This window comes from Coloeus monedula, assembly GCF_965178545.1.
Source record: "Coloeus monedula genome assembly, chromosome: 5".
NCBI classification, from domain to species: Eukaryota; Metazoa; Chordata; class Aves; order Passeriformes; family Corvidae; genus Coloeus; species Coloeus monedula.
This window is the reverse complement of record NC_138785.1, coordinates 17131559-17275737: the sequence shown is the minus strand read 5'-3', so window position 1 is coordinate 17275737 and position 144179 is coordinate 17131559. Positions and strand designations below refer to the sequence as shown.

Here is a 144179-nt window from a genome sequence, read left to right as displayed (position 1 = left end):
TATAACCCTGATAGATTCCAAAACTTGGCTCATGAGCACTGTTAACTCACAGAGCTCTATTTCACAGTCACAAAAATTCTGCTTAGTAATGCAGTTCTACCCCCTGATCATTTCTATCTACCAAACCACAGCTAAATGCTGTAAAAAGAGCAGCATTCTGTCTGCCCAGCTGCAAATTGCAGGGTCCCACTGCGATTGTGAATCAGATGAAACACACCTTGTGTGATTGTAAACACATAAAGAAGTACTGTGTAGTACCATCTCTATATTTTGTTCTGATCCACACTAAAAATGACAGGGAATCTTGAGCAGGAGAACTCTGAGATACTGTACACTTTAGTTCTCCCAGCCATGACATCCTTTTTCCAGCTGTAAGTTTTGCTTGGGAAGACAAAGTGGACTCTGATGATTTGTCAGAGATTTACAGACAGCCAGAAGAGAAAGGAAGCCTTATCTGTAGACTTGGTCTGCATCTGCACAAACTCTCTGGTATCTACAACAAGCAGCTGATCCAATACAAATGGGCCTCGCTGGCCTCTCCACACATTCATTACCTGATACCTGTGCAAAGATTTTGCTTCAGAGTCAGACAGGTTTATTTCTAATCTTGGAAATCATGTTTAGTAAAACCCCAGTGATCCTGAGAGAAGTGATCCCTGAGTGGGAATTTTAACCTTGTTTAACTATATTGTTCCTTTTCTTCTATGAGAGGTTTCCATTCTCTCACAGGGTAAAGATAAATAAATACTATTGAACTAATTTCATTCAAATGAAGCAAACAAGAAATGGGCACAGATATTCCTCTTTGGATAAAGGCTTTCCATACCTAATGGCTGCTAGTGAAATCTATTTGTCCAACCCTGAACACCAAGGATCACTGGACACTTCATAACCACAGTTAGAATGGAGATCAGTATTTTTTATTGTCAAGATGACATAATAAATTCTCATTTATCCAGGGGGTCCTGATGGCTAGGCATGACTTTTTGAGGGATTTTCTCTGGATGAAAGCATGAATTCCTAAAATAGAAGGCATTCTGTCTCACATGTCATGCCTTCAGGGTGTGGCCACACTTACTTGGAAACGTTCACCTCTCAGATTAACAGAGATGATTTATGTAGCACTGAAGACAGTTGTCTAAATAAGAGAGAGGAAGGAAAATCACATTGTAGGGCCACCATGATGGTTAAAAGAGTGGCTAAATTCAAACAAACTATCGTACAAATTTTCCTGTTTATGAAGTAAAACCTGAGGTAGTCACATACTGTCTGCCCAACAAACCTCATTTTAAGGGCTTTCTTTCTGCTGGGGCTTTTTTTTGGTGTGTTTAGAACTTTACCTACAATGTCCTCAGGCAATCTGTGCTTCTGTTTGTATTTCCTCAGATCGCGTGCTATCTGTATCTGAAACACAAGGAACGACAAAAGATTCCTGCAAAGGAACATTCTTTGTACCAAGTGCCCCAGTTACTACTCTCTGTATCCTTTTATTCCATGAAGTTTGTCTTTGAGGAAGGGTCCTGAAACTGCATGTAGCTCACATCTGACACTTGTGGATCACAACATATTAGTAACTATAGTGCACAAAGAAAGCTGACAGTTATGCTGCCACTTGAAATTCTTGTGCATTTAGAAAAATAAATGGTTGGCTTGTTTGTACTGACAATTATTGAACCAAATGGAATTTTAAAAGCTCAAGGAATTTACATTTCTGGGTTTACTTCTTGTCTAACGGCCAACTCACTATACCTAGAAGGATGAATTACTAAAAGGAGAAGTAAAATATGTAATGCCCCCGCCAATGCTTCTTTAATTTCCTCCTACTGTCATCACTGGCACATATAAGTAAAAGCTCAACTATCAATAAAATGACTAAAATTGCTAGACAGCAACAGATTAGTGAAAAATTAAGTGATGAGGCTGGGATTTCTTGACACTCCCTTTAAAGCCTTTCCTTGTCACATGTCATGAAGCATCTGCTACACTGCATGGTGCTAAGTGGAGGCTAATGACCCTTTAGGTCCCCTGGCAAGCTCTCCTTGACAACAAAGTGTAAATGGCTCTTTAATACAGCCAACCCCTATTGAAATGAACCTTCCAAAGCCAACAAGGAGTGCTGGGCTCTTCTTTAGCATGGCATCTCATGTCTTTGAGGCTGCAGTGAAGGACCTAAGTTAGCAGAAGAATGGTTTATGTAGGCTTTACAGTTGAGCAGTAACTTATATTTCCCCAAGTTCTTCGCTGTAAGACTGCTTGTGGGGGCAGGGCATCCTGGATGCTCTACACAGGAAGGTGAATCAGAAGGAGAAAATTCTTCCAAAGTAAAAAGCAGAGAAGGTATACCTAAAAAAAATAATCTCAACGCTATGAAAGAAAGCAAAAATTAGCCTCTTTTCATTTGAACTGAAAGAAGTCAAATGCCAAAAGAAATCTAGAAAATAACAGAGATACAAACCCCTAGAATTTATGTAGAAGCTTTTGAATTTCCTTAAATATAAACATAAGGACACTGACAAAATTTTTCAGAGACCAAAAAAGAAAATAAATGATTTTACTTAGTCATTGGATGGAAAAAAAAAAAAGCAGCAGGACTTCTGACTTATTTTCAGATCTGCCATTATCTGGATCAGCAACCTTTCTATAGTTATTTACTTCAGTTTAGTTATTTCTTAAATGGGAATACAAAAATTAAGTGATAGAGGAAATTTTACATCTTTTGCATCATGATTTAAAGATGAAAAGTTCTCTTTCAAAGGCTATTAATGCAGAAGATATTTTTGTTTATTGAACAGTTTATAGCGGCTTCACATTGCCCATGGCCCCCAATACAAGAGATACTGACAAACTGGAGTGAGTCCAGAGGAAGACCACTAAACTGATCTGGAGAACATGACACAAGAGAAGAGGCTGAGAGTTGAATCAAGTCTTAGGGATTCTATTCAGTTATCTAAAAGCCAGTCAGGGTCTTTGCAGAAATGTAGAATAAAAGAAAATATCATGAGATCCTAATCACCTACAAGTCAAAACACATTAAAAAGAAGACAACTGTGCAGGGAACAAGCTGCTTAGAGAGGCTGAGAAAAGTCCACTCTTGAAAGTACTAAGGTTTTACTAGGCAAGGCATAGAGCATGCTGATACAACATGGAAGCTGGCCCAGCTTAGGGCAGGTGACTGGACCAGACAACATTCACACTTAAAGTATTGTATTGATTCTGTATGATTCTGTATACATGGACATTGATATTAAATTTTGATGCATGTTTCAAGAAAGTTTTATTGGTCAAAAACACCCCTCAAATCATGAAACAAACTTAATTCTAAGTGATTCAGCATAATATACATCACTGTTATGACCAGTGATTAAACTTTCATTAACTACCATGAAAGACAAGCCAGCAATTATTACCTTGTACTCTATCCTCAGCCCTTAAAGTGTCCTTTAAGGTATTACAGTTATTCCCATATATGGTTAAATTATAAGCAGACATGGCCTTAAATTAGAAATTCAGAAACCCTCCTGAACTTATGAAAAAGCAGGATCCAAAGTGAAACTTTGACACCCTAAACTTTTAAGACTCTGAATTTAGGATGAGCTTATTCTGTCAATGTCCTAAAAGAAATGGCTTGCCCAGCTCCTCCAGGAAGCACAGGAGAATGAAATCTTGACTCCACTAAAATGACAGTAATTTTGTTGCAGTGAAATTACAATTTCCTCAGTTTGTACATTTTATAGTCTCAAAGTTCGTTCACTTCATTCCATCATCTTTTGGATGCAAATAAGCAAGGCACATAGAAGTTGAAGCTATCTTTGGAAAATGCCCCATGGGCTCTTTAAGAACTTTCAAAAAAGATTCTGCCTTAAATCTCTGGGTACATTTACAAAATAGGTTTATAAAAATACGTATGTAATCATAAATCATTTTAGTCTTGACAAGAGCATATGAGTTTAAAGAACAGGAGTCATAAAGGCAAAACTTCAGTCAGATAGAAGAATCCAATTTAGGAATTCCATTAGCTTGCATGTTACTTTATTTGACTTTCTTGAGTGGTACATTCCAAAGAAGTATTTCCAGCAGAAAAATAGTCAACATCAATAGAAAAGTGTTCTCCTCTCCATATTAAAGGAATACAATCTTCAGTGGAATGTTGAGGACTCCTTAAAGTAAAAAGGATTGCATCTTACTGTTCAACCAAACTGCAAAGTGTAGGCATCACTTCTGGAAAGTGTTTATATCAAGCAGACACAGGAGAATAAATACAAAGAAAAAGTCTGGGTGTCTGTAAAAATTTCTATTTCTTCAACAAAAAAACTGATGCCAAGCAGGATATTGCACATAATTATTAATTCAGCATCAGATCAATGATTTTTTGTAATGGTTTGTTCTCTAAAAGACAAAATAGAATGAAAGTAAGAGGATCTCTCTCCTGAGAAAATTTGTATTATCTTTGTGGCATTCACAAAACTACTGAGAAAACATAACTATGCATGTGTTTGGGTATCAGTGTCACCACATACACCTATATTTATAGATTGTTTGGCTCAATTTTAATGTGGATCATTACAGTATTCACTATCATATTCAGTGTACAATGCAGTGTAGTTCTTTTTACATTTGAAAAAGACCTCTTGTTTAAATTGATATTAACACTACTTGGTTTTCTTCTGGATAAGATGGCAAGGTAGGTGGAACCTACTCTCTTTTAAAAAAATAATATAAATATTTGGGACTTACTGCTTTATTACAGCCTACAACTTGAGTCCCTCCGTTTCTACATCCTTAATTAGAAGATAATTGAAAGTGGCTTGAAAGTGGCAGGTTTCTGCACCTGTTCCTAAAATTGGTGTCAATGAGTTCATACTTTTGAATCTGCCAACAACAGACAGGATTGAAAAAGATCCAATTCTCTCTTCTTAAAAGATGAGACATTAGGGAACAGGCTAAGATTTGTTACTTTATCACTATAAATTACTCTCATAATTTATATGGAAAATACTTTCTCTGCAATAAAAGACCAGCAAAAATAAAAAAAAAAAAATTAGAAGATCATTAACACACAATCAAAAAGATGAAATGCATTCTGAAGGTTTGTGCTGTCTCACTGGTTTGAATCAAATAACTATGTGCCAGCATTCCCCTTGGTTCCGAGCTGACACACAGAAAACAGCCAGTCTCTTCAAAATGGCAGGGCAGGCTGGTGGAGATTCAGCATAGGAGGTGACAAAATCCTCTGAATTACAATCAGCAGTCAGCCTTCTAAATGATTGCTGATGTGTCTCTCATATAATAGGCTACCTTTCCCCAGTGACAGTCAGGGATGGTATCTCACTCATACTCCTAAAGCCAGAATCTTACTGCTATTTTGCACAGCAACAACAGAATGGACCCTGAAGTCTAAAAAGATGCACTCTTTGTGACAGTGGAAAGTCTCACTGACTTCTGCATTGTTTGAGTAAACCAGGAAAAACAAAACACAGATGTAGAAACAAACAGATGTAGAGATGCAGAGACGAGTGATACCTACTGTGATACATGGTATGGCACTGGTGACTCCTGCTGCTGTGAATCTTGTTTCTTTCCTGTTAAAGCTGTTGAATCAATATTCGCTTGTTAGCTAAAAAACATCCACAAACCTGCATTAAGAGTATGTGTGTGTGTGTACTTATTTCTTAACTGTAGGAATTATCAGTATATTCCCTTTTAACTGAACAACTCTACTCTCACACAGGAACCAGCAATCTGGCATTATGGAATCTTTTAAAACAATGGCTAAAAGAGAAATGGCCTATTTCTTTAAACCCTTAGGATCTCATACCTTATCTACAACTCCCTAAGTGTATTTGACATAGTTACCTTGGACTGTTCCCTTGGGAAGTGAGAGGAATTAAGGTGCTCATACCAAAAAGTATTCAGCACTACTGTGCCTTTCCTGAGATTTTTACTGTACGGTTTAACAAAAGCTTCAATGTCTTTTACATCTGGTTGCCATGCTCAGGACACAGCATAAGAAGATGGGCCACACTCCTAAAGGCAAAGTAAAGATATATAGTGATGAGATTGATGTAACAGCTATGTGTGGCATGTTTGTTAAGGAACCACATCTCTTTGCTTTCTAATTCTTTGGTCTTCTTATTTTTTTTAAGCTTCATTGCTCAAAATTTTATAATTGGAATATTTTCTTGAGCTCTTTGGTATCTTGTATTGAGACACAGAGAAAAACTGAGGCAGCCCACTCACTGACAGCAGCAGAAGTTACATAGACCCAAAATTTATCTCTGTGCTGTACAACACAAATTATGACCTGGCTTCAACATGGCAAAAGACTAAAGGCGAGTTAGCCAAGTTTTCAGCTGTTGGTCCTTTGTGGTCTCTCTTGGAAAACTGTGTGAAAAACACCTACAGCATTTTTAACTTGCCATGGTATCAGCAATTTTCATGGGTTTTAACACTAAAGACTTCAATGGAGATTCTTATGATGGCTTTGAACAGTAATAAATTCTGATGAAATATCTCCCTCCCCTTCAGACTACCTTAATCTCCTTCAGACATGTACTGGATAACCTCCAGGAAGATCAGCACTCTGCTGGGATACTGGGAAAAGGGGAGAAAACCTGTGGAAGACAGTCCAGCTGAGAGATAAAACACACCAACTTTCTTTGAAAATCTTAGTATACAAATCTTAGTATACAATCTTAGTATACAATCTATACTGATCTTAGTATACAAATCAAATGAAAATATTTTAAACACTGCTTTGTCCTACACAAAACAGATTTCCACTTTCTGTGCCAAAGAAGAAGGTTGCAATCAAGAATTACCCTTTGAATCTCATTTGAACAGGATGGTCCATCAGAAGAAAGAAATGACAATTTCCTATAATTGGAGGGGAAAGGGAAAAAGCTTCTTTTAGTAGGAAATAAGAGAATCATACAGCTTTTCATTATTTTAATGCTACTAAGTAACTACTATTCTTTGAATACTTTCACATTATTTCTTCCCACAAAAGCCTCAACTCTTTTTTTAAATTAGTACAGTAACAAAGCTGACTTGCTTCTTGTTGGGAACTACCTCTCTAGTAGAAACCTCAAACTGAAAATTTAGGTACAGAAGGACATTACACTACAAACTTTTTTCTTGTATACAGTGGAGAGATCCTGTAGTAATTTATAAAATCTGCAGTGCCAGCAACTAGACTGAAATGGCTCTTCACTGTCTACTGTTCATCTTGTCCATTTTGCCTCTCATGAGTAAACACCTCAATAAATGAGAAGATAGGTTGATGAATCTCAATTTTTAAAAAAATATGCTTTCTAGCAATGAAGTCATCAGGCATATGCACAGCATTGTCAGAGAGCAGCAGCAGAGCTATTAGGCAAGCAGCGCCATGAGGAATGCGCAGCATGACCAGTGGCAGTATTCAATGGCATTAATTCCACAGTACATTCTTTTTGAAAAGATATTCACGCCACAGGACATACTTTTTAGAACAATATTTAGAAGATATCCGGCAAGAATGACTGAATAATATCTTAATGTCCATACTCTATCATCCCCAAACTCTGACTGGGATATTTAGGTCATAAGCTCTCTATGGAATGCTTACAGGTGAAGTAACCTGGACTTTATCAATCAAAGACAAAGATTCCATGCCAGAAATTTATAGCTGAATCGTAAAATCATCTTTCAAATTGCCCTCTTACAGAAATTCCACAAGCCATTTACAAATATAGAAGCCATCAGATGTGTTTTGGTGCTGTTTAGTATACCAGGTAAGGCTATGGCAGCTCTCCAGTACTGGAGACTAACAAGATAGTTTGGATAAAAGAAGAATGCTAAAATCCTAGCATTACCTGGACTGGGACTTTAAAATATGTGTAATGCCAATTATTCTTTCACTACAAAGCTGAGTGAAAACCAGGTTTTGCTTCCAAACTTTCAAAGAGGTTGGTTAGCTGAAACCAACAAGCAAAAAATCACACTTCTCCACACTCTCTGATCTCAGTTGGAAGTAGAAGTATCAAATATCTGCAAAAGAGACTATCTCACTGATATTTCTGACATGTCTGAGGGCAGAATACTCATGAAACGCTCTGATGCAAGAATTATAGAGCAAAAGGTTAGGAGTTCAAATAAGCAAACTTTTTTTCCCTTCCAACTTAGGAATTACTAGAACAGCCTAAACTATTCTGTTATTCTGTGAGCATTTTTCTCTGTACTTAGGAGTAATACAGCAATTAATAATAAAAATAGGAGTTTAAAGTGGCACATGGATGCAATGTGAGTGATTTAGTGGCTGCAAATCCCCAGTGTTCTATAGCAAATATAAACATAATATCAATAATTGACAGCTATTTGATATATAAGGAGCATTCTGGTTAGCAACTTAGCTTCTTTGTTAAATCAATATGGGAAATATGCAATTTAACCACAGTTAGTGCCTACAACTTGTAATGCATTGCTGCAAGTTTCCCATCATTGGCTATTACCATTTACATTTAAAAATAAAAGAATGTGGTGAATGTTGTACTGGGTCAGACCTATTGTCCATCTTAGCCAGAGATCCTGAAGAATAGCAAAGAGGAGATGCTGACTAGGGAGCATACACAAGCCTGGTCTTTATCCAGAGCCATTCCCCTGTTGTCCAACAACCAAAATTTCCAGATTAGGGATGTTAAAGAGTACATCCCTGTCTATTTTGTTCAGTGTCTGTTTATGGACCGGATATTCATGAATTCTTTTAAACCCTTTTGAACCCATTTATACTATCTACACAGTCTTCTGTCAAAGTGTGCACAAAAATCAGCTATGTGCACTGTAAAAAGGAATTATCCGTTCTGCATGGATCTCCTGCAAGTTTCAACAACTGATTTCCAATCGTAAAAGTACCACGTTAGGAGCTAATTAACATTTTGCATTCATTTTACCTACCACCTTTGTGTTTTTGCAAACTTTTATCATAATTCTTTCCATCCATCTTTGTCTCAAATGTAGTATTTCAGTTGCTCTTCATAAGGCAGATGTTTCATCTTCATTATCTTTTAAGTTGCCCTCCTCTGAACCTTCTTCACCTCCACTGTCTCCTCTTGAAACACAGAAGTCAGAAGTATTCACAGTACTCAGCACGTGAGCACATCAGAGTTTTTACACAGTTAGGCTCTGTCCTGTTCTCTGTACCCTTCCTGATAATGCCAGCAATTTCTTGGCTTTTTTGGCTGCTGCTGCACATTGTGAGGGTGATTTCAGGGAACTCTCAATTATGACTACGGATTCTCTTGCTTTAGATGCAACTGCCAGTTTGAATGAAGCTTCATGGAAGCATTACTGAATGACCTTTAACTTACCATATCACATTTTAAATGACACAGTTACTCAGGACTCAGCTCTGACTCGGATCCATGAGCACCTATTTGTCTAAGAAAGCCCATGGCAACCTTCTTAGTGTGTTGCATATTTCAAGAATGTCTCTGTAGAGACTTGCAAAGAACAATGCTGCAAGGCAAACATTTTTAGAACAATCCTCAGCGTCTGGCCCAGGTTTGTACTTCATGCTGCAGCAGATGTGGTCCCTTCTGTGCCCCTCTTCCAAGACAGGTAGGCCACAGCCAGCTGCTTCTGTTTGCTCTCTCGGTTTCACGGGCTACTTGAGACAGAGATAGGAGTGGAGTCCGGCACAGAGAAAAACGTTTTGTGCCAAATTGAGTGTTTTGCACCAAAGGGAAATGTGGGATCAGGAGTATAACAAGTCCAAAAGGGTAAGCAAAGAGCTTGTGGCTGAAAGCAGCGCGATGTGTCAGCGAGAGAGAACAGCAGCCTTGCTGGCACCGCTGCTGGCCAGCGCCAGTAAATCACTGCGCAGCCAACACGTCAAAAAAGCTTGGCCACCCTGGTGTACAGGCATCAGGCAAAAAAACAACCTACTGTGCAAACAACCTCCAGCAACAACCCATGCCAGTGTGCAAAACACCAGCAGTCCTAGGAAGAGGAAAAGCAAAATGGCCAAAGTCCAATTGCTTTTAATCAAGAGGCCACAAGTGAAAAGATCCTGTCCTACAATCTTAAATGAGAAAAAAAGCCTCAAGAATACAGTCTGCAAATTTCCTCATCTCCATTTGGGAAAGCACTGTAGAATTTTTGGCACTAAGATGAGAAGTCAGTAGCAATTTAACTAAAATGTCAAATGTTACTGCCAAGTGTTGGTAGCTATTTCAAGGTATAAATCCAGGTTGCCCTGAAAGCGTAAACTGCTAGCTTCTTCCCTACTATCATCACTAGTATTTTATGGGAATCATTTAATCATGCCAGAAAGGTTCACATTTTTAAACAAAACTAGAGATCTACAAATTTAAAAGTTCTTCCATCCACTCCTGTGTGTGTAATCAGGCCAAGTTATGTTCTCTGATTCACCACACCTGGAAGCAGCACACAAGATGGGGTGCAATCTCCTAAGAGGACTAGTGAGTTGCCATGGTGAAGAACTCAGCATGCTTCTCTAGGGCAAATGCCCTAAAGAATCACACAGAGATATAAATATTACATAGAATCAGTCAAGATTTCTTATTTTCTCCTCTCCTTACATAAATTTTGGTTTTCTAATTCACAATGTCCATGTACTTAAACAAGAATTTCTCATGGAAACACACCGAGCTTTCATCAGGAAGTTAAATCCTGGCCAGGCAGAATTTTCCAGCCAAATCTAAGGTCAGAAACCTCAAATTTGCACTAAGACAGGATACAGGACACACAGATTCAAACTACTGATTTAATTTGAAGCAAGAACACACAACTTCCTCATGAGGGGAAGAGCAGGGGCTGTGGTGACCAGTGACAGGACCTGAAGGGATGGCCTGAGTTGTGTCAGGGAAGGTTTAGGTTGAAGAGTAGAAAAGGGTTCTTCACCCAGAGGGTGCCTGGGCACTGGAAAAGGCTCCCCAGGGAAGTGGTCACAGCACCAGCCTGCCAGAGTTCAAGAAGGGTTTGGACGATGCTCTCAGGCACATGGTGTGACTTGTGAGGATGGTCATGTGCAGGGCTGAGAGCTGGACTCCACGATTCTTCTGGGTCCCTTCCAACTCAGAATATTCTGTGATTCTTGATAACTTAGACTTCCCAGAAGAACATCCTACCTACTCAGACACCAAATCAGTCCTTCCCAACAAAATTACTATATTTGGGGAAAAAACTCCAGCTTAGTAGGACACAGAAAAAAGCTCAAACAAACTATGGTCTAGTAGCATGAGAAATGTCTTTGGTGGAAAGCATACCAACATTATACTCATGTTTGCATTGAGAATATTACTCAAACTTCATGTCAGAGGTCTACTAAAGAACTGGTTTGGTCCGCATCGCTCTCCTGTTTTCATTCAAAAATACACATTGAAAGCTTCCGTTTATGTTATTTATTATGAAAAGCACAAATATTTGAAATTGCTAATAACAACGTCTTTGGATAATTTTAATATTGGGTTGCTGAGCCTGTTTACCAGCCGTAGTAAATGCTATGCCTGCTAAAGAAAACAATCTTTACTTCAGGTTTGCAATAAAGAAAACAGAAAAAAAACCCAGTGGGGAAATAGTGACATGAAACACCAACCAATTGCCAACTTGTTTCTCATGGGTGATCTTTCTGAAAATTGAATTTCGCTCTGATAGGTCTCTTCTCTCATATATACTTGCTAATCTTTATTAATGTACCTCCAGTAACCTCAAGAGACAATGACTTTGAGAAAGCTAGAAAAACGGCTTTTTATTACATGATTTGCAAACAAAAAATTTACATCTCCTATTGTGACTTAGGCACAGTTGTAATTTTTGTTGCCAGGCATGTATTGGTTTAATTTGTGCCATTTACAGAAGTCAATGCAAACCTTCAAGAATCAGGCTAAAAAGATGAAACCTTTATTACTGAGGTTACAGTAGTGCTAATTTGATTACTGTTCTTAAAATAACACTTTTTTGTTTAAGAAATTATTTATAAAATGATAGCACTTACTCTTTGACAGATTGCTTTCCGTATATTTACAAGTAAATCCCTTAATTGTCTGCTGAAGTAAAAGTTCTAAAATTTGATCTTTTAAGAAGCAAAGTAATCCTATAGCTTGAGATTGAATAATAGGAAGAAACCTGCATTAGCTGCTCCATTTTACAAAGCTTCAATGTAAATGCAAATGTGTGGTTAAAAGAATTATCTTTCAGCACCACCAGCCTCCAAATTTGTCCTTGTTATGGGTTTTCATTATGCTCCCTCTCACAGGTGACGTCTGTTTTCTCTTTTAACAGATGATTGCCCAGGGAAATGGCAAGGACAAATCCAGCTCCACTTTTCACAGCAGATAAGGAAAAGGTAAACACCATTACACCACCAGGACGGGCATCCAGGGCTAATTTGTAAATGAGATGAGAACCTAACACAAACACTAAAAGCCAGATGGTCAAGTTGCAACATTTTAATAGTCAGATTTCAGGCTTTCTAAAATGTATGCGTCATCAAGGTCAGAGCAAGCACACACCTGCTCACAGTGCCAGCATCCCAATGAATACTTTTGGAACTTTGTTTAAAAAATCCTTAAGAGTTCTGTTATTCAAAGCTAGCACATGTGAATAATATTGAGTGAATGTAATTGTTAGTAGAGACTTTTTTTACATGCCACCTGACAAAGATTTATTAAGGTAGGTTCATACTGGCATAAAAATTACTCTTAAAAAATTAAATAAATAATAGTCTTTGAAACATTTGTAACACCCCAACATTTTGGCTAACATGAAAGTGCACATAAATGAGTCAGACCCTGTTTTCTCCCTTAGGAGATACTGCTTTAACTTAATTGAAAATCGTAGCAGAAATGCCATGAGGATATGTCATTTTGCTCAATTTCAATATTAAGAAAGTGATATTTTAAATTAAGGAGCTGAGTTGTCAAATAATTTATCACATAGTGTTTTTATAAACATTGAAATTTGAAAAAGGTCTTCTCACTGAGAACCCAAATCCGTTGTAGTAAAGCACAGAACTGAAAATGTATAAGTGGTACTTCATTATTTCCACCAAATTTGGAAAAAAGACATTGAAAAATTCAGATTTCATCTGCTACAATCTCCTCTTTCTTGGTCACCTCTAAATGAATCTTAAATTAAAACACTGCCTGGTAGAAATTATGACTGGCAATTATCAGGGCATGCGTTGAACCATAAGTTTTAAGCGAGACAGATACCAACATAAGGTACCAATTCTGCAAAACTTCTATTTGAATAATATTAAAGAGAACTATAAAGAAAAAGATCTAGGAAAGTTTTTTTGTGTCCAAAGTCCACAACTGAGTCTAAATGGAGTCATTAACAGGTCTTTTTGGCTACAGTTCTATTTCTTTTAGTAGTTGCATCAGAATTTATCCTCATTATTACTAGGTTGAACCAGCAGTTTCCATTACCATTAGGCTTTATTTGTCTATACTCTGCATCCACCTGGAGCAGGGCTCCATTTGGGTTTGCCACCTGTCCCTAACACCTTTGTGCCTGTATATGTCTACTATTTCCCAAAGGAATTTAATGACTTTAATGATACTAATGAAAGGGACTCCACCACATCATAATAAAGGCTCTAGTAGATCTCTGGGGCCTTGTGCAGACAGCACAATGGAGCATATAAAAGACTACCTTGTAATGAGAATTTGGGCCTCTGCATCCTTAGCCAGAATGTTACAGACAGCCATATTAGTGGGCGCCAACTTGCACAGCTGGACCCAACAAGCACATCCTCCTTCTGGAAGCTGTCACACATCCCTGGCTAAACAACAGGAACTGTTGTTTCTCATTCCTACAGAGTGGTCATATGGCTTTTGGATTGCTAGAGGAAAAATGGAAAACAGTTTATGTTTCTCCAAAACAGGTTTTAGAATAAACCAAAACCTCTGGTATTGCCTCCTGCCTGTTTTCAGTCATTTCCTTCTCTCTGTCCCTCAGACATGGAGGAAAAAAGGTCAAGGGACATTCTTTCCTTCTCTTCCAGCTGCAATAAGCAGTTGTCTTTTTTCCTCTAGTTTTCCCTGAAAAAGACTTGCTTTCACCAAAACTGAAGAATGCAACTGCCAGACCACCTTGTTTCTTCAGAGTTGTAAATCTTGTTTAATAATCTTTAGAAAATAAGGCAAGGCAGTAAATGAGGAAAATTAAGTGTTGGTTATTTCCATTCTGCTGCTAGTACACCATCAGTATGTACATTTCTTCCCATTTAAAAGTGAGTCAGAGCATGACCCAGCATGAAATCATTGTGGACATTGGTAGTTCAGACTAAATGACAGACATTGTTTTTTAATGGTGATCTTCTTCCATACTTAATACTTCTCTTCCCTCCAGAGAGACAACTACAAAATTAATCATTCAGCTTCCTTATCCAGAGACTTAATATTCACATGCCTTCCACCATTTCTTGTTGTTTGATGTGTTGTGGGGTTTTTTTCTGAACTTTCAGGTTAAAAATTTCTCTTCAATACTTACTGCCTGCAAAGTCAAAAATCATATATGATCTCACAAAAAGATTACTGACTGCACTGTGAATATTATATGCTTACCTTAAAACAAGTGTGAGAACAGACAGCACTCTAAAAAAGGCAGGAGAGGACCCATTGCATAATTTAGACATAACTCCAAGTATAGCACCATGATCAAGTTTATAAAATGTTCTATTCAGAAGAGCTATGTGAACTTTCATAGTGTAAGAAGCTGTTCTTGGTGCAAAATTATTATAAAACACAAAATCTTTGAAAATAAAGTTTTGATCAAAATAAATGCCTTCCTGGCTCTCCAGTCAGCTAGCTGCCTGAAAAATGGTATCTTTGGGGGCTACATTAGTTGTATGGAAACTTAGCTAAGAGATTGCAACTAATTTCTATCCTGCTTTAATAATGGTTTAATAAAAGACATGCTTAGTTCCCGCACTGTTTCTGCAGTGAATATAGTCCCAACATTTTCCTCCCGGGCACTGTCTTTTTTAGCAAACACATAGCAGTGGCTACAAAGCATAAATTGAAGTGTAAGTTCTCTTCTGAGTTTGGCTGCTCGATGTGTTCATTGCTAGACCAGCCACTTTATCCTTCCTCCCTATATTTAGGGTTTCTCCTATCTACCTTGACATGATATTAACACAGAAGTTCTTTTACCCCTCTCTATTAAAACAGTAGTCCGCATTGGTCTAGTGGAGTTTGCAAAACCACTTTCATCCCTGTGTAGGCTCCTAAGAACATTTAGTATTCCTCAAATAATAATCTCTTGGTATTATTAAGTCTGTTTGATTGATTGCCCAGTGTTGATACTCAGTATTTTATGGTATATTGTGTGGCCTGTCACAAAATCTGTTACTTGTCAACAAGTAGGCCACCAGCAACAGCATGCCAAATGTTGTGGAATGACAAACATAATTACGCATGGTGTTCTGAAATGCATCTCACAGTTCCAATGTGGAGCAGGATTACCCCTTTATTCAGTACTCTGAGAAAAGCATAGTGACAGAAATGCAGGGAAGGAATCTGGGAACATCTGAGTTCAACTCAGAACGTCAAAGGGAAGCCCATTACAGTTTATAACACTTATAATCACTCTAAGATAAGTCCAAGAATCAGCTGGCACCCATGTGGTAAGGCATTTAGTATTAAAGCACTGCACAGCTGTCCATTACCACACAAATATGCTGGGATTCTGCAGAGGGAACAGTAGAGAGCAAGAGGAAAGGAGAAGGGTATATGAACAGTGGATGGAAAGCACATTGCTTTCAGCTAGTAGAAAGATGAAGCACATTAAAGAAACAAATTGTGTGGGCAGACAGAGACATGATGAAGGAGAAGGAACATCAAAAGCACAAAAGGAGGAGCAATAAGAGGTCATAAAACCAAGTGAGTCAGATGCAGAGGTTCAAGCTATTGGGGAAACCCAGAGGAGTGACTGGAATGTGCTTAATATATTCCATGTGAATATATGTCTGCCAGCTCCCTTTCACCATCCTCTGTTTCCCACAGCCCACCACACTTCTTCTGTGGAAGAACCTGCTTTGAAAGGCCTCAGATGGAGGACTTCCCACACACCCTATGTGGCTCTTCCAACATACCCTATGCTAACTCCCTTCACATATCTAGGGCCTCTTTACAGAATCTGGGATGAAGAAACAAAATATTAAAAAAGAAGGAAAGTTGAACATATGTTTCAGTGAAGTCCAATAACTCCTGTAAACAAGTACTGTGTGTACTATTTCAAAACTATTGTCCTATGAAAACCCTTAAATTAGAAATATCTGGAACGCAACAGTAATGGGATCTGTTCCCTCTGGCCCATATAATCCTTCCTAGCTTACACCACCCACTCAATTTAATGTTGCTCTGTCATAAAATTGGCAGAAGCATATGCAGAGGTCAAGATAATATATTGCTAGAAGATTGTCTGAATCACATTTCTTATTCAAGAGTCTAATTTCCTAATAAATATCCTAGTGATCTGTGGTTTTGACTCTTGCATGTGGTTCTATGAATACTAAAAAGAAATTGTCAAGTGCACAGTGAAGACTGGGTGGGCAATAATGAGTGATAATAGATCTAACGGCAATCGAGAACTAGCTGGAACACTCTCTTCATTCCTGGGTTTTTGTCATATTTGAGGTTTTCGAAGTGTAGATATTTTCAGTATGTACATTGCTCTGGGTTGTTAGTAGGGGTCCATTAAAAGGCTTCTGGATTTTTTCTGATGACCACCAACCACTGTTGTACTCAGTGTTTTGCTGGCTGAGAGATGTCGTCCCAAAAGGGGAAGTGGGCAGTGCTCAAATCCAGTACCTGAATTTCAGTCACTCTCAGTATCTTTAACCTCTTTTTTACTCTGAGTTGTTTCATTGGATCTAACTTAGTTTTCACCATTCCTGTTGTGAATGCTTGGTGGCAGTCACTACTACTTCATGTGGATGAGAGAAAACTGTTTGGACAATGCCTGCCATCACAATGAAGGAATAACCTGTCACGATACACCACGGCTTTTCAACTACATGACTTGGGACAGCATCCAGACAGCACAGAATCAACATTTAATGTCAGTATAATTAGAGAGGAAAAAGAAGAGATCACCATGGTGTTGCCTGAAAGCCAAAAAACCCAATCAATCTCTTGATAGTGGATAATTTAACCCCTTGTTTCCTACTAAACTTAGGAAAAATTACTGTGGTCAATCTTAAGATATTTTTTTCCCCACACAGGAACAGTACAATATATGACACATTATTTCTGGTAAACAGTGCCTTACTGACATGTTTTTTCACTTCCATTGCCCTTTCAATCACAGCTAGCATGCCTTCCTTCTTAAAAGCTGTTTTTGACCAGATCCCTCTTCAAAAAATCTGAGTTCTTGTCTAAACCAGTCAGTATTGCAGATTGAGGGCTAAAGATTGTGTTCAGTGATGGCATGAAATAATTCTTTTAGATTTCTGAGGCATAGATCCAGACATCTCCTTTTTTTCCCAGTAGTTTGATATGGAGCTCAAGACTGAAAAATACTTTCATCAAAACTCAAAAAACACAAAAAATCAATTACAAGTAGATTTAATGTAGAAGATTGGAGGAAATCAGCATGTGCCTAAGAAAAAACAAGGAAGACTGTAATTGGAATATTTTTTGTGTTATGTGACAGGTCTTGCCTCACAACCCTACTGGAATTAGTTGCAATGAACTGCACAAACATCTGAAGAAAGGCAGGGCCTGGCCTATTTAATCACAGCCACTTCTGAAAATTGATGGGTTGCACAAATACAACCCTAAACTGAAAATAGATTACTGCATCTGTTATCCTCCCTGCAATTGCTGCAACTAAGGACAGCAGTCTGTGCAAGGACAGATGCAGTACTTTGAAGAAAGCATCCTGGCAGGCTTCCAGCTACAGCTGCCTTTCCCTCTGAAAATCTCACTACTGCATGGTATCTCTTGGTTTTGCGCTTACACACACTTATAAACTGCTGTCACATTGCTGATTTTCAGTTGCTGTGTCAGCTCTGGGTTTTTTGCATCACAGCAAATAATCTCACAAAACTCATTTTGCACAAGTGAGGTGCAAAATATGTTGTCCCAGAACCTGAAGAATTATAAGCACGTGGCAAATAGAGTTCCTCATATCAGTATTTTCCATTGCAAAACTATTTACAATACAATGCAGTTCTGCAGAGACAACAGTGACAGTGGCTCCATTTCAGTTATCCTTAAAACTGGGATGTAAGGGCAAGCCATGTGAACAAGCTGCACACTTTAAACAGTTGTATTGAAACAGGTTGTTTCAAAGTACAAATACCTCAAGACCAGACTACATCTAAACTGTCCAGATTCCAAATTTAAGTACATCAGCATTGCCTTAGAAGCATGTTCTCCTAAGGAAGTAAACACAGGCTTGACTTTAGAGACACCAGTGGAGCTACTCACACCCCCTAAGCTGGTGCCTCACTAATTGGCCTTGGCCAGTGCTGAAGAGAGAACCTCAGCTATTTCTACAGGAACTGTAAAAGCAGGAATAAGTAGTAGTTCTAATTCTGAACTTTGATCCCTTTGGTTGAAATCCACTGTTGAAACCCATGCAGTCCAGTGCCTGATGCATGAAACTCAAGGCATGAAAGTATTATGGGATTTGAATGTGTTTCTTTTCTGTTTCGTTCACCAACACATGCATCTCTGGTTTATATTTGATTGGAAATATCTCAGGTAAAGAATATGTCTAGCAGTTTGAAAAAAAATTATTCTTTTAAATAATAGCTTGAAGTCTTCTTGTTTTTCTAAGTATTCATTGACAAAAAACCTCACTGTTCTTAGCGTGAATTTTGCTAACATCAGGAAGTAAAAAAATCAAAAAACAGAGAACTATTTCAAAATTTAGTTAAAAAGAAATCATTATTGATGAAAGAGTAAATTCTAAATCCTCTGAAAACAAGAAAAGCTTCTGATAAACTCAGTAGTGGTGTAAAAATCAGATGTTTGGGCTTTACTCATACCCTAAGAAATGGTATTTTAAAGTCTATTTTCCTAAAGAAATAACATTGGATAGTGCAGCAATCCAGAAACTTTTGATTTCTGAGATTATTTTTGCCTTACCTCTCAGCTGGCCTGGATATAGAACTGCATCAATGTTACACCTCTGTTCTGCGAATGTTTCAGAGCCTTTTTTCAAACAATTGATTTATAGCAACAGAATATTACCTTAGAGTTTAGTAAAGCCCATTATAGTGTCTCACACCATGCCTGTCATATCCTAATGTCCTTTTTTCCCCCAAAACAACTACTTTTCATATGCTCAATGTACCTCTAAATGGTTTTCAGAAGCATGGCCCAAAAATTAATAAACCTGAACTCCATCTGGACAAACTCTATAACCAGAAGCGTTCAAGTTGCTACCTGTTTGTTCTTCATGAAGGCAAGGTGCTGCTCTTTTTTCAGCTCAGACTTGTTTCATTAAATAAAAAAAGGACATTGAAACACTTCTATCTCACATGCTCCTGTTATTTGGAGAAAGTCAGCAAGAGTAAGAGGTGCTGGAACAGCAAACATGGCCTTTGTAAATCCAACCCAATTCCTTATTTGAAACCCAGTGGTGTATTGCTTGCTTTTTTTTTTTAATTCAATAGATGTATGGGCATTCATTTGAGTGAAAGTATTCCCCAGTACAAGATAAATTTGCACAATCCAGAGACATGACATAATCTACATGATGGCTATAAAATGGCATTCTGCTTTTCTCTTTCATACTTAAACTCAGTGGTAGAACCACATGCAAAAAAAAAGGCAATCACTGTATTCAGTAGCCATGATTTCGGCAGAACAGTATGATTTTGTTCCGTATCTCTCCTCTAAGATGGAAAAACAGGCATAAAGCAAGAAATAAACTGAAGACTAGTCCATGACTTCCTATAGGATGAAAAGACAGTGCAAAGGCTAGAAAAGGGGCATGGCCACATGGGCAAAGATGCAGATCCAAGAATATAAAGATGGAAATTTGAAAAAAAAAAGAGTACCCTTATTTTCTTAATAAAATATAAACAAATATTGTTTGGACAAATATTCATTCTCCAAATAAGTCAGGCTGTGAAAAATTAAATTTTAACCCTGATTCAGAAAAAAGGTTAACTTTGAACATGTGTGCAAATTATTCAGCAACATTCACTAAATATGTGATTAACTGAATATAAGACTAGAATTAAAACTCACACATATTAATGCGGGACACTACAACTCTCAGCAAAGAGTAACTGATTAAATTGGCAACATACTAATATGTAGAAATAAAACCAGAAATCCCATTACTGATTATGTCACAGATGGAAAATTTTGCCCAGCAATGACACCTTAATTAGTACCACTGTCAGCTGCAAAAGGTCATCTATTTTCAACTGCAATAGCAGCATTGTACAAATTATGGTTGGCAGACTGGTATCTCCTTAATCAAAATAAAACATAAAGTGATCCTTAGTGGACCAACTGCAGCTGTCCAATCATAATAAACAAAATTCCTTAGTTGATTTCTTTTACTCGATCTATGTTTTCTTCACCTTTCCAATAAATTAAATGGATATAACAGAGATGAAGGAAAAGACATTTTAGGCTGATTTGTGTGTGTGTTGGATTATCTCAGATAGACAGCTAAACCTGGGTGTTAGCCTGAAAACTGTGCAGTGTCAATTTCAAAATAAATAATGGTAATGGTATTTTCAGGATCAGCTATATTTTTTCTTTCTTGTTCATTGCCAAAGCATTTAGAGGACCCTGCTGTACTTGCAAGGTGGCGAAAAGATTTACCTTGACACATCTGTTGTTCCTAGACAACCTTTTGCATATTGCTTGAGAGCACTGAATGCAAAAAATTAACATAATTAACCTTGATGCTGCTAGGATGTGAAAAAGCACATTAAGCAAGGCTCTTAAAAATAATGGCATTACTAATTAAACACTGAGTTCAATATGTTTACAGTAATTTGCCCTAGGAAATGCTGTAGAAAGAGTAAATAAAGCATGTGTTTTTTCCCATTCAAATTAGTTTGGACTAAAACCTGAAGGCCTTAGTAACACAGCAGCAGTTTACTGAGATGTCAGATGCAGACACTATTTACTAAATACCACAAATACATTCAATACCATGCATACAACAAAGTACCAAAAATCCTGCCTCTAAGGTGTGGGATCTGGTCTACTGTTGTCCAGTAAGTGATAACAACAGGTCTTTGATAGCCATTAAAAATGTGTTATTGCATTATGAGGGGCATTCATCTCACCTAACTCTAATAACTGCATCTGGTCTAAATGTACACACAAAGTTCCATTTCTAGTAGATTCAGGGAGACAGGCACTTACACAGTATGATTTATCCTACCTCTGTTTGAGATCCTAGATAAGACTATGAATAAACTTGAAACACAGGCAAAATTTTGATTTAACCTGACCCTAACTTAAGCAGAATTAAATCAGTGTAATTGAGAATAGAAAGAATGCCTATGGAATATTTGCTGGGTTTAAGAGTTTTGAAGTTATTCTGTACCTTCTTTCAAGACAGTCTCCAGCCACAGTGTCACTTTAGAGTTATTTCATAAACTTTTGGTTATTATTCACAGCTAAGAAGTAATGACTAAATTAATATTGTAGCAGATTTCCTGTTAAAACTCTCAGGCAGAGAAGAGTTTTATTGTAGGTCTCAGTTTAACCCTCCTCAGAAGCTACTGAGTTTTGAGCTCTCTGATTTTTTCCTCAGCATCATCTTCCCAGTAGTCCTGTGTCTAGCATCATTAATGGGTGAGTCTCCAGTGTTCTTGAAGTCCTTGCCTGAAGCCTTCAACACAGATCAGTAAAATGTCCCTGTGAGTAGCAACTCTGTGCAGCCATTCCTCAATCAAATATTGTCAGTCAGACAAATATTAATTCCATAGTAATTCCTAGGAACCAGCAGGGCCTTTACAGAAGTTTTTGAAGATAAATACCAACAACAAGCTTCATTTTCCACAATCCTACATAAAAAATATTATTAACTCACCATTTTACCTAACAGTTTTCTCACCTTGTTTTCTAATGTACTTTGGTTCAATTCCAGATGCTCAGCAATGTATTGGCCCAGGAGCTGCATGTCAGTAAGACAGCTTGATAAAGGACTCAAAAAAAACCAAAAACGGTGAGACAGTGAAAAGAAGCTAAAATTACAATGCAGCAGACTTAAATTCCAATCCTAACTTTATACCTGATTTGCTAGATGGTCCTTGTTTCTTGGCTCCCTCTTTCACTACTTGTTTAGAGTTCTGTACCATGCCTTAAACAAGGAACATCAATTTAACTAGCTTTTCATCTTTTCTACTGTGCCCAAGACTGCATCCCAAGTCACATAGTGTAAACAGGCCACAGAAATGAGTGGTACAAGCTACAAAGTGAGGCAGCAGTCCCTGGAGGAGATTGGTACTGCCACAACTGATCTATTGCCTGAAGGCAAGGAAATTTCTCAAAGGGAAGCTGCTAGAGGAAGAACCATCAAGGTGAGGTAATTCCATAGGACTGATTAAGCCAGTGGAAAGAGTGCTGCACTCAATGTATTTCTCCATATATTCATCAAATTCCACAAACACAGACTTCTCCAGGTTAGGTAATGTCTATTCAAGCCAATGGTTCTCAGTCATTTCAGATGTGCAACATACTTCAAATAAGCTTAAAATGCTAAGGCATCGTTACCCTAATTTAACAGTCTTCTATCAGAAAGAATCTTATGTAAAAGCAATGTCCTCTCTAGTTTTCAGAAAGACTGTAGAAAAAAGCTACAAAACCACACATGAAGTTAATGGCTTTATGTCTGACGATCTTCTCCATCTGAAAGATTATTTTCATAGTAGTGACTCAGAAACATTCCCAAAAAATCCGCAGTTTCTTCTGCATGAAGATCTCCCAGCAGCTTCTGCTATTTGCTTCTCAGCATTTTAGTAACTTCTTTTCTTGATTATATTTTTCCCGTTAAAATCGGTATTGACACTAGAAGTGTGAAGATGAACATTTTAATCTGTTTCCAGAGACTACGCTCTTCATTAAGTTTTATTTAATTTCTCTCTTAAATACTCTCCTGAAAAAAAGATTTAACTAAACAAAATTTGAAGATAGGTAATGATCTGTTGATGTAAGTGCACAAAGAAAGACAAAGAAATTTTGTATTTCAATTGCTGTTGTCCTCATGAAGGAGAAAATATTGGTCCTACAATCCATTAGGAGGTTTCAGAAAAGCTGAATGTTAGGAGGCCTTTTAAATTATTGTTTAATTCCACAGAGATAAAATAAGCAATTTTTAAATGTGAGAGAAGTTTTAGGGGGGAAAAAAAAGATAAATTCAACAATTACCTCTACATGCTGCTCCTGTAAATGTTTATAGTTTTAATAAATTTCGATTGACAAAAATTTTCGTTATACCAACCACAATAAGAGTATTTTTGGAAGAACTTCAATGGCCTCACAGAAGCTGAAGTCGGGGTGGAGGCGATGCTAGGTGTTTGGGAGGGAAAAACAAGATTCCATTGCACTTGAGCATGACCTAGTGGCGGGTTCGTTGAGTGGCATTTATGGTAGAAACAGGAAAGGCAACTTGTCTGCTCAGGGCAATTAATGTGTGTGCAGCAGCACATTGAGGATTGGATAAAGGGAAAAAAGAGTGGCCAGGAATGAGGTATGTAGATGAAAAGACCCACACTCCCACACAAATGGGCCAGTTGGGACTCATGTGCCTGGTACTTGGACCAACCAAATGCACTTGCTCAAGCAGATTTGCACGGAGGATCAAAATCTGTAAACTTTCTCATTCTTTCCAAAGTATTTAGTATAAAGCCTATTTAAACTGTATAAAAGCTTAATGGGATAGAAAAATAGAATTAGTAGCTCACAGTTAATATCATCATTAAACCAGAGGTTGGTATTTTTATTATTCTGTATTTAAATTTGGATTCCAGTTAGACAGCAAGTGAAAACTTTGCTAGTAAAATAAATGGTAAAAGAGCATATAATCTCTATTGTTTACATGTTCAAATCATATCTATAGTTTGTCCAGGAACACTGTATACTTGTTCTTTATACTTACAAAATAGTTTCCTCAAAGTCAGCCAAAGAGTTATTTAACTTGAGTATCCTGGCTAAAGTATCTGGTAAATGAAGCAACTGACATCTGTGCCTATTCAAGAGTTATTGATGCTACTTATATAATAAAAATTTAATGTGATTGCCTTCAACTTGAAAAATACTAGTTTGCCTTAGCCATGAAATATCCCACCATAATATACTCTACACATTCAAGGCAATAAAATGCAAAGCTGTTTGACCTATACCAGTCAAACCAAAATGGTAAATGAAATTATGTATTATGTTTTCATTACCAATTTTTAGCTAAATCCCTTGAAATGTAAAACAAACTCATGTTACTGAAGCTGAAACAACTTTAATACTGCTGTGTCAACAGAATCTGTTGAAAAACAGAAACAGAATCAGTTGATGATGACTGACAGATAAAGATAAATATATATAAAATGTTGTAACCCCCATCCTCTTTATCCATGTCCTATGACATCAAACAGGCTTTTGCACCTCTCCCTGTTAGTGGTCAAAACACTTATGGCTTCCAATCATTAAAAAAATTACTTACATGTGCATTACTTTGAGCTACTTAATGGCTCTTGTTACTCCTTGACAGTCATTCAACCACAAAACATTCACCTTGCTATCCAGATCTGATCCACACTGAAGATGAAAGTCTTGGCTCTGATCTACACTTTCATTCATTCTGTTGTCTTCTCCCTTAATAAATCAAGAGGATGCAAAAAAAAGGTACAAATTTAACAGTTCAGTTACACTTGTCTATGTTTCAGCAAGATACAGCTTGCCCTCATGCTGACCCTTAGTTTGGAAACTCAAAAGCAAAGGGACGAGGTATGCAATTCTGCTTGTAAATCATTAAAGCCAGGACCTATTACTTAGACTGTGAGATCAGATTTTAGTCTCAAAATTTTCTTTCAGGCTGCCAAAAAACACTTCACATGAAAGCAGAAAATATACAATTTTAGTGATTGGTATATTCCTTTCTGAGTAAACGTGTCACTTTAAGAAGAACAGAACACATTGGGAGTGAGTAAATGTATTCCAAAAAGAATTAAAATAACATTGTCTTTGGTCCTGATTCCTGAATGGGACATATTGAAAAGTCCAGCGGAAAAAAGTCAGGGACTATGTCATCTCCTGTTTAACTAATGAAAAATTATTCTTAGTTGAGATAATTCTTCATAACACCACCCTACAGAGTTCATAAGTCAAATTTATATGCAGCCTTTTTGGATGAGCAAACTGCACAAGGTTACTTACTGTACACAGGCTGCAAATAACGTCAACCAAGGGAAAGGCAAGCCTACTGCACAAAGCCACATAGGAAAGAGGAGAAGCCTCCACAACAGGAAGTTGTGGAGCTGCCTGTGGGGTGGAAAGCACATGGAACTAAGCCTCTTGCCACCCACACACTCAAATTTTACTGGAACCAGGTACAGTATCTTGTATGATTTCCTTCTGTGTCAGTTCTTCAGTAACTTTCCTGCACAGGCCTGCATGCATAAAGGACCTACTCTGTTAATTTGCTTAGGGGAGGAAGAGAAAGAGAGGAACGTTTTGTGGTAAGGAATAATGCCTTCCTTTCCCTTACCTCCCTCCCTCCTTCCCCAGCTATCATTTTATTTTAGTTGGATTTGTTATAATGAAATGGCCAATATTCTCCTGCACAGAACATCCACAGCTATGTAATTGTCAGGAGTCTTCAGGTTTCATGTGAACAGAACTAGGTAGAACCAGTAAATCCATCTCAGAAAAGTAACCCCTGGATCACTGTAGTGACAGACCAAAATTTTCATAATCCAAATGATACCTAGTCATTACATAACAGTTTCTAAGAGGGAGACACCTACACCTGTGTTACTCATATAGCCCTCCATATTTTTGCCCAGCACCTCCAGATTTTAAAGCACACATTCACTTGGTCTTCGATCCCACACGTAATTTGCAGCTGGTGGCAGGAATTAAAGCCCACACTGTGCTTTTGCTTGTGCTGGACCGCCCACATCTGCAGCAAGGCCCAGCCTTTCAACACCTTTTCCACATTTCTTACTAGAAGACAGACAAGTTCTTCTGCAGTAGAACTAAATAACAGCAAAAGAACCCCACTGTCCACACAAAATTGAAGAGTTGTCTGCACTACACAAATAAGAAGAGCACATCAAACCCAGCTGACTTGTTCTGTAGAACCCTCACCGCTGATACTCGAGCAAGTGCTTAGCTAGGCAACTGTGGATGGATTTTTGCTGCAAAAGGACAGTAGGCAAAGAAAGAGGATGAGAAGAAAGCAACCACAAATGGGCAAAGACCTCTGAATCATGAATGAGAAAACACTGATCTTGGCAGTCTTACAAAAGTAATATTTTCACTAGAATGAACTGTTCTCAAACAATTTCTCCAATATGTTAGATACAAACAAGTTCTACTTCAGAATTAGGCATGCATGTCTTCCTTTCCACCTCTTTTTTTTAGTTCCAAACCCAAATTTATTGTGACCAAAAGTTCTCAAAAAAACCACCCCTGTCTCTGTTTGCATTCTAGCTGTGTTTCTCTCTCATGGTATACCACAGCAGTGATGCAGTATGAGATCTCATTCCAGAACAATATTTCCCTTTCTCTATCCTTCTCTTTCAATAGTCCCTTGCCATAGAAAAACTACCAGCATTTAGCAAGTTTCTATGGCAGTAGGACTTGGTTTTGGAAATGAATGAGTTTTTCTTCGTCTCTCACAGATATTAGTAAGTCAAATACTAACGCTTTGACAAACTCATAGTAACCAATAACATGTTATGGATTAGTTAAACCACAAGTGAAACCTAACTGCCTGTGGGAGGAAATGTGGCAATTGTTAAACAGTGTCTGGCTTCAGACACACTTTAAGTTTAGACAAGCAGCAAAGTAAAGAACCAAAATTAACTGAAACTTGAAAGGGGATGCAGAGAGGCAAATCAAACCTGGAGCTTGGTCACAATTAACCCCCCTGCTTTTTTAGGTACAATTTAATAGCTGCATATGATGAACATCACTAGTTGGCAGGCTGATGAAATCCAAATCAGCGGTTTTCTAAAGGGATGAAGTTGAACACATTTTCACAGGAAAACCGAAAATGGCCTTCTAATTCCAAAAGCACTGCATTAGGGGACTTACTTTGGCGTTGATTCAGATGAGACGCCTGAAACTAGAACTTGTGCTTGTGAGGGCATCCTGGAGAGATAGATTTTGTGTTTGAAAATTAGTACTATTTCTTCATTGCCTTGGGAAGACAGTGGCATTAGCAGAAAACAGCTTCCTGTTGGATGTCATCAGTGTGGATTCTCATTACGTCTTGGGGTACGGGCAGGACTTCCCCATCTGCTTTGGCTACATTTAGAAAATGAACTGGAGTTGCATTAAGTTTGAAACTGTAAACCGTAAAATGTAAAAATCCTTACTATGTGTAAGCTTTCTACAATGATTTTAAAATGGTTTAAATCCTGTACCTGAAAAGACTCTAAATATCAGCATTATCTCATTGAAAACTTGCACCCTTCTGAGATCGCACAGAATCATCTGAATTAGTTTCCTGATTTAGAGATTTCTGAGCTTCAATGTCTTCTTCTTCCATAAAGATCTTTTCCTGAAAATTAAGTTGATAATGTCCTAAAAAGTATGACAAGAAATTGACTATGCCCCATTATAGTAAACTGGCTGCCAAAAGCCTCTTTTCAGTGGATATAATTCCTATTTATTACTTGAAAAAGGTAGAAATTAGAGAAAAGTCTTAAAACATCTGTTGAAAGAAGACAATATTTCTAGAAATATTTTAGCACAGTGTTGTGAACTCTTGGTTTTTATTGCAACTTCAGTTCAGCTCTCTCCCTATCTATCTCCATATCAATATTATTTTTCACATGACATAAAAACTTGTGTGTGATGTTTTTACAAGAAAAGGACATGTCTCAGATGTGGGAAGTTCATAGATTTAAGCCCCAATCATGTAAATGATTTGGATCAAGAAAATTTACTCCAAAATATTCTGTGAAGTAATGATGAGACTTTGCATTTGAACAATAGCCTGTCACATCATTGGTGTAAAGTAAATTTTTTAAGTTTTAAGAGATTTTAAGAAAAAAAATTTGGAAATAAATGGCTATTAGAAAATCAGATGAGAATGGGACCAATGAGCTACCATACATACACAATTTGAGTGGGGTTGTTTGGTTTTTTACAGGTGTAAGTCTTTTAAACATATTTATCTGAACATTGTGAGGAAATAAAACCTGGCAGAGGGACGCCTTTGTGGCAGCACTTCAGGACTGTGAGATTAACTACAAGGAGTAAAATGTCAGGGAAAGAAAGGAGTACACAGTATGAAAATAGGACTTTAGATAGAGATATCTGCTTGTCTGCTAGAGAATTTCCATTGTCCCTATCACCAGATGATTCTCAATTGTGGAAATCTCAGAGGTAAAAACTGACGATGGAAGTCTTGCCTGCTGTGCCTCTGAGATGGTGCTACACCCCCCACAGAACTAACTACCATTTGAGATGATGAGCTCTTTTCATGGACTAATGATGAAATGATTGAATGTCCTAACTGAAAATCACTATTGTCAGATCCACAAAGTATGGGTTCTGAGAATTTTGGCTGGAGTCTCCTGGTGTTGTACGACAGCAATCTGCCACATAGTTTCCTGGCTAGCTAATAGCAAAACAAGTGGCAGCGATGTAGCACTTTGCATTGCTGAACAATAAGCACGGGATAGAAAGTATGTCCTAAGTTCAGAAAGGAGCTTTGTTGTCTAGCTTCCATAGTAGGTTGAAGACAGCAATCTCACTGGAAATTTTGGAACAATTATAGAGTCAGCATCACTATGTATAAGAAGAGCATGTGAAGAGTGTGAGTAAATTTCATTAACTAGAAAAATTCACACAAAAACCTGCAGACTCAAGAAGATAACTTATTTGTCATGTAAAGCTAAGTCATCACTTTCTGACATTTCATATGCAAATTCTCTGACATTACAAGTCCACTCAAGCAGTATCTCTAATTAAAATTATATTTGTCTATGTATGAAGTAAAATACACTGCACAGTGTATTTGTAGTAACAAAAGTGAGCAGATAACACCTGAAGACCATAAGGAAATAAATGTCTCACTGGGTGAGGGAAAGGTCCACCCAGCCCACTGTTCTGTTTTCAACAGTGACAGTAGCTGATGGGATTTTGGGAGAGTAGCCAAGGACCTTGTCTACAGGTACCTATTTTTAAGGCCTTGTTTTAATGACACTGCCAATATTGCATGCTGTTGATACCCATGCTAATTTATTAGCTATCAGGAGGTTTGAAAGAAACCATACACCATTATAAAACACAGACTCTTTTGCAATACAAAGCAAAAGGAATTCTTTAGATGATTCCACTGAAAATTAGCGTGAGCAAAAATTAGCCTTCCAAATATAAATACAAAAAACTACACCCAAAATTGATCTGATAACAAATATTTGAAAAGCACCTATGATAAAATACCACAAATAGTTTGATAAATTCTGAGTCATACAGATATATTTAATTTATGAATTAATAAATCAAAATGTTGATTTCAATCAGTATTTGAACACTGTTCATCAGCATTTTAGATGTTGCTTCCATTTTTCAAGTGCTGCTAAAATACAATGGAATTTCAGATGCTCTCCACATTGACTTAACTTATCTGTTACAGAAATCAACGGGGAATCCTTCTGAATGTCCCATTTATGAGAGAACAATTTCACCAGCCCATCCTTGTCTCCAAAAGCCAGAGTTCCAATGCAGTAGCTTGCTGTTGTGATTTAAATATTTCCATAAAACCAAATGTTGTATTTTTCTGACAGTAGAATATGTAGTGAAAATTGAAAACATGTTATAAACAGACTGAATTACTGTATAATTAGGATTTCCAAGAAGGCAGATTGCAGGCTAGTCAGCATTTTAAAGATGCAGAAATAATAAATAATGGGAATGTTCATGTAGTCACTTCCCAATAAATACAAGTCTGCTAACACAGATCCAACTGACATGGATCCAATATCTAATGACTTTTCTAAATCAATATGTCTTAGTCTGTGATTTCATCCGTTCTATCAAAAACCAGTGAAATATGAAAATAGTCTATCCAGGTGAAGTTTTAAAATACAATTAAATGAACAGAATACTGTGAAGCTCCCACAGCACAGCGTCACAAGTACAGGTGGCTAAGCATGGAGGTATAGAATATTATTCAAAAAATTCTCATTACATATCAGTATAAACCCTCTGCTTTTATGTTCTACATCAGTAAATACAGTTGCATGAGGAAGTATGCTTACAGCTTTTTACCGGCTAAGCTCATAGTTCAATGCCTTAGAAAGCCTCGAGCAGCCTAGAGAGGTAGCACGGGCAATCCAGCATTTCAGTAGCTCTAAAAGTGGTACCTGTATCAGCTGCAAAGCAAATACCACCAGCAGAAGCAAAGAGGGAGAAATATAGCTCCCAGCTTGCCTAATTCCCGCAATTACAGCTTTGAAAAAGAAACAGACGACAACAGATGTTCACAGAAAAAGTTGCAAAGCCAAAGAGGGCGGGCCCCCGCTTGGTCCTTTCTTTTATTCGGAGGAGGGGAAAGGGGCGGACTGGGGGCGGACCCGGGGTGACCGGCCAGTCAGACACTGCTAAAGAGTTTGAGCTACATTTGGCTTTGCCCGCGCTTGGAACAAAGGGGTTCAGAGCACGTGGCAGAGGCAAGTGTCTTGGGGAGGGGAAGGGGAAGCGGAAGCTCAGAACAGGCAGCAACAATTGCATTTTTCCTGGTCTGATCACACAAGTCCAAACTCAGAGAGCTCAGCTGAATTAGAAGCCTGGAGCTGAAACATACTATGTGCTACATGGTGCAGTGCACGGAAATACTTCAGGCTTCCTCAACATTTCTTGGGTTGCACTCTTTCCCCAAGAATCTTTGTCTACCTCAATGACAGTTTTCACTCAGCTGAAGGCAATATTTTAATATTTTCTAGATCTAGATCTGACTAGTCTCACTGTCTTTTTTTTGGGCAATGAACTAGGATCCTCCTTAAGAAGCTGGTAACAAAAGGATTCATAGAATCATGGAATCATTTAGGCTGGAAAACTCCTCTAAGATCCTTGAGTCCAAATGTTAAAACCATTGAATTAAGTTTTATTTTTAAGTCTACATTTTAATACATTAAAGTTCTAGTGGAACTGTAGGAATGGCTAGTAAACTGACTTCCAGTTTTAGGTGGGGTAGGTAGCAGAGCTTGTCCTCATACCTTAGCTGGGTTTATCTGGACAACAGCCACAGTCAGTGCAGTGCAAATAGACAGGAGCTTAACTTATTGCTGATATAAACTACCAAATAATGTTTTGTCACTAGAATAAAAAGTGACATGCAGGGTACTCCAGGGATGAACTGACTGAAAATTCCAAAAACGAATGACTTGCTTGAAAACGCTCTGAACATAAACCCTGTAACAAATTTTAAATCACTCTAGTATAATTATAACTCTTTTTTCCCAAACATAAGTTTATGCGCAAGAATAAATAATTACCAGTTCTCATGCTCTTACACATTAAAAAGTAGATAGGAATTATGGTTGTTATTTCATTTTAACTGATGGGGCTGATGTTGTACTTACAAGTAATTTGAACATATCACTATGTGTATCACTTTGCTTTTAAAATACAGAAAGAAATGAAAAGCATGGTTAAGAGCTTAATCCTGCTATTTTATTAAGGCCATGAAATATCACAAAAATTATGACTGCAAGCTGTTGTAACAGTAGGTTGTAAAATGCCTGTCATCTCAGCATACTCTTCACCATGCATCTCAGGAGATGCGTTATTCTCACAATAATAGCAGTACAACCTCCTTATATTACAGCTTCCTCCAGAGCAATGTCTGATGGAGTGCAATTGTGATTTCTTTCTGTGAGGTGATTTGGAATTAGGTAGTGCTGTACTTGAATGGGAAGCCACTAGAGTAAACAGGAAGGTTTGCATCAAAATGTTCCTGCACAGAATGTATTAATCAGAGAATTCAAGGGAGTTTTATAATTCAAACTCCTAAACCGGGCCATGTCTGTCTCTTAGGGATGTTGTAAAGCTGGCCACCCCTGTATATCTATTTGTCTCTCACAAGTAAGGACCAACTTGTCACTTTGTAAGCCTAGATCCTTAACAATTACCACTCTTCACACCCAGGACCATTACCACATTGACCAGGATTGTATCTGTTCCAGCAGCCTGTTCCTAGGACCATTCTTACTGTGTCTGGCACTTCAAGAGGTATTTCATCAAACAATATTTATTATGCAGTTATTTCAGATATGTATGTGGCAACACATAAATACAACTAATTGCCTTTGTTTCTTCCAACTATATTTCTTCTTACTTCTTGAACTACTAAATCCCTTTACTAGTTAATAGGAGTAATCATGTACAGAATCTGGTTTTTACTTGGTGACCATGTGGGAGACAGATCAAAAATGTAAGCAAAAATTGCACTTTGCGAGCAAGTAAATGTGCAGGTGCACATTGGCATTAAAAATAGCTTTGTGCAAAATATGACAAAGAACATTGTGGAAAAACACAGCATCCAGCCAGAGCCAAGAAACACTGAAAGTACTCTGAAATACCTACATTAAGCACTTCTACATGGAACAGCATTTAAATATTTCACACGTTTTTGGAAAGGGGTTGGTGGACAAAGGAAAAATACTCGAACTGTGAACAGTCAAATAACAGGTAAGAATGCTGTCATGAACTGTGATACACTTTTGAAAGATGAGCAAGGGAAGGAAGAAGAAACTACAGTAAGTCCACATTGCAAGCTGAAAGCAGCTTGGATGCAGTATTTTCTCTTGCTACTGAGCAATGAAGAACAAGAATTTCTGCATCCTCTGGACCTTTCTGAGGACCAGAACAAGATCCAAGCACCTGAACTGAGAGCTTTTCCTCATTTGCATGCATTCTTTCAAGTTTCCTGCTACATTGCTGCTTTGTGAGCAGTAAAGACAAGAGAAAACCTTGTTTCATCTCCTTGACATGACAAAAAGCCAATACAAAATGCATATATGAGCAGTTAAAGATATTCAGATCTACCAAATTGTGTTGACACAAGGAAACAAAATGCAAAGTTTCATTAAAAAAAATACTTTCCTATTAACATTCAATGCTTTCACAATTTGCTTCTAGGAACAACAGTATGTAGCAGCAACCAAAGAACCATTATTTCACAGTGATAAACTGATAAAAAAGTTGGAACAATTTATTACCCCTATCTCCAAGATGTTTAGTCAGAGTGATATCATACTTTTAATAACACTTTTCCAATCCCCAATTATTCATTACAAAGGCATCCAACAGAGATTAACATCACACTCCGTATCAACTGATAATCTAAAGATTGCCTGACAGTGATTGGCTCAGATTTCAAAACTCTACCTTATAGAGGACATTAAACATACTGAGATTTTTTTTTTTTTCCCTACAAGATAATTATTTGTAGAGTGTCTCCTTTACCAACACAAGGAAACAGATGAAGAGTGTCATGCATGTTGGTAAATACTAACGTTGGTAAATATTAATGTATTTAAGTTACTAATAGTATTTGTCTCTCCAGAAGTGCTTCATTATGAAAAAATTACTAAAGTTTGGTGTAATGAAACCCTGCACCTTCTAGTACCACGTGCCCTGGCAATTTTTCAGAAATATTTTAAAGTAATTTTCTGTGTCTTCAAAGAATCAGTTGTCACTGATGAATTCATTCAATATGCCAAATTAAGTGTTGGTTTTTAATGTAAAATTTATTTCAACTGTAATCTGGATGTCTTTTTAGCTGCCAAATATATAACAAAGTGATAAATAGAGCGTCCTAAGAGATTTATTTCAATTAAGCTTGGCTTCAGGGTGGTCCTCATTTCAGTCAAAACTAGAAAATTGATCTATGATTTCCAAAGCAAAAGTCACACCAAGCTGCAAAAAAATAATTCATTCTAACATTTTACAGAGTTTCATTGATGTGCGTTCATAGTATGTTCCATATTTTATTAATTGTTTATGTATTTTAGTACTGTATTTCCAACAGCCTATAAAAAACCTTTAAATGTGGCTCTAAGAAATAGGAAAGCTGACATATCCCTTAATTTTTTTTCTGAAATAGATTCTTTCACTGATACCTCTTATAAGTAAACATCAATTTTTTTTAAAAACCCAGCTCTTATAGAATACTATAAAACATTGAAACATTAATGCATTAAATACAATGAGAATAAACCACCAACACCTTTTACAGTTAAGTATCACCAGACAAAGAATAAAAATAGGGACTCAAACTAGAAAACTTAAGACATCAGAATACAGGAAATATGGTTTAATGTTTAAATGAAAATGAAAATCACAAGACTTTTCCTGCTTACCTTAAAATGAAGTGTTACATTTCATTTAAATGTTTTTGAGCAAAGGTGATAGGTTTCGCATGTTGTCATGTTTTTAAACATCTTATTTACTTCATATTTGTCATAGAGGCAGATACCAAAAGTTACCCTCTCCCCACTTCCATTACAATATTTACACATTTGTCGAATGTTTCCTCTCACCAAAAAACATCAATACAATAAAAATTACATTTGATTGGCCTCTCCTTTCACAACCACATTGCAAATATGGTGGTAACAGTCAATACATCCTAATACTTCTCTACTAACACTTCTTATGTCAAGTAAACATATTTAATAATCTCAGCCACTACATTTGCAAATGAATGAAATGAGTGTCACTTGTCACCTGAAAACATTTGGTGCAGTAAATCCATCTTAAAATATAAATTTGCCCTTTCTTAGGGACTAGTCAAGTAACTTCTTCCAAAATGGAGAAGAGTAACTGGCCACTGGATTTCTTCCATGTTTTGGTACATATAGCATGTGTTGCTGAAGTCTACTCTTCATTTACTCGGGCAGGTCTCCATACATATTTTATTTCAATATTTGAAGTGTGTAAACTTCAATTTGAGCTCAGAAGTTGGACATGCTTTTGGGCCAACTTGTCTAATGTGAATTAAAATTGTTGAGCACCTTCAGAAAACCATTCCCTCATAGACAGCTCCAAAATACCAGCAGATATGAAGAGGATAAGACAATGCCGTACAAAATTAAAATTCACACAAAGAGCCATTCCTGTGGCTATATAACACCGGTTAATAGAAAATCATAGAAAATACTCAGCAGAGTTGCAAAATTATGTTCAAAGACATACACATGCATATATTGTGTATGTACATACTTATTTTGGACATAAAATATATTTGCTTTTTATTTGCCAAAGAAAGCAATTAATTTATTAATTTATATTCAAATCTTTGTCTTTATTATTCTGCTTCCTTTGGACAATTGTATTGTATTTGGACAACTGTATTGTAGAAGGTTTGACAATATAATCGAAGTTAAGGTGATTAAAATATTTTTCTTTTTATTTTCTCCTTTTTTCAGTGCTTTTAGATTAAACTTGTTGAAGTTAGCACCATGTTGCAAACTGGAAACACCTGGGTTCAAATGCTCCTATTTGGACTAAAGACTAAAACTGTATGATCACAATTGGATAATTCCGGTGCTGAATGTCCTCATTCGCAGAAACAACAGATTTAATTCCAACCTGTCATCCACAAAAGAATATGCTGGATTTCAAAGAAATCATGTGCCTTGTATTTAAATGCCAATGCTTCAGAAACTCAAGTTTTCAGAGACATGACTAAAACAGAATTACAGCATTTACTGATGTCAAAAACATCATACTGTCAGTTTATATCTTACCACACTTTGTAGAGCAGTAACCCCATTTGTTTATAGCCAAATAAACATTTATCTTAATTTTTGTCCATAGAAATAGTGTCTCAAACTATATTAAATAGTGTGGTTTGTCACATAATACTCTTTCTGAAAGCAAGTATTAAAAGTTTAATATTCACACTAAGATAGCATTCCTAGTGAAATGAAGGAAACAGAAATTTTAAGTCATTTTCTCTTACTCCAATTTACCTAAAAAATGTAACATGAAGATTTAGAGTAAATTATTAAAAAATCCTGGATGTTGCAATGCTATTGCCTTAGCAAGTGTCTTACTGAAAATAATCAAGCCTTCTAGTCATGAAGGGAAACAGGCTTCAAGATGTATTACTTGCTTAAACTGTATTATTACTGTTTGACACGACTATACCTCAAGCTCCTGAAAACTGGAGACACATTGTCCCATCATCTACACTGGTAATTAGTAATTGCATGGCTTTATAAGAAATAATTTCCATCAGTTCAATTTCAGTCAAAGGAAACAAGAATTACTTTTCAGTTAAAAATTAAAACAGTACCAGTGTATCCTATGATGTAAACAGAGAAGCTCCAGGCAAATTCTAAAGAATGGAAGACATTAAATTCATGTTTCAAAACTAATTCCAAAAAAAGTAAGCCCTTTACAGTTCTTAGCTCCCATCTTGGAGCACAGCTTAAAGGGACTGAAATAAATTTTCCTAGTCTATCTGGGAGAACTATCATACCTAAAATAAAACTCAAAAATTTTTCACACCTTACTCCCAAACAAATCAGATGGGAAATTCTATACATCAGGCAGCAAAAAACCCAAACATACTACAAATAGCTGCAATGGAGGAGAGCAACATTCTTTAGGTACTTTCACTGAGCATGCCACAAACATTGGTCAAGCATGTTACCTTCACTCTACAAGTGTTTCTGTTCCAACTTTTGACAGGGATGAGCTAGTCATGAATAGCAGTAGTGAGCTTTCTTCTTACTTCAGTTCCTACCAGCGTTGCTGCCCTGCGTGTGCTGAGATACACAGCTGGCACATTTATAAGGTCACCTCATCCAGCCCTTGTCCATTCAGAAGTGCTTTTTGCCTTTCACTTATCCTCTGTCATAAGTAGATTGAAGCAATAGGATTTCTCCTAATTAGTAAGGAAATTTATTCTATAAGCTCCTTGAAAGCATTTTATTTTTCCCTTGATATGTTCATCTTTCACGTATTCTACTTGTGAGCAGAGCTGTGAACAGTCTCTCTTCTCCCTAGCCTTTCTTTACATCTGTACAATGTACAGTTCCTATGTCCCTCCCTGTCAACCTTTGGTTCCTGCTATTCATTCCCTGTAGTAATTCCATATGAACTGCATGGATTAGATAGTGAGCTCTGAGAGGAAACAACCAGATCTCTGGTGTATATGGCATCATTCTCCTAAGAGGTTTCTTGAAATGGACTTCCAACAAACTCCTAAGAACATCCTCCACACAAAGCACAGATAAGATGACCAAAATTAAGGTCTGTAAAGGAGTGTGTTGAATAGCAATGACAGCAAAATGAGGTTAGTCTCTTCATAGCCAAATAAACCACTTTTCTGGTTATTCCAGGTCACAAATATCATGTAGGAGAGCCAAATATTTAGAACCAGATGGTCCCGTTAATTCCACCCTTCATGGCAATCATTAGAAAGGCTGAGGACTTCAAAGGGTGTCACAGGAGCTTACGCTACTTGGCCAAAAGCTACAGGACACAATACTCTGGAAAGGAATAAATAGCAGAGCCTGATTGGAATGAAGTAACTGCCTTTGAACCAGAACTTTGCAGCACTGTGTAAAGCCCACTGTGACGACCAGAATTCAGAAATGAGAATCCTCATCCCACAGAATTGAAGCCTGCCTAAGAAAATGATTCAGGATATAGATCTGAGTGTTTCCCATGTTTTATATGCCTTCTCTCAGGTAAGAGCAGAAATATCTGTAAAACAAAATAGGTGTAGGTAGCCACAAAGTTTGGCCTATGTTATATAATCCAAACACATTTAGGTTAACAAATCACAACAGCTTCCTCAGCATGACCATTGTGTCTTCCCATTCTTCTCCAGAAAATAGGTGTTTAGCAGCTTACTGTAAGTCATAGAATGACAGAATGTCTTGGGTTAGAAGGGACATAATCACAGAATCAGTCAGATTGGAAAAGACCTCTGAGAACATCAGGTCCTTCAAGTGCTGTGAACAATAGTCTTGGTGGATGATATTTTCACATGTTTAGGGTAAGACACAGAAGTTGTTGTCTAGTAAAATGTGCCTAAGAAATAATACTGCTATTCATAACATACTTTTGCTACTTGAGAGCAGATAAATAGAGCAGCAGAATAGGCAGAAATGTCTACTGCCTGGAGAGCACAAAAAAAGATGTCAGCTATTAGAGAACTGTCCTTGTCTCAAGCATATCTCGAGGCTGGGCTGGAACAGATTCTACACAGATCCCAGAAACTTGACCCAGGTATGCAAATTACAGATGGTAATTATATTCATACCATATGTCCACTGTCATCTGGTGAAAGCACAGCTGGGATTAATGGAGTTTTCTAATATTTATTCAAGTTCTGCTACTTGTCGGTACCATCCCCAAAACATTGCCTTTCCTCAAAATTCTTGTGTGGTCAGTTTTCAGTTTTTCAAATCCCCAAGGCACTTGATTTGTTCCTCTTATTATTTGCTAGCCTTTTTAATTCTCCAAGTATCCTACAGGCCATGAATTGGTCAATGGACTATTAGGCTGCGCAGTTAAAGAATCCAGTGGACCAAGGGCAACACTCATCAAAGACTTGGATGGAGGTGGCCAAAGGCATCACAGAACTGAGGGTGGGCCTGTTCCACAACTAAGCCTTGCATAGCCTCAGTCTGCTTAGTAATTCTTTTTAATTCATGCCTCCCCCATGGGGTGAGAAAGCTGGAGTAGGTGGCCTGCTGGTCCTCTGCCAAGCTTGTTTCCCCAGCTCCTACAAATGCCCAGACTTAACTAAGGGAAAACATACTGGCCAACTTACCAAGCCCTCTTTCCCCTGCACAGTTCACCCACTGACGCTTCCTGTCCCATAAGCTCTAACATCAGTTTACTGCTCTTGTGTACAGTCTCACATCAGTCTCACTACCCCACTTGCCCCTTGCATCGTCCCCCGCATGTCCCTGATAAATCTGCTGCTATTTCCCAGTGTATCCCCTCTCTCCTAACACATGCCTTCTGTGCCTCTGCTCCAACTGTCTGCTAACCCAAAGGCCTGGATGAGCATGAGGGAATAATGGCTTTTATACTATAAAGTGGGCAAGCCTTGTTCCCAGTTTCAGAGCCATGGTTCTGATCTTCTTGGGTGGGCTAGTCATGACCCTGTCTTGACAAGAATTAAGGACTTTCCACATGGGTTGGGCAATATTTAGGCACACGGCATGAGGGAAATGAATCAAAACAGGGATGGGTGGAGGACAGAAGGCTAAGTTGGCAGGGGAGAGTCATATGAATGTGAGAAAAGCAACTTAGAAGGCCAGAGGACTTTGTGAATCTAATTCGGGAAGGCTATCTGAATTAGATGAATACTGCATCCTTGGGAAGCGGGATTAAGGTCAAGAGGAGAAAAAAAGTCAGATGACTTGGACAGCAAGGCTTAGCTACTGACCTTCACCTAACTAGCTAAATGAAAGAGAGGATCCTAATATTAATGTCAATAATCTTTTCCAGGAAAACAAATTACTCACCCAGCTATACTGAAAATACAGTATTGAAAAAAAATACATACCTTATTTTTTCAAACATTGCTGTAGCCTCGTCTCTTTACTGCCCTCTCCAAGGTTCCTGGAAATTTGATGGTTAGAAGCAAGTTGCAATTTTCTGGGATAAATAAATACTATAATCTCCTTATATCCATGAAGCTATATTCAATGTAGAAATTAACTATCTGTGATACCATTTATATTGCATTCATCTCAACAAGTACTTCTATTATGACCAAGGAACTAACTTTAAAGCAAGTATCAATGAAAAACAAAATTAAGCATTTGCATCAGAAATCAGATTTTAAGAGAATTACAGCATGTATTTGACCAGGACACAGTAGTAACACTGCATAATTTTTGTGATCATTAGTAACCAACAAAATAAACTTTTAAATATTTTTTTTTTTCAAACAGCAAGCCATGCTACATTCCAAATTAATGAGATGTTTTCTTAATACATTAAGTTTCAAATAACTATATTTAATAATTTCACTGGTCTATGGATATTCAGTGAAGATTTTTCTTCCTTGGTAAGCTTGTCACTACTATTTTTCTCTTAGCCATTCAAGTTGACTCATGTTCAAACAGAAAATTGAGCCATCTTATATTAAAAACATGATAGTTTTTCTATGGACTCAGAACAGGGACTAGGCCTACAGAGGAGAAATATTCCCTCCTCACTCCATGATGCAGTGTATAAACTTCAAAATGGAGTTTTCGGTTTCCTACAACACTTCCACTGATTATGCCATACCCATTTACAACTTGTTAGTTCATTTTTTATTTCTCCATCCTCTGTAGACCATGCTGTTGATCACAATTCAAGCACAGTTTCACAGCTAGTTTCTTTCACAATCCACGGCCACGTTGCCACCAAAAGGGAAAGTTCTCCCAATTTCATTAAGCCCTGGGCCCCTCTTTTGTGCCAGCACTGGATTGCTTGGATCAGATGGATTGACTCTATTCAGCTGAAGACTATAAAAATTAATTAATTAGTTTTCAGGCAGATCAGCTTTTTGATCTAAGCAATTACACAGCTGCATGAATGTTGGTGCCACCAGAAGAAAGGCATTATAACCCATTGCCTGGAGTGGAAAAGTGGTGGGACAGTAGCAGAATAGACTTAAACTGGTTTACACCAACTGTGAAACTGCAGCCCCGAACTCACACAGAACTTTGCTGAACATACTGATTGCCATCTTCAACAGCACAGCACTTTGAATATTAATAATCAATTAAATAGTTGTTGATGTGACACTGTTAATATGCACAAACAAGAAATTAACATATCACGTTATCAAGCACTGAATCACCTGTTTATTAAAATGCATACTATTCTACATTATCTTTGCCTTGGGATCTTACTGAAAAGGGAACTTTTAGATAAATTTTTGTCCCTCATCTACTTCTTTCTGCTTCATAAACATTAACATTTATAACTTGCTATTAAACCTTATCTAACAAAAATGCCTGCATTGCCATTTCATCACACAATGAAAATGTTAAATTAATTTTATCCTCATTTTATGTCAAGTCCCTTAAAAGTATTTGCTACTGTAACTATACACATGCCATTACATCTTTTTGAAAAAAATTGAGATATATAGTTTTGATCAGTCCAGCAATAATTAATATATTAATGTACAAGTTTCAACTACTTCCTCACTGTTCATATGCTTTGTTTTATTTGTTTCTGTAATTTTTAGCCCCATTGAAGGTCCTGACAGGTGAATCTAAATGGGTATTGCATCTGTGGAACAAGAGAGACATATCAAGTAATGTAACTGCCTAGGACACATAGCACTGATTTTCTAGAAATGTACTATTCATATCTGTTGAAACAATTTTGTTTCTAAAAGAAAAAAAAGTAGGTACCAACTCCCTTCTTTATCCCTTTCTTCTTAACTATATAATTCTCAACATTGGATTGCACCAGTTTGAGCCAGTCAATAATTTTAAGTCAGCCTTGCAAAATGCTGTTGCAGAGCTCTGCTGAAAAATCAGTGTAAGTTTTCTCAAGGAATCGTGAAGACTATTTTCAGATATTATAAGCTTCTTGGGAGAAGTTTGTCCCAATATACTGATGAGATTTAGAAATCACCAGCTTCTTCCCTCAAATATCCCATTCCTAGCCATTCCAGCAAGAACTTCATCTTGCTTGTTTCTCCCATGGACCCTCTAGACTAAACTACCTAAAAATAATTAAAATCACAGAATACTTTACTACAACTGATATACTTCTACTCTACCTAGTTTTTGAACAGACCCCTAGAACCCGCACTGTTACCAACATACTGCAATCAGAAATTTAAAAAAAAGCCAAGCAATAAACCCCCCAAAAACAACCAGAAAAGAGTCAGAAACATCAGGTTTTCTGGCTGTTGTTTTTCCATTTCACCTTTAAATGCCAGAAGTCATTTGTCACTTCTACTGGATTACCTCATAGATGTTCAAAGCCCGCCAAGTGCTTTTCACTATTATTTCCATCAACCTTTCAGTGTGATGACTAATCTGCTCAGAACTACATGATGTAACACAATGGTTAAAAATAGCAAGGAATATATTTGCTTTCTTTTATTGCCAGTCATTTCCGGAGTTCTTCATGCCTTCATGTAACTTTCTGTCCTTATAAAACAAAAATTTAAGCAGCTTTCTGTCCTTCAGTAACACTTCCACATCAGTCTGTTTGCTCACAGTAAATTTTATATATATATGTACACACACATTTATTAATGCATATGTGTAATTATACACATCAAAAATGTATATATTGAGACTATGACTTTAAGCAATGAAAATTTAGAAAACACTGGAGTAAGTGTTGTTGGTAAAACCCCACTTAAAAAGCTAAGAGTGACAGAGGCCTTACAAAAATCTCAGAAAAAAATGAATAATTCTACCTTTGAATGAGTATTTGAAATGTCTGTAATAAGTAGGGCTTGGGGCCATGCATGATAAGGGCAAAGCAATGTATTTAATAGCTGCTCATTAAGTGCATCCTGCGTGAGGTAGGAATTCTGTGGAAAAATAGTGTAATCTCATAATTAAATGTAAACACATGAGGAGGGACCAAGTTTACTCCATCAAAACCTCCCAGGCTTTTTCTCGTTCCTTATCCCTTACTGAAGTTCTGTTATCCCCACTGTCCACGCCTCTCTTGTTCTTGTCCCAGTTCCTTCCGTTGATTTATATATGTTTGCCTTTTCCCGGCCTACATTCCACCAAGGCAACTCCTCCTCTGTGTTTCCATGGGGGTACAAAACAGCAAAAAGAAAAAGAGACTGCCTGATTTGTTTCAAAGACTGGACCTAGATCCAGTCCAGTTTCAAACGGTGCAGGAATACACGTGTACAAAGCAAGAGTTCAAGGTTGTTATATCTAAAGAAGAACACAGCTGACAACTTGATTTTGTCATAGATGGAACTTTGGAACTCCAGTGATATGCAATCACATGGCAGCAAAGTCATGCCTTAGGATGTGTTTGTCTCTTCCAAGCATTGTTGAACAAAAAGTTGGAGGTCGTGTAATTAAACATGGTGAATAAACAAAAGCTCAAATCAAGCTGCACAGGTCATGCTAATATATTAAGTCCTATGATTTGACTTCTGGACTTGAGAAGTCCAACAGTGTTCTTTTAATACAGCTTGTGTGTGTATGTGTCTGTGTTTGTACACAATTTGTTTTACAATAAAATAAAATTTGATCAATGCTCTTGATCTAGAGGAGCTGTGATTCACTTTTCACACTGCTTTACACTACTTTGATTTCAGCATAGTTATTTCTGATGCATATTAATCTGCCAGTAAAGTATTAGTTCTTTTCATACCTGTGAGTACCCCGACACATAAATCAAGTTTTATACATGCAGTCATGTAGGTACAGGTACCTGCACACTCAAACATTAAAACAAAGAGAGTGTACAAAGCAATTTATGTCTTCTACATTATGTGTATGGCCATGTCTGACTGCATTTGTTCTACTGTGTTTTCGGGAAGATTATCTTACTAAGCTCCTGTTCAAGCTTGCTGCCAGAAAATTTCAGTTTAGCACTAAACTGAAAGCTAAAATAAGGCAATAAACTAAACTTACCCCTTACTCCCGGAGGGGGTCCAACAAAAAAAGAACATAAAAGCTGCTTGTTCAGCTGTGGCAGTCCTCTTTTAAAACTATTGTATGACTGCCTCTATTTCAATGACACATGCTGCTTGTCAGAAGGTGATAGTCTCTGTCATATTTATTAAATGGCGTTTTGGTACTAAGCAGTCTTAAGTAGCCAACTAAAGACTGTGATATAAATCATGTATGGCATTATAAGACACAAAAAATGGTTCTCAAAGTAGTTAGCAATGAGTGACCCTACTACACAATATTTTTAGCAATACAAAATGATCAGAAAAATATTGTCTTACAGGGCTTACAGAAGCTTCAAAACTTTTGAATGTCAAAAGCCATCATTCTCAGCAGTTGAATTCGATTTTGCCTCTCTCTGGTAACTGAAAAGGCATAGAATCCTGCAAGCTAGAAGCTTTCTGATAGGTATACCTTTTCAGAGACTCATGAGAATTGTTTTATCTAACAGTTTCTGCATCTCATTAACTCTGTTTTTTAAAGTGTTCCTGATTGCTGATCAAAATATGCAATAAATCATACTTTGTTTTAGCAGTACTTACTTACTATACCTCTTCTGAATGTAATCTTCTAATGCATCATTTTTTACACAGCAATAGCATAACATTTAAGGGTGGTATGCCACTGCTAATTTACATTACAGAAAGGACTGTACAAAAGACTGGAGTGCAGAGATGTCCAAGCTCACTTTAAGCCACCTACAAGAAGACATCCTGCTGTTGGCCATGGCCAAACATATCATCTTATTTAACCTGGAAAACCTGCATGTTTCCCCCGCAAGATTTCTGCCAGTGGTTAAACTTGCTTATTTATACAGGTATTTGGGTACTTCTACATTGTGCTAGATGTGCAGGTTTCATTTTTGCATCTCTGGTCCTGCCTGAATTTAACAAGACTTCTTGACTTGGCAGCACTTGCCATGTTGCTGCTACTATAAACTTGAAAAGTGTATTTATATTTCCCTCGGAGACAGCTAGTATGAAATCCTGATATCACCCTAGCATGTGATCCTGATCACATACACAACAATTAAGGTTTATAAACACACTAAGCACTACCTTTCCCTTACTATACTTAACACCAGTGCATTATTGGGTTATTGTCAATAAAATTGGGGCAGGTATCACAATACTTTGCCTTTGGACAGTAAAATACAAGGAAATACAAAGTTTCAAGGAATAAAATACAATTCAAATATTTTATGAGGCAAAGTATTAAATGTGATTGTCTTTATAAGAAAGGTGAGCAATTGCTTTGTAAAGAAAGGAAAAGTTGGGTTTGGCTGCGTAAGAAAATGGCAGGAGAAGAAGAGACCCTGTAGAAGTTACTGCAGGCCTTGAAATTAAGATTAACCACCAGAATCAAATGGCTGTGAGATCAGTGCTGCTTATTTCTCTCTTCAAGGAGATAGACAGAAATGCTCAACACATATTCAGGTACAGAGATATCAGGTCTCCAAATTCCACAGAAAAAAAATTGATGGGTCTAAGGAAAAAAAAGACATGAAAGTCTAATGTACTGGCTGTACTACCTAACAGTTTTCATGTTAAATTCCATTTCTTATTCCTAAGGACTCCATTACCATTAAACTAAATAGGTCAATTTCTGTAAAGCAATGAGAAGCACCATCCTATCAATAACCTATTTTGTGGGTAAGAACTTGGAATTCAAACCTGGATGAGAAATTACTTTGAATGATTGCTGCTGACAATTGTTTTGCTTCATGCTATTTCTTGACATTGTGTCTGGGTGGTAAATAGTTCCTTTCCTCTGAAATTCTGAAATCTCAAAAATATTTCTTCCCCACATTAGAATTAACCCCAGAAGTTTCTAAGTTTTCCCACATAAAAGCAGGGAAGACAGAGTCCAGAACAGCCAAAAGGTGTCAGTTTTCAGAGTCTTTATTTTCATGTCAGAGCAGGGACTTGAAACTCAGCTTTCTGGAACCCAATCCCAGTGCTCCCTTTATTTTTCGTATTTTTCATTCATTTTTTTCTTTCTTCTTCATTCCTAGTTAAAGTGTTCATGAAGTAGCATTTTCAGGGAAAAAAAGTACATTACCCCTCCTTAACAGCTTGTGTAGAAGGAGAGAGGAAAAATAGCCAGGCATTTTTCTCACTCTTACTGCAACAAGCAAAGCCAGGTATGTGAAGGAACACAATAATTTGCTTGATGAAAATATATTTGTTTACAGCAAATTGAGAATATTAATCTAGTCAGTTCTAAGGTGTAAGTGTAAGGATGCAAACCATTCTGTTGAATAAAATATTAAAATAAATCAACATACTATTAACAACTATTCCAAATATTCCAGATTAAATTGGAAGTGAAGAGATCAGGCTAACATTATTAGCCAAAGAATTTTCACCACTCACATGAATTTAAATTATTTAAGCCAGTTTCAACATTTGAAGAACTTTCCTGCTCTCAAGGGAGATATTAAACATATACGTCAGTAATTCACAGATCGCTGCTGCTGCTAGTCACCAGAATCTGGCTTTAATTCCATCCAGTTAAAATCTCTCTTCAAATTAAGAGTGTTTAATTCACTAAAAACATATCAAAATCAAACAGAAACTAAATAAACTTACTAATGATAGACAATTTTAAATGATACTTTTCCTTTAGGACCTGAGAAAGGGAGGTGCCTGATTATCTGAATTATCTGGAGAGTGAGCTGTGATCTAATTTACATGGCAGTAATGAGCACACAGTTTTCTAATTACTTCCTGAACCGTTTGCACACTGAGCTGACTGAACCTGGAGTCCAGAGAGCAAAGAATATGACACTATAGGGAAAAGGAATAGTCCAAGCCAAAGGAGGTTACAATAAATATCTGGATGCAATTTGCATGGGTGTGAGGAAAAAAACCTGGGTCATACTGTGGCAAAGAGTTCAGTAGTTTTTGTTTCCCACCCTTCATACATTTTAGGGCTACTGTTCCCAGAAGAAACAGAGGATGAGGTAGTGATCTTGACAATTCAGCCTGCCTTAGGCAGGGCTCTTGTTTGTTGCCTCTTCTTGAATGACAGTGTGGTTTCAGAACTGCCAGCAGAAGATGTTAGATTGTTAATTTGTCCTTTCATTCTTCCCAGCCATTAATCAGATAGGCAGGGGCTTGCTCTTCTGTTCCTGTACCATTCCTCAACAAACCTGGCTTTCAAAGATAGCTTTCAGAGCAGTCACCAGCCAGGGAAGGCATTAACAAATCATTTAAGTGCTACCTGGCTACTTGAGGAAAGAGGGGCTTTATACTCAAGATCTAACACATTCTCCGCAGATACTGAAGCTGACCACGCTATGAATTGCCAAAGAGTTTTCAAGGAATTCAAAGTGGTTGCATTGCTATGTTAGAATTCATTTACAGTTGTATTTATTGAACAGCAGGGTAAGTCATTCCTTTTTGATTTCTTCCCTAAAATGAGACCAAGTGTCAGCTAGGCTTTAGCTTGTCTGACAACCTTTATTTCATACAGACTGTCAGATACACATGTTAAAAACTCCCAGTGACAACTCTGATTCCCCCAAAAAGGCTGGGATTTTTTCTAGGAAGTCCTGTTCTACAGGTGAATGTGGAACTTTCTGTGATGTTAGGCAAATAATGCTGTCTCTAGGAGTCTTCTAAACCTGTGTGTGGTTACATACTTCAATTTAATGGATTTAACCCCATTTCTCTAAAAGACCCAATAAAGTAGCTCCATTAGACACTTCTGCCTGTGTTAAAAAATTCTTACAGCTGCTTCACTGAGGTCAATCGTCCTTCTTTGAAGAAAGGACTTAAAATTTGGCAGGATCCTTTTCGCTGTCACTATGCAGTCTCACCCTGTGCAGACATGTTCTAAACTTCTGAGAAAAATCAGGAGTTTGCACATGCTCGATGAAAGCTTGCTAGAGGGTATCAAGCAACATTCTTTACAGAGCCTGTTTTCACATTTTGTCTTCCAGACTGAACAGAGCTTTTCCTTGCAACAGCTCCTTATGGCTGCCAGAAACAATTATGGCACTGGGCACTGGAACAGAAAAGAGGCAAACAGTCTTCCTGTGTTCTCAATGTTCTTCTTGTTATACACACAGCTCAGAAAAAGAATCACTTGGGTTGGAAGACACAGTGCTCATAAAAAAGTGAGTGAAAAGGGTATGGGGAGACTTGACAGGAGAAAAGAAGAAGGGGCAAACTGCTGGGAAAAGTGTGGAAAAATATTAATTAGTACTTCTAATTCCAACTTCGTACTACTAAGTACAACTACTTCCCACAAGAACCTGGAACAGGACACACAGTTCTCAATTTTTAAGATTCCGCTGCTGTAGGTATCCTGTTGGATAAGTCACTGCTGAATTGTATGAGTCTTCTCCACGCTGTGGTCAACCCACAAAGGAGATGACAGCTTATGGCTGCTGCCAAATACTTCATTTGAAGACACGCAAAAGCCTCTGCTACAGGTCAGTAAAATCTCCATTTAATATGAAGATTTCAGCCTGTGTAGCTCCACCCAAGAACAATTCTGTTTTTCAGGAAGGTCTTATTTCCTTTACTACATTCTACCTTGTCAGATAGGATGGTACATTAAAATCTAGATTAAATATAACACATGCTACAAAGTCTTATTCAAAGTTTAAAAAAAAATCAGCATTAAGTTCACCTGTACAATCTTTAAATGCTTCCTGTGTGCATAAGGATTCTACTTTTTTTTTTAACACGAATATATTTGGGATCCCTGCTTCATTCAATAGTCAGGAAGTACAGTGTTTAGGCAACAATTAAGGCCTAGGCTTTGAATAAGGACATTGTCATTAGACTTCTGCCTCATTTCCTCCAAAAGGTAGACAATACCCTGGAATGAAGCAAAATCAAAGATTGGTCTTCTCTTCTGACTGTCTCTGTTAAAGTCTCTGTTGAGATGAATAAGAGGAGATCCTGAGAGAAGGAACAGCACTCTAGTCCTTCAGGGAGCAGACTATGTCAGGAGAAAGGTGAGGGAAGAGAGAGCAAGGTCTCACTCATGCAGTGGAAGACTGCTCTGTTGGAACTGTTCTGCCTCTGAAGTCTGCCAGAAGACCTCATTTCTTACAACAGTGACATAAGTCAAGAAGATCTCTGCTTTTCACACTTCAAGCTCTATAAGCATCTCAAAACAATATGAGCAATCGGGCCTAAGGTCTCCTGCATTCTGAGGAATAGACATTCTTGACAAAATAGGATTTGGTCTCAGTCTTTCAAGTACACAGCTATTTCTGTGGTGTCATAGAAAGGAGCTCATTTCACAAAATAAACTATTTCTTGCTTGCAGGAAAATCATTCAATGTAGGAGCAATTGCATAGAAAATCTCACATGGAAATTAGTTACTCAAAGCAGGGTTTGGCTAGAGGTCACAAACAAAGCAAAAGGGGAAAACATTGATTATGCAACCACAAAGCTATGCTGTGTTGTCATCTCAGCTGAGGTATATTTAACTGGAGCAACACAGCTCCATAGACGGATAGACAGGCTTGCCTGAACGACATACACTGTGCCCTCTGGGACAAAACACCCTACTGGCTAGTAACATAAAGGATTCCTGCATTAATTAAAATAAACTTGTTACCCAGAATTTGCTAATATTCCTGTAAATAACAGGTGCATGCTAGGAACTAGGATGTAGGGCTACAGGAACCCAAAAGGGTTGAAACATCCCCAGCTTCCAAGTCAGTTCAGAAGTAGCCAGGAGAAGAGTCTCTGTTTTTCTGTATGTTTAGTCGGGAAGCAGATGAATCCTTAACTCTTTACCCTCCATGATAATCTGTTGCACCAGAACATAAAACTACATGTTTTATTTACACCTTGAATAACTGTGGAGATATAGAATGGATTTCAACTCTGTCTCTTTCAGACAGCTGCAATTACATGTCATTTCCTCACAGAATTGAACCTGAAAAACACAACCAGCAACTGATTTAGTAACCTATATGACTCAGACAGGAGAAAATACTGTAAAGAGTCCTGAATTCCCAGAATATTAAACTTATGAAGGACTGTCTTCATGTCTGAGGATCAGATTCTTAAGGTCCAGTCTGCGTAAATGTTGCTTACATAGGTCTTGACTCAACAGAGGGACCACAAACGTTGTATACCATGGAGCCACTCAACATAATCTGAAGAGAATATTTCCTTCAGTGTAGCTGCAAAATACCATAAATAGGCATTCCCTCTGCTTCCTTACAAAGAGCAAAATCTCAGACTTGGCTCAGTAAGACATCTGCTTCACTTGGAGGAGAGAATCCCCTTCATTTCTTTCCTACAACTATGACTATGTAACAGAACCAATACTTTAAAAAAAAGGACGAGTCTACATTGTACTCATTTTCTCTGACTTCATTATCTGCAAAAAAAAAGATTACAACAGTATGAGGGAGTAAATTTCACTTCCTATATGCCCTCAAGGAAAAGTTAATGCACAGCAAGGAAGGGGACAGAATAACATGGAAATCAGAGGGCTGCTAAAACCACTCTCGGCCCTACTTGACCCCAACGATTCATGGCTTAGAAGCTAAGGAAAGTTTTTTCCTTTTCTATCAAGTGGCTATCGACTTGAACAGGTCAACTTGTCTTGAAAATTGTTTAGGTATATGCATTATAGTAATAAGGGATATACATGCATGGTTCACTCTGATACTGAGAAAATTGATTGCCCACTGCAATTGGTAAGACTGGAGATTGAGTGCCCACAGCTACTCAAAGTACAGTGTTGCCTGTTACTGTCTCTAAATAGCTATAAAAATTAATAATTCACATGTCAAAATAACACTCCTGTAACAAACCTGGACTGTGCAATCTAGTCTCAGATAAAATGTTCCTTTGGTTTTTAATAAAGAAAACATTTTCATCTATTTTATTTTTCTCTTCCTTCAGGCAACAGTTGAAAACAACTAGCATATAAAACATTTCTTGCTCTTTGTTCTTTATGTGCACACACCATGGACACAGTGAAGATATTAACCAGTATTGGTGCCAGTAGAGACCCTTGAGAGACACCACTCATTGCTGGTGCCCATTTGGACACCGAGCCATTGACTGACTCTTACCTGCCTAATAGTCCTTCCATCAAATCAGTGTCTCTCACAATTTAGAGGCAAGAATGTTGCAGAAGTCCAGAGATGACACCAAAAGCTCTTCCCTTGTTCACCAATGCAGTTAATCCACCCTTGAAGGCTGCAGGATCAGTCATGCACAATAGGCCCTTGGTGAATATTTGCCCTTGGTGAAGCCATGCTGGCCATCCCTAATCTAATTTCTGTAAAATGTTGCACACCTTCTTGATGTTTTAGTTAAGGATATGCTTCTGTCATTTTGATTTAACAAAACTCATGGTACTCAGATGTGTGATACCATTTTCTAGCATAAGACTTCCAGGAAATGTGGCTTTTAAGCAGAAAAATATCCCAGCAACAAAGGTTATGCTATCTAATTGTTTACTGTGAATAATGTGAGCAACTACAAAGGATTCATTGGTTTTCAGCAAGCAGCAGACTGTTATAACACACACCACCCAATCATAATCTTTGGGAGCCAATGAGGGGTGACTAGGATTTTGGAAATGCTGAAAAAGCTACTAAAATGATCTTTTATTTTGGAAATTGAGTCCTTGCACATATTGCAATTGAAAAGCTTGTGATTCTTTTACAGGACTGTTACTCCAGCAATGCCAGTGACTATCTATATTCTGCCTGTGGTTGTGATTTCATTAAATCAGGGTAACAACGCTGAGAATAAATTTCTGTTAGAAAACATGAATACAAATAGAAAAATCTAGACCAAACCTTTGTATCACAGTGTGATGCAAAAATTTTGACAAACCACTCTTCAATGGGTAACTATGACCTAAATTCCTCTAGTTGAATACTTTCTGCAAGCCAAACAAGGAAGAATTTACCAGTATGAAATATATCCCTTTTCAAACCCATTGGCTTACTAGGACTTCATTGTCTTATCCATAAAGTTCTGCACCCTCTTGAAATTGCTTTAATTAATAGTGTGTGTCTGGTACCCAGTAAACTGGTTCTGCTGCCATTTCCACTGCTCCTGTTTCTTCCATCGTGTGTAAAAGAATTATCACTGCTTGTTCTTGGTTCTGTGCTACTTTTTCTGGTTTTCAGCCATCTCCAAAGACTTGCTGCAAGTCTTTATTGCCTCTGGTTCACTGTCTTTTCATACATCATGTGTAGTTTCCACATCTTATTTAGGTATTTATTTCTTTCACTAGCCTCTCTTATTCTCCAGTGCCTTATCCTCCATTTCTTTCTCTATGAACTAAAGACATGAACCCTGCAACTGTTCACTAAATATACTTAATAACTGTAACTATGTTTTGCCTCACTTAAACTTTATCTCATTTTAAGTATGCTGCTACATAGTCCTTCTACAATATGTCTGACTGTAACCCTCAAGTAAAATTCAGTTTCACTAATGAATAGTTACCCATAAGTAACGAGGGGTTTTGTTGCTGTTCCTGTCAGATGCTTCAATTCAGTTATTTATTTTCTCTGAAAGTTGGCATATGTCTAAATTATGTCTTCAGCTGTTGTCTTCCCTTCCACTTTTCTGTCATCATCAGTCATCTCCCAAACGAAAGACAACATTAGGGAAGGCAAAGGAAAACCAAGAGGGGTGTAGGATAGTGCAGTAAAGTGAACAGGGCAGAAACAGATGGGAAACATCAGACTGAAAGATATGGGAAGAAAATTGAGGCAGATGTGAAGACTAAAGGAAGACAGAGTGAATCAGTGTGAAAAAGAGAGCTGAGCATGAAAGGAGAAAAGGCAAAGGAAAGAAAGACTTGGGGAAAACAGTATAGCCATAGATAGCATAAAGATTAGACAATAAGAAAGAACAGGCAAAGAGACAGAAAACAAAGGAGATTAATCAAGACCAAAAAAAAAAAAAGGCCCCGGGGAGATGATCTGTATCAGAAATAAGGGGTGTTTTAACCAAAATTGGAGATGCCTGGTATAATGGAGAACACTACAGACCAGAATAGGACAATAAACAGAATAAATATTTTAGAATAAATGAGCACAGAGTGACTAGCGCAGTTGTGCTGCTGTACATTCTAAACAAGAAAGAGGTAAGAACATTAATCTGGTGTTTCTCTGCAATTGAAAAGGAAAGCAGGATGCTGAAAGGAATTAGTATAAAGCTAAGATTGGATATTATAGTGGGTTTTTTGCTATATGCTCTTGATACTGCTATGTGCTACAGTATATTGAAAAAGGATAATAAAACCACAGAGCTCTGCTGTCATCACACAATGATACATGGTAACAGTAAATGTACATTTTACATTGGGGTATATTGCTCCTGATTGCTTATTTCAGCGTTTTGCCAAGCTGTATTCTTCCTCATTCTTGCTCAACATTTTAAATATTTTTAATGGAGATGGAATACACATCAAAAGATGTGATATTATTGTTTTATGAGGCACTGGTTAGACCTCATGCTTAGCTGGGCTCATTTTGCTACAAAAAGGCTATTATTGTACAACATAATGGAGTACATGGGATCAGTTCAGCTTTTGAGATAATTTCTTATGAGAAATTGCATGTTGGCAGATGCACTGATTTCAAGTGAGGCACCCATCTGCATCTGAAGGTACAGGATACTCCAACAAAAAGAAACCTGCAAAGTAACCAAATGAAATCCTTTAAAATGATATTGTCAATTTGACAAAATATTCTTGGTCCTTAGGGTGTTTTCAATGCACAGTGCTTGGTTATTGCCATCATGCTCATCTTGCCTAAGGAAAAAAGACAGAGTGACTTGACAGAGGGCACTTGGCAGATGCAAGGCCTGAAATAATACCATGAATTGGTAACATCAGCTTTGCTGAAGTGGATATTAAAATTCTAACTAGCTGCTACTGTGCCAGGCCTTAAGCACAGTTTTCCTGTCAGTTTGTCTATTAATTTATCAATCTAACAAGGCAAAATTACAGTGGCCTAGCTCTTTTAGAGACAGGTGGTAGCTCCCACTTGTAGCATCCTCTTCGAAGACTGTTTTGAAAGGACAACTAGCCGCTCTAGACAAGTGGCTGTGCTGGGCAAAAGGAATGTCTAGTGCCAATCTCCTTTTCTGGGTGGACATGGCACAACAGTTGGGCTTCAAGCATGGTTACATATCTGAGCAATAGGTAACGTGTGCTTGTGAGGGCAGTGCATGCCCTTGCAGGCATTTTCTAGCTTCTCCTTGGCAAATGCAGCAGGCCAGATGGAACTGTTCCTTGGGCTGCCAGTTGGACCACCCTTGTTTGTACCAAACAGGATTTTAAAAAACCCAAGGGGATGGAAAAAGTCTGAAAATTAGCAACTAAAAATAAACAGGAAATGAAGGCAGAACTGTTTCACATGAAGTGCCATAAGTAAATGAAACAGAGTTCTCCAGTTGGAATTATCAAAATTATGAATTTAAGTAAAAACACTGTGAATAGTGAAAATAATGCCAGGACAGAAAGGAAAGGAGAGCTATATTTGAACAAAAATACTAAACAAACACAGCTACAACAATGCTATCACCAGAACCACACCTGGATATCTTCAATGTGAGGTAAAGGAATGTGTGCAGAAGTATGGGATTTTGAAGGTCTGAAACATGTTAACTTTAGCAAGTTTCCTGTAACCTCCTTTGGAATTCCTTGTTTGTCACAGCATATTCTGTTGCTTGAAATTTTTTTCCTTTAAGTAAGAGCTTTGAAATATTAACATTCAGGCCAAGTACATAATGGAAGCTTATATTCTATGACTTGTAAGCATGAGCAATTAGATAGGAGAAAGTTACTGCATAATAACAACACGAATACTACAGTAGCTATCCAGCATCAGCTAAGATTTAACACAGATTTTTTTCCAGATGAAGGCTAGACACTGTCAGTCTGTGCGGACACATCACATTAGACATTATTTAATGGAAATATAATGACAAATAGAAATAGCACCACCTACAATTTGATAGTACTGTTTGAAGCTCAACAAATCAGAAGACTCTCTCAAAAAATACAAGGCACAGTCCTCTGTTGCCAAGATAAAACCTAGATGATCTACACATGACCTTCTCCTTCTGTAGGTTTTGGTACTGCAAAGAGCTATGAAATTGCTTTCTGACTATTCTATTTAACAGTCACACCAACAAAACACAACACAGAAAGCAAAACATAAACAGATATTATTTACACAATAATGTGTAAATAATCTATGCCAATATTGAGATACTGGGTAAAATACTTCAATATGCAAATCCTTTTGGTATTTCAATCATCTGAGACCTTAAGACACTAAAGGCTGTGTTTTATAATTTTGGAGTTTTACACAAATGCAGGCACTGGAGCACTTTCATCATCTAAACAGTTCCCCAAGAAATTTAAACACAGTGAAGCACAATCAAGCCTTATCAGATAGCTTATTAAGTAGGGCTTGCTGGGATACTTGAACTGTTAACCAAAACAACACAAGCACCCTGTGTTTGTGCAGCAGGCGAGGAGCCTGGAAAAGTCTTGCTCTTCTGCAAGGTGAATTCCACTGAGTAACACTCAGTTCTGGGGGGAGACAGGGAGCTGGGAAGGGAAACAACATCAAAACAACAACAAAAAAGAGATGCTCCTTTCCTGCAGGACACAGGGAATGCAAAGCATGCAGAACATCAAACCATAGAAGAATCACTTCAGAATTCTTTGGATTTGGAGCACTCTCCCTACAGTTAAGGCCAGCAACACAGTCAGAATCTCAGGTGTTTCCATACCATCTCTAAGTCAGCACTTTTCAAGGTGGCTGTCTCTGAAACGTCACCAAAGGAAGGACCTCTTGGTGGTTGTACTTGTCTACCAAACCTCTTAAGCTAACAGGTGAAACAGAATGAGGTTTCTTTGTTATTATTCTTTTTTTTATTGGTACAAGTGTAATTTGAAAAGGATACTGTGTTTTTCTGCTTCACTCTGCCTTATGAGCACCAACAGTATTTCTACATTTGGAATTTAAAGTAATAGGTAGAAGACTAATTCAGTACAACAGAGGCTGGCTAACAAAGAGTACATCAAAAGACCATTTAAGAGGGTGGAAGGAAATTGCACCCTGCTTTAGTTGGCATGTCACCTTCCTTTCTTTTGCTACCAAAATGCCACTACACTTTAATATCCTAAAATGATAATGCACAAGATGAAGCACAAAACATTTTGTTTCTGTTTTCTGGGTATATTTTTTTGCACCTCAAAGAAAATAACATGGAAGGGTCTTTACATAAAGACCCTGGGGCAGATTTGAAGTTAGAAATTATTCAAACTGAAATCAACAGAGACATGATAGTTACAAACAGCTGATGGGCCTCCTCTTCTCTGTTACAGCTGGGACTTGAACGTGGCTATAAAAGGATCATAGAAAGTCCCAGCACAGAATTTCCATGCCTCAGACATCAAAGACAAAAATCTTACTCTGCTACAGGTTTTAATGAAGCTTTTTCTTCTTTAATTCTTAGAGCATGGACACTTCAAAAGCTAAGAATTTTTTGAATTTTCAGTAACTTAGGAATTTTCAATCTCATAGAGAGTAATGGCCTATGTTTTCCTTTCAAAAATTTAAAATTTACATTAAGACCTAAACAACTAATAAGTAAATGAATCAACCTATTAATTTAACATTTTCTTAAAAAAAAATTAAATCTTTATTAATATATTTAGAACTATTCATAAGACAAAACCAGGAAATCACCATTTAGAATATTATCTATAGCTCAGAGTTCACACCAGAGTTCAGCAAGTCTCAATTACTGCCCAGAGATGTTTAATTTAATAATAGAAGGAAGCATGCATTTTTTCCATATACAATAGTACCCTAATAAATGTTCCTTCTACAATCTCCATATTTCCTTGGTTTACTTAAAATTTACTCTAATGTTACTCTACAGACTACTATAATATGAATTAAATGGCAAAATCAAATGCAGATTGCAACTGTGCAGGGCAACATACAAATACATTTAAAATACAAAGGGAAAATTAATTTCCAACAGGCTTAAACAAAAGACCAGAGTTATATTGAACTAACTTACATAATAAAGAATTTTAAAATAATTTTTTGAGCTTTCTGTTTCAGTATGTGTCTTATTCCTGTACTATCAATGAAGTACATAAATTTCCAAAGGCAGGTGATTCAGACACTGTTTCACCTGTGACACCATGTGAAAATAAAACTAATTTTGATGCACATTGTACCAAAATGTCAATATAGGTCCTGCAAATAGTGTTCTGTAGCAATACTCACATTTTTTAGTGTCAGCTAAAGTGTTTAATGAAAACTAATTACCCATTCTCAGTATGAAGCATCGATGGAGTTGGCGGTGGAATCACACTTGGGTTGCAGCACTCCTCACCATCTCAGCCAAAATCCACACAGCCAAGGGTGTTGGCTACCTGTAAAGCAGTGATTTCATCATTTCCAATTGTCTCCTTTCTACAGATATGTAAACAAATCAGAGCATCAACCAATACAGCTCTTTGGAAACCTGCATTTCCACAAACAAAGCAAATTGAAGAAATTGCATCTTCACAGTATTTTACATTTTATTTTGAAAATGTAAAACTGTAACCACGAAAAAGAAGGAATCTTTATCATTCATTTGAACAGGAATGTTTGAATCTTCATGTGCTTCTGACATATATTGATAAAACAGATCCTTACTTCTTATCAGGACAATAATAAATATTCCAAAATGCTTATAAATATGCAGACATATAAAGCATTAAACCTGTATAACAAAGCACAAGATCTCTCAATTTTGGTTGCTGTATGTTGAAACAGTTTCTCAAAGCCCTTGATACCGATGAAAAATGCATGTTTATCACGTGTAATAATCTAATAACACAAACTGCAGTGTTCCCTTCTATTTTGCGGGTTGCCATACACAACGACTGCATCTTACATGCCAAATGAGGCAATTAAACATTATTCTCATTTAAACTCTACAGAAAGTTACAGCACAGCCTGGCTAAATAATTTTCTGGGAAGAGCTTAGGTTTGGGAGTGGAAGAAAAATTTCCTATTGTAAACAGTACTTAGCACTTAAGAGGTGCTTTGCATTTCCACAAGGCTCCTCAAACAAGTATGTAAGGACTGTGATTGTACAAGTAAGGTCACTGAAATGGGCATCTTTCTCTAAAAAAGATTATAAAATAAATGTTTTCTCAAGTAAGAATCAGAATACACTGCAATGGTTTCTGTTTCAGAGGTAACCGAAACCCATGGCTTCCTCAATTGCTCAAAGGTTAAGTGGTACATGAAGCACTTTTATTGTCCTATCAATGCATGACTGCAAATATTCCATATTAATGTAACATTAATGAATATAAAAATCAACATAAGTATGTTAGTAAACAAATACTGTATAGGTAGGTAGCTAACATCTATGTACTCACAAGAAATAAAGTATCAGCTGAAGTTCATGTCCAGGAGAGAAGGATCTCCACATAAGGGGAGAATCAAGAGAGAACAAGGGATAATGACTTTAAACTGACAGAGGACAGGTTTAGGTTGGATATGTGATAGAAATTCTTTACTGTGAGGGTGGTGAGGCACTGGAACAGGTTGGTTAGAGAAGCTGTGAATGCCCCATCCCTGGAAGTGCTCAAGGCCAGGTTGGACAGGGCTCTGAGCAACCTGGTCTGGTGGGAGGTGTCCCTGCCTATGGCAGGGGGTTTGGAACTAGATGATCTTCATTTTCTCTCCCAACCCAAATTATTCCATGATTCTGTGATATGAAAATCAGGGGAACATATTGAATGGGCTCTGGATCAAGCCACAATGGAGAGGATAAAGCATATGTGAAGGAACCTTGATTTCACTACTCACTTTTCCTTCTCTATTTTCTCACTAATTGTTGTTCTTCTTTTTCTTTCATATTTTTCAGTCCTAGTCTCATTTTATTATTATTCATAAATCTTAATGTTCTTCAAATAAAAGATATTTACCTAATTCTACCCATCAGTGAGTGAATTGCTGCCTGCTTTGAGAAAGGATATAAAAAAACCTCATAAACCCATTTAAATGATACGCCTTTTCAGAATTCTCTCATGCTACTGGGTGGATCTCAAGATACAGTGTGGAATCCTATTCCAGAAATCTCTAAATCAAGGATCAGTAAGAAAGAAGCACAAGACTGCATCCCCATCAAGTTATTTTTCTAGAGGTGTCCTATTTATGTCCTACATGACTCCCTCCTTGTAGGAAAGCAGAAAGATAAATGACTCATAATTACTATGTTATCTGCTTGAAATTACATTTTTAACATCTTGTTAAAATCAGTATTAAAACTTTAAAACTCTGTCTCCTATCCAAAAATACTGGAAAATTCAGAATTATTACTTGTCCACTCAGCTCTGTCAAAGCAATTTGATTGTGCAGACTTCCAGACTAGTTCACTGATTTCTTGGTACAACAGCACTCTCAGGGAACATACAGCTGTCACTTAGATGTGTTTCCCAAAGTTTTGTCTATACAGATTACCTCCTCCTGAGACATGCAAGTGCCCCTGGTGTTAAAGTTCAAACCCTTTGGAAAGCCATGCTTGGTGGAGCGATACACAAGCCTCCCAGAAGAACCGAACGTTTGGTGTGAGGTTCTATAAAAAAAACACAGGTCCACAGAGAACAACCCACACAATCCCTCTGCTCCTTCAAGCTGCCAGAGGCACAGCAATCGAATGTCCTCAGAGCCTTCCTCCCTTACATATATTCAGATAAGTTTATCATAAACAGTTCCACAGAAGTAAAGTGCTACCATCTCAGACTCTGTATTAGAAAAAAAAAAAAGACTGCTGGAACAAATAATTCCCTCATGAACATCCAGCTGACCCCTCAGTTTCCAAAAAATGTTGAGTGGCAGTAGAAACTCATCTGAGTCCCACTGATACTTGACTGATTTGCCAGCAAAATTCAACAACTTGTCCAAGACATAGATATTGTCCCGCAAACAATGTATTTCCATATTAAAAATGACTAAGTATCATTATTCCACTGGATGGGTCTCAAAAAACTGATCCCTCATGAAAGTCGGCACTTAATATCTGAGTGGTGACCTATACCTACTAATCTTGTCCCAAACATAGAAAGTAGTCTGTAACTTTGCATCGTCCCTGGAATGCTGTGATTCTGTTTTATAATTTAGGCCCTATTATAAAAAGTTATATGGGGAGTAGGAAAAGTGAAAAAGCTGGAATAGTGACCACTTTAAATCATGTTTTTGCTCAGATTAAAACCGAATCTCTGCAGTAAGGGTTAAGTGCAGTCTGTTTACCTCATTCAGACAACATGTAGTCTGCAGTGACCATTCCTTGGGAAATTAGGGATTCCCTCACATCTGTAACAAATTACATGGAGCAGTACAGCTCATCCTTAAAGTTCATTTGATAGTGATTGTAATACATGCCTTAAGGTTAGGATGGAGTGCTTAACTCAATCACTTGATTATATGCAGAATTTCAAATGCTGCAGAAGCCAGGCTGCATATGGAAGTTCTGGGATTGAGGACAACTCACCTGGAAATCAAGGCTGTTATTGTTCATATCCTACCACAGGCGGACCACATTCATAGGGAGAATCCTACTTTCTAATGGAGAAAGAAACATGCAATAGACTAGAAGGAGTTTTCTATTAGAGCTGTCCAGGAACAGATGGTTCCAGCATCTGCTATTGTGTCTCCTTATCCTGAGTAATTTATTTGTTTTTAAAAATATGGTTTGGCCTTAAGTTCAGTCAAAGTTCATCTGGCATCCACATCAGTTTACATCTTTATCCAAGGATCTTCTTTCTTCATGCATCTTACAGTCAAATGAAAGAAATTATTCACACACTGCCACCTGTGTGTGAACCCACCACCTACTTAGATGTGTTTCTCACCAAAGTTAATGGACTCTTCATCTCAAGGTTTGGAAGAATTTACACAGTCCAATCTGTCTTTGAAGACCACATTCCTGGCAGAATAGTCTCAGGCTGAAGAACGAGGCAGTCCCAAAATCTGATGGTTTGACAGTACTCTGTGTGGATGAAGCAGCTTTATGGCCACATCCTAAGTTACTGGCCAAGTGAGTGCCGACATTCCATTTTAATGACTACGAACCTGAGCAGGGTTTTTTTAGTTAAAGGTTCACTATTGTACATAATCTAAGACCCATATGCTTGAAATTTGCTGTGCATCACAGGAGTATGAGAGGGGCAAGCAGGCCAAACTGAGTGAGGCACAGCAATCGAATCGAAACTGAGTGACTTCCCAAAGAACACCCTCTGTAAGAATTAGCTTTTCACAAAATCACCTGCTTCTTCCAGCTTTTTCTTTACCTAACTGGGACTCAGGCTACAGCTTTAATCCTCTCCCGACTGATCTCATCCGGTCAGGATTTAAGCTGGTAACACAATGTTCCCAATGCCCCTTCAGGGAAACAAGATGAAAAAAGTAAAGAAAAGAGAGGTTAAAATTTGTAAGCACAGATCAGTGGAGGCTGGACAGTCACTTGTAAAAGATGGCCTGATGTAGGTATGACACTGCACAGAAGTGGACACAAGCCTGCAGAGCTCATGTGTGATGCCAGAAATGTGAGGCAGCGTCCAGCACCACTCGGAATCGTTTAACACGGCAGAACAGCTGATTTGGGGCAGGCTGTTGCACGGGGCTGAGGATGAGTGTCAGGTACACCACTGCTTTCCCCCATGCACCAGGGCCCTGAGTAGCTTTGAGAACAATGTAAGAAAGAGCAATTGTAATAGAGCTGAACTCCCTACTTTCCAAAAGATAAATTACGGTACTGAACTAGAGACATCTTTCTGAAAGCTGCATCACACATATGAATTGGACACGTGCTGTTCCAGAAAAACATGTGACAGTGGTTGCTGACTCCACTGTTATTTTCCACCTGTGAGAGGAAAGTTTTTTTACCATTTGCAAAGGAGCCTCAAGCTAATGTAGCATATATGCCTGACATGCAGCAATGCTGTACACGGTGCCTTAGCGTGTATTATACAAAGCTACTATGAAGAATTTCCCCAAGCTTCCATATCAAATACGAATTGACTCACAATGATCTATGGAACAAAGAGAAATGCACATGCACCACATCAACACAGGGAAAACCTGTGGAATCCTGTCTGACATCCCAGTCACTGGGCAGCTCAGAGCAGAGTCTCATGACCACTTACTTTTAACACTGTCAGGGTAAAATCTCCATCCCCACACTCAGCAAGCTACAAAGAATACTAGGCACAAATATTTAAGTCCATTATTTAGTTCTGGCATGTACAATATCACTTATTCAGAAAGACCTTTATTCCTTTGGTAAGTATTACAAGCATTTCAGAGTTCCCCTGTTGACATGCAGATTGTTCCTACAGCACGTTATGGATACTTCAAACACTGGAGCAAGGCACAGCATACACGTGGCTTGTAAACTGCAGTACGGAGTGGGATTACCACAGTCCTTGGCAGGAAAGAAGGATTTTTCCCACAGCAGCTTCCTTTGTCTCTTTGTAACACACATAAATAGAGACCCGCTGTTGAGGTGAATTACAGCAGGTAGTGAAAGTATGCAGACTATAGGCAAGAGGGCCTCTTGAGTCTTCATTCCCTCACAAAATGGTTTGCTTTATCTGCCTCCTAGTTAGACCAGCCCTCATGGCAAAACTGAACACATGTAATTGAAGGTTTGTGTTAGCAGCTGACATGATGTGCTAAAACAATCTGCAGGTCTTAATCCCTGATGAGCCAATCAAGTGGAGTTAACATCAGTCCAATACTGCTTTTGTACACAGATGGGAATCAGGGTTTTTTGAAGTCTTGTGTAGAGAGGAGACGCATTAGTTTACAGACTCAAATGGTCCAGGTGGCTTCAGCTGGGTTAGAAGATTTCTAAGAGCCATGGGGAAATCTGCGGTAAAGGCATACCCTAAAAATCTTTCTGTGACTGTCTGGGCACCTATTTTCGCATTAAAAATATCCTAACAAGTCCTGTTCATTCAACCTTCTTCAAGTCTTGCTTATACGTCTTTACATCACCCCATCACAATAGAGCTTGAAGTTTTAAGCACTTTATATTATATACAAGGTCAACAGGACATTCCACAGAATCTCTGGGAAATGTCTCCATCATAGATCCATGTAAAATTTCTGTGTAAGAGGCAGATCTTCACAAACTGTCAGTTCTTTCTTAGTTTGGCAGGTTGATCTAAAGCCCATTTCGGGTCATTTTTCTCTATCTAATTAATACACCTCAAACTCATCTCCTCTGAGAACTGATACAGGTATTTATGCCTACACAGGGGAAGAGACATACAGACCTCCTAATCTGTCCTTAGGCCACTACAGTTCTGCCAGTGTAACCCCCTGTGAGAGGTCTGCTTGGGAATAAAAGAGACTTTATTCTGATACTGTGATTCTGCTGTATACCAGAATCACTTTTATTTCAGAATAATCTGCACAATACCACAGAGTAATGAAAAGGGCATAGCTGTTGTCGTAGAACTGCACTGCCACAGTTCTGCTGTGTCAGGTTGCTCATGGAACAAGTTTGTGTATTGCAAAGCAGTACTCTTCTCTAAAACTACAAAGCAAGGATGCTGTATCTCAGGAAAACACCTTTATTTCACTCACCAACATGAGTGATGAGGCCCAAGCTGTACCACAGGCCTTCCTTATTCATGTGGATGTGGCTCGAGCCTTGGCTGGGAAAACCTTCAGTCAAATGAGTGAGTGGCAAGACAACGGGTAGTCGTGAGTTAAGGAACAACTTGCCTTCAAAAATACACTTGAAGGGAGAGGGAATAATCTTTGTGTCTACTCAATAATTCATCTGATGTGCTATTTATTGATGCCAAACTCCAATTTAGTTCAGTGTGGCTGTTTAAGAGGTCACGTGTAAATATGAAGAGACTCATTTTGCTTGGTGAAAAATGGGAACAGGGCCTAGTTGGTCCAGCGACACCAGTGCACATGAGGAACTTAATGCAATACTTTCCCTTTCTCCCTCCTAAAAATGGTCTTTGGGTACCAGCCAATTTTCCCTCTATTTCTGGGATGAGCAGCCAGTGCCTGGTAAACACACCTCTGACTTTACTTATCCAGCTGTCCTTTGCCTCCAAGTCGGTGGCTGTAGCTGCACCCACACCTCAGCCACCTCTGAGGGCTTACCCTGGGCTAGGATTCTCTGGGCTTCCACCTTTTTTCTCCATTTCACCCCTGTTGGCCTTTCCCTTTCTGGATGGCTCCTGGCCTCACAGGTGCTTTCTTGCCACCAGGTACTTGGATCTTCCTGCTCTTCCCAACACAGGTCTCCCGTTCTCGGCACACCAGGAGGATGCTCATCCCTCCACATGCCGCTCCCTCACACCTTTAGGAATGGCCGCCGCGCCACCATCGCCAAGAGGTTGTACTTTAGTCATCGCGCTCACACACACCAAGGGTCTGCCAGCCCGCGGCACCTTCGTGGTCAGCCACGGTGCCGAAGTCCCGCTGGAAAAAGCCACCGCGAGCTGAGGGCAGCTCCCACCGTCGACGCCCGCCCCGCGCTTGGCCCCACACCTCTGGAGCCTTCCGTGGCGCTTGGGGATGAGCTGTGGGAGCAATGGGCGGACACGGGCGAGCAGACTCCAAGCCGAATGCTGAGGGAGCCCTTCCTCGGACGCCTCGGCCGTCGGGGTCGCAGGACCCACCTACGGCGCTCGCCGCGATCCCACCGGCTCCCGCCGAGACAGGGGAGGGGGAAGGCGCCCGCCCCCTCCCTCTCTCCCTCCCTCTCTCCGTCGGCCCTCCGGGAGGCCTGGCTCCCGCTCCCCAGGGGGAAGGGGGCAGCCGGACCCCCTGGCGGGGGGATCTCCTCGGGGCGGGGCGCGCCGCCGGCCCCGCCGCCGCTCCCTCCCGCCGGGCGCGGCCCCCGCGCCGCTCCCGCTTCCCGGCGGGCCCCCGCGGGCGGCACGCGCGGCCGGTGGATGCCGCCGGGTGACGTGCAGGGCGCGCGGTGGCAGCACCTCCCCGCGCGCCGCTTAAAAAGAAGAAGAAAAGAGGGAGCGAAACATGAGAGCCCGGGCGAGCCGCAGCCGCCGCCGGCAGCAGCAGCAGCAGCGGAGGGGGCATTGCCCGGCCCGGCCGCGGCCGCAGTCCCGCCGCGGGGACACCCTTCCTATGGGACGACAAGTGAAGGGCTGCTGCCGCCGCCCGCTGCCCGGCCCGCCCCGAGCCTCGGCGCCCCGGCGCGGCAGCGGCAGCTGCTAAAACCTGTGCCGCTCGCACAACTTCGCCGGCTTCGAGCATCCTCCCGCCGGGGCTCGGGGGCTCGGTGCCCCCGTTCCTGCCTCTTCGCCTCCGTCTTTCTGGAAGAAGCGGGGGTGGCCGAAGTGCTGTTCCTCCGTCGGCTCTTTAACCGCTACTGTTATTATTCTCCTCCAGACTTTCCCCTTCTGGGGGAGGGAGGTGGTTTCCTGATCTGAAGTGCAAAGAAAAGTCAGTGGGATTCCCCTCCTTCCTTCTCCCCCCACCCACCCCCCCACCCCCGATTTGGGTGCATTCACACGCTCCCTCAGGCATGATGCTCAAGATGCTGCCGTTTAAGCTGCTGCTGGTGGCCGTGGTTCTGTGCTTCTTCGAGGGGGATGCCAAGTTTGGGGAGAGCGGCGCCCGGAGGAGAAGGTGCCTCAACGGGACCCCGCCGCGGCGGCTGAAGAAGCGGGACCGGCGGGTGCTGTCCCCGGAGGCCCCGGGCGGCGGGGAGGCGATGTGCCGCGGCCTCTACCCCCGCCTGTCCTGCTGCTCTCGCTCCGAGGCGCAGGGGCTGCCGCACGCCGAGGCCAAGGTAGGCACCACCTGGGGCTGCGCCGGGCTTTGGGGGAGGTTTTTGCTGGTGTGGGTTTTTTTTTTTTTATTTTTGCGCCGAGCAGCGCACCGGCCGCGAACCTGCCGCGTTCCCACGCGGGTGGGGGCGATGCCGCGGCGGGGGGCGGCCGCTCCTGCCCGGGGGGCGAGGGCGCGGCGGGAGCGCGATCCTGGTGCGGGTCTGGCGCTGCCTCGGGAGGCGCGGGGAGCCGGCGCAGGTCCGCGCCCGGAGGGGACGCGGGCGCCCCGCGGGGGGAGCGCTGTGCCGGCTCTACCGCAGGCTCTGCCTCCGAGTTACTTTTTGTCCACAGCGCCCGAGTTTCTGGCGGCAGCCCCGGCGCCGGTCCCGTCCCGGTGCAGCGGGGCCGGGCCGCCCGCAGGTACCGCTGCTGCCCGGGCGCGGCTGCGGGGAAGGGCGGAGGAGCCGGGCGGGCTCCGGGCAGCGGCAGCAGAGGGGCTGTGCGCTCGCCCGGCGGTGCCATCCGGGTTGGGTTTTTCCTGGGATGAAAAATCGTGTCCAGATTGCTCCACACGCTTACTTCGGGAGGAGGTTTGGGTAGTGGCTGATGCCGGTGTACCAACATTCCGTGATCTCCGGCCGCCTCGGGGCCCGTGTGCTACTCACGGTTCCGTGTATCAGCGCCGAAAGACCCCCCGAAGTGTCCGCTGTGGGACCCCGGTCTCCCGGCTCTCGCCCAGGGCCGGTGTCTCACCAGGTGCCGTAAGATACTCTGCCTTTTCACATTACCTGGCAGCCTCTCTGCCCAATTTCAAGCTGCGGTCATGTGAAGGGAAGCACCTCCTCTGATCAGTGATTTCTTAAAATTGTCAAGTTCTCGGCATCCTTTAGCAAGTTAAATTCTGCTTATCAGCCTGTTGCTTAGATTTTCAAACGCATGGGTACCTAACCAGGCAGGACCGTGTTTGATAAGCTGTGCTGTGCTGGCCAGTGCTGCATCCGGGGGAAAGCACAAGGAGGGAAGTTGCTGAATAATGTCTTTAAGAATCGCTGCACATGAAATAAACAATCAGGTGTCTTTTTAAAAAAATTATTATTACTTTTCCTTTTCTTTCTTGGTTTTGTTGTTGTTGTTGTTGTTATTTTTTGTTTGTTTGTTTGTTTGTTTTTTTTACATTTAATCCTCGTTTAGGTTTAATTAAGAATTCCTCAGTTACAACTCTCTAGTTGTCAAGGTCTGAGAGACTCTTGGAAAACTTGTGTTTCAGTCTTGCTGGCCCAAGCATAATAAAAAAAAAATACCCAGCCTGAATCGAATTTTTATGCTCAGTTCACGGTAGATTTCACTCCATTCTCATGTAAACAGCTTCTACGAATCAACATATGTGTCTGGGTGGTATCTCTCACTTTGTTTTGTAACAAAAAGCCATATTGCATCATTTAATTTGCTCAAGTCATGCAAATAGGAAAAAATCAATAGGACAAAAAGGGGTCGACTTATCCTCCTCCCCACTAAACTGCTGCCCACACACAGAGTCCTGTTGCTTATGGCAAAAGAATAACAACAACACCATTGTGTTTGTTAGTTGGTTCACTAATGGGTGAAACTGGAGAACATCATTCTCCTTCAGTCCCCAGCTCTGTCCAAATGTTCATGCCTTTTGAGGGAGCATTTGTCCTACCCCCTCTATTCCCAGATGAGTGAGAACTGTCTTACTGCAGGTTTTCAGCTGCAGATCTCTCTTTATTCATACCATATGCAGCAGCAGTTTGAGATTCAAGGCAGATATATTTCTTCATGTTGTCTAGAGACAGTGTCATTAAGCTCCTGTGTGATAATTGAATTAAACTATAACCACACACAGATAACCTGAAAGATCTAGCTGGAGAAAAAAGAAGGGAAAAAAAAAGGAAAAAAATAATAAGGACTGGAAAATATGTCCTTAATTCACCCTGTTTGCAATGTCTCGGTGGCATATATGCTACTGAGATTATTCAGTGCTTGGAGACCCTTGTGGTAATTGGTTGAATGCAATAAACTGGAAGTTCAATTTTGGTTAATTTTCCATCCCCAGGCAGTTGAAGTGTTTATTCTCTTCTTACTATTACTTAAAAAAAATCTTTTAATTCCTTTTCAATGTTTTTGTTTCTTACTGACGGTACTAAAAACCTGATGTAAATGTGAGGAAGTGACCATATATGCCACAGTACCTATTTCTGAGCTGTTGAACCTGTTTTGTATTTTCTTTAAAATATAAATTACCTTTTTTAAGGTATGTTATTATACAGGGTTGTAAAATCAGACTTTTTTTCACCAAATATTAATTTTTATGAAACTCACAAATCCGCTTAATCATATCTAACAAACATATATGTTTTAAAAAAATGTCAAAATATATGTCGTTTATACTTGACAGAATGAGGTGGTCATTCTGTAAAAGACATGGCAAAGTATTACGATATACATTTGAATGTAACTTTTCTAAAAGCACATTTTTTTAAACTGTGTTCTACTACAGTTCCAAAACCAGCTTTTTCAAACTCTGTCACATACCTACACGATGGAGTGGCCATGCCATTAACAGAAATCTGAGAGCTGCCATCTTTAAAAAAAAAAAAAAAAAAAAATTGAGCATGCTCAATAGACATACTAATAAGAGCTTCTTGGTTAAGATGCTGGGTCTATGAGAATTTTTGACCAAATCATTGAACCTTGCTTATAAATGAAAACACCACCTGCAGTTTTGGGAACAGTAATGGAGCTACCTAAAGAGCAGATACAACATTGCGCTGGCACAAGTAAAATATTTGCGTCCTGTTGTTGACATTTACCTCTTTTACTTTTCTGGGAATATCCCCTTGTTTATGAAGGGCTACTGACAGGCAAAGAAGTCCTCTCTACCTTGGATGGTTTCACAGCCAAGGCTGTCAAGGAATGGGTGAAAAGTAATTGTTTTCAAGTGTGCCCTTTTACAATCATTTGTTTGCTCTGGCTCTTTCATGAACAAAGGCTATTGTTGAACACATCCAACTAAACAAATAACTCATCTTGGGGTCCCTTTAACAGCTGCCTTAGTACAATGATCTATTTAAATATTACCCTAAAATTGAAACTGAACTCTTTAATGACATAATCCAGCACTGTAATACAGAAGAGGCATATGTTCAACTCAACAGCTGAACAATCTCGTCAGCACATGATTTTTAGACATAAATGCTTGTATATCAAATATGGCTTATGCAATGACTTATTTCACTGTTTTTTTTCTTCTGTTAGTATCAAAATTCTACTGCCTTTCTCAACTAGATGTGACAGAGTACACAGAACAGATGACAGTATTAATTGTAAAGAATTTCTGTCCATTGTGTCATCTTCTGTTTCTTCTTTGCACTCTTCTTTCTGTTGATAAACCAATTTAGTATGCTGTGCTTTCCTGTGCATTCCAGGATTTATCTTACCTTTCGTCTACCCATTTTACTTTCATGTGGCTAGAGATTAAAGGATGATCTTACAGATGTTGTAAATTAGTCAGCAGCAGGCATAATCATTATTAGGCATGTTGCAATAAATGTTTGGAAGTTTTACATATTTTCCAGAGCGCAGTTAGTTTAAACCACTGCAGTTTGACGGTTTCACATACGACTTTAAAAATTGAAGCAGGAAATTAGTTTACATTTCTTCAAAAGACCAAAGCCATTGTCAACCTTAAGGTCATTTTCAAAGTAGACATCCAACAGAAAAAGCTTCATTAAAATAAGTATTTCAGAATCTGCTTAGAACTGGTTTAGTATACTCCAGGATAAATACATTATCGATTTACTGAAATTCAGAATAGAGACTTGTCCTATCTCCAAACCAGTATAGAGTTACACATCAGACCTCACACAGAGCAAATGTTACCACCCTATTTTGCTTGAGCATTCTAAAAGTTAAGTAACATTGTACTTGATATTCAAATAATTGATTGACTCTCATTCCTTAATCTTCCGATTAGCTATTATATGACCAAGATTCATTCCAGAAATGACATGAGGGGGTGAATTCCTGTGGTTAATTCCTGGATAGCAGCTGCTCAGGGGGATTAGGATCCTTTTGTCTTAACTTTGAGGACTGAAATGTTGGCAAGCCTGTATCACCAGGCAACGTCAATTACGTTTTCCACAAGAAACAGTAAATTAGCTTTGCTATCCTGTAATTTATTTCCCCTCCCCCCCACCTCCACAATGGGTTCTGGAGTCTTCCAGCAGAAGTACAGTTTTCTATCTGCATCTCTGTGGAGTTAATTCAATAAACACACTGACTATTTACCTAGTAATACCTTGGGTTTACTTGTACTTCTAAACACACCATCACACTGTTACCACAAGCCTGAGATGAACTCCCTGATGAAAACTTCTGAGACTTCTGCAAACCAGGTGATACTACTGCATGTAGGCAAGTACTTTGAAGGGTCTGTACTCACAGTCTTTTGGTGGAAACACGAAAATGGGTCACTTCATCCTTACTTCAAGAGACAAGTGACATGATGTTCTTAAAAAGTAGCATTTATGGATAGTGTTTTTGCTCATCCTCTATTGGCTTCAGACTTTGTCCTGTTCGGCAAACAATGACCTGATTGAATTATACAGGCCCCTTCCCATCAGAATCACAGCATCCCTTAGTAAAGTCCAGCTAATGGAGAATATTGCCTCAGCAGCATGGATTGCTGCAAGCATGTCAAGTCTCTTCTCTACGACCTGGACTGCAATCCTAGGCAGAATTCAGTCAAGTTCAAAGTTATAGTTGTTATGTATTTTGGTTATAGTTTATATTAGTCCTCATTATATTTTTAGTTCTTGTCTTCAAGATTTACCATATCTAGAACATCTGAAACTCAAGGAAGAAGACTAAGGTTAACAGTTCTGCTGCTGTGGCCCAAATGAGCAACCTAGCAAAAAGAATACAAACTATTTCAGGGAAGAAGAGCCTGTGGTTCTGGAAAAAATTCCCCAGAGAATTCAGGACTTTTGCCATAAATGCATCAAGCAATTGATTACTGTTTCAAAGCTTTAAAAAAACCCCAAACAAATAAGGACAAACCCTTTACAAAATATGTGAGACAATTGTATTCCAAGAAAGGTTTGAAGAGAGATAATAAACTATATACAGCAGATGTTAATCACATTACTGACCTGCAGGTGATTTGAAGCTGAGGGTATTTTGACAGCAGATAGTCTAAAGAACAGAACATTTAATGCATTTAGTGTTCCTGGCAAACCTGGAGGAATTCTTTTTGAAGCCAATGGCAGCACATCCAGAATAAGGGTGGAAGCCAAAGGCTGTTCTAATCAGTGGTCCAACTTCCAACACTAAACTTTAGCGCGCATTTCAGATGGTCTTTTGACAATATATGTATGGTAAGACAAAATTTTCCTGGATAGAGTTTGCCATATATTGTGTAATATTTTGAGTACATATCTGTTTTAAACAATGGAAAGTGCATTTCTCTCAAGCGTTTGAGGTCTTTGTAATTATGACCCGTAAATAAAAAGCTGCGTTCAGACCTGTGTTATCAAAGTACAGCATCCCAGAAGAGAGCTGACCTGTGAGACAGCAGACTCAAGCGTATCAGGAGTGCTCCTGCACTGAATAACTTGTTTTATCAACAGTAACTTAGATAATTCCCTCTAATGTTACATGGCAAGGGAATGACATTGGAAAGTCCTTCTGCAAATCAGCTCAGAGATACGAACTACAGAAAAACTAGCAATATTTTCAAATGTGTGATCTGCAAATATTTCCAAATTTTACAGAATACAAATATTTACCACATCAATATTTCTTAACATAAGTGTGTTACAGTCTTTGTTTATAACTGCATATAGAAACAGCAGAAAGAACCTGAGCTTTGTTTTTGCACTGGATCAGATTCAGTCCCCCTCAACGGAGAGAACACATTTCCCACTGCCCACCATTGGGATGAATGATCAAAAAAACAATCCATGTGGTTAACAATAGATTAACAAAGTGCACTGCATTCAAAAGCTAATAAAGACAACTACGCTGTTTTCCATTATTTTTCACGATTTGATGACATTGCACTCCTTAGCCTCCTGTGTTTACTTAAACACATCATTAGTTGTGGTTTCATGCCTCTTTAAGTGCTATGCATACATAATATATGCTTTTTTTTAAGGACAAAGTTACAGTTTCCATATTGACACAAACAAGATGTTACAAATTCTACTTTTTCACTTATAATAGAAAGATATGTCTGAAAACATACAGGGTTTCCCACCTCCAAATAGTGTGCTTTAGAGAGAGCAAAGAGCAGAGCAGCATTTAAAACATGAAAAATCCATGGCACCTGCTGAATTCCACAGCAGTCAGTTCAGCAGCCAGGCTGTGGTGTCGTTCAAGATACACCTATTTTACAAATACCTACACATGGTTTTTCTGTTGTGTTTTTATGGTACAATTTTAATTTCTAGTCTCTAAACTCGAGCAGACTACCTTACAAGTTAGGTTTTTCAGTATTTTTTGTAAGAGAAGTGGGTAGAAGGCCTGCTGCTGTAACTCCTTCTTATATAAATGATCCTTCTAGTTCAGAGATTGCCTATGTGATGGCAGGCATGGGTCCTTAAAAGAACTTAAGTACTGTTATTCTCATTTGAGAAGCAAGGTCAGATAAGAAATCTTATAGAAGATTCTGTAAGAATCTTTTGTAAGAAACCAGAGAAATTAAAATCTCACTGTACCAGTGGCATATTGCACATTTCATAGTAATAACTTTTGCACCTCCAGAACGGTGACATCAAACGCGATGCATTGATAATAACTGTATTGGTTCCACTAGTATTATTTATGGCATTAGGCCATGCAATCTTTCTGTGTGTAATATGGGGACACAGGTCACACATTTACTTGTCTCTGGTTTGTGGCTTGCAGGTCCTTTCCGTTACCAACAACACAGAATGTGCGAAGCTACTGGAGGAAATCAAGTGTGCACACTGCTCACCTCATGCTCAGAACCTATTCCACTCACCTGAGAAAGGGGAAACTCCTGAAAAAGAACTATCGCTTCCCTACCTGTGCAAAGACTATTGTAAAGAATTCTATTATACCTGCAGAGGTCACATACCAGGTAAAACTCATAACAAAATACGGGGCTAAAGGGTGTCCTGATATGTTGTTATTGCCTGAGCGGTCATAGATCCAGCTTTTAACCAGGAAAAATCCCCATTGATATCCAGGGGAATTTGCCCAAGCAGAGACAGAATGTCTTCATAGCAGATCTTGTGTAGGGAGGTAAATATTTTGAGTGCTTTCTTGCCACCCTCCTATTAAACTCGCCATGAAACACACATGGTTTGATTGTTGTCAAAGGCACCTGAAGCTACTACCTTTGCTGAAATATTAGTGTGTTAATTCTAACCATGCAAACAAGCAGCTGGCTATCCAAAAGGCTATTCTAAACGATAGATTGCTTTAAAATGCAAAAAAAATAAAAGGTCCTGGCTGGTTGCTGTAGCCTCTAAAAGCTGATGAGTAAAGTATTTTTTCTGGTTTTGTTACCCTAGAAACTGATGTTTTTTCCACAGGGTTTAAAGCCCATGGAAATCAAAGGACCCTATTTGATAGACTTCTGTGATCTTTGAATCACTTCCAGTGTGCTGTTAACAACCAAATTCTTAACTTACCTAACACTTCCTCACTGTAGTCAGTAGAGTTAGCTGGACATAACCAAAAGAAGAGTTTGCCTTGTGTTGTCTGAGGCAGTCACCAAATGTGTGCTATCACTTGTAACTATATCAACAAAATAACCGCAGAAGATGGCTCTTTTCGAAACACTGTCTTAAGACACTATTATGTTAAATAACATCATTGGTATTCCCAATAGTAAATTATTTATATGTCTAAGACTCCCATTTTTAAACTATGCTTTTTTCCCTGTCCAAACACTTCCTGTAAACAATGCCACACAGGAGAAAATAATTAAATTGGTTAAGATTTCTTTTTTTTTTTTTTAAACTAGCAACACAGACTGGTATAAAGGACTTAAAAACGAGATGAAGAATGAATTTGTGAATAGTCACTTTTAACATATGAACACAGCTTTGTAATATAATATAAACATGTTTGAGTAAAGGGGATAGTTTAAGTGGATGGGATTTGGAGGACGGTTTCTTAATTGCATGTGTACAGTGTGTACTTGTTTTCTCTGAAATCCCAAGGGTGCAGGGATTTTTTTGCAGTGTTCTTTTATTGATTTGAGAAAACATTTTGAATTCACTTACTTTTTCCCTTTACTGTGCTTTAACATGTATCTCAACCCATTCAAATATGAAAATATTATTATTGTCTTTATAAACTAAGAGATGTTTCTAAGGCTTTCTTAAACCAGCTGTTTCTTGCTCTTTATCACATTCCCCAAAGCAAAGCAGAATATATCATAGTTGCCAAGACTGCCTGCTGAACAGCGATAACAGATTAGATATTCTAAATGTTTGGCCCATATAAGAAGTCAGCACAAAGACATTTTTGACATGAGTTTGTAGCTAGCACAAATGATTTTCATATTTTGCAGAGCGAGACCCTCAGAGTTGTTTTGTGAAATTCTGTGTTTATGAGGAAACAATTTGTTTAATTGAAAAAAGTGAAAGAGGGAAAAGGGGGAAAGAAGGAGGAGGTGGAGGGAGGGAGAATGAGAAAAGTCTGAGCAGCACAGGAGCTACAGCCACAGGAACCTTGCTCCTCAGATCAACATATGTGGTGACGAATGACAAATTTATTTTTCTACAAAGTTTGTGTATATGTAAAACTGCTGAAGTGCATCAAGATGTCAAGTGCTTTTTGTGACCACCCAGGTTGCCTTGAAAGATAACCAGATGAAAGCATAACTTTAGCACTGGGCAGAGCACTGTGCTTTGCAGGAAAAGAGCTTACATACTTTAGCATCAGTTAAAATAGGACTTTTCCTACATCAATCAGATGCTAATAATCATTCTAAATACTTGTCCTGAAAGTATGTTGTACTAACAAAAACTTGTTGCATGCTTACATCTACCAGCAGGATTAATTTGGTGAGTTGACTGGTACTCATGGTCGTTGATACCTATTCTAGGATTTCCCAAAGGTATTAATTAAGATTCAGGTCCCTCTTTTTGAGAAGATGGCCCATAGGATTTTAATATAGTTTCAGAGTCCTGTACATTCTGAAATATAAGTAATTAAAATAACTTATTTGGGGGTTCTGTTTTCCTTGTGAGATGTGTATATCCATAATAATATTTATTGCGAAAGAAAGAAAAAAATAGAAAATGTGGAAGCTATGTTTTCAGCTTAGCCTGGAGGATTTAACAAAGAGTTGAAAATTAACAGGCCCCCAAACCCAAGGTCTCTGGCAATGATTCACTGTGCATTTGTTAAAATGTCGAATAATTAATTACTCTTCCTCCATTAGGGAGTGCTAATTGTTTCTGAACACCAATACAACAGGGTTTAAGGAAATTGCTGACTACAAAAATAATTTTATCCCTTAAGTCCTGCACAAATGAGAACTATTATTAACAGTTTAAGATAGCAAGCATCTTTTCTGGGATTGAATAGGAGTACATATTAACCAAGAAGGCTGAGAAATTATGCATCAGTTTTTTTCATGAGTTAGCTTCAAAAATTCCTTTATTGTTCTGTCTCCTGCAAAAATGAAAATTCTAGCAGATCCTTAGTTATCTAATTTGAAGACAGCAGTTTGCCCACCAGTTATGACTGTATCAGAACTTCCATTGACTTCTTTAGGAATATTGAGAGAAGAAGTGGACCCTATTCCTTATTCAAGCAGAATAATATCAGTAGCTGTTAGGATTGTATGGATATGCAGGACGGTGTAATGTTTCACAAAGAGCATGAGATTAGAGCTTCCCTGCTTCATTCCAGATAACTGTTCTGATTATTTCTCATCTAATCTTTACTGCAAGCCTCAGTTTAAGTGATTATTGATAAGGACACTCAAGTTAAGTGATTTAATGAAGTGTCTTCAGTCAATATGAATTTTAAGTTTTCCAAGGTCATAAGGGAAGGCTGTCAACATTGATTACTAATATAGCTAGTAAAGAAAAGCACAGCTGATTTTGCCTTTAGACATAAGCAGAAACTTGATCCATGCCATTGGAAGTGGAATATTTTAAGGAACAAACCTCTGCCACAGTCATGGTGCCATCCAAGGACATGGGAGAGATTTTGAACTATCTGGCCTCCATTATGTTCATTTGAAGAAATGGATTCCAGATGATTGTGGGTGAATTCAGATCCAGGCCCAGATCTGAATCCAGGCATTACCAGAACAGATGCTTGATAGGACTTTTCAAGCACCAAACAGGGTGTTCCAAAATGTTGGAATTCTAGCCCAAAACACTGTAATTCTAAGAAATTCTACAATTCACAGAGCACTTACAGAAGTTCTAACATGGCTGATTAATAGTCACAGTCAACTTGGTCAACCTGCAGAAAAACAGTGGCTGGTAAATTTGCTGCTGGTAAATTTGCTACTGGTAACAAGAGCATGAAGGGGATTAACCCTGGCCCTGCCTGTGTGTAGGAACCTGCAGTGTCTGAGCAGGAGAAAAGGGTCACCAGTCACTTGCAAACCAGTTGGAAATTATGTGAGCTACCAGTGGACTTAGTACATTTTGAAACAATCAGTCTGAAATCACGTCTTTGATTTGGTTTTCACTGGCAGTTGAGAAGAGAGGAGAACAGGAGGGGTTTTGTGAACAAATTCACATCTAGGTGCAAATCAGAAAAAAACCCCCAAAACAGGTAAAGACTTCTTTGACACAATATTGAACTGTATTCTGTCACAGCAGAAATAAAGCAGGTGAGCCTGACTTTCAGATGCCCTCAGAGGCAGTATAGGTCTACTCAGATGAGTGGATGATACTCAATCCTATGTGCAGTGCAAATAGGGGAGGGAGTGAGTAGGAACTTGGTGCAAAGACTGAGACACGTGCTACCACGGCACTGGAGCTGTGTGTCAAAGAGAAGAGGCAAGGGAATGGGTAATCAGGGAATCCAGCAAAGTGGAATTTGGTGAAGGTAGGATAGGAAGGGAGATACAGTGTGAGGAACAACTGACTGCAAATACAAGTGGAGAGAGGAGGTGGGGATCAGCTGGGAGCAGTTTTCCTTTGAAAAGGCTTTTAATCTTGCAATTTATTCCCACAGTGTTTTATAAAGGCGAACACAGAAAGCCTTCACTGTAGCTGCCTTAACTGAAAAGCCTGTCGTTGGATTCTTGTTTGCAAGACAGAAAGTTTAGCATAGAAATGCAAGCCTGTGCAAAATCTGACACTTAAACATGATGTTTAATCTTCCTTTGTGATTTCAATTTTCTTTGTTAACACAGGCACTGCTCTGTCAACACGTACACAGCTGGTAGGAAATTTGTAATAATATGTATGAGTCTTTTAAAATAAATTAGTAAGTAGAGAAATTCACACAGGACGGAGGGTTGCAGTCCCTATTACTTTTTTTTTTTCTTTCCTCCAAACAATTCTAGTGCTTAGGGGCACTTGTCAGGGACCATTCTTCTGGACACTGTACAAACCGAACAAAATGGCAAACTGTACACTAAAGACCTTACAGTCTAAGCATGAGAAAGAAGACAATAAATGGCTACAATCAGATAGGAGAGCAGAGGCAAATGTTCCTCTAAATGTCCTCAGTGAAGCTGTTAATATGTTAAATGGAGCATATATAACACATGGAGATTGGTTTTTTCTAAATTACTATGGTTTTTATAGAAAAAAATAACAAAATTCCACCCTTAATGCACAGGTGAAACTGTATTTACAGAAGTTACATTCCTTCCAGTAATGCAACATTTTTCATAGTTTAATTCTAACTCCACTTTTTTACAAGCATTTCTAATGAAAATAGTCCATAAGCCTTATCCTTTCTTGAAACCTGCTGATGGCTTTGCTAAACAGCAAAAGGCAACTGCAGTGCACCATGCACTTTAGTGCATGATAAAATATCTCATGAGGCAAGGAGATTAGTCTTACATACAAGAAAAGGCATTGCACTGGTCAAGTGAGTTTGCATCTGATTGTTATTTGAAATGGACATGTACCAAGTGAACAATGTGATCACAACATGATCTGGGTTGTCCTGACTAAAGATAACACTCAAGACAAGAGAAGTTTATCTTTAGTAAATAGTAAATGGTATACTTGGAAAATTCTAGAAATTCTCAGTAATCGTACACCTCTAATTTGCTATTGCATTTTTTTGAATGACCCTCTGTGCCTAGAAAAATAAATTATTAAAGACAAACCCCTGTATTCTTAAGTCAAATAATTCAACAGCAAGATTTTAGATTACCTTTGATTTTGGCATTATATCTACAAGCCTTGGAATACTACTCTGTGATTATATCAGAGTTCCTCTTCAGTTGTTCCACTTGAAATTACATCTCCCATTTTTTCCAAATAACTACTATAAATTAAAAGCAGCTCCTCAGAGATGAAATTTACTGAAGCTCCAAATCACGGTAATTAAACTTTTACAGCATAACACACTACCATGTGTTTCCAGATATTATTTTATGGAAATCAAAGGCAGGCTTTGTTGTGTCATTTTTCCAATATTTTTAAAGGAAGATGTATATGAAAAGAAGTATAGTTGGGTGGGAAAGGCTTTTCACTCCACAAAAATTCTGGGATCTAAAAAAATTTTCCTATTCCACATAAGGAAGAAATTGAACTCTTTCGAAATTTTCCATGAAGAAAGCCACAGAGAGACCACCCCAGGATAGCTAATAAAGTCGTTGTTAGGACATTTACTTGGGAAATGGGAGACTTAGGGTCAAACTCTTGCCTGACAGATGAGGGGCATTGACCTGAATATTCCTCTTCCTAATGAAACACCCTAATTACAAGACATTGGAGTATAGTGATACAAGGTTTGCTGTCTGGTTCTGTCTTTTTCATTTAGACCAGAAGTTTGAGCTTGGACCAGAATCATCATGTTAAGTAAAATTTTGTCAAAACTGATAATGTTTCTGAAAAAGCTTTGCTTGTAAGAAATTGGCATTCTCCAATGAAACACAGCTGTCCCTGATCAGTTCTTATTGTACACTGTAAGCCTGAGGTTTTATGGCCAAGATCTATGCATTACTGCATTATTCACAAGTGGTAAAGCCATGCATAAATTAGCCCTCTAATTCCAATTAAGTGCTAATTCTGTGTATCCTATGAGTTATGTCCTGGACCATAGTACATCCTAAGACAGTTTCCAGTAATGCAAAAAGGAATGAAGGTAACTTAAGACATTATCTTAACAATGTTCTGGTAAAATAGTACATGTATAACTAGCCAGAATCTGTCTTCTTAGATTTAAAACTCCTGATTAAAACCTGGATAGAAATGACTAGAAATAGGTTTGTGAACAGAAATAGATATTTTTTCAATGTCCTTAAACATAATGCAAGAAAGTAATAGCAATAGTGGCAAGGTTTTTCCTCAGAGGCTCTCATTTTATCAACTTTGTGTTTCTCTGGGTCTTTGAACTCCTTCCAATTTTAACCTAAAACCTAAGGACCACCTTTCCTCCCAAGCAGCAGGAGACATATCCCCCTTTTCAGAGGATGGGGCTGAGGAGCCATGGGACACTGCTCAGCTACTTTAATGCTGGGAGTCAACCAAGTCAACCGGAGGCCAACTGGATGTCAACACGGTGCAGTTTTCAGCAGTACTTCCCACTTTTTACCTCTCCAACCAATGTCCTTTGCTGGCAGCATTCCACAAAATTTTTACTGCATTTTCTGCACTTTTACCAAAGTCTTTACTGAGATTTTGACTAGAACTAATCACTTGAAGGAAAAACAGAAGCTGCTCAAGCTATTTTACAGCCGATACTACACTTGATTGATAGGGTCAAAATTAGGCAGAAGTGTGTCACAGCCTCAACTCTGAACTTTGTCTCTTAATTTTTTAGTGAGGGAACTGTTGTGTCATTTTGAATGAAACTTAAGCACAGTGAAAATGAGGTTTAATACAAATACAGATGAATAAACTGTAAAAGGCAATACTCAGTTTGTTTTATACATTTGTGTTTACTCAGAGCAGGCTTTTTTTTTTTGCAGACAGCCCTTTGTTTAAAATGACCTCTTTTTCCACTATAATCTATTTAAAGATGAGTTTGATGACACAAAACTGCAGACATGACAACACACTAAATATTTGTATGCTCTTTTGCATTTTTAAGGTTTCCTCCAAACTACTGCTGATGAGTTTTGCTATTACTATGCAAGAAAAGATGGTGGTGTGTGCTTTCCAGATTTTCCAAGGAAACAAGTGCGAGGGCCAGCTTCTAACTCCCTGGACCACATGGAAGAATATGACAAAGAGGAAGAGATCAGCAGGTTCATAAAGATAAATGCTGTTTAATCTGAAAAAAAAAACCCTAGGAAAGCCTGTGGTTTTCCCAGTGAAACAGCTCAGTGTGTGCTTATGCTGAGCAGCTGTGTTTTCCAGATGTGACTTTCTTTTGCTGCTGCTAGTGTACGTCAAAAGAGAAAGTTACATGAGCTTCAGGATTTCAGTACCATTTGGTATTTGCCTTGCTGAAAAGGTGTTAGAATCCTGCTCTGATCCACTCTGTGGATCTTGGTTATCGTCCAGCCCGTGGATTATACATAGTTCTGGGAAGTAATTTGTACCTGAATTTAGTATTACTAAACAACTACAAAAAGTTTATTAGTAAAATATTTATGTTGTGATCTTCAATTTATTTCATTCATGTATTTTTTGGTGAAAATAATTAAATTAGATGATTCCATCGTAAGTCATTATTTTAAAATGGATTTTAGAAGCCAAATTTTATCAAAGTGATGAAATTTACTGTGTTTATAGTAGAAATTCTGTATTTCTAAATTATTCTCTTCTTTCACCAAATTTTTGCTGTCCCATTGTATTTTGGATCTAAATTTAGTTAATGTTCTCTTTCTTGTATACAGACCAAATTTTGCTCAAGTGAAGCTCAGACTGATTTTCTGTATTATGTGCTTGCATACATTCAAGGAAATAATTTACATACATTAATATATAAATTTTTTTAAATATAAGCCTGTTTTTAATATCATTGCAGAGCGATAATTTTATCTTTTAGGAACATGTTGTGTCATGGTTACGAGAAAGCAGAAAAGTCTCACTATTTCTTTAAATTTCTTTAGAAAACACAAGCACAACTGCTTCTGTATTCAGGAAGTGGTGAGTGGACTAAGGCAGCCTGTTGGAGCAGTACATTGTGGGGATGGATCCCATCGCCTCTTTATTCTTGAGAAAGAAGGATATGTGAAGATTTTCACTCCCGAAGGAGACATACTCAAGGAACCTTTTTTGGATATACACAAGCTTGTTCAAAGTGGAATAAAGGTTAGATTTTATACTTATCTCTACCTTTTTATATTTTAGCATGAATATGGGGAAAATGGGAAGAGTATTTTTTTAGATATTATTTTAATTTAAATAACAAAAATGAGTGATGACAAGAGGCACCACAGCTCTTTCTGGCAAAGAAGTAAAAACATGTAGTGGGGAGGGAAAACACAGCATCTTGTAACTCTTACCAAACTTTGTCCTTTCCCTTAATTTTTTCCTCACTTTAAATTCAAATGAAACTATTCAACACCAGCATTCCACAGCATTATCTTTGTATTTTCATCCTTTGGGCTCATTTCCATCCCATTGAATTCAGATGAGTTTTGCTGTGGTGCCCATGGGAGCAAGTTTGGCCTAGGGGCCCCCCCCCGCCCTCCGGGTGCTCAGTGATACCCAGGGAGCTGGACAAGGAGAGAGGCCTCTCAGGGATGCCCTGGAGAGGAGTAGGGGTGCTCATTCCCTCTTGACTCGACCCCAAATGTAGCACAAGCTGCCCTGGGTGGGAGGCTGCTTTAAAACTGCATGTATTGGAGGGGTACATAAAAGTGACTGACCCTCTAAATTCAGACACAAGGGAGGGCTGGTGCTACAGCTTCCATCCTGTTTACTGGGAACACTTTCATGGTCAGGGGAATGAGTGGTGAATGGGCATTGATGGGAATATGTTGGAAGGTGGAGGTGAGAAATTACATCTAGTTATGGGGTAAGTACCAAGGGAAAACTCTTAAGTCTGTTGGGGCATATTTTAATTTGGCAATGTTGTCAAGTGTTGTTCCATGTTGATTTCTTGTCACAATTCAGGGTGCTAATGTAAGTAAAATCCAGATATATAAAGAAGTTTTAAACTGTAATCAGGTTATGCCTAGAACAGTCAGGACTATGTATGAAAAAGCCTTCACGGATGAAAGTTATATTGACAGAGTGATCCTAAATAATAATTGGGATGAACTAAATCGATTTAAAATGCATAGCACATGTTAACTGATAATTTTGTTTCAGCTATAAGGGCAAGAGGCCAGTTAAGATAGACTTTTCTGAGATCAAATCTCAGAGAGTTTTTAGTGTGTGTTGAAAAAGAGAGCAATGAAACATAATTGCACCATCAGGATAAAAACCAGTTTCTATTATTCTGTGTTTTGCTGAATGCTTCCATTTCTGCCCCTGTAAGTAACCATTATGCTCAAGATATCCAAACAGAAGGGACTTATCTGTGGTGTTATTGAACAACCATCTAAGGCTGTTCCGTATTTCTTAACCAAAAGTCCTGATCACTTGTACTTGTGAAAAACTGACAGTGAAATTTCCACAGAACTGTTATTGGTCCCAATGAAACCTTTCTCAAGCAAACTTTTACAGCTGCAACTTAGACGCAAGGCTAAATGGAAAACTGATTTTCCATGCTTCTGAACAGGCACTAACCTGCTTGATACAACTCTCAACAGGTACCCTCAGGACCAGATTCAACTTTTAGTTCTGTTTTAAATCAGTGACCTGATCTTTTTAATCTTTACTGTTCTAACCATCATATAATGCTCTACACTGGATCTGTTTCAACTATAACATTTTGTGTAAATAATTTGATGTTTCTAATCTGGAAAGTCTAATTCAATTCCCTGAGATAACAGTCCAGTGACTGGGGATAATTGTATTGCAATGTTTAATGCAGGCTGGCAAGAACAGAGGCTTTCTGTACTTTGCAGGTAAGGAGAAAGGGAATGTGCCTAGGAGCAAGACTCCAGCTCTTAAACAGAAAGAGTAAAGAATTTCTGGAATAAGTACATTACATAAAATAATAAATAAATCAAAAAACCCAAACCCCGTGTAACCAAAATGGTAGTTTTAAAACAAAGGTTCTTAAACATCTTTATGTGTATCCTCTGCGGTCTGATTCCCGTGATCACTGTCCATGGTCCCTTACCTACAACGATGGGAGATCACTGTGGCAATGGTAGCATTGTCACTACTTGATAGAGTATTTGGTTTTACTTACCTGTTACACACTTCAATACTAGAAATCAGTAATGGAGAATACTCTGTGGATAGATGATTTTCCAGCAGGCAGTGCAGAACAGTCGGCAATTAAAAAAACCTCAACAAACATCTGTCTAAAACATTGCATCCACTTGCACAGTGCAAACATCATGGAATGTGTGCTCACTCAGGAAACATGTGTCAGGAAACAGAATCTGGATGTACACACTTTGAAGAAAACAAAAACTGCTCACCTCTTTTCCAGCCTTGGAGCAATGATAGCAAGAAAAAGCAAACAATATTTTTTCCCTAAAAAGAAGTGTAAATATTTTCTCTCTTATACTCAAGTGCCTGAAAAAAGCGGTTTCTGCTATTTTCTTTCCGTACCTGAATACAAACGTTTAGTTCTAGTGACAGTAAAAACAGCAAAAATACTTTTTCAAACTTTTAGAGACATATGTTGTACCCAGTAAATAATTAGAATAATGATAATGACCATGCTAATGCTAATAATAATAATGCAACTGTGGTTGAAGCAAAGGTAATTTAAATTGATCCCTCAAAAGAATTTCGGACAGCTATCCCACTAAGATATTTTTAATGCCGATAGATGGAATAAAATAGTGGTGGTTAATTTTGTCTTCTTTTTCTAATGTCAAGAGGAAATTTAGCAGTGATAAAATCATTATATTGTCACAAAGTAGCAGATCTGTTCCAAAGAACTTAAAACTATCTTGAGGCTGATATAACCAAGAAACTGAAGTGATGTATGTCTTTCATAAAAATAATCCTGGAGGTTAGTTCTGATTTCACTAACATATTTCACTTATCACAGCACTGGCAGTCAGATAAGGGGAAAATAATATACAAAAACAGAGGAAGAGAGGTCACTGCATTGTATAAGTCATGTTTCCCTCCTAAAAAAGATGCCTTTTTGTTTCTCTAATGGATCTACTGGTCCCTGTGTTGATGAAATTCATTTGGAGCCCCTAACATTGACTGTGAGCAAGATTGCAGGGCTTCTTCATGGGCCCTGCTGCCCTAAGCACATCAGTAGATTGTCTGGACTTGCTTCTTGTCCATCACTCCTGGGAAGGTTTGTGGATATAAACAGAAAGTAAGTAAGAAGAAGGGTACAACTCTTTGCCTAAGTCTTATTGGTCCATTGGCTTTTAATGTTCATTGAAGTCACTGAGGTTCTCTGCTTGAAAACTGCTGCTACAGTAAAATTACTGACAATTACATGATTTAATTTTAAGGAGTTCAAATGAAAAAGAAGCAGCAATAGTTTTATCTGCTGCCAGTATCTCAGAAGGAATTAGCAAAGTGTGGAGAAGTGTTTCATAACAGAGATAGATTCCATGAATGGATGATGGTGACTTGTGCTTCTTGGTGGCCCTACTCAAGAGAAAATTAGAGGCAGGATTCCTGAAGATTAAAAAAAAAAAAAAAAGCTTAAGAACCAATTTTTCTTTGCACATCTCCCAATTTCTAAATCTCTTTGACAGCACAGTTAGCAGGAATGCCTTTCTGATCTTCTATTTTTTAACTTAGTTGTTGGAAGCCGTGAATGGATATTAATCAAGAATTTGCTAATTCAACATCTGTGGCCTTCCCCAATGCATTTTATGTCACACTGGCTACGTAAGAATTGTAGTAGTATGTGTGCATGGACTGGGCATTTGGCCAGCCCCCTCCCATTACCTCCTTCCCTATGCCAGGAATGTGGTGACAAGAAGAAGCTGTGTACCTCGGTCTTGCCTCAGAGCTGAGCAAGGACGAGTGAGACGTGCACCTGTAACTCAAATCTAGGCCATGCACCTGGGCTCTTTTAGTGATATTTAGGGATATTTAGGGATATCTAGCCCAGTGTAGTGGAGAAAACACTGATTCCATCTCCTAATATATTAGCATTCCCATTAATATTGCAAACGATCCTGAGTATATTCAGAAGAATGAATCTTTTACCAAAAAAAACCCAAACCCACCCAAACTAAAAGTCTGCTTCCCTGTTTTGGTGATTTACTGCTCCATTATTTTGTGCAGCTGTTAGTTGCAGAGCAACATTTTACAGTTCTTCCTTCAAAGTTATGTAGCAAAGACCATTTTTTAACGAAAATATTAAAACCCTTTTTTCTCTCAGGCTGAATTTCACTACTGTTATTTTCTTTCTGTTTTAAACTATTGCCAAGTAGAGAAGAGGCAGAAAGTTGAAATGAGAAGCTATTGATTTAAGTAGCATTTAAGGAGACCTTAATCAATTATCTAGAACATTTAGACCTGATGTGTCTGAATCTATTCTCAAATAGATATTTCTCAAAATTTAGGCAAAATAATTAAAGGGTCCAAAAGTATCATGCTAGTCTGATTTTATCCCATAATGCAGTCAGCAGGGGGAAAAAAAGTGTCAAAATGTTCTAAATACTTGGATTTAATGATTTCTTGAGATGCAACAATGCTGAATATGCTCTTATTAAAAGATTAGTCCAGTCACCTTGTACTCAAGATTGTATCTAACTTACCAAAAAAGGGTCAATGCTGTAGCAGTTCTCCAACTTTTCATACTCCTGTGACTGTATTTTATCTTATTAACTGTATTATTTTCTGAGATTTGGAAATCTTTAGGTTAGTAGCAGTTTTACTGCTACTATTACATCAATTACATCAATTTTCCTATTACATCAATTTTCACTTACTTTCTTCTCTCCTGAGCCCAAAAACCTGTATTGGTCTAAAATATATCATTCAGAAGGGAAGACATCAAGGTACGGTTTGGCACCAACAAAAAAATTAGGAGCTTACCCCTTCTCTTGGGAGTTAAATGCTATAATCACCTTTCAGAATACTTTCTGAAAAGCTAAGTAGCTCTAGGGCTGCAACTGTTAGTCCTTAAATCATTTTTGTGGTCCTTCCCTATAATCATTCAACTTCCCCAAATCCTTTTAAAACTAAGGACCTTAGAACTATACAAAGTAGCCAAGTTTATGTCTTACTGCTGCCAATGGTAAAATCAAGTCCCTGTAGTTAGAAGGTCATTTTCTACTTATAAATCCACCAACTAAACGAGCTCTTTAGGTACGGAATTGCAGCAGGGCTTCATGTTCAGTTGCTTGTCATCTCTGATCCTTAAGTTATTTTCAGTTTATTCCTTCTTTTTTTGTTCAGTTTTGTTTTCTTTTTGATTGTGACTAAGATCTGGTGCAGCTCTGGTGTGTATCTGCTGGATACAGGGTCATAAATTCTGCAGCCAGCAAGAACGGCTGCACTCTGCTGCACTTTGCCTCATGTAGTGCTGAGAGCAGAAACCCCTGCAAAATGGGTGTCCTTAATTTTGCCATTATGCAATTACCACTTGCACTTGTGTAGAGATTCAAATTTTTTTTTTTTTTTTTAACTAGCAATAAAATATTTCTCGTGTATCTCATGGGAATACCATGATAAAGGGCAAAGTCTCTGAGGAAGGAAAGGGCAGGGCAGAGGAGGGAAGGGAAAAGGGACAGAAAGTCTCAGTTAAATAGTGTCAGAGATCACGGTTGAGAACATATGAGTTAAACTCGACCTCTGTCACCTTCTCTGCTTTAAGACTATGGTTTTCCTTGTCAGAAACACTTAAACAGAAACTTCCCCTAAATATTAAGCCATAGTTACCTTTTTAGTTCATTTTGCTTTCAAATTAATATTAGCAAGACTACTTTATGTAAGTTTTTAATTCCCAAAGTTTTTTAAATGCTAGATTCCTATATAATTCCTTACAAATATTGTAACACCCAGTTCTCTTTGCAGGGAAAAAACTCCATAGAAATATCTGACAATTATTTTAAGTGTATGCTCAGCAATATCTGACAATTATTTTAAGTGTATGCTCAGCAAATTTCCAAGGAATAGCCTTTAGATGAGTTAAAAGTTAGATATATCTCTTGCTGTGTTTTGGTAGGTTTTGTATCAGAGCACAAGTGCTTTCAGTCCTGCAGAATCTTATTAATGAGTGATCCAGTGATTCAGGTAGGAATTTTCTGTGATACCATGAAGAGTGCTGTGGAACACAGTAATTCATCATTAAGTATAAGACTATGGGAGTAGACTTTCAGGTATTAAATATGTTAACTGTGCTGCTATGAGCCAATTATTCCAGAGTTTCTCAGGATCAAATGAGCATCTGGTCACCACAGGCATCTTTTTGCTGGAATGCATTAGTAGTGAAACATCTACTGTGCCTTCATGTTTGTGTCAAGATATTGGAATAGTAATGAGTATTGTGGACCAAACCATTACACTAAATTGGTGTTTCTGCCCGATTAACAAACCCAACCCACTACAACTGCCCAGGGAAGTGGTGGAATCACCACCCCTGGAAGTGTTCAAAAGGCAGGTGGATGTGGCACTTGGGGACGTGGTTTTGTGGTGAACATGGTGGTGCTGGGTTAATGGTTGCATTTAATGATCACAGAGGTCTTTGCCAAAGCTAATGATTCCATGATTCTGTAACATTTAATCACACAAATATGTATTACTCAGGTCATTCAATATATAATCAAATTAAAAACTTTTAAAAAATTGCCACTACCTCCAGCACTGGAAAAGCCTGCTCCAATAAGCTTACAATAGGTTGTGCTGTCTTCGCAGTGAGAAGTGACTACAGAAAACTACAATAAAGCAGGGATAAAATCTATTTAAAACTTAGTGTGGGAATAGAATCAGATTGTTTGTGTTATTTGCTGAATTGCTCAGTTCTGTCACCGATAGAACTTCTCACATATTCGTCTTGACTGGATGTGTACATTTGGTTTTGCATCATGCTGATGCACAGACAGATCTAAGTTAACACCTACACTGTCCATTGATATCCACAGGATTTATGTTACTGACAGCACACCCACAGTTCACATAATTCATACTACTCCTTCCATTCAAGTCCAGCAATTTCAATTTATTTTCCTCTGAACACTTGGATGAGGGTGAAATCAATGAACCTTTCTTGAACTTTTTGCCCTGACATCACAGCAAGCTGTGCTTTCTTCCACTAAGCACTAGCTTGTACTCTCTACAAAGGTTATTTGCTCTCTGCTCTCTAGAAAGCCAAACTTACAGTAGCTATTAAATTTGTGACCAATTAGTCCCAAAAGGGATTCTTTTCATGCATGGAGAGAAAGGGGAGCAGTGGAAGGTTGTATTTCTCTCCAGGCTTTAGGACTGGAAGGACAATTGAGAGATCCTATCTAAATGTCTTCCTTCTTCAACCCAATGGGCCTGCAATTCTTCAGAGTTATTCAGAAACAAACTCCATGAAAACTCTGGAAAGTAAATCCTCATTGTTCTACCAGACCAGGCTCTCATCTCTATATGAAGAATAGGGATAGTCCTCTAAAACAACGATGTTGAGGTACAGAACATTAAGTATGACATATATCCTATGATGGACAGAGCAGGATTTCATTTTAATTCCATTCTACAATTAATTCTACCAGTGCTGAGTGCAAACTCTATTTGCTGTCCTTCCCCTGTATTTCTATGACTAATCAAATGGTAAATCCATGTAAGATATGTGCATAGGCCTAGGCAGGGGGGCAAGGTGAATAAACTCATTGGTGTATAACAGTGATACCTTTTTGAGGTATTCTTGGGTGTCCTGGGACTCCTCATTCAGTGTATGAAAAGGGAGATTCTAGAATGTCTTTGTTGAGAAACTGAAATGCTACATTGCCTGTGTTGTTGCAAAAATGACAAGGCAACCAATACAGAGCTCGGATTTCCCCTGGAGACTGCAGAGGGAAGTGATGAAGACTATTTTTCAGCACAGGACTTGCAGGTGAAGTGATGTCAGGTCACAGGACATGGGGGTTTCTCACTCATCCAAAAAGTCAGAAGAGCAGCAGTCAGACCTGTGGCACATCATTTTTGAGGCCACACCTCACCTGGGACCTGCCCACTAGGCACCAGAGTTAATTGCTTAGAAATGTCTTAACATAATTGGAGGACAAAACTCGGAAATAATGGTTAAGGTGTGCAAATGGCCAAATGTGAAAAAATCAGGACATTTTAAAGATAAACCACATAGAATATCCCTGGTTATAGAGACCTTCAACAGTAACAAAACAGACATAATGCACACAGCAGAACAGTCTGCATGAGAATTCAGTCTTCTTCATGAGAAGGAAGATTTTTTTTCCTTTATCAGTGATAAGTTCTTTGTAATTTTTTAGAGGGTGATAATACTGTTGTGAGGACTTAATATACTTCAACTGCATTCAGAAACTGTAAAATACTGTTTTAACCAAAGCCTGTATAATGACAGTGAAATGTGCCTGGATTTCTCATTAACTGTTTGCAGATTTTGGTTCTAATCCTAATAGGGGCACAACAGGCCTTTGAAAGAGGCTGTATCTTAGCACCATATAGCTCTGTTGAAAATGAAGTTTCTTACCATTCTGAAAAGCATGTGCCAAAAAGCTCTAGAGACCTCTGTTTTTGTGTGAGAGACTGCACTAGATAACCATACTCGAGCTAGCAATTGTGGAACACTGCAGTGGCTCTCAGGTTGTAAGCTGACCAGATGAAGAATTGCCAGTTTATTCTAAGGAAATTTGAATCAACAAAACATAATCGTTTCTGTTGATTTTGGGTAGCGTGTCTCAGATTTGAGGAGCTGAGAGGGGAAAGAAGATAATACTTTATCATTTTACATGCACATGTGTAGATTTTAATGTTCTGTGTTTCCTTGAGAGGAATCCCATGGTGCCAATTAACCTAACTTATTCCAAAACAATTCTCTGTTTGGAAAGAATAATTTTCATTGTGGGTGTTCCATGAAATTGTATGCCTCATACCCTGTTATTACTGAGATGTGTGCAGTGCAATTGAGAATGCCAGTTTCTTTTCCATGCACTGTATAGATTATAGCTGTATCCCACACACAGTGCTAGATAATCCCTACTTTAATTTTGTTATGTGTACAAATCCTTTTTGAACATTTAGCGGTTTAAAAAATGTAAAAATCCATCATCTTCTGAAACTACATTTGTTAAAACCAAAAGCTGAATTTAGAAGTGATCAAAACCAATGAATAACATGCCAATTATCTAATTAAAAGGAAATTGTTGCGTTTACTGAAATGTAACAGGCAGATCATGATAGCCAACACAAAATGGCAAAGAAGGAATAAAGTTACGCAGAAAATTCCATGGTTTTTAGCCAACACAGTTTCAACCACATGTTTTTCTTTAAGGGGAGGAGGTTTAACAGTCCACTAAGGCTCCAGGATTCATCATCCCTTTAAGCTCTTGGACACCCCAAAATCTGTAATGAGTTCCTAAGAATCCTTCAGGGAAGCCATGATGTACTGGAGCTCTCAAAACCAGTCCTGTGTCCTTGGGACTTCTTCTGTGCTTTCCTGTCCATCAGAGCTATGGTTTCCTTTTGTTACATCCCTTCTACTGTGCCACATGGAAAATGGGTCCTGTGTTTGTCTTGAAAGAGGTGAAAAACTGAGTAACACATTTATGTTCATAGTTAATACAGCCCAACTGCTATTCCTATATATATTTCCCCCAGATGCCACAGAACAATTTTCCTTTATATCCTCTTACACACATTTTCTCACAAGCTCTTAAGTCCTGTTCCTTAGACAGGATCAGCAAGTTGGATTGAGGGAGGAACACTTCCTCCAATGGAGCACTGGTATATTATCATGTTTTCCACCCATTTTATCCCCTCTGCAGTAAAAGTTGGACAAATGATCTGCCCCTAATTAATGGTTTATATATAATTTTAGCTTTAAAAAGCAGTCAGAACTAATTTTTCTCATTACCAGAAAAATAAAAAGCTCCCGAAGATGAAACCACTTAGTAGCTGACATTTTTCTTCATTGTCAGTGTCTGCCTACATTCTCATATTGCTGGAATTTTTAAAGAAATTATTCCATAAATCTCAATGAAGTAATATTCTCTCAGATTTAATTTGGAAAATTGAATATACAATCTGTGGGAGAGAGGTCTGCAAAATACTTTCAACCATTTGTTTTTAATTTACAGCAGATACTTTTAAAAACCTTGATCTATCTTCACTGGCATTGGACTGCAATCCCTACAGCCGAATTGCAACAACTTTATGTAATAATCATTATTTTTATGCTAACTGAATGCCTTGAAAAGAAATACAAGAGGGAGTAAATCACCAAAAAGCTTTCATATTTTTGGCATTCTTAAAAAATTTGGTGAATCCCCATCAGCTGGATTTTCAATCACTGTAACAGCCTGGAGACAACACACAAGTGGCAGTAGATGAAGGGATCTGCGTGATGCTGTAGTGTAAATGAGAAGAGGTTTTTATAGTATCAAACTGCATAAGAAAAATACTTACTTGAGCTCTTTCTAGAAGAAAATACATACCTCTCCATAACAAATGGAATGCTTAATTGTTAGTAATGAATGTAAAATGATATTGTACAACTCACAGAGGCCTAGTTGAAGATGTGACCAAGCACTATTGACTCTCTTTATCAAGTAGCAGACCATGTTTAGGTCTGCTAAAACCTTGAGCACTTTGATGATCTCAACAAATTAACAGCGTCTCAGATCAGAAGAAAAGCAATGTGAAATGGTGGCAGCTTCCATTGCTGCTCTTTTCCTTCCCCATAATGGCCTTACAAGATATGACAGGACAATATTATAGGGACAGGATTGCTCCAGTGACTTTTTGAGGAAAAGAGCAAGAAGTCAGCACTCTTATGTAACAGGCAGGTGTGTGCCTGTGTGAGTAAGTCAGAAGATCAAACAAACCTTAACAAACCACCTACGAGATTACTCCAGTTTGCCTTCAGAGTGACTTACAGATCACAGCCCTGCCAAACGCTGGGTAGTTCCAAACATCATGTCCAAAGTTTGAAGCAGCAGAAAAATCCAAAAGTAGGCAATATTAGGGAACTGCCTCACAGAAACCAGCCCCTGTGGAGCTTTACCCCTCTGCTAGTTCCCCCTCACTGGGACAAATCAAAACGATTTCACAGACAGGATCCATGTTTCTCCAAAGGCCTGTGGGGCTGGGAAGGCCGCAGGTAAAATTGGATCAAACCCTTTATTTACAAATGTTTGGTAAAGAAATGTGTAATGGATTACTTAATTTAAAAGTAATGTCATTTTGGAAGCAGAAGCATTCAAAACTGTGGTTTTGCTGTAGTTTAGTGAGTCAGCATTTTGTAGCTTGCAGCATTTTACACTTCTTGTAGAGATACTTTCTCCTTAAAACCTATATTGTCCATTATAAACTTCTGCTTCTAAAATAGCATATTAAACATACATGATACAAATAAAAAGCCAAAAGGAATATAGTTCTATACAATCCCCATAATCTTTTATTTTGTATAGGATGCATATAAATTTCATCAATGTGTATAAATTTTATTTTATTTTACTATCTGCATAAATATTTCAGCTTCCAAGAGTTAGTATTCTAAGGAAAAAAAGGTAGCAAATGACTAAGGGAAGTGAACTTCATTTGCTCCTTACTAACCTAGTAATTTCTGTAATCACTTTATATGAATGGTCAAAAAAAACCCCAGCAAAATGCATTAAAGAAAATCACTTTCAATTTGAGCAGAACTCAAATTATTTTTAATAAAGCCTGAGAATTCCTTTATTCAATAAAACAAAAATGTACCTTCAACAACCTGTGAAAATTTAGGTGAATTGAAATAATGAACTAGAATCTCTGGTACTGAATTTTATTTATTTGATATCCTTAAGTGTTGTAGTTCATCAAGATAGATATTACAGATGATTTCATAATAAGTAAAGAGAATGTCTTATCCATGCATTAGATGATCTAAATATGCAGTGAAGGAGAGGTGTTGGGGAAAAAAAAACAGCTTCAAAACTGAAGAACTGGGTTTTAAAACAGAGTCTGCAAGGTGCTGATTTGCTTAGCAAATGTGTATGGCCACTCAGGAGTAAGCAGTGATAAAATGGAAAGTGCAAAGGGTATTGCTGTGTTATAGTATCACTCTGTCTGGAGTATTCAGAGAAGCTCCCAAGGCTGGACTGCACAAAACTTGCACTTCTTCCATTATGTTTCCTTGTTTTCTGTGTGAATTCTGCCATTTACAAAAAGGTAGAATAGTGTTTTCCTAATACTGTCCTCAAGCACACAATTCTTCATTTGATCAAAAACTAGAGGAATTAGGATTTGTGTTCAACTGATTAAAGGTCTGGGTCCATGATACTTTGTTTCAGCTCTAGCTGTTTGAAACTTTATCGTCTTAATTTTGAGACTGAACATACACTGTGTTGTTCTAATTGCACTGGCTTTTTGCAAAGAACTTTGTACTGTATTCAGCCAAGTTACTGGGTTTCCAAGATCATGGTCTTGGCTCAGGATAAATGGAGCCAATGAGCTAAACAAATTCCTGCTTTCTTGGTTCTTATAGTACGAGAAAATGGAAAGAGCAGGATACTTTTACTGCTTTGTACTAGTGAAACAATCCTGGAAACTGCAAAATATAAGTTAGCTGTGTTTATGTCAGAAAGACACACTATTTTAGAAATTATTTTTAGCTTTCTTTTGAAATGTGAACCACAAATTATAACATTAATGAAACAAACATTTCTCTCTGGGCAAATTTAAGAAAAGTTCGATTTAAGAGAATCAGTTTGGGATTTAAAATAATAAAGAAATTGAGTCTAGTACAGACAAATATTGTGTTCTCATAACATGTAATATTCATAGCTCTGTGTTGAACGAGGATACACGTCTATATTTGTTTCAACTTCTGTTATTGAGAATGCTTTACTAATGAAATAGATTTTAAAACTGGGGTTGAAATAAATGAGTAATTGAAAAAAAAAAGAAGAGAAGGGACTTCTAATCAGGAAAACAGTGTACATTCTTTCAAAGTCATGTTTATAAGTTCAGAGAAGCAGTGGATCCAGTTCAAAGATAAACCATATTTCAATCTGCTTTTCTGAACTACCATATAGCTCACTACTAAAGTTTGCTTTCAGCTGAATCTTAGCCCAGCAACAACTGATGACTTGACACACATTACTGGGCATCATCATGGTCTTTCACTTGTAAGGTATCACAATTTCTATGGAATACTGAAAGGGCAAATCCAGTCTTGATGCAGATCTTGAGCAAAACACGAGTTGATACAGGAAGTTAACGTGGTTGAGCCACTAAATAAAAGCAACCATAATATAATTAAGCTCAACATCCTCCCGTGGGAACCCACCATAAGGTAATAATATTACAGTACTTTTCAAAAAAGGAAGATTTTTATATTGAGGAAGTTAGAAATAGCCTGAAGGGGAAAGTTAGGAAATTAAAATCCATAGAAGCAGCATGGAGGTTCTTTAAAAGTACCTTATTAGACTCAGGGAAAATATGTATATACTGGAACAATCAGGAATGAAGAAGGTGAGAAATATTACAAGGTACAAGGGAATGTTCAGGCCCCCAAAAAATAATAATCCTATAATAAAATGGAAATCCAACTCAAGTGACACTAATAGAGCAGAATATAAATTCAGAACACCAGAGTAAGGGTTATATCCTGCCATTGTTCCTCTGACAGAGTAAGTAGGCGTTTTCCATAAATATTCATGGTAGAACAACATTCTGAGGTTTGAGAGGAAATTTAAAGGACAAATAGGGAAAATACAGAAAAATTTTAAAGACATCATGATAAAAGAAATTTCTCAGACTAGATGATGATCTTTGTTGGAGGCTGGTTAGGTGGACCAACAGAGCATAAAAGCAAAAGATACAACTTGATTTCTTTCCATAAGAGATACTGAGAAAAGCACATCCTATAGCTGGTGTTTAACATTTGCTGCTTCTCCACCTGTAGGATGAGAAGGGGAAAAAAAAGCCCAGGGAGAAGAGAAATCATGGAAAGCACCAGCATAAATTACCTTGAAAATAAGTGCTCTAAAGCAATTGAAAATTTCAGTAGCTAAGATAATGAAGCTGTACTATTCGTTTTTACAAAACTTCTTCTCTGAGTTTGGCTGTAAAAGGGCCCTGAAGGTCATCCTTCAAATAACAGAGAAAGGAGAAGCCACAAAAATCCTAGATGAAAAATTAGGAGAATTGTGAAATTAGGTCAAAAAAGCATCTTGTTTATACTTTAATTTCTTGCCACAAACAGAATGCCGTCAAAGAATCTGTGAGATAATGAAGAAAAAGTAGTTTATATGTCTAGAAGTTTTTATTTGGTGTTTCTGAAGAAAGTGGTATGAGAGATTGCTGCTCATAAAATAAAAACACCCTGTTATGGTTCTGACTGCACTCAGGCAAGAACTGCTCTATACCAACCCCTCTGGACATATCTCTAGTACACTTCTAAATTAGGAGTGAAAAACAAATAGAAGAAATAAATAATCCATATCTTTAAAATAATTTTAAAATGTGTAGTCTCGTATTGCTTCCAGAAAATCAGCTGTTACTTTGAAAAGTTCATAACTAAGTGTCAGAATTTGCTGGTGATACAAGATTGAGTGCTCTGGGAAGAAGTCTAGAGAATTTTTTTACATATAAGTAATGAAATGGCACAGAAATTCAATATAATGTAAAGAATCTTAAACACAAAAAGAGCTCTCTCACCTTATTCTGTTCTATCCTGGAAAAAATATAAGAAGTGTCAGTGATAACTCCAAAAGTCTAACCAGCTATAAAAAGCAGACATTGAACAGTATCTAAGAGAAGGTTTGAAGTATTTGGGTAATGAACACTGTCACTATTTAATTCACCAGCATCCTCAGCAGTACAGCAAGATACAATTGAATAAAGTAGTGTTGAAAAGGGTTTTTGTTTGATGGAACCTAAAAATATATTTAACTTGGAAAAAATAAGATCTAGAAGAAATAGGTGAAGTAATACATTTCAGAGAAGGCAACATTGCCTTTTCATTCTGTTTTTTCTTTGATGAAAAAGTTTAACAAATTGAATTGTCACACTTAAAAGGAATGACATTTGAGCAACATAATCACTTGTCTGTTACACGCTGCTGCCTCGATGGTTTCGATTTCAGCACCAATTAATGAAGTATTCACCTGTAGCTTTTCTACTACTATAATTTATTATCCAATTGTTTGCAAAAAATACAGCAGCCATGTAGCTTTCCTGGGTCACCTGTCAATAAAACTGGGTGCAGGTAGGTCCTGTGTCTGCTGGCATGGTCGCCTATACAACAATCACCTTTAATATTTGCTTCAGATTCCTTGTCCAGAAATAACGTAGTGTTAGTGTTTGTTTTCTGTGTGGGACAGAACCAAGCATCTCAAAGTTAGCTTTTCTGTGAAACTTGAGGTATGCTGCAAAGCTTGGTAACTTGCTAACTCATTTACTCTATCAGACTCACATGTGTGGCTGTTTTGTATCAGGCATGGATGCAATAGAAAGCATTTCCAAGAGTAACTAGGAATTGTCAAGATACACTTCCAGGGATGCTTATAAAACTCTAAAATATTGGACACAATATATAATAAGACAATTAAATTCAGAGAGGCCGCTTCAAAGGCACATATAAAGTCAGTAGTCCTTGCTCACAGAGACCTGCTGTACTGCTGCATGAAATTAATATCGTTTGGTAAAAGGGCCCATCATTGCTCTGTATAGATCAAGGAAATTATCCAGGATATGCAGGTTACAAATTGTAGTCCCTGTCATGAATCAAGTGCAGAATTCCTCTCCTGATTTTTAGGAAGGTTCTTTGGAAACCTTCTCAGGTCAAGACTAGAAATTCTAGTAAAAACAGAAAAAGAAAAGGAGACAAAGTCCATAACAACATAGCCAGTAGCTTGATAGGTTAGATCTTTAGACTGGATGTGTGAACTGGGGTTGTTTTACTGATTAGGGTTTTCCAACAATACCTGCCACAGAAATGCTTTCCCAAAAATCCTAGACTAGCATAAGGGTCACAGACTCCTGCAGAGGACAGTTACAATGGGGATGTCATTCTCTAATTTCACTGCCACACTTAACTACCCCACTTGCAGCACAAGGTCCCGAATTCTTCTATTCCTTGGGCTGAACAAGCCCCACTCTGGCGGCCTCTCTGCAGAGGGCAAATGCTCCAGTCCCCAGCCCCCCTTCACTGGACTCCCTGTGGTGTAGTAACACCACTCTGGTACTGAGGGGCTGTAGAACCAGGTGCTGTATCCTCTCTGCAGCCTCCTGAGTGCAGAGAGAAGGGAGGATGATGGGTTTCTCTGCTGCCTGTGCTCTTGTTAAACAGCCCAGTCTGCGGCTGGTTTTCTCCGCTGCCAGGGCACTCTGCTGGCTCATGTTCAATTTGCTGTCTGCTGAGACCCCACACTCCCTTTCAGCAGGGCTGTCCCCAGCCAGTCAGTTCCCTGCCTGCATTGTTGCAAATGTAATGGGGTTTGGAAAAGAAAAAGTCGGCAGGAATTTGTATCTGTAGTTCTGATTCATTCATTCTGGCTGGGCTACCCAGAGGTAGTTCTTCTCCAGCTCAACGAAGATTGAGGTTTCTGTTTAAAAACTAGAATCTAGGGATGCCCCCCCCCCCCCCCCCCCCCAAGTTATCTTTCTTATCCTTTTCTCCCTCTTCCCACCATGAAACCCATCCAGCTGCTTTAAACACTGTAAGGTTTAGAACTTCCTATCAAGCTGGCTCCTCTCTGTCTTAAGATTTGCTTTAATTCCTCAAAAAGCAGTATTCAGATGAGATTTACCAAGTGTATGGATGTGCATCAGAGTTCAGAAATAGCAGATGCTGTGATGCTGTTGACTTAATGGCTGTGAACTGCACATGCACACAGAAGGGTGTGAAAGAAGCCTCACTGCTCACACTATTTCCACTGAAGACTGTCCTTTAAGGGGTTGATTTTCAGAACTCTTAATCACTGCTGTAACCAGATACTTAGACTTGAATATTTATTATATACGTAAGGCATTAAATACTTATTGTGATTTATAGCTTGGGTTAGGATGTTATTTTTAAATAAGCCATGTAAAGTACCTTCAATCCTGTCCATTCACACACGCATGAGGCAGACTCCAAAATCATGAAATTGGCTTAAGAGCCACATGGTTAAAAAAAATCCATTTGAAAACAGGGGGAGTGGAAATTCACTGCCTCCTTACTTTCTAGTTTGATTTGCGTTCTCAGACTTCTTCCTGCAATCAAGAAGTCTGAAGGTTTCAAATTAAAAAGCTGAAAACCTACTTGCAACCCTTTATTCTACTAATTTCAGCTTTCAATACACTTCTTATACTTTGCAAAGCTTGTAATTTAATTGCAAGCATTGGCTACATGACTTACTAAGATGTGCACATACAGCTATGTAGCTGAAAATTCCACAACATAATGAAATATTAGTTGTAATTAACAAGAGGCTGGATTGATGAGGTTCTGTGGCATGCCTGCAAATGTTTGAGCCCACATTCCTTCCATACAGTCAGCTCTGACGAGGTTCATAAGTCCCTCATGCAGTGAGACTGTGGGAAGAGCCCATATGGACAGAGAGCAGGGGAACCTGCTGGTGTTCTGGAGAGTATCTGCTTTGTTTCAATCTTCATAGCAGAAAGGGCAGTTTTCATATTACACTTATTACATTTTGTGTGTCCCTGGGAGATTTTCCTCTATCAGTTCCAAGAACAATTGCAAGGAAATCTTTCTGAGTTTATGAATTTGTAGAGGAAGCAAATTTACCGCTTTTAAATATGTTTAATTAGTAACATTTTTATCCCTCAGATACAGCAAACTGTGTATAGCCTGTCATTTTTCAGAAGTTATTGTTCTTTTTCTCCTAAGGGAATATGGTTTCTGTAGCTTTAGTGAGGCTCTACTAATTATGACATACCTCATATTTCTAAAGAAGAAATTATGTTTATGTTAGCTATTTTTCTTTCAGAAATTGTTCCATTCAGTACTTAAGTATAGATTGCAAATGTGTGAATTTCCTATTCCTTTCTGGGGGGAAGGGAGGGTAATAGAAAATGCTGGCATTTATCAAAGAATAATATATCAGTGTATTACAATATTCTGACAACTCTAGTAATTTCTTCTACTTTGAATTTGAATAACTGTCACATTTAGCTAATGTCCATTCAAATGCAAAAGTCACCATGTGTAAATAATGACATCATTTAAAACAGATGCCCAAATCTTCCAACAACAACAACAAAATCAGGAATAATGAATAATATTTACTTAAATTTCAAGTTTATAATAAGTAATGCTATGTACTATTTGGAAAAGTTGTCAGGGGTCTTTGGATTAAATTGGTCCACATCATTTGTGTACTGCATATCTTTGAAAGATGACTTGAAAGATATAATTCCAGTTGATAACTCAAATTAAATTACAAATTAACTCAACAAGGATGCTGATGAGCCAGTCATGATGAAGCAACAAAAAATGAGTCCATGACTCCTCCAAAATATTTTTTAAGTTTGATTCCAAGAAGCCTTTGCAGACCAACTGTGATAAATGTGCATTTGTCACGTGGAAGGGAAAATTGTTTCCTATGTGAAACAATTAGGATGATGCTTACTTATTTTGGAGAGCAACACTGAAAAGCATGGTTCCTCTTTTCATGTAAGCCCTCAGACTTGGGACTCAAACTTTGGTTCTTACACACAATCACATTTTTGACAAATTGCTACTGCTGTACTCCTATCATTCCTGGACTGTTTGGGGCTTGGATTTATTTTGCTTCAAACAAGTTACAAAGATGGCTTAACTTCAGAGAGATTTTCTTAATGAAATCCATTCCATCCAGAAGGTGTTCTCTCTAACAAATGGGAAACATCACTAAATTTAACCCAAAGTCTGAGCATATGGAAAGCTATATAGATGATGTCAGACATTACAAATATTATTTGTACTTGCTAGTTTACTTCAAGGGAAATTATGAGAATGACATCATAATGATGACTGACTAATTTTTATTAGTGTTTTCTCTCTGAAACTCTAGCCTTAGAGTTATAAAGAAAAACAGCTTTTAAAATGCCGTATCTGTTATTCTTTTCTAACACTTTGTGATTTTCTTATTTATAAAAGATATTCATATTTTAAAATACCATAGACACTATCAGCTCTTATTCTACGCCTTTGTCAAAAAAAAAAAAAAGTTATTATTTAATGTTCATAAAAGATAGGAAATGATCACATCTTCTTTTAAATTAATTGCTGCTTGGGTTGGCCTACGAACCTATAAACTCTGCTGGAACAGTTGTAGCTAATTTCTTTACAACAGTTTCTTACTATGGAAATGAATTATGCTGATGAAGGGGTGATGACCAGTTTAGGAATAGCGATATGTTTCTGCAGTCAGCAAAGACAAATCACAGGGTGCCACAACTTTGAAAACATCCAAAATCCACAGAACCTGTAGAGCTCTATTTTACAGCAAGAAATGTGGTAATCCAGGGTTGCATAAGTACTTTTTACAAAGGTCCATTGGGTAATTTTGCTGAGGACCTCTTACAGGATCAGCTCCAACTCTGCAGGACAGCCCAGGCGCTCTGTGTTACCTTCAGGGCCGGAGACAGCAGCAGCCAAGGACACCAATAAAACAGTGTCTCCCACGGCAAGGCAAGAAACATTTTTCAAGCCCAGACAAAGGGCATCCCGACAGGAATACTGTGAGAGTCATCAAGGGACAAGATACAATGAGTTGGGTCAGTAGAGGCTCCACAACTAAAATCTGGTGGGTGGCACAGCAAGTCAAAGAATTGTGGAGAATTCCCCTCCCTATTTTTAGGAACTTAGCACCACCAAAGTGCATTCCTAGGCTCTTTACTGAGGACAATATTAGGCCACAACACCCCTAATCTCCATGACCATATTAGTATCTTTCTCCAGATGCTATTGCCCCATTCAGCACAGTGTTTATGGCTGACCTCAAAGGCAATGGTCCTATCAACGTGTTTATGGTTGAGCATGCTCATAGATGTAATGCGTATTAGGACCTTTGTTTATCCGTGAAGACTGTTTTCACGAGAAATTAATATTTATGGTGTCAAAGTGCTTACACACTTTAGGGTACTTAAATGCTGTGCCCCAATGGAGCCTTCGTATTCATGAATTAATTTAATATGCAAAATTCAGGGATGAATTTTGCATCAATAATCCGTGCCAGACCTGCATATATGGCTCTGACTTCTGGCATAAAGTGATGCATTCTCAGTCTCAACTCCCACGTAAATATATTTACATTAGGTGTGCAAAGGCAAGGTTCACAATGTGACTTCTGTGGCTGAGTTCAAGTCCTACTGGGAAAGCTTTTGAGAAATTGCCCTCTCTCAGTCTTTGCCACCCTCTTGCCTCAGCAATGCTGAGTAAATGCCTAACTGCTCTCATTTCATTCCAGTGCTAAGCAAATAAAGTTCAGCAAGTAACTTAAGGCTTGGTACCATCACACAGTGTTACAAATTTTTACTTCCAGAAAATCCAGCAACATCGTCCATAAATGATGTCTATTTGAGTTCAAAGATATCCCAAAACAAGATGTCTAGGTCATATCAATTCATCTCAACACAGAGGGAAAGTTAATTCTGAGACTGGTTTGCAGAGCAATTCTAAAGAGAGCTACATCACCATGTAATGGGGCTGTGCTCCAAGGAATGCTCCCGTAACCAGCCCCATTTGCAAATGATTTTCAGGATAAAAATGAGCAAGTGATCTGTAATAGATAATAAACAGCTAATCATTACATCACACATACCACATCAATTAATATTGATACATTTATTAAACCTCTTTTATATATGACTTACATTAAAGCATTCTATTTTATCAAGGATTCAAAGGGATTAGAGTTTAATTTGTTATTTTAGTATACTATACCTTTAAATTGTTGACATATAAGTTGTATAAATAGAAACATCATAAATCTCTTAAAAAATGTACCATAAATTTTTTATGTATGACCTTTAAGTAACAGCAGTCTGTTGCATAACTCTGCAGGGGAAGTCACATGGTGGAAACCTCATATTTCCTTAAATTTATGGTTGTTTCTTGGTGGTCTAAAAGACTTCTTTTTTTTTTCTCTCTTTTATTTTTTCTAAAGTTGTAATCTTAGTAAATTGTTTAATGTTTGGTCTAATGCAGGTCAATGTAAGTTCTTATTTAGATTTATAATAGGAAATATATAATGTCAGATACCAATGAAGCCTGGCTAATAAAGTCAAGGATACCAGTGTTATGTTTCATTATAATGATGTGAAGATAATGCCTTTAGCTGCATAACCATCACGTTAGCTACAGACCATAAAATAATCTTTATGAAATCTTGGGGTAAGATTAATTAAGAGAAAAAATACTCGATTTTTTCCAGCATTTTTTTCCCTCCTCAATCAGAAGCATTTTTGATTGATAAATCCCCTCATCACCATTGAATCAGATCTCATTTACTGACACCAAAAGTCAAGTAAACACTGAAGTGGAGAGAATTGGCTGCCTCATGTTCTCCTGTTTTGTACTAGAAAAAAAAAAAATCAGTGGGGTTTGGGCATGTGCCTAAATGCTTGCTGAATTAGGGCCTTATGAAACAGAATTTTATATTAAGGTGATGATCATTGCCATTACTTTGAGGAAATTTTTCTCTTTCCAACTCCAAAAGAGTTTGGTTTACACTCAGAACAGTGTTATCAGCATCAACAGAAAAGGTCTGTCTCAAGTTAAAACATGCAAGTGAATATAAGTTGCATGAACAAGAAGAAATTATTAGTGGTTTTCCACCTCCACTGAAATCCTCAGAATCCAAAACAGGAATTTACAACACTTGGCAGAATAAAAATTAAACCCCACTCAGAAATGTCAATATTTAACATACGTAGTACAACCATAATTTAATGAGTTCTTTAAAAATACACAGGCACATACATCAAGTGCACAATTTTCAAAACCCTTTTTCCCCAACAGTGGAATTGAATGTTGGAGGCATAACAACATCAGTTTATTCTTTCCTATAAAATAAATTCTTCTAGATAGTCTCAACTCCCACGTAAATATATTTACATTAGGTGTGCAAAGGCAAGGTTCACAATGTAACTTCTGAGGCCGATTTCAAGTCCTACTGGTAAAGCTTTTGAGAAATTGCCCCCTCTCAGTCTTTTCCACCCTCTTGCCTCAGCAATTTATGGTACATAAAAGACCATTTATTTAAGCCTTAAGATATGCAAATCAAGCATGTGTGCACTGTTTATACCCACTCATGTTCCACTTTTGGGGCTACAAAAACAATTACATTTGATGAGAATTTAATCTACAAGGCCAAGGAAAACTGCCTTCACCTTAATGCTGGATGCAAGTGTATGTAGTGAGTATGTGTCCATAACACCTAAGCATAAACAGCTTGGAAAATCCAAGCTCTGCACAGTCATAAATCCTCCCCTGAGAGGCAGATGTGCAAGGCAGATGAGCACGTTCCACAGGAGATGCAAGTGAAAGCAGTGCTTTGTGTGTGCAGCCTAGCAAAGGACAAGGGCAGCTTTAGATTGGATATTAGGAAGAAAATCTTTACCATGAGAGTAATGAGGCACTGGCACAGGCTGGCCAGAGAAGCTGTGGATGCCCCATCCCTGGAAGTGTTCAAGGCCAGGCTGGATGGGGCTCTGAGCAATCTGGTCTAGCGGGAGATGTCTCTGAGAATAGCAGGGGGGGTGGGACGAGATCTTTAAGGTCCCTTCCAACCCAAACCATTTTAGGATTCTATGAACTAATATAACACAATTCTATAATGAAGCTGAAAGGGGTACTAATGATTCATTTTCAAGGAACAAGGGATGGATTTACCATCAGGTCATACATCCATAGGCTACTAACTAACAAGCAGAGAACTCAGCCCTGCTGATCTGCTCGTGCTTGCAGTTGCAGTGGGCTCTGTAAAAGGCTGCTGTTCATGCCTCCAGCCTCACTGCTTCTCCAGACAGCCCATGTCAACCTCAATATAACCCATCAATCAAAGATACCCAAAAGTGTGCCTTTAGTGTCTTAACAACATTTGATTCAAGAGATTTTGGTCAGCTTGTCCAGAGCTCTCAGGTGCTAGGTAGGTTCAATGTATACTAAATAAGAATGGAAAATACAAGAATTATTTTTTTTTTTTTTTGCATTCTGACTTCTGCATAAGCACTAAAACAATTAATACATGCTAAATAAATATCTCCAGGATGGTTTAACAGTGAGAAATCAGATGTGTCAAAAATCTGCTGAAAACCAAGTGAAGACCAAGATAAAATAACAGCCACTTTACTGTCATCGTATGAGCATCGCTCAGTTAAGGAACAGATAATTTGTATAATGAGTGTGTTTGAGCCTGGAACAGGGTTAATCCAGAATCTTGACAGACATGAAAGACCAGCAAACCTTTAATTTTCTCAATAATTTCCTTTCAAAAGAGCATTTAGAGCCTGAACTTAGGGGAAGGATGATACTACTCAAGGCTAGTCTGGAGAAGAAGGAAAATGTGCACCAAAAAGAGAGCCTGGAACTTTTTCCTATGCATGCAAGGCATTCATTATCCTCACAAATAACAGAAAAATCAGCACTGCTGAGGCTTTCACAAGTAGATGAGGGTGTCAAGGGAGAGGCAAAAATCCATCCCGCAGGCAGCGAGTCTTAAGAACCTCAGAATGCTGGCAATGGCTTCGTTAGAAACCAGAGAGACTTCCTATGCCAAGAACAGACACTAAAATCTCAGACAGTTAATGCAAGAACAGGATAGAGAGAAGTGAGAATATTCTGAGATTTTGAAAACATACTCTCACCAAGTGTGGACTGAAAGGTTCTCAGAAAGGGTCAAATGAAATATTTCATTTCAGTGTTGACATTCTTTTAACTAAAACTAATTTCTAAACTGAAAACAACCCACTGAAATAATCAAAGTTCCCACTTTTACACGTATTAAAACTGGATGTTTCAAGAATTTCAAAACTATTTCACTTTCTGCCCCCCAAATACAACATGTGTCACAAGCAAACCTCCTTTTCCATCAGGGAAAGCAGGGGCTTGGACAAATCAGCATTTTCCAATGCTGTCCTTATCCAGAGAGCTTCCAGCCATTTGTACTGAAGACATTTTTCATAGTAATTTACTGGTTGTCTTAGGACAAATGAGTTCTGAAGTTCCATGTCTGCATCAGCTATTGACGCACACAAACATATTCCTCCAATTATTCCATATGCATGCAGTGCCTCACCCTATTTCATTTTTATAACTGTGCATGCTTAACACATTCCTTCTTTGCAATGTCCAAAACTATCTTTGCATTCTCAACAAGAAACATATTTCTCATTCACACATCTTGGGCCAAACCCAGATGGTATTAGTTTCCTACAAGGGTATTTCCTGTATGTCTGAATTGTCAACACGGCTGTGGATTGCCATCATTCTCCTCTTATATACAGATTCTAGTCATGGAGAGCAAACTGTATATCCTCCACCACCCTGGTTTTTCCACTTGGCACATTTCATAAAAATATTCACATCTCTCTCCAAAATACTAATATTTTTCTCACTATTTTAGTTGAGAGGTAAAGACAAGACCTATATGAGGGATCCGCAAAAAACGCCTGATTATTTTAGCTTCCTCTGTCATGCGCAAAATGTCTGTGGAAAAAATCTGAATATCTCTGCATTTATTTACTCCTCGTTTTCAGGTAGCTGGCACATTACATATATTTTTTAGACTTATTGAAAGAACTAAAATAATAATACTGACTTAAGTCAGTATTTAAAGCCAAGCTTAACGGCAGTAGTGCAGGCAAGTCACTTGCTGGCCTTTCTGCCCTCGGCCTGCACAGCTCCTGGGGCACCAGGAGGCTGATGGGATTGGCAGAGAACCAGTGAGAAAAATCCTTGGGCAGTATCAGAGAATTCAAATGCTTTTTTTCTTCTCTGCTCCCATTCAGTGCCTTTTCAGAAATGTGGGAGTTCAGTGCTTAAATGTGTTTCTGACCCAGGTACAAACACAGTGCACATGCATGAGTTTTGTTGAAAAAATGCAATCATAGCCTTTTTTGGATTTTTTTCTAGCTGCGTTTGTATCAGGACTCCAAAAAGTGCAGTCTTTATATTTCAAGGAGTTTGATTTCGATAACAAATACAGTTCCAATGCTCACACTCACATGTGGAAGCTTAAAACTCAGTAGCAGATGCTGGACATTCAAATGGGTTTTCTGTTTGCATTTGTGCCAATAAGACAAGACTGTTTACTTCTTGGAACCGCTGAATGGCCAAAGAACACAATTTCAATACTGGTATACACAATTTCAATACTGGAGTAAGAAGACATAACAGAGTGGGCTAGCCTTCATCCAGTAGTGCTGTTGTATGTCTACTGGTAAAATGTTGAAGAACACTTAACAGAGCTTCTAAATACAAAGTCTGACTTTGCTTATTACTGAGAAAACCAGCAACACATGCAACCAGCATTTGCTTTGAAGATATGACGTTATTATCAAAACTATGCTGAATGCTGATGCTAAATATAGGCTGAAATATGCCTCTCCATGCATGCAGATTTCAGAGTCCAAAAGTTCTTCGGATATTAGAGAGCAGAATAGCATTTGCTTTATCACTAGGATTTGCACACACATTTTTTGGCAGCTGAAAAATAGTGACATGTTCCCATCTTTTGGGGCCTGCAGGAAAAGCCTCATGTTCTACGTGGGGTCTCTGCCCTCAGGAGAGAATCTCAGACAAGATCATAGGAGGAATATAAGCATCAATTGCAGTTAACCTTTTATATCCTTCCCATCTCTCTCCTGTGTTTTTATGCTACTTGAACTTCTAGCCTTCAAATTTTCTCCCACGCCCCTACTAAAAACCATTCAGATAATGCAATTTTCTAGTTTCTTACAATAAGAAGAAAAGGAGATTTGAAATGTCTTGCAGAAATTGCTTTAGAGCCTTTGATAAGTACCTTCAGAGCCTTAGTGACCAAAGCCAGAAATTTGCTTAAGAAATAACCTTCAATGAAGAAGATTACTTTTATATTTTACAGTGAAGATGAGCATCATTTTGATAAGCCATGGAACTCACTCTTCTCTCAAAACAGTGACAGAGCTCATAAAGGCCACAGTTTAATTCAGGTTATGTTGCAAACATGAATGATTATCATAGTAATACTTGGCAAAGAAACACAAATGGTGTGGACTGAATAAAGTTCCTCTAGTCCTTTATTACCCTCTGGCAAAATATATCCTGTTGAAGGGGTGATTTAAAATTCTTTTTTAACCATTTCTTTTGCAAGATGCAGACTGTTAGTAACTTTTGTCACTTGCTGAGCAAGTTTTAATACCCATTAGCGTGCAGACAACAGTAAGGACATGGAGACCAATCTAAAGGGGAATCCATAGCTTTTTTCCTTCAAGCTGGCTGTGGTTTTCTGTTTTCTTCCCCAGCCCCACAATATTTAAATACACAGGTCATGTGAATGTACCATTCCTTTTGCAACCAGAAAAAGCAAGTATCTGCTCTAATAGGTGACAATTTAGCACTGAAAGCCAAGGGAGAAAGGCAGAATTGTTTGTAAGAGGAATGTCGTCATGGCATCTTTCCATTTGCATCCCTCTTTTTTGAAACTAGTTATTTTTTAATGCCTGCAATTAGACAGATCAACATTTCTGGTTTTAATTTAATGAAGAGAGTATGATAATTGCTGTTATTCTGTTCTGAATTATATCCCTAAATTTCCATATAAAGTGGTCACGGTAAAACAGCATGAATTTGTTTTCGATTATCGGAGTATAGAATTTGTTGTAGGTTCGTTCATTTTACATAAGCACTGTCAAATTTGCTTTGTGTCACCATTCATCCTCTTTTTTTCCCCTCTCTCAGCAGAAAAGAAAATAAGTCTTACAGCACATTTTAAAGTGCTGTAGACTTTTTTGTCGACATTTATTAAAATTAGGAGCTCAAGAAGATCTTTGTATGGTAGTAGGATTTTTTGTATTTCCATAGCATATTTTTATCCTTAGGAAGGACAAAAGTGACAGCAGTGATTGGCTGAAATGTCAGGCCATAAAAAAAGCAACTTATGTATTGAATTCTTAGAGTCTTTTGACAACTCTCTGCCATTAATCTGTATTTTAAGCAAAATGAAAAATTCTATTGAACGTCCTACTGAAAAGTAAAGATAAGTTTTAGATACCTACTGAAGGAATGAGAGCATGAGAAAACTAGAGCAGATGGCTGAAAGGACTATAGTCATATTAGAGCATTGGTACAACAGCAAATCACTAAAGAGATTAATTTGTATCATTTGTGTGTTTACAGAAAAATAAAGTCAGAGAGCATCAAAATGTGTAAGTTTAAAAAAGTCATTCTTGGTTAGAAGAGGTAAAGCCACAGTTTTGGTGACTGGGAAAAAGGATTATTAGTGTCTTGTCATCATGTCATGTGTTTGCAAACGTTAATTGGAACGTAGTCTTTTCTCTGCGGGGTATCATCTGAGCCAATTTTATTGGACTGCCCACTGAAAAAGAGTTGTAAAATTTGCCTTTATCACAGAAGTGGCATGGAAAGGTGGGTAAAGCTTCAGAGCTACAGAAAGGAGGAGAAAAAATACAAAAGGTCATCAGGTCTATTCTCCCCTATTAATGAAGGATTTTCATGGTCAGTAAATTTCTGAACAATTACTGCATTCCCATTCACTGGAAGGAAGCTTTCTCGCTGTCCTGGAAGGCTAATTCTGCAACACAATAGACCTCAAACCAATGCAGCAGAAAACCTGTCAGGGAAAGACAGTCTGTAGTGGAAGAATGCTGAAGAGGAAAAGTGCAGGAGAGCAGATATGCCAAATAAATAAATAAAAGACCAGAAAGTGGAGGCGTGCCAGGGAACTGAGACGGAGCATGCTTATTTTTTACCTTCCCATAGTGGCCTCCGCTGGTGAACCACTCACTGAGTTGCTGGTGGAATGTAAAGCTTCCTTGAAAATAAATCCAGCTGGGGACAGAGGTGGAATCACCACCTGTGTTCCCAGAGGATAAATGCTGCTTACAGCTCAAGAGGCCTCTGTGGTGCAGGAAAGTGTGTAATTCACACCTTCCTGAGCCAGCTTTACTGAATGCAATAATCATCTGGTCTTTATTTGAATCTCCCTCTTCCGGGACTGATTTCCACTGTCTTCTGTTATTCCAATTCTCCTAAAGCAGTGCAGTACATAAAGTTTCTCAGTCCAGATGCAGACCTCACATGGGCTCATGGCCACCTCCTTGCAAGCACACTCACAGCCGTATGTCACTCTGCCCAGAACCGCTCAATTATTGGCTGGCTCTGGGCAGTCTCAAAGCTTTCAGCTGCTCCCAGCCAATTAATTGGGAGAGTTGCGAAAGCAGGATTTCTGTTGTACTAGAAGAGTGTGAAGGAGGCAAGCTGTGGGTTTGTGTTGGGTTGGCATCTGCATTTATAAGTTTCATGTACTTTCTTTAGGAGGACGGGAAGAAAGAATTGTATTATCAGGGGACGAGGACTGTCATTTGGATTAAACTAAAGACTTGCCCAGCAGAACAGCAAAATCTGGAGTTGAGGAATTAAAAAAAATAAGTACAGAGGACTAGGACTAGAAGTAAAAGGTCCTGCCTTTAGTGACTGGTATCTTCAAAGGACTGTGAAGGTAAGGAAAAGAAAAAAAATGATCCCCCCATGTCAAAATTTTGTCTTTGCTGCAACAGAAGTAAGAAGAAAAAAAGAATCAGGGTTTAAGTTCTATTGCTATCAAACATCAGAACAGAAAACATTGTGATGGATGCACTTTGGCCTTTTTCAGCTAAATCCTGCCCTGCACCTAAATGAATAAAAAGCATCTCTAACTTCAGTAGGTTTTGTGCTTAAATTCCAAGTCAGAGTACAGTCCTTTAAGTATTTCTCATGTATAAATTTAATCGTCAAGCATTCTTGTACCTAAAGTTATTTTAAAGTTAAGTATTAAAATAGTGCATTTGTTGAAATCAGTAAAAAATAATGAAAATGTTTTTAAAAAATCCTTAGATAACTGCAAAGCCCTTTACAAACAAGGAAAAAAGTGAAGCTCTGCAACACAAGAGGAAAAAGGAAATGCTTTGGAGATAGGGTCTAGTATGTAGACCATACTGAGCCATGACATCAGTGTAATTATTTTCCCCTAAGGTAAATGTCTTAGGTTACAAATGCTTCCCTTGCCAGAGGCCTCAGGCCCCACAGATAGCAAAGCACTTGAGTCCTCAACACCCGAGAGGTCTAGTAGGAGCTCTGCTCCTGCAGCCTGCCTGCAGCCCAGACAACTTCCGTTCCTTTCATTCTATATTTGCTGTATTTCCAGCAGGCAGGGGCAATTCCCTCTTGTGGAGCTCAGAATAGGTGGTGCAGCTTGAAGGGCAGGGTGTACCCCTGCAGCAGACCTTGGCAGGCTTCTGCTTCTGCTGGAGTCACGTTTCTATCCTGTGCTGGGGCCAAATTTCCAAAACATGGCAATTAAGCAATGACTTCCTACAGAGAAGAATACCTGACACTGATCTTCAGCCCTCCTGAATCTCTTTCTGAAGAGTTCAGACGGTGCTGCCTGATAAGAGATTTTACACCCTTCACCCATGTTTTTTACAAATAAAACTCCTTAAGATCAAACACTTGGTAAGGCATATTGATTATGCTATTTATTACATAGGAAATAAACTAAAGGTGACTATATTACTTCAACAACTTACCCAGCATTTGCGCTATAATAATAGATGAAAACAAATGATACAAAGATACTAGAGTTAAAATATTAAGTCAGTGTTGAATTTGCATAATTTAAGCACTACCCCTTTTAAAAAAGGTTGTTATTCCATTCCAACACGAATGGGTTTGTCTAGACACAAGAGTTAAGTATAAATACCATTCTATAACAAATATATATATACCATAATAGTACTGGTAAGTATAAATACCATTATTTTATAAGTATCATATAAAGAGTGCATTTTGAAATCAATTTTAAAGGAAAACTTGGAATATGCTACCTACATTGTTTACTATTAAGCCACACAGAGTAATGGAAATAAATGGTCATGTCTGGTTTTGCTTACTAGCATTAATTACTACTAAGGATACGTAATTAAGGGTCATACATACAATATGATTTATTTTAAATTAAATAGTTTAAAATACCAGTTAAAGCATTCCTTTTTATATTTCTCTGTATTTACTCTATGTAATAACACATATATTGACATAATTAAATGGCAGCATGTCTTAAAAATAAGGGCAGCATATGTTTCTGTATCATAGAAAAAGTGTAATACCTTAATAATATTATAAAACTTCTGTCTATAATATCAGAGATATACCAGAGTACATTTGAAAGCACACAAATTGGAAGCAGAGCCCACTTCTAAGGAATGGTTACACGAAAATAGCACCATTCTATAAAAATCCAGTATTCATATGCTTCACATGCAGCATTCACAATGCAAGTGACTTCTCTTAGTGTGAGTCAAAATACAAAGTGGATCATGTTGTGCACTTATTTAACATTTTTACAAGTGTAAATATATTATGTCAGAAATTACAGTGCAAAAAGAAACAGCCACTTAAAAATGAAAAATATAGAAACACTTTGTTTTAAATTTACTTAGCTTTGTACTGACTTTATAGAATTCTGATTAAATGATTTTCATGGCTATGGTCTTAAACTAGACCAAACTGGGGTTTAAAGGTGCAAGGTTCCTGGCCCAAGGAAATCAGTTTTGGAAGAAGTGTAGTATTGGTGCAGAAGGTGTCACTGCCATGAACAGGAGAGGGGAGAGTTCAAGCTACAGAGCAGCACAGGCAGACATAGAAAGTGGGAGCTGCCAGATTTAGTTACAACACCAATTTCACATTGGCCCCAGTCCACAGTATGTTTAAGTAATTAATACTCATTTCAGCCAACCATCATTCTTTGTCTTCAACAGACATCCCAATGGAATACAAAGATTTGCCTCATTCTTCTTGCCCTTCCTTATACAACTGACAAACATTATTGGTTATTCCATCAAATAGTGCAGTGCAGAATCTCATACAAGCTGCTTTATCATCTACAGTTTGTTGGTGCTGGTTTCATCTAAAGGGAAACTTTCAAAAAAAAGGATGTCAATAACTTATTAACCTGCCAAGAAAAAGATCCAGATGTTTGACACATGGTATCCCCAGGAAAGACTGAACAGCCTGGGATGCTGGTTTCACATCAAAAGTCCATTGATAAAAAACGTAAAAGTGAGGAATATTCTATAGAGAAAGTCTGAAATTTTGTACATAATTATTTGGTTTGATAGTACTAAAATGCCTGCTCCTAAGGGATTTTGCTGGATATCACTCAATTTACCACACAGCATATGAGACAACACTACAGCAAACTATATACTTTCTGGCACATAGAGGGCATTTCAAAAGCTATGGAAGTTGTGGCAGTGATTTGGTTGGAAAGAACAGGTTTGCCAGTTAGTGATAAAGCTGAAAATACACATGAACAATCAGTTTCTAAAACCAGGAAAACTAAATATGGGAGAACTCATCTGGATTTCTAGTTGAACGTAGGCCAACTACTGGCTTGATGCTGCACTGATTTCAGTATCTTGGAGGGATATTCAGAAAGTTTTTATTAACTGCATGAATAAATAGACTTTTTAGAACAAAATGTCTATCCGACTTTGAAAAACAGCAGTGTGACTTTTCAAGAAGCAATAGAAACAATGTACAAAGAGATATATTGCAGTCTAACAGAATCATGCAAGACAGCAGGGAGTGAAAGTCCTATGAATGCAACTTGCCATAGTTACTACCTTGCAGGTCCCGTGTTTCATCCATTTTTCAAATTCTTGCTTCATGTGTACTTCATTAAAAGCTCTTAATTTAATTTTCACCTGTTTATGCTTTCAGCAACTTTGCTTTCACACTGAGACGGCTGCCATGGCATCAAGCACTAAATAAAATCTTCAGCTTAGTAACAAAAAGATCTCTTCTTACTAATACTTTCAATAATTCACCTTGCATGGCAGACCTGGTGTGACTCATTGACATTCCTGGGCCCTTAAATGAGTTGAACTCATCTCTCATGAGAAGAAATAGGATTGTCTTTGTCTGGGCACAACAGATAGAATCATTCATCAGGAATCTTTGAAATATGCCTTCCTGTTCCCAAAGCAACTGATTTGCCTCCCTTTGCTTCAGACTTTATCAGAGCAACTTGGTCAAAACTCTTAGAAACTCAAACAATAATATCTACAATCAGTTCAGACTCAGCTGCAGAATTATTTTTGGCTCATAAGGGAGAAAGAGCTGGATTGCCAGTGCCTTCATCCATGATGACTGCAACTGATTTGGCAGCTCTAACTAGACTTTCAAAACTAACCTCTCTGATAACCCCCTGAAACTAAATTTTTCTAGCAAACAAACTAGCAAATTTTGCCTGCCTCTAAATTAGCAGGATCCAGATTTCATTGTACAAATCTGATGTATGGAAATCTCGTGACCTATTTACATCCCCATTTCAGATTCAGGTTTCTCTTTGGTGGTTGTGATTAAAAAGGAAGTACAGCAATCATGTTGAATTAAAATAAATTAAAGCTGTGCACTTTCCCAATTAGGCCCTTTATGGGATGACTTTCAACAGGAAGACAGGCCCATCCATCACTCTGAAGTGCAAATACATTTTAAAAGGTTCATTCTCTCTTATAATTTAAAATTTCATAATTAGTTATCTTGGGTGTGGTTAGAGTTGCAAAACGTTGTTTCCTTATGGGTGCAGAACTGGAGCACTTGAATCTGCAACAGTCACTGGTTCTAGTTTTGAAGGGCTGGCAAGCCCTGGGTTAAGCTCCAAAACAACTATCAGCTTGTGAATAATCACATACATGAATTGAATTTGAATTGTTATCTGTGTGCTGTGTTTATTTCTGTGCCTCAGCTTCGTTCCCTGTATTGCCTCAAGAGCAACAAATGAATCTAAGTTTTGTTCTTCATTTATACAAATTCAGTTTTAGGCATAGTAAGGGCACATACATTTTTAGAAGCTTTTTAGAAGCCGAAAATTGCCTTCTATTTAAGAGCACAGGGTATTTGCATTGTCACAGTACATTACATAGATTGGATGCTTAACATATAACTGTACTAATCTTCATGGCAAACATAATAACAAAAGAAAGTTGTTCTGAGATTTTTCTATTTTTACTTTAAAAAATAACAAAAAACCTTTCCAGTGAGGGACCACATGTAAAAACTATGGTTTCTCTACACACAGACCAAGGCTGCTTATTACCTACAGTACACCAGCTATGATGAACAGACCACCATAGTTGTGACAACTGATGTTGCTGCCTCCAGGGTAAAACAAAGGTTTACATATTACACAAGCAATTTAACTGTTTTCTAAACATATTGCCAAGACAGTGGGAGTTGGCAGCCAGCACTATGTTTTAGGTTTTGGATACTTGGATTAGAAGTGACTGCTGATTATAGACCTTTTTATTCGTCTTCTACGAATTACAAGCAACCTAGTAACCCAGCAAAGAATCCTTCACAGCACTTAAACTTGTCTTCATGGCTTCCCAAAGATTACAAACACAAATCACTCCACAAAAGTGGCGTAACAGACTTGTGCATAGATAACTACATAAGGCAATTGTCTTGTTCTAACTCTTAAAGACTTCCCCAAAGTGAAATGTTTTATAATCCTTTTTGTGCAGTAGTCAGGAAAGAAATAAAAGAGTTTGGGCAAAGATTATCCACAAGAAAGAAACTTTTTTTTTTGGGTTCCAGCTGAAACACAATAAAGAACATAATTAACTTCACAATTCTTTGTGTTTTTCATTTGACTGCAGGGAGGAGATGAAAGAGGACTGTTAAGCCTTGCATTCCATCCCAATTACAAGAAAAATGGAAAGCTGTATGTGTCTTATACCACCAACCAAGAACGGTGGGCTATTGGACCTCATGACCACATCCTTAGGGTCGTAGAGTACACAGTATCCAGGTATCAGTAGAACTCTAAAATTCACAAACTCTCTATTTCTCAGCAACCTCTGCATTTTAGTATTTCTGATTTCTAAAATGAACACAAGGTTTACAATATATAAACTTAGGCACCTGCAGAAAAACTAGTGTGGATTTTATTTCAAACTTTGGTTTTGGGATGACAGCAAGTACACTGGTTTTTTATTTTTAATACTTTTTTTCAGTTATTCGGTCATGTTTTAATTATAATTACTTCCTACTTATTGTGTATAGGCTGAAAAATAATAGTTTGTGAATGGTAGAAGATTGAAATTTCTCAGAAATAACTGTTAGGCATTTTTCCATCAAGTTACAACATCTACATCTCAAAGTATCATTTGAATGAGTCAAGTGTATTTTTAGAAAGAAGAACAATAATAGTGAAATGTGAAAACTGTGTTTGTATCTTTAACTTCCAGGAAAAATCCACACCAAGTTGACATGAGGACAGCAAGAGTGTTTTTAGAAGTAGCAGAACTACATCGAAAACATCTAGGAGGACAGCTGCTCTTTGGCCCAGATGGTTTCCTATACATTTTTCTTGGAGATGGCATGATCACTCTAGATGACATGGAGGAGATGGATGGCTTAAGGTACAGAAACTACCAGTGGATAGACTGCTATTATTGTGCTTAAAGGCTTCTGTGGCTCAGCAGAATTGCAGGTGATCCTGCAGTTTTTAAGTATTTTTTAAGTATAAGGATATACTTAAAACCCAGGCCAGAGGGCAATTGTAATACTGGGTTTTAAATTAATGTAAAACAACGGGAGACTGAAACAGATTCATGATGAAGAAAGACAGAAAGGAATTAATTTAAACATCACATCTTTTCATGTTTATAAGAAGAGTTTAGGCGTTCTTCTTCTACTTCTTCTTTCCTCCATCACAATCATAAATGGAAGTTAAAACATTTTAGTTTCTCTTGTTTCATATAACAAGAAAGTTCTGAATCCTTACAAAAAAGTATTAACATCTCCATTCAAATAATAAAATTTTTTTCTCACTTGCTTTCTATATATTTAGTCTTTGGATTGTACTGTGACTAGAAATCATTGAATTCAAGAGTAGGATCCAAAGTGTGAGCAAAAAGCATTATGTAATTGCAATGTGATAATATCCATAGTTACTCTAGATGACACAGAGTATAAAAGAGTTAGTAGCCTTATATTTGAAGCCATAAACAATTTTGATGTTTGGAAAGTTGTTCTTATTGATCAAGTTGATTCCCAACAACATGGTCAGAGGCGTTTTAGTCTGCACATAACAAGGCAAGGTATTTGCCAAACTGAGACTTGCATAGGCTCTGCTACAAAGAAGTTTGGACTTGCATCCACCACAAAATCAATCTCTACATGTTTAATCAGTAAAGTGGGTCATTTATTTTGCTGGTTCACTCTAGTATTATATGGATTAAATCTGCCAGTAAAATACTTTTAAAAATGCAATTCTTTTACCCTCCAACTCTCTCAGTGATTTTACAGGTTCTGTATTGCGCCTCGACGTCAATACTGACCTGTGCAATGTCCCTTATTCCATCCCACGGAGCAACCCACACTTCAATAGCACAAACCAACCTCCGGAGATTTTTGCACATGGACTCCACAATCCAGGCCGGTAAGTAAGTTTCAATTAAACTGAAATTACTCTAGAGCAGACACTGTTTTCAACCAGACCTAATTTCATACACTCAGGCAGCAATATTTCAATAATAAAAGCACTCATGAACTTTTTGAATCTTCCACTCCTCTACCTCCATACATATGTCACTGTTAGAAACAAATGTACATTGGCAAAGGGGAAAGAGAAGAGCATGCACAATTACTACAAGTCAAGACCCAAATGACAGAAACAAAGTACAGCATTTTTAGTTTTAATAAATAATAAAATTACTACCTTTGTGAACACAAAGAGCTTGAAGCAGAGAGTTGGTAAAGTACAGCTGAGATGGGAATCTTGACTGGGAAAAAAAGGCACATGGAAAACAAATGAGAACATCTGGTGATATCTAAACAATAGCAAGGAGGAGAACAATGCTTTAACTAAACAACACATAATTCAGCAAATTAGGTGGGTGGTAGTACTGAAGTGACATTTAAAGTCATGGTTTGAAAAAAATCAGAAAGTCAAGTTGCTCAGATAAAGAGTTGATTCTTGGACTTTTTAACAGTCCAAAATTCCTACACCATGTAAGTTCATTTAGCTTGGTTAAGGCACTATTCCTTTCAGGTACTATAGAGCAGATTACGTTTTATCACTAGGGAAAAACTGTTTTACTTCACATTACATAGACGTGGTGTAGGAATGGGAAAGTTGAATTATCTCTTGTGTCTAAATCTTACCACATTTCTCAGGTATTTTGGCTCAGCATGAAATAGGTCCCTCAAATGAGTAGGTACCACAAAGAAAGAATAATACTTTAAAATGTAATGCTTCATATTGATAATTATATATTATGAACTCACCTTTCTCATGGATTTTCTCTTTTTTTCTCTTGTTGTTTTACAGTTGTGCTGTGGACCGGCACCCAACAGATGTGAACATCAATTTAACTATACTTTGTTCAGATTCAAATGGAAAGAACAGATCTTCAGCAAGAATCTTACAAATAATAAAGGGTAAAGACTATGGTAAGTTCTATCCAGGGTAAAGCTGCTGGCAACAGTCAGTTTCTATGTCTATGGAATAATAAATAGAAAGCAGAAGAGAATACATAAAGGACTGTATAGCCATGACAGGAAACTTACAGCATACATAGCATAGATAACTTATCAGACATAGAAGTGAAAAGTTCAATCTTTTCAAGAGAAAACTTCAATGTAGAAGCAGATAAAAGCTTCAGGACAAAACCAAATTGAAATTACTCAACTTTGTTCTTGTTGGTTTAGAATACCATGTAAGTAAGATTTAACAAATTTGACAGTTGCTAGTCTGTCAAAGATCTCACTGTTGCTGTATATTTTGGCTCATAAAGAGAATATTTTGGAATATCAGGAAATTATGAAAACGTATTCTCAGTCTTTCACAAATAACCTTTTAAGACAGAGAATGGAAACCTCATGTAATGTGCCTCTTATAATGGAAAAAATGAGATAGACAACAACAGACCACAACCAAACAGGGAAATAACTGAGCTCTGTTTAAATGTTACTAAAAATAAAAAACTTAGAGAAAGGCACTATGCTACTACTTCATAATAAATGACTAGTTTAGATTAGATTACAAAAAGATAAATACACTCAGTTAGGGACTTTAATATATTAAAAGGTTGCATGTTCTCTCTGAATCAGTATGATTGTCAGTCACGATTTCAGTTTGATATTTAACTCTGGTGCTCACCAAGATCGCTTGCTAGTTCAGGCAAGCCAGGTGACCCTTCCTCTGAGCTATCACCTGCCTCGACTGCCCATTTAGCAGCTTGTAAATTCCTGATGGTAACATGTGATAAATGCCAACGGTGTGTAAAGGCAGTGAGAACTGGCCTGTCTCCTGGAATGTAGCATTTCCCTTTCTAATTCACATCCCTAGGTTCTCCCACCTGCACTTCCCTTAAAAGCAAAGCAGCTGTGCTGGCTGGCACAACAGTACACAATAGCATAATGCAATTGTACTACTTCAGTTATTGCATGTATTTTCTGTGTCTGCTTTATAAAAGCCAAACCAAAGAATAATATTTGGTTAACCACTTCTCCAGTGGAATTTTGACTGCATCCTTATTGCAGAGTGTAAACTAAGCAATATTGTGTCTATCCAGAGCAGCTTGCCAATATTAATACTAGGCTGTGGGTCAATGGCTTCAATAAAAAGAGTTCACCATCCTTTTCTCCCCCATAAAATTTCAGCTCTAACTCATGTAGAACAATCTGGGAAATGCATTTATCAAAGACATGCAGATAGTCCTCTGACTAAAAAAAATTCCTATTAAAAAATGCTCTATTGCCTATGGCTTTTTTTAAAATTATGCGGCTAGTATGTCAAATGGAGCCTACTTGTACCCTAAGCAGTATTTGACTGCATGAATAGCAACATGTACACTGAAACTTCCTTGAAGAATTATTTGATAGGACTAAACTCTGTGGTTTTGTGAAATAAAAAAGGAAAAAAAAAAAGTGTATAGGAATTGCAACTACTACAGCAGCATAAAATACATTACCATGAGAAGGTACAGCCAGTAATACCAATGTTTTATGGGATGTAACACACATACCATGCTTAAAACTGTGATTTGGAAAGTTTCTCAAACCATTGAAAGGCTTTCAAACCAAGTTCTACTGAAAATCACTGGAATTTCTGCACTGGACTCTACAATGAATGGGGGTTATTTTATTCCTGAAGTTCAGGAGATCCATTCCGCAGACTGGATTGACATGTGGAAATTAATAGCAGTAATTACACCGATTTCAATGTAAGTCCAACCTAATCTTTACGTAGTTTTATTCTCCCTGCTTGCACACATGGAAGAAAACAATTATAGCCTCTTCTTTGGAAATCTCTAATGGATTGTTTCACAACCAGACTTTCCTGTAATTTTCTGATTTTTTTTAACATCTCATTTCTAGCTACACATCTTGAATTCTGAGGAATCTTTAAATGGAACTAATATCTTTTCTTGAAGCAGTAACATTTTCATAAATGTGCATCAATATGAAAAAGCATGTGATCTAATGCTATGGTAGTTCCTTTGCAGAGAGTGAGCCCTCACTTCTAGAATTCAAACCATTTAGCAGTGGATCCCTGGTTGGTGGATTTGTGTATCGGGGCTGCCAGTCGGAGAGGCTCTATGGAAGTTATGTGTTTGGAGACCGCAATGGGTAGGTTTTGTACAACTCACTCTTAAACAAAAATGTGTGTAAAGTGTAAGGTGTATTTAGTCACTCAGCTGCCTGTAGAAAGCAACACCCACAGCCTTGTATATTGTGTCACTTTGCCAGTTTAGCAGCGTGGTAATGCAGATTAGATTCTAGATTTGAGAATAAAATAGCACAGCATTCTGATGAATGGTGACATACAGAACATACCTAATCCTTGGAAAAAAGTACAGAAAATCATAAGACAAGGAATTGCACAAATGTATCTATGAAGCTACTTGCAGCAATTGTTTATTTATTTATCTGGACAATGAAAACTCTCTGTTCAAAATGTAATATAACAGTTTGTTTTATGTGTTTTTGAATATAGAAATTTTTTAACGCTGCAACAGAGTCCTGCAACCAAACAGTGGCAAGAGAAACCCCTCTGTCTTGGCAACACTGGCTCATGTAGAGGTTTCTTTTCAGGCCCTGTCTTGGGATTTGGAGAAGATGAATTAGGTAAATACTAAAAGAATTGTTCTTAAATCATAAGGCTTATCAGTAATTCCTGCTGAAGCATTCATAATTATAGTAAATGTTTAAAAAGAAGGCGATCTGTCCTTTGCCATAGCTGTCTACACTGCTCTCAGCTACACCTCAGCAGCCTTGCAGGAAGAACTGAGAAGAGGATGTGTTGTTGCAAAGGGCAAAAGTCCTTACTGTGTCTCACATGCTGTGAACTGTGTCACTCACTATGACACAATGTATATTGACATTTGCTTTTCTTCCCAACATTACAGAATTAAGGGGCAAAGATACTGCACAAGCAGACTGACTCCCCTCTTCTCCCTTCCTCACTGATTTAAATTTTTTAACCAATTCTATACTATATGAAAGAAAAAACTCTCACGGTAGAATATTTTTCACATTTTAGCATCGGTTTGGGGAAAGTTCTTATATAAATTTTCAAATAGCAAATGATTCTGTTGTATATTTCAGTGTTTCTTCTGAAGTTTTATTAATTTCATTTGGCAAATACAACTAGATCACAAAAGTCATTTATTTGACATCTTAGGAAAGGAGAACTAATTTATTGCACTGGTTTCCCTTGCAGGTGAGATTTACATATTATCGAGCAGTAAAAGTATGACACAGCCTCACAGTGGAAAACTCTACAAGATTGTTGACCCAAAAAGGTGAGCGCTGCATTTCTCTGTAAGATCAGCCTTTCCTTCAGTAGGTTAAAAACCAGAAGGTAACTGCGGTTCTCTTCATGTGGCTGAATTATGCAATACTGCCAATCAATAATAAGGAAAATTCTCAATGCAGGGGGCTCTCTAAAAGCAAATGATCCAGCAGCAAAAAGCAGAATTGATTCACTGTCTCAGAGGAAGGGAATGTCAGAACAACAGAGCAGTGACCAGCACTAACTTCTGGGAATTTTTACACTTTGACATTGTGCTGAAAGCTGCCTAGTTTCCCACCTAGATGTATATTCTTAATTTGTTTTCATAGAGATGTAGACATACTTAATGTGGAACCACATGGACTGGTAAAAGATGCTCCTGGTAGTTCTGAAGCCAAATGATTTGTAAGTACCACAGAAGTTAAACAGCATCAATGGAAGGCAGATGCTGGAATTCTCCCCTGTGCTGCTGCTTCCTCACCTGCTACTGTGATGGGACGATGCACAACAGGAGCTGGCTCCAAAGATCAGCACTGTGTGGCAATACCTGTTCTGTGTACTGAAAAGCAACTTGGCAGTCCTAGCCAGTGTCAGTTTCACCATAAGTAAGCTCTAAAGAACTCGTTCAGTCTTTCCCAAACATCTCTTCTGTTGTGCAGGAGATACCACCAATGGAGAATAGTAGAGAGGACTCAGTTCTCAGTAGGTGTGAGTTGTCACTCCTTCCTGGTATTCAACATCCTTCCATACCCCTCCCATTACCTGTCTCTCCCTGGGCAGGCTTGGAGCACCAAGGAGGGAAATCCTGTGTCCTTGGACTCTGTGCCAGAAATACACGAAATTCTTTAACAGTTCTTAAAGAACTGCTTCCAAAGGGCTTATAAATCCCACTCAAGTGATTTATAAGACATGGAATTAATAGGGTTGGTCTAATTATTTTGGCTAATTTACCAGTTGTAAAATGAGAATAAATGAAAATTATCAAACCAAAGTTCCTGAAGGCATGATCTTTGCAGAGCAGCTGGAGCTATGAAAATATTAAGGAATCTGGAAGGACTGCAAAAAGCCAGTTCCCAACATGACCCAAGGCCCCAACAGCAATAAGAGCTGATGACTAGCAGATACTCACTTTAGCTGAGGGAATACCATTTTCTTCACGATGGATATTGCTGCTCTATCAGACCAACTTCTGACATGTAAAAGTAGCACATCCATCCTGCAAAGTATCAGAAATCAATTCCAAATGAAACAGCCAACAGAAATGAAGTTTGCTGTATAATTACATTGAGCCCATCATACCCTACAAAAGCAGCTGCCTATTTGTTCAGCACCTATTTCAGCATGTTCCTCCATGAGTATCAGACACAGTTAGACCTCCAGTTTTGGCTTTGCTCTTAAGAGAGGAATTTATTTTCTTGTCAAATTCTAAACATTTTTACTGGGATAACAAGTGAATACAACAATAAAATCGTGACATTGGATGCATGCTGTACTATAAGTTACAGTAGAGTTTCAGTGGTAGGGGAGTTTCAGTGTTTTATAATTGTACTATCCCAAAACTACAGCAAATAATTTGGAAGCAGATGTTACTGCAGGTTAGTGCAGTCTGTCAGTCAAGGTTATTATGTATGTTTTATTTATGCTTTCTGGTATTGAAAACATTTTTTTAGAACAAAACTTGCCATTCTTCCTGGGATTGTTTAGTCTGTTGGTGTATGGTTTTAAGTGAATTTTACACCCTAAATCCACTATTAGTATCTAATTACATGGGGCTGCCTTGTTTGACCTCAGGTTTTTGTTCTTGTTACCTCTTCCAGTAGGGTGGTCTTCAACTGACATACCTGAAAGGCCAGACCTCCCATTGCTGCACTCATGGTTGGCTGTTTTCATGCATGGAAAAGGGTCAAGACTGTGTTTGGTTACTGGTGAAAGTAACCAGAAAACTATAAAATACTTTTGTAAATTGGCACACAGTTGAAATTAAACAGACTGTGGCAAAGGGATATCGTTTTTGGTAACGCTTCTCAGAAGCATGGGATAATTTTCATTCAGGCTAAGTTTTGAGTTTTGTTGCTTTTCAGTCTCACACCATTGCGGATTTTAAGGGAAAGATAATGAGTGAGTGACTTCCACAAAGAGCATTGCAGCTCTATTTACCATTCCATGCTAAGTTCATACTACCCCTGTAAACAACTTAAAAATTCCATGGCTTTGGCAAATGTTCATGTAAAGTTTTAGTAACAAAATATTGTTATTTACAAGATAACATTCTTTTCCGTGTTAATATTTTGTTGCTTCTCCTCGTGGTGTGCACCATACCAATACAGCAAATATCCACATAAACCCTACCATGCTAAGCTTTCTAGAACACAAAGTAAAGATGCTGCAGGTGGACTATGAGTAGCAGATAAAAATAAAATTATCTAACTATTGGTCTGTCATGTCTTACAGGTTCATTGATTATTAAAAAAACCCTGTGAGAGGTGGCCCCTGGCAGACCTGTTAATTTGCAAAGAGAATCTTCCATACCTGGGGCAGTGTAAAAAACAAAATTATCATTTCTTGCAGTAGCCCCTTGCTGGAAATCAATAATTCCATGCAAACCCATCCTTCTTCTGCAGATGGTCATTTATACACTGCTGCAAACTTACAAAATTATTCTTTTATTTTAAAGAATGAACATTACATGAAGGTGCAGGATTTGATTGCTTTTGATCTTTTTAGAATCATAGAAACATTAAGGTTGGAAAAGACCTCCAAGATCATCAAGTCCAACCTTTGAGAGATCACCACCTTGTCAACTAAACCATAGCACTGAGTGTCATGTCGAGGTGTTTCTTGAACACCACCAGGGATGATGACTCCACCACTTCCCTGGACACTCCATTCCAATGCTTAAAAACCCTTTCAGTGAAAAAATTCTTCCTGATGTCCAATCAGAACCTCCCCTGGCACAGCTTGAGGTCATGTCTTCTTGACTTGTAGAAAACTACTGCATAGTTAAAGTTGCTCTCAAACATAACCATGACTCCTATTTTTCTTGTATCAAATGTAGCTTAAGACAGAAAACTATTACTTGGATATAGAACAAAATCAAATTAAGTGGGCAGGTTAAAACATTAGGAGATCAGAAGATGAGAGTAATCCTGAGAATTCTTTGCATTAGTCTTCAGTACTCAGCAATGAGAAAGTCCCATCCTAAAACAATCCTTCATATGTAACAGAAATGAGGTGTTAAACTGAGGTGATATATGACAAATTGATGAACATGATCAACACGGAGGTTCTGAATCCCACAGTCATCAAAGCAGTTTGAAATACAGCATTCCAGGTACCACAGTAAAACTTTTGTTCAGTTCTTCCAAATACTTCATGTCAATAACTAGACTCCCACTGAAAGCACCGAGTGGAATAATCCTTCTCTTTGTAAAAAGGTTGTTATAATGATAAATTGGTGCCTGAGAGCTCATGGACAATGAAGTGATTTAAAAAAGCCCCAAGTATGTGAGGTGCTGCAAAATGTAGATATACTACATATTACCAAAAATCCCATAAAGAGAAGAGTATAGCCAATAGCATATTTAGCTTTGAGGATGGAGGAGTTGTGGGAAACATTAAAATTAAAAGCACATAAAACCAACATTGGGCACATTAGTTAAACTGGCAGTTAAGAGCAGTTCTTAAGGTAAAAGTGTGTCTCTGAAAAATATATCTATCATTTGATGATTATAAAAAAAACCCATTACCGCTACTTTCCAGGGGTTGGAACTAGTGAGAAAATACTGGGAGAAAGACTTAAGTTCTTCTCAACTAAAATGTGGGGTCAGTCAGATACCCTGAAGGTCAGTGCAAATACTAGCATTTTATAAATTGTTTTTGTGGCCAAAAACCAAAACCTTTTTATTTTCTAGTTTTCTGCTTTCTGTTTCATAACTTTTCTGTTGTGTTTTCTGTTTCTAAAAATACGTACTAATATCAATCACAAAAGTATTGATGAATTCAAAAGAAAAAATAACTAAGCAAACAGTGATGCAGAAAATGTATAGAGGTCCAAAGATTCCAGTTAGTTGATAACAGAAAACAGGAGACAAACCCATTAGAAAAGAAAAAGTAATCATTTTTCTAGCATGATGAGAGGAGAAAATCAACTGTGAAAATGAATAAATAAGTATGACTGTTGATAGGTCCATGCAGTCTGTAATTTAAACATTATTACTAGACGAAGAAGTAAGAAACTAAACTTTGGATGGTGGGAGAACAGCCATAAAGTGGCTTTGTAAGTCTTCTTTTAGAGTACTTATAATACGATCACTTTTAATTTCTAAGGAAATTACAGATAAAAGGAAAGATATTCAGAGAAGAGTCCTCAAAATGACAGACAATGCAAAAGTTTTCCATTTAAAAGATGTTCTGTATCTCTTGTGGAGTTTTAAGTGTGAAGCTTTAAGAGTTTGCCACCATTGATACGGTGACTCCAAAGGGGATGAGTAATTGTTTTGACCAGGATGGCTCCCTGAAAGCAACAGGTGATTTTTATGAATGAGGGCAGAGCCTGAGTACGTGTTCCTGCACACAGAAGAAGATTTCCTCTTCCTCTCCTTGTAACACCTTATAGATCTGGATTTCAATGTGTTTCATATCAACAGCCGGAATAGCTGCTTCCCGTTGGATTGAAACTTGAACTTGATTCAAACCATCTCACTCCTCTTTCATGCCCCTCCAGAGTATATAATTCCACTTATCATCCTTTCCATCATCACCTTCCAGGATTTCCGCTGTCGGACAGCATTTCCAAACAGACTGATTTCAAACACGAAGGGACAGTATCTAGGTCATGCCTCATTTTGACGTTGTTCAGACTCTTTAGAAAACCATCAGTGATTTGATTTTTTAGTATGAGTCAGGAGTGTTTGGTGGTATTACATAAGAAAAGCATTTATGAAAGTGTAGCCCTGTTTGAGACTTTAATTACTATGGAAATGGAAACACACAGTTTTAGAGTAATCTGCATCAAGATACTCAGTTCTGATGGGTTATAGATAAACTCCAAAGCTCCTACTGGAAACTCTCTGTAGAAGGAGCCAATTTTGTTGGTGAATGCCCTCACCAACCCAGGTGGGCCATATGATTTCTTTCTGTTCAGAAAGTTACTATCCCTTAAGTCATTTGAGGGAATGGAAAGCCAGAATTAATGTCTAATTATGTTTCGTTTAGCCAGAGCATGCAAAATTCTTATCTCATTTACCTACCCACATGCAGTTACTATTCCCACAAGAGACACTAAAGAGAAATTAGAGCTTTTTGCAAATACCAGTCTAGAGAGTTTCACTTTACAGAAGTACTTCACAAAAACTCCTTTGTAACCACAATGGAAAAACCTAAGGATTTTTTTCAATCACATCACAGCTCACTGACTGTAAAAGTTTTTGTTTTGGTTTCATAGTTTTTTTCCCCTTTTCTTAAAGTCTTTCTAGTGTTGGCTATTAAGGAGTTCTCACTTTTTATCGCTTTATAAGGAAAAAATACAGCTCAGTTTATCTTTCGCTTATTTTCTGGAGCCTGCAGGAAGCCTCTGCCATCCTAAAGAAAGTCACACATAATAGAGCAGCTTTAGCCCAGTAAGCCAGTCTTTCCCAATTCATCAGTCAAAGTGCTATGCAAGTGGCCCCCTAAATTGATAAATTCCCACAGTGCCTGTTGACCCAGCTGCCAAGTGCTCATGCAGCAGGTGTTGTTTTCATGACCACCCTGACAGTAATACAAACTGTTTAGCAGTTGCATTGACCTCTTAGCTATTAACATTGATACAGGCTTCACTAGGGACTAGTTTTCAAACATGACAGAATTTCTTAAGACTAGAGGTCATGAACAAGTATACCATATAAGAATAAATTTGATATGCTGCTGAGTTTAAATCTTAAAAGCCATGAGTTTTTTCCACATTATTCCCATGTAGTAAATCTGGAGACAAGTAACGAGCTTTTGGCATCTCTCCCAGGACTAAAGGTATACTTTTTAATTTTAGAAGCTGTACCTGAAGAGATGCTATATTTATTCTATGACAAGTTGTAAATTTAGGCTATGACAAGGAGTGAAACAAAATTATTTTTTCTTGACATTTTCCCTTATAAAGGAAAAAACCTCAACAACTAATGCACAAGTATTGGTGATATACTTAAGCATCATTCTCATATCTAATATCATATGTGCAGGTAATTGAAGCATAACATTCCATATATTTTGTATCAGGATTTCTACAGCACTGTCTCTTTTTTGAATCTGAATATCCAGGAATTTTGTCTGGCTTTTTTTTTTCTCACTTCAGTGGGAAGTAGAGATTTTTGATACTGTGTCAAAAGCCTGGTGGAGGAATTGTTTTCTGTTCAGTACCATTGTTTTACTGCTGAGTTTGGCCCTCCATTTGCATTGATTTATGCACATCTGAGTTACAGATAGCTCATACAGCAACTAAATCACTCTGTGTGTTTAGTGGAGCTGTGAAGAGATGCACTAAAGAAAGCATGAAGTTCCAAGCTATGCCAGGATGAGTCTTAATCTATTAAAGCATGTTGGACTTTTATATGCTTCTAAACTAACAGTAGAGGCTGCTTTCTTCTACTAGCTATGGTAAGGCAGCAAAAATTATTTCACACATTGCACAGTCAAGAATTCCCAGCTCACTGCACACATCAGTGAAGGGATCCAGCGAGGCCCCAGCCCCCAGTACAACTTTTCCTCCATGTTCCATACATTTAGAGTTGTTATACAGTTTCATGAAGGCCTGTTTTAACAAGCAAGATATACTGTACTGTACTGTATATATGAACAGCTCTTTAAGATAACTAGAATTGTGCAGACCATATAAATAGTCATTATCAGCTACATTTTTGGCTGACTTTCTGCGGACCAAATAGTGCTTACTGTAAGAGTAATCTAGCTGTACCCTTTAGAGTTTTATAGATTGAGGGATACAAGGAAAAAAATTCTCTCCAGCCCAGAGTGTGGCTCCATCCATTCCCCTCCATTTTCCACGTCAGGAGACACAGCGAAGCACTGGTTATATAAACAAAGTCATGGTCCTGTCTAAGTGCAGGAGAGATCGAGTCCCAGCAGTCAATTTCAGGACTTACGTTATCTCTGTGGGATTCACTTCAACTTGCGCTGAGCCTGACCATTTCCACCCCTTTCAAGCCCTAAGAATGCAAAGTGTGAGCACTGTGGGGCAGAGGCTTTCTCTCAATGTGTGTTGGTCCCAGAGCAGCACTTGAATCCTGAGAAAGAAGTGTGGCTTTTCCCAGAGCTCAGCTAAGGGAAAACCAGTGATTCTCACACACGAGGATTCCGCTGCAGCTGCACTTGTATTCCTCTTCTCCTAAGGCATCCTGCCAACCAGAATTTTTTCCATCTTTGTTTCTACTCCATCTCACCATTAATAAATACTATCCAAGGCTGATGAGTGCAAGTTATTGATTGATGGTAGAATAAAAGGCAAGGTTATATTCACAAGTACCGAGAGCCATAGAAAACTTTAAATCATAAAAGTGACCAGCCATGCTCAGCTGGATACAAAAAAAGTGTGACTTTTACCTTCCTAATTAAATACAAAAAGAACCATATATTCTAGCACTATCATAGATAAATACTTCACATCTATTAATAAAATAAGTCATTATCTTCCCAAATAAAATACCTCTGTGACTTACTTTGCTAAAGATATGCCACTTGAGCTCTTTTTCAAGAGATGCTCCAGGAGCCTGAGGTTATGCTTCCTGCTAAACACTGTACTGTTCTTGTGGTTGATTAAGAAAAAGAGAAGCCTTCCATTTAAAGTAACTTGAAATAAATGGGGTTTAACAGTGACAGATAAAGAATGTTGTCTCCTATGCAGTTGGGTATACAGAAATAATTTCAAATGTGGGGCTTTTTTTCCATACATAGGAATTAGAAGACAGATCTTTTTACTTTAAATCTGAACAAGTCTCCACTGAAAATCATATTATTTTCTAGAACCATTTCCCAAATAGCATTGTGTGTGATATTTGCATATAATTTTTTAAGTGTAGAAACTTTCTAACCAGATCATATGTAATACACTCATTACTACAGAACTGGAATTCCTTACAGGTCAAAAAAATAATGCATTATATTTAAAAGACAGCTGTGGAAATATGTAAACAGTCAAACTGAAAGGGTTTCAAATATGCTGCACCAAAGGTGTCAAAACATATTTCAAAGCCCTTAAATAATACAGGACCTTCAGTCTGATTCTCAGAAATGCTTTGGAAATCAGGACTTGGTGCTACGCTAAAGAAGCATCTACACATTCTTTCTGTCCTTAACATCTTTGGGGAACCAGTTCTCGTGTGTGGATGCTTAAATAATCATGGCAGTAATTAAGACTGAGCAGAGAAAGTGCTATGCTGAAACAAACCAGTGGGCCTGTACTGTATTACTCTGTTTCAAAGAAAAATGCAAGAAACCCTGTAATGGACCATTAACAAAATGCTTGCCAAAATGGGAGGGGGAAATGTAAGCCCAGTCAGCAAGTGAGGGACTTAGGTATGAATGCTTATTTTTTAAAATATTATTTTTTACCCTATCTACTTTGAATGGCCCCATTGTGCACAGAAATATCTATTTAAAAACCTAGTGGAACATGTGCTTCAATATCTTTTGATATCTTAGAAGCCACGAGTTCACCTAGTTAATTTTATTTTCTTTAGCTTAATTTTTTTTCCCTTGATGTTTCTTCTGATGTTGAAATGGGAGATAAACAAGAATGCCCAGTTTTTCTCCACTTTTTCTTCTGTCACAGTTTTCTGCACCTCTGTCATACCTGTTCTTTCTCAGGATCCAAAAACTATCCTTTCCTCCACGCAGGAGTATCACTCTAGGAATTTAATATTTGACAGGGTCCTCAGTGCACGAGCTGCTATTGCAGTTATTTGCATATAACTGGGGTGTAATACTGATGTCAGTATATTGAACAATGTTATTTTCTATTCTATTCTATCTCATACAATTTTGTTTTGGTTTGTTTGAATTCTAGCTGGACACTTAGCCAAGGTTTCTCTAAGCTCTCCACAACACTCATAGAATCTTTTTCCTGCTCATTTCAACCTTAGTATGTATGGCAGTAGTTCAGGTGATTTCCTTGAAAATGTGTTAACTTAATTAACTTAATTTTCCATGATGCTCCTATTCAATTACTTGATCAGATCACTTGGGAGATCCTGACATTCTTTTCCAAACTTGTACCTGTTTGGTTGTACCTGTGCAACCAGACCTACAGCAGAGACAAAACATGGTACCTCTACTGTGAACCTGTAGCTTTTGGATGATCCTATCATCCCAACCAAAACATCCAGTATCAGAAATATTCTAAGTCAGCTGAACTAGAATTTCCTTCATGCATACGTTCCCCAGAATCACCTGATGGTGAATGGCAGAGTTTGGAAGGCACCTCTGGAGGGCACCTGGTCCAACCCCCCTGCTCATGCAGGGATTCCTACAGCCAATTTCTCAGGACCATGTCCAGACAACTTCCAAGTATCTTCAATGATGGAGACTCCACAACTCTCTGTGCAACCTCTGCAAGTGCTTGGTCACTCTCAGAGTACAAAATCTTTCTTGATGTTCAGATGCTTAAATAGGCATTCAGAATGCACAATCCAGATATCATTCCATGAAAATATGGAAATAAAAAGCCAGCAGTGTAAAACTGAATTTGTAGACAGAGGTAGCACTTCAGCCAAATTATTACACGTCATGATGTGTGACATAAAACTTGTTCAGGTAACTCTTCCCCCTTTCTTAGGGAAAATCTAGATCAGCTAGAAGTGCAAAAAGACCATCAGATGCTGCCTGCGATAAGCTGGCAGCTTTATGAACCCTCAGCAAGATGATTTTGGCAGGTTAATGCTTCAAGAATTCTCAAGGACTATTGCTTAGTCTTGTAGAAGATCTCTGAAGGCAGTTATATGAAATAATAGCAACTTGCACTGTATTTTTCTGTACTCTAACATATCATGTCTATGCTTACTGTTTTTTCGAAGGAAAAAAGAAATCTCATGATTTCTCCCACTGATAATACTACAGCAGAGAACCAGGCCTTTAATAAAAAAATCAAAATTTTTCTCCTTGATCCCACCTTTTAACTCTTTGCTTGGTTTGTATGGTTTTATTCAGGCCTTTAGTCCCTGAAGAATGCAAAAGAACAACTCAGCCTGCACAGATACTGACATCTGAATGCTCAAGGCATTGTCGGAACGGGCACTGCACTCCCACAGGAAAATGCTGCTGTAATCAAGGCTGGGAAGGAGAGTTCTGCAGAACTGGTTTGTATTATAGATTCATAGCAACAAGTGAAAAAAGCAGTGACATGTCGTAATTAGTTTTTAATTATTTGCTCAGAGAAATTTTCAGGTATATGTTGACCAATATATTGGCCTTCAGTTCTAAGACAACATTAAAAATACTGATTTCATGAGTTGTAGGAGAAAAATAAGTCTTTAGATGAGTAGAACTCTGAAACATCTAATGCACTGTGAGCCAGTGCAGAATGCAATTGATAGCATAAATATGACAACAGGATTCTTTTTTTTTTTTTCCACCAAGATTTTAAAATGAAAGGAGATGCAGTCAATACATGTCCTGTGTTTGGACATTCACCTTCCACTTGCAGTATTATCACTGTCAGTGTCAAACAGATTTGTCAGAAAAGGTGGTAAATCAGAACTGCAGGTCTCCATTGCATATTTTGCACTTCACTAACTTAATGCAGATTTTTTTAGTTTTGGTACATTCTTGCTTTTGATCCTACAAAATGAAATTGCTCCAGTTTGCTAAAGAGAATTCTATGTACAACTTATCATGAAGCAGCTAATAATCAATGCTATTGTGATCCATTATTACAGTGATTTCATCAAATCCTATCATGTAGCTTTCGATTTTAAAAGTCACTTGAAAAAGTGACTGTGATCAAACCAAGATGATAGGTGTGCCTGCAAAGGGATGAGGTGAATGAGCCTGGAGTGTCACAGCTCTGCCATCACTGTCTCAGAGGCTGTGGTTCTGTCTGAGCTGTGTAATTTTGGCCAGTGCAGATACTCCAGAGCTGGCCTGGGTACCAAGAGATGTTATGACAAAGATGATGTTCCTCAGCATCAGCAGAGTCCTCTGACTGGGCATATTTGGTTGGCGAGTTTGACCAGATGCCCACACAAAGAGATAACGTTAGCATAATGGCAGTAGAACTCAGTAGCAGGGACTAAGAGAAAACAAAGATCCCATGGATAGTTCAGGTTGGAAGGGCAGGAGGGCCCTGATGAAGCAGGACCATCTATGAAGTCCTGGAGCGTAAATTTCAGCAACCTCCAGGTTTTTAGTGATGAGTAGGAGTGACTTTGGAATGAAATGAGATTAATTAATCACTAATAATGTATCTTACTGGCAAAGATTCATGAGCTGGCCTTCTATAACCCAGCAATGAAGACAAGTTAGAGAAATGGATGAGGTAATCAGGCCAAATAGCTCTACTTCAATTGTCCTCACTTGTCAGTCAGAGCCCTCCCACATATAGAGAATGAGGCCCATTCTACAGCCTTTGTCCAAGTGGAACTTAAAGTAAAAAATGCCTCTAACGTGAGCATAAATAGGTCTTGAATAACCTGTTTTGTTTAAAAGATCACAGCTTTATGACAGATAATTTGATGGACATAATGAGCAAGAAAGCCACAGAAAATATGTAGACTAAGGATCTTCCTTCTCTGTATCCCACACAACAATTAATAGCGATGTTCTAAGTTGAACCTCAAGCTACTATTATAGTTTAAACAAGAAAATTTACCTTACAAGGTATGAGCTTCCTTTTTGTGTAATTAAGAAACTCATGGACAAAATCAAGAAACCTGTATTTCTATAGTGTATTATAAATATCCATAAATCCATATTAAAGCTTATTGCAATAGATAACATTAAACAGCATAACACCTACAGAAAAAGAAAGATGTATTATATATGTATTATATTTATCAAGGTGCTGTGACTACCCCAGAAGACAATACTTCCGCAACTAAAGTTATTATTAATTTTGCTAACAATGGCTACAGTTTAAAATAGGAGCTCTATCTGAGAAACTGAAGCAAGCTGATAACCTTGAACTCTATAGATAAACTGGCATCTGCTAAAGAGAGAGAAAACTTTGAAACTTATATAACTGATAAAAATGGTTGAAAAAATACTCTGGCTCTCTTTTCTGTAAAAACAATTCAATTTTGGTCCCAACATTAAGTGATTCGAGAGCCAAAGGAGTGCATCTGGTCAGGTGTAGTCTGCTTTGCTAAGGCAAAGTAGTGCATAACTCTGAGTATACAAAGGAGTTTGCCTGAGATTCTAAATGAAACCGGAATATGGGAATTGAACATTTTCAAAAAGTCTGTTATTTGAGTTTATCAGTCTTTCCTGGGTGACATCCTCTCAGACATACAAAATTACTTCCTCTCCCTAATATTCTAAAATTTTGAAAAATATGCTTTCAACACTCTTAATATTTCAACCTATGTTGTTTTTAATTAATATGCTTTATCACGGCAAGGTTAGAAAAGCTCTAAATGAATGTGTACTGTATCTTTTTTGGTTTGTGATGTTCTAAACAAATTGGAAAATCGCTGTTTTTTCACCCACAGCAAAATGTGACCCAGCCTGTCGACATGGAGGTGTCTGTGTAAGGCCCAATAAATGCTTATGTAAAAAAGGCTATCTCGGCTCCCAGTGTGAACAAGTGGATAGAAACATCCGAAGAGTGACAAGGGCAGGTATTCTTGATCAGATCCTAGACATGACATCCTATTTGCTGGATCTAACCAGCTACATTGTATAGTTTCTGGGACTATTTGGAAACTCCACTTTCAACGGGCATTTGTTTTGAATCCTGTCATTTTTGAAAGACTGTTATCCTGCAACAAACACCGGTGATTTGATTTACTTTATTAATTTAAGTGTAATTTCCGCAAATGTGCAGAAAATCCCTCGTATGTGTGTAAATATTCCTGCGCGTCTCCACAGACGTCCCAGTATCCAATATGTGCACACATACACACGCAGCCGCTATCATGGCTTTGCAGAGAGTGGAATCTTTTTTAATATTTATTTCTTCATGAGAAATAGTTTACGAAGCAATTCCACTGTAAAACACATTTTCGTCAAAGGACTTTCCTGATGTCTTAATGGCTTCTTTGACATCCCAGAAATCTCGTTCCTGCACCTATCTGATTATAGCAGTGAGAAAGCAGTTTCCAAACACCGCTGTATAAACTGCTGGACTTAATAAAATCCAGTTGTAACAGTTTCTAAGGTAAACTGAACTCCATCATGAGACAATATTTCAGAACTGCTTAATGCATTCCTATCTAGGCAATTCATTGTAAGACTGTAACCTTCACTTTCATCAATGTAACTCTATTACAGAATGTTATTTCTTTATCTAGCATAGATGCAAAAATCTGGTTATCGCAGCTTAATATCAAGATTGTTTCAAGTGTTTAATAATTAAATTATATTCGCATATTTCAAAACCAGTCATCCTAGAAGGTCTGCTTTTTATCATATATTTTATTTAACGATGGGCACTGGGTTCATGTTGCATATTTATATTATTTTATTTTATTTTTATAATGTAGACATCACCTAGATGAGACAGCTTTACCATGTCCTGTAAAATACTAAAGTTACATTTTCACCAACTTAATTGGAAAGACGGGGAAAGAGAGAGCAAACACACACACACACTTTAATGTGTTGTGGATCTAATCTAGAAATGTACCCTTGTGTCAACTTGTATTCATTTATGCTGGATGAGGAAAAAAGCAAACATCCACCAATCACAATAAAATTCCAGCATGTGTTAGAAGTGTCCATAAAGTGATTTTCACTGTAGCAGGACAGTGTAAGAGGTTATACACGGGCAGGCTCTGCTGATGCCACACTGAACGGAATGTCCCGGGCTGAGAGCGCCCACGAGCACGTGCTGACTGTGTGTGGTGTCACTTGTACAACACCTACAGCAGTTCTTGCCAAATGCAGTTCTAAATGTTCCTTGGAGAGCTAACAGAAAGCTGAGTCTTTGTAAATGCATCAATAAATGTGGTGTACATGCTGTAGTCAGGTTTTCTAAGGAATTAATTAATTAGATGTAGGTGCAGAACTGGTGCCCTCTTATCTTCAGCTCTACTGGCAGTTTCTTTGTTCACTACTTACCAACTATCAGGTTTCCTTTGCACTACCTGCAAAAAATCTTGCCTGAGAAAAGAAAGCAGAGCAGCCACAGTGTGCACATCCTGTGGTCCTTAGAAGCAGCTGCTCATGCATCAACAATTGACAACGCTTTAGCCAAGCAGATCTAAAAGTCTTTTTCGCCATGTAAAATCCAGTAATAAAATCATCTCTCCAGGGCAGCAACATACAGTGAATTTTCTCTGATAGAAATTTTTCAGTCTTCATTTAGTGAGTATTAAATGTGAAATTACAGCATAACCAATACTTGCATTTCTGTGTCTCACACATTCCAGCTCTGAGGAACAGATGATTACATTTGCCTTCCATATATGTTCGCCTGGGTTTCGAGTGACCTCATGCCAAATGGAAATTGGTTGAGAAATCTTGGTTAAGTGCTCAGAGAACAATGGTCTGCATTAAAAAGTGCATGCATAATTTTGCACAATGTAGATTCAACTGACAGTCCATTGAAAGACATCTTGGGATTAAATGAGCATGAAGACCAAATTGCCCTCTCACCCCAGAAAAGGGTGGTCCCTTATAGTCACACGAACACTTCATTGGCTAAGCAGTGTGACCAATCTTAAAATGAACCCTGTGGTAGCATCTGTAGGTTAATAGCAGCTCTTTGTCTCCGCTGCTTTCTGCCTTTAGTCTTTTCCCTGAATTCCATCACAAAAAGTTTTACAATTAAAAAATGTCCTGACAACCATTTTTGTAAATTGACCTTAGCATCTAATCTTTCCTTATTCAACGTGGGTGACAAAAATGTGAACTTCTCATGAATGAGCCAGCTGTCTAAATCTGTCACATAGCACGGTTTTATTACACTCTTCATAATCAGCAAAGCAAGAAAGTCGCTGAAGTATTTTAGCAACGTTTAAATATCTGACAGAGATAACATCTTTAACACTTTCTTAGATTAAATATATTTAAAAATAAACCCAACTTTAACTCCACTGTGACATGTTATTTTCAAAAACCAGCTGGGGAGATGTGATAGTTCTTTTCTCACTGCTTAGTTCCTTAAGAAATGCCACAGATGGCACCTAAATTGAAGATTCACAATAATATATATGCCATAGTCACGCAGAGGACAGAAAACAATGATCTTAGAGTTCTGATCTTAATAATAAAGACAGTTAATTTAATAGGGAAATCCGAAAATAAAACTCCAGTAAGAGCTAAGAATTAAATCCAGGCCTCATTCAAATCAATAGCAAAAACTCACATCAATTGTGCTGCACCCAGAAAATCACCTTCCAAATTTAAGCAAAATTCTAGTTTGTTTATTTTTAAAAAAATTTCTGCTCTGAGTCATTCCATAAAAACTTCAAAACTAAGATATAATCTAAGTGAAGGTTAGAGGGAGAGGGGAGATAGCTTGTGAAACTGTTTTGATTCATTTTTAAACCATCTTTTATATTGTGTGAAAGCACGCATCTGCATTAAGCCCACATGTACATAGGAAGTCCCAGTGGAAAAGAAGTATTCTCATAAAAAAAAAAAAAAGACACAAAAAATCCTAGCTGCTTATTTATCAAAAGAAATTATTCTATTAAAAAGACTGAGCAAACCCCAGGCCTAGCCACCCAAGATGCTGATATAAAAAGGGCAACTGCAGTAATTGCCCTGAGAATTGGCATACAAAAAAAAAAAAAAAAAAAAAGGGTCTGTAGAAAGCCTGTTGCCAGTTAGGTCATTCTGCAGCCATTCTCACACAACCTCCAAGAGTGTCCCAGAATAAAACTGAGCTTATAAATGAAACTAGATAAATGAGGCAATTAGATAAGGGCCTCCAGAAGGGATTTTATGTATGTGTTCACGTTGTCTCTGTCTCTGTGTCTCTCCCTCCTAATCTTTTATTCCATTCATTTCTTCCTTTATTCAAGATACTGCCTCTCTGTTCCCAACACATTGTACATTTCAAGCATTCCTTCAGCCTTTCTGCTGCTAAAGGAGAACAAACGTACCTGTTGCAAGAAACATGACTCTCCCTGATGCCTGCTAGTTTTAAACCCCTGCTTTATTATTTTGGGACGGAAAATTCATCTTTCTCTTTTTGTATGCCACTGATCAGAAAAAGCCATATTACTGGAGTATAAGGAAAAACATCTTTACTCCATAGATAAGCAGGGAGACAAAAAGATGTTATGCAAAATCAGCTCCAAATCGTTTCACTCCATTTCAGAAAAACAGTAAACTCATTTTTCTACTGTGCCCAATAAGAAATACTAACTCAAAGCCTCCCCCTCTGGGAATAAATTTCTTTTGTTAACACTCAGGGACACAGATCCAAACCCTTTTTACCTTTAAATCCTCACACGTTATTCAATTTCAGGCAAAAGAAGTGTAAGTTAGGTATAAATAAGAGTATAAATTCTGTATCACTGACATGACACCTTTGTTTATCTCCTTCTTTCATTCACTTGTCCACATTTGGTTTTGCAGCTCCTTCCTTTCTAGACCCACAGTAAACATCAACAATTCCTGGTTGCTGCAGGTGCTTTTTATTATTGAAACTGCCTCACAGATGTGCACATCAAAAAAGCTTCCCAGCTGGCTGAGGCCTTTATCTTTTGGTCATTCCACAGAATTTTGTTGTTTTATAGTGACTTCGAGCACTGTGTCTTAGCTGGGCATTTACAGTTCAGGAGGACCAGCCTCACACAGCTCAGGCACAGACAGACTGAAGCTGAAGGAAGGCAGAAATCACTTCAGTCACTGTGCTTATCAAAAAGTTACCCATTGCAAGCCAGGGATCAGATGGCTTAACTGAAAAGCAGAATGATATTCCTGACATGATGAAATGTAGCTTTTCCATACACATTTTCTCTAATTTGGGTTGAGAAACAAGGACCTTTTCCTACAAAATTATGCAAAATGGAGATGCTGAAAATATGAACAAGTAATTTCACAGGTGCAAAGTCGCGCTACAGTGAAAATGAGTGTTCGTACATGTAATTCTAATTGCATTCATGAAATAGGCATTTATAAGATTAGTTCTACATGGAAAAAGCATGGCACCCTGTTCTGCTAATTTTTCCTTAATTGTGTATATTCTTTAAAAGAAATTTGTGCATTTTAATTTACTGTCCTTTAGAGTATCTGTGTATCAGTTTAATTAGGAATTATACCATTTTGATCTTCTGTCCAACTTAAAAGCTGTCCTTCATCTTAGAAAAAAAAACAGAAAAAAGCTAAGTGGTAAATAAAAACTAATTATTTCCATTTTGCAATATTAAAAATTCACTAATATTTTGTCAATTAAAAAAGAAAAAGTAACATTCTCATAAAAAATGCAGCCAACCCTTTAAATTCATTCCAACTCAAATTTGCAGAAAATTTGTACCAAATAATCTGGATTCTGGCTACAAAAAAAGTGATCAATATATGTTTCCCTAAGTAGTTTCAGGACAAAATGTTTTGGAAATACTGAAAAAAATTTAAGACTGTTTTGCTGTAAAGATTTTTCTTTTCAACCACAGAGAAATTCAGTGAAATAAGGCACGTACTTTTGGGGATATAGGTGTGAAACAGCAGCAGCCACCTGAAAGCTTAGTACAGGATTACTTTAATCTTTGAGGCCCTGACTCCAAGTCCATTGATGTCAATTGATAATCTCCTATTGACTTCATTAGCTACAGGATTAAGTCCTTAAAAGATATCCACTTAGCTGGCAGAAGATCTTAACTTCAGACATCAGTGCACACATGACCTCTCCGTGTCTGCATCTGCAGTCATTAGGCCAATGTTTTGTGGAATAAGACTGCAGATCCAGCCCTGCAGAAAGCCCTACAGAGCATATCCACTCCTCCTGGCTTTCCTTTTAGGCATTGCCAGCATTTACACAAAATCTGCCTGACTTCTTGATACTTCTTCAAATGTGTCCAGCAATCAGCTGATGTGAAAGCCGAGTGACTCACCTGCTTCCCTGAGCTCTCAGTACTGAAAAGGTATAGTTTAGTGATCATTCCATGCTACAGACATTCACAAACATTTAGTATTCTGGGTTATATGCAAATAATGTGTGTCTTTACCTACTGTTTACAGCACACAGACAGGCTTCCATAAACAAAATTGTCAGGCATTATTGTACAGACAGCAAGCTGCATTACTGGAGAAGAGTTTTATTTCTACTGATAAAAACCAACTTTCCATATGCTACACATTACCAAGAGGGTCCAGTGGATCATATCTTAAAGTTCCTTTTATGGTTTATAAGATTTTCCTATTTATTTTCCTTTTGCAATGAAATAAAAAAGTAAAAAATATTTTAAATGAAAAACTACTTTAATTCCCAGGAAATTTCAGAAAGGCAGCATCAGCTAAAGCATGTGAATATACACAATGGTGTGCTCCCAGTATTCTTGGAAAGAAGGCAGAGAGAGTTGGCTGGTTTGGAGACAGGGTTTTTTTTATGTAGGATACATTTTCCAGTAGGACAAAAGGGTGTTTTGCATCACAAGGCAGTAACAAACAACCCCATTTTCTGAATGTTCCTAGGAGGAGCTGCTAAAAAGAAAATGTTCTAGGCAGTCAAAATGGGTGTGCAGACTGAACTTAATTCATACCAAGATATGCTGAGACCAGAAACCATCTGGTATTAAGTCACCAGATGTAGCTTGTAGTGGTCTCCATTAGTACCAGAAGCAGTAACCCTACCCTGTGAATTTTCCAGAAATGCTATTAGCTGTCCCCCAAAAAATATACTGCAGAATTAAAACTTCAATTCCCCTTTGAGAACAATTAGATTGTAATGGGAGCCAAGCAGCAAAGGAAATAACAAACTTCTGTCACTTGAGAACATTACTGTTGTGACATTCCCCTGTTCAGCAAGTTTTATTTCATAGTAGCTGTCAGGTACTGTATGTACATTTGAAATGTGGGAAAATAGCTTAGAAAATACCACTCAGACTAGGCTTAAGTATCTTCTAGAAACTGAATTATACTAGTAAGCATATACAGGCACCAATCTAGCTGGGAGCACACAAGTAATTTTAAGCATATGAGCCACACTGAAGTCATGTGCTTAACATTATTAATATAATTAAGTGCTTTCTTGGTTCGAGACCTTACAAGTCTTTGCAAGTCTACCTACATAGACTCCATATGCTATATGTGCATTTAGTTTTAGGGAGACAGCAGGACTCAAGTTCACAACAAGAGAATTCAGTCGCTGTCTGTCACAAATTCTATATAACCTGAAATAATTGTGTCTTTGTGCCTCCACTCTCCATCCAAAAATTACTGAAATCAATCTTTGTAAAGCGCTTTGAGCTCTTCAAATGAAAAGTGCTATAAAAACTACAAATTATTATTATATTATTGAACACCATGTATGTATACACACTATTATGTAATATATAATATATGTATAATGCATATAAATTCTAACAAATGTATTTGTGTAATATCTGAGAAATGGAACAGTTGTATCTGGAAGTGATAAATACATAGAGTTGGATTTATTGTTAATCTGTGGATTTAATGATTTTTTTTAGACAAAAGGATGTTTAAGTGTATAATTGCTTTTCTTAATTTAATATATTTATGTAAATGCATGCCTGAAGTTCTGATTAGATAGTTATTCTGTGTCCCTTAAGCTAATAAAATATATTAAACTTTATCTTACTATATAAGGTACACCTGCTGCTTTAAATTTTTTTTGTTTTAATATTTTTTTATGAGTAAATGCATAATTTAAAGTTCATGAAATTTTAATTTTAATCGGCTCTTTGATCTTTGCAGTAAAAGCAAAACGCCAGCATTTTATATATTCTTTGAATTGTACCCTAGTTTTATTTATATAAATTCTAAGATGCTTTCATAAAATGTGACTGAACACTGCTATTATTTTTGGAATGGGAAGTTTGGAAGGGGGTTTCCTGGACAGAAAATTAAGACATCCATATTGAAAAGATACCTGTTGCATTGCAAGCAGTATGTGAATGGACATGCAGCTGGACCAAGGGGATTTTACGCACAGGCTTTGGAAGTACAGATATCTCGGAGAATTAGTTCAGCAACAATGGGAGAAACACTGGGGTCATTTATTTGTTTTGTTTATGTCCTATCTTCAGAGAAGCACATCATCGAATCAACATATGTTAAATTCAGAGGTACCATTTCCAGTGATTTAAATGAGGGCCATAAAAACTCGATGCAGTGTGGAATTCTTTCCTTTTCTCCCCATCCTAAGACACAGGTTCTGTTCCATTGAACTCAACACCTGAGCATACACATGGGAGCAGGGCCAGCTCCATAGATCAACCCACTGTGTTTTATGATACAAAAGAACAATTAATCACTGAAGAACAATGAATCACTGAAATGCAAACTACACTTGCATCTGGGACAGCAAAAACCAGTTGGGACAGGGAGTACTAAAGAGCCAAGGGCTTCTTCACACACTAAGTTTACTTTGGTGGTTTGAAATGCTGTTGAATTAGTCTTACACATTTAACTTACCCAAAGCCTTTAGCCTGTCCTGTGTTTATTTCTTAAACCAAAGAATGAAGCATTACCAACTCTATGATATTGATGCTATCTCTACATTTCAGATCGAAGCCAAAATAATCTTGAAATTTTCAAGAAATTGTTTTTCCATTTTTCAGCTAGCTATACCATTAGTGATATGGGCTGGTGGCCAGCCAGAGAGCTAGGATCCAAGGAAAATTTGAACTTCACCCAAATTTGAGGATATTTGGAAACTCTATTTTACTTCAGCTTTTCAATGAATAAATATAGCAGTTGCAGCAATGTTCTTCTAAATGCATTTTCCTGAAAATTTTCTTCATTTGAAGAAGCGCTTAGAACAAGAAAACAGCTGAAAGATGGCAAATAAATAATAAAGAAATGCATGAGGATTGTTTTGATTTTTTAGTGGGATCTATGTATTCATGAAGAGAGTAAAAAGAATTCTGTGAGTTTTGTACATAATTACAATAAATATAGTGCAGCGTGTAGTTCTGGTGACATCATGAGTCACTGAGTTTGTTCTTGTAATTTATTAAGACATTATGAAAACCCACTGACATATTTATAAGCCTTGGAATTAACAGCTACCTTTCATTCCTTTTACAACACATAAGACATGAATTTTACTTAGAGAATTATATTATATATACTCAGCTGTGTACAGCAGGACTGTAATTCTACCTAGAGCTTTTGATGATATCCTAAACCTGAAGGGAAAAATTCTGAATCTGCTTTTGGATTTACCAAAGGAGGTATCTTTGGCCTCTTGAACAAGGCTTGTGTGGTTTGCCAAAAGCCATCAGAACTTTCAAAAAGAATCCAAAGCCTAAATGCACAATTCAGGAGCATTCCATGTTAGTAATACAGTTAGTACTAATATATTTGATTATATTTGATCACTATTCCCAAAATATATACTTCGAGCAATCTCCTGTCCTTTTATTGCCTTCTCTTTATTTCCACACACATCTCTGTGTTCCTTAAGTCCTTGGTTCTTTCTTTGTTTTCTTACAGATATGCTGCTTCTCCATCCTATTGCACTAAACTGCATATTTACAATTCACTGCATATTTACAAGTATTTCATGAGACTGATTATGGCACAAGTGCTTTTTTTCTATTTTACTTTAATGAAAACACTAAGTAATGGATCAGCCCCTGGTTTAACTGTAAATTAAAAATGCACCACAAGTAAGTAGGGTAGAATCTTTAGGATGCCAAAGAATCATTTCGGTCTATGTGGTTGGATTTATTTACTTTGGGGGAAGGGTTGGTTTGAGCCATATTTGATGGCATGTCTACGGATGACATACGTCTCTGGGAGAACTGGGCAAAGTGGGACATAGCTTTGGTTTGGAAAACCTCACTCAACAGTGGCTTCCTTGTTTGCTTGGTTTGGGGTGGTTTCTGGGGTTTTTTTAAGTTCTTTTTTTTTGTTTAATTTATTGTCTTTCAGAGCTGGATTTTGCGTGAATTCCAAAATTTTGGGCTAAAACAGTTGAATGAATGGCTCTTACACTGGTTCAACAGTCAATATTCAAAATTTCAGATATTGTCAATGTTTCAGTCATCTCCAACTGTTGCTCATCTTCCATTAGCACAAATTCACTGGTATCAGTGTTGCCAGGAGGTGAATCAGGAGAAGCAGTGGCTTTTTCTTTCCACTCATTTTATATCACCTCAAATACATTTCACTCAGAAGTGTCTGTCACATTGTCCCACAATGAAACTGATGTCATTATTCTAGCACAGTTTGCTCCAGTTATACACACTGGAGCAACTTCTATGTGTTTCACCTTTCACTGTGCACATTTGATTACTCAGAGGTAGATGAGGAAGGGAATGTAGGAGTTGCATGCCTGTCCTTCATCAGAACAAGAGGTATGTTCTCCTTTCAGTATTAGAAAATTGGAATTCTGTGATATATATGCAAGCTATTTCCACCTCAGGAAAAGGGAACATACATGTGAATCAAATGGCTGCCTTTGGTTCAGGAGGTTTATAAAGAAGAGATCCAAACTCCACAAACTCTCCTGCAGTGGAATTTGTGCTTTCCTGGTTGGATGAATAGAACAGGTGCAGATACAGCTTTTTCAGGCCTCTAAACTACACCAGCCCAAATAAATTACAGCTACGGAGCATGTTTAGCAATTTCAAGCAAGCATTAGAAATGCAATGCCCATGGTGCAGATAAAGTGCTCATGAAAAAGGTGGACGTAACATCTGTACTGGCGCAGAATGCCTGACCTAAAGTAATAGCTGCAAAATGCCTCCTATAAGGCATAAGACTGTTAGTACAGCTGCAGCTTTTAATAGCTATTGAATTTCTTGATCAGGGAGGCAGGTCCAGAGCAAGGGAAATGGACAAGTGAAACTATAAACTGCTATTTTACACCTATGAATGTAATATCAAATAAATGTGGCTGAGCCCACTTTTATTTTTTTAAGAAATTCATCCCCAGAGAGCCTCGTGCTAGA

The 144179-nt window shown here is 38.0% G+C and overlaps 1 protein-coding gene across 1 annotated transcript; it reads left to right on the top strand.

The window, feature by feature from the left end:
* Positions 1 to 65380: 65380 nt before the first annotated feature.
* Positions 65381 to 133828, top strand: HHIP (hedgehog interacting protein; the record flags this gene model as incomplete). Its single annotated transcript, XM_082282645.1, has 13 exons — positions 65381 to 65647; positions 72555 to 72750; positions 79872 to 80028; positions 80839 to 81040; positions 114803 to 114954; positions 115394 to 115567; positions 116446 to 116589; positions 117481 to 117602; positions 119660 to 119783; positions 120151 to 120281; positions 120877 to 120958; positions 131137 to 131285; positions 133635 to 133828. 13 exons carry the CDS (start codon positions 65381 to 65383, stop codon positions 133826 to 133828), a joined length of 2094 nt encoding a protein of 697 aa, XP_082138771.1.
* Between the last annotated feature and the right edge of the window lie 10351 nt (positions 133829 to 144179).